This window comes from Equus asinus, chromosome 21 (genome assembly GCF_041296235.1).
Source record: "Equus asinus isolate D_3611 breed Donkey chromosome 21, EquAss-T2T_v2, whole genome shotgun sequence".
Taxonomy (NCBI): Eukaryota; Metazoa; Chordata; class Mammalia; order Perissodactyla; family Equidae; genus Equus; species Equus asinus.
The window spans coordinates 75,100,735-75,244,913 of NC_091810.1; the positions used below are offsets into that span (position 1 = coordinate 75,100,735).

General features: G+C 38.1%; 1 protein-coding gene, 1 long non-coding RNA gene and 2 other non-coding genes across 11 annotated transcripts; 1 reads left to right on the plus strand and 3 right to left on the minus strand.

Annotated features, from left to right (window-relative positions):
- The first annotated feature begins 4,519 nt into the window (after positions 1–4,519).
- Positions 4,520–101,916, plus strand: SATB1 (SATB homeobox 1). Of its 8 annotated transcripts, none has more exons than XM_044753895.2 (11): positions 4,520–4,784; positions 28,530–28,764; positions 32,507–32,683; positions 33,448–33,574; positions 34,321–34,444; positions 52,495–52,606; positions 54,914–55,368; positions 62,887–63,099; positions 71,011–71,166; positions 97,008–97,211; positions 99,570–101,304. In XM_044753895.2, exons 2-11 carry the CDS (start codon positions 28,554–28,556, stop codon positions 100,062–100,064), a joined length of 2,274 nt encoding a protein of 757 aa, XP_044609830.1. In that variant the 5' UTR covers positions 4,520–4,784; positions 28,530–28,553; the 3' UTR covers positions 100,065–101,304. The 8 variants fall into 8 exon arrangements, with proteins under 8 accessions (XP_044609830.1, XP_044609826.1, XP_044609828.1 ...); XM_044753891.2 differs by having other exon boundaries at positions 4,637–4,784; positions 99,567–101,916; XM_044753893.2 differs by lacking the exon at positions 4,520–4,784 and adding an exon at positions 10,660–10,837 and having other exon boundaries at positions 99,567–101,916.
- On the minus strand, positions 36,372–62,987 carry LOC139041401 (uncharacterized). Its single transcript, XR_011496477.1, has 3 exons — positions 62,864–62,987; positions 37,228–37,316; positions 36,372–36,507 (listed from the first exon to the last, which is right to left on the minus strand). It is a non-coding gene; the product is annotated as an uncharacterized lncRNA (long non-coding RNA).
- LOC123279745 (U6 spliceosomal RNA) lies at positions 63,710–63,814 on the minus strand. Its single transcript, XR_006518007.2, has one exon. It is a non-coding gene; the product is annotated as a U6 spliceosomal RNA (small nuclear RNA).
- Positions 101,917–134,154: 32,238 nt separating the features above from the next.
- Positions 134,155–134,279, minus strand: LOC123279752 (small nucleolar RNA SNORA33). The gene has a single exon (XR_006518014.1). It is a non-coding gene; the product is annotated as a small nucleolar RNA SNORA33 (small nucleolar RNA).
- Between the last annotated feature and the right edge of the window lie 9,900 nt (positions 134,280–144,179).

Here is a 144,179-nt window from a genome sequence, read left to right on the forward strand (position 1 = left end):
TCTATTAGCATTGCAATGACTTCTGTCTGCACCATCATAAAATGTGTTTCTTGAAGAGGAGAACTGTTAACCGTCTCCATATCCCCAGTCCTCAATAGAGTGCCTAGCATCGAGTAGGTACACAATGAATATTTATTGAATGAGCAAAAAGATGGATGAATGAATACTGCCAAGAGAATTTTTTATTTGTGTTACAGGATTTTGATGTTTAAAATAAGGGAAGGAACTACTCAAACCAAATTTCAAATTTTGATAATGATCATGACATCTTCAGAGATAACGCTTCTTAAAAGTTCCTGTTCATTGTACCCTGTCCAGGAAATCAAGTCTTGAGAAAATAAAATGTCTATAATAAAGAGTGACTTAAAATTGATAGGGTGCCACACTTTGCAAGGGAAGGGGGGGACTGTGGTGCTGCACTGAGAGAGAGAGAGTAGATGGTGAAAGAAGTCACAACGTATCTCCCTATAAGCCGGTGGCCTCTCCTGCAGTGTTTACCCTAAAGAATGGAATATTTGGGGCACAAAGTGGCAGGAAGAGATCATTTAGCTGGAGGCTATCATGTAGACAAGGGTCACTAGGAGCATGTAGCTCATAGAGTTATGCACCATAGCTCTCTACTTTTGGGCACAAGGTAGGCTGCACTCTCTGGCCTCATTGTGATGATTCCATGGAGCCAGGCAACTAATACTGGCCAATTATTTGTGAGCCCAAATGACGTGTATCACTTCTGCCCACAGCATTTAAATGCCAATATGAGATCCCCAGAGTGATCCTTATTTTTGCCATAGCAACACAAAACATTCAAGATGGTAACTATTCTGTCAGCCTGGGATCGTGAATGAGGAGACATGGGACAGACCAGCTGACCTACAATGCACTCATAGCATGACCGAGAAAACAACTTTTGCCATGATAGGTCACTAAAAATCAGAATTGTTTGGTACTCTGGCATAACACAGTCTATTCTGACTAATACAACAGATTTCTCCTGTTTTGCTGCAAATGGCAGAACTAGGAGTAGTGGTTGAAAGTTTCAGAAAGACCAATTCTGTGCAGTTTAAGAAAAAATGCAATAAAGCGTACAAAGATGGAATGAACTACTTAGGAGAGTACTCATTCACTCACACAATGTACACTGAACTCTACTCTGTGTAAGTATTTTGTAGGTAAAATCCCTGCCTTTAGGGAGGTAAGTGGTGAGTTCCTCTTCACCGAAGATGTTTGCGTTGATGGCCCCTAAAGGTTTGACTGGACAAATTATCTTAAACATACTCTTCCAACCTTCAGCTTCAGGATGTCTATTTCATCTGGTCTAAAAAAGAAAAAACAAATCTATTTCCTCAAGTATTCCTTTGACTCAAACCACTTACTGATCCATTGAGTTGTCTTTTCACATTTTGATGTCATTTTTCCAGAAAATAAATTCCTTGAAGGCCAATGCTGTTTAACCCCTCCTCTATATCTTTCTCATGCTATTAAGTAGGCAATATTTTATTGTCTATTCTCCTAGGAAAATAATCAGCTTTTAACGTTAGCTATTATTAGTGCCCATGTGATATGTTTCAGGTTTACTTGTCCTCCATTTAAGTTAGATTTGGACTTGTTAAAAAAATCTAGGAGCACAAACATATTACCCTAATAACTTTGCAGCAAAACGTCTTTTTCTTCTGAAAGAAACCTTAGCCCTGTACTATTGAATCTGTGGCCAATTACAATATTTCATTAACATCTTAATTCAGTAAGTATTTAATGTATTCCTACTATGTGCCAGGGGGCAAGGTTTACATAAGAGTTTATCAAGATATGTTACTTAATGTCCTGCACCCATCATTACATAATTCTGTATTATAATAGAGCCTATGAGTTCTCTGTACAAGATATTTGGGGGGAAGTAAAGCAAATTCAAAAGGTTGGGGTAAAAGGTTCCGTTGGTTTAATGCAAGGGAACACATCACACCTTAAATTCTGGGGGCTTAGTTGGTAACATGGGGGAGTGGCATGAGTAGGTAGCAGTGTGTAAGGGAGAAAAAAACCAATCCTTTTTCTGTATTTCAATTTTGTTAAGCTTCATTTCAGGCTTCCAGAATTGAGAATCAGTTGCCTGCTACAAGAAATTGCTAATAAGCAGTAGTAATTAAAGACTGAGAATTTATTCTTTCCTTTCCAAACCTGATGTCACTCCCAGATGGAGAGATGAGTACCGGTTAGGCAATTCAGCATTTTGGTAAATTAAGGCAGCAGGATTTGGTGTCTCCTCGATCGTGTGGAGGCAGAAAGTATTCTAGGAAGAAACACTTGTGTTTTATTTCGTGTGCCCATTGCAATCATTTACAAATTTTTGCTTTGCTTTACAAAACCAGGAGATGAGGTGGGCACTTGCATCTTAAAAATGAGGGCTGGGACTCTAAAGACACTAATTCATAAACTTTTCATATTGTTATGTCTTTGGGATTGTTGTCTCTACATAAATGACAAACAACTGAAAAAGACGGATAAATTCCAGCAAATTCAATACCCATTGATAGAAAAGAACTGGCATGTCAGAAAGCAGTGTGAATACACTGCGCTCCTCTCCTTTATTTAGAAAAACCACACAAAAATACAGCACTGTTGATGTGTTTGTTACCAGGAAAGTAGAATCAGCCACTGTGTAAAAGATAAAATAAGACTGCACGGATATCAGGATTTTCCCAGCGTGCTGTGCTTTATTCATAGACATCTGATAGAAGAGGACCTAACAGAGCTTTTAGGAAAAACTGAATTCTCAGCCCACAGTCACTTTCCAGGAACTTCACTGCAAACAGTGCTCTGTGCTGGCGGGATGGAGATCTTAGCAATCTCCCTCCTGCTTCTATAGTTTCCTTCTCTCTAAATACAATTCTTTATGGGGACTTAATGAGAGAGCAAGCCTTGTGTGAAAGGAACTCAAGAAAGTGAAGCTTCTAAAAATATACCCAGGCGGCTCTACGGTCCTTATTGTTGCAAACTGACGTTTTGCAGTTCATGCCATGAACCTAACAACTCTACACACACACACACACACGAAGAAAAAAAGTAAAGACTATGTTTTTTTCTTTCTGCAATCCCCTAAACTTCGAGTAAACAGTATTCATTTTCTGTTGTCATACTCAATGCAAATTTCCCAAAGAGGACACAATACCTAACAAAAGACCTGTTACCGTCCTTAGAGCTGGGGGAAGAATGGCAGGAGGACAGGGGCAAAGTTGATCTTGGTCCAGCTTCTCCTGAGCCTGGGGTGCTGAACCTCCAATCACTCTGATCTTGCAGAGGTTTTTTGAGTTTCAGTTCCCTTTCGGGAAGGTTCCCGGGCCCCTTCTCCTCTGCGAGTCCCTTATCATTAAATCCTCATCTCTCGCCCTCTGCTTCCAGCTTTTTGGAGAAATTGGACCTCAGCTTAGGCGTCTTTTTTCCAGTGGACTGAAAAAAGTACAGCTGCTGATGGGAAGATAAATATTAAACACATGGGCAGGGGGGCGACGTGAGGGTCTGCCAGAGGGCCCCGTCTTCCTCATTCCACTACGCTGGGAGGCAGCGCTCCCGGATGGGGTGCTGAGAGGGGTGAGGGTGGGGTGAAGGGAGACGGACAGAGCAGGCAGTAAGGGAAGAAGGCCCTCTAGGAAAGATCATCTCGACTGAACATGACAAGAGAAAAAAACTGGCCCACATGCCCCTAGTGGGGAGCGATGCACCCCACGCAGGCTGGGGGGGGGCTGCCTCGGGGCTTCTCACCTGACTTCCTCCTCCGCTGGCACATAGACTACAATCACCCCTTCACCGCCCCCCCCAAAAGAAAAGCTCAGCCAAACAACCAACAACAAGAGGAAGCCGCAGGCAGCAAGAGGAGGGGTGCGCGCGGTGGGGGCCCCGGCGAGGTGAGGGGGCAGGGTTGGCGAGCGGCGAGCACCGCGCCGCGCACCCCCGGGCGCACTCCCAGCGCCCACACTTACCCCTGGCAGAGGAGGGTCCGGTCTTCGGCGCCAGCCCCAGGGCGCGCCCCCCACCCGCCATCGCCCCTCGGCCCGCCGCCCCCCACACCCCGGCCGGCGCGCTGGGAGGGAGCCTGGGAGCGGCGCGCGGCGGCGGCGGCGGCTCGGGCTCGGCTCGGCTCGGGCTCCAGCGCGCCTGCTGGTGCCGGCGGCCGCCGAGGCTCCACCGCCAGGGGGAGAAGCCGGGGCGGGCGCTGGGGAGGCGGGTTGGGCCCTCGCCGCCCCGCCGGCCAGCCCGCGCCGCACAAGCTCCGAAGCGGCGGCGGCGCGGGGTCCGCCGAGCCCCCGGGCGCAGCGTGCCCGGCCGAGGAGCCGCGGCTGGATGCGCGCCCCGGTGGCTGCGGGCTCCCGCGAGGGGCGCCCCGGCCGCTCCGGTGCGCCTCCAGACTGCGGGCGCGGCGGCCGCCGAGCCGAGAGCAGCTCCCGCCGGCCCCTTCCCCCTCCCGCCCCCGCAGCCGCCCCCTCCCCCTCCCCCTCCCCCCGGTAACATCTCCTCCCTCCCCCCTTCTCTTCCTTCCCTCGGCCCCGCGCGCTCGCTCGCTCGCTCCTCGCCTCGCTCTCCCCTTTAAACGCCCACTTCGGATGGGGAAAGAAGACAACTTGAAGTCAAGTTGCAATTAACTTCCGCGGCAGCCGCAGCTCCGGCGGCGGCGGCGGCACAAGAGCAGAAGCCGCCGCCTCGGAAGTCCGACGCCGGCGCGCCCGCCCGGGGAGCCGTGCCTGGTCTCCGGCCCGCGCTCGACAGCCACTGCCGCCCCCAACGCCCATGCCTGAGTGAGTTCTGTTCTTTTGCCTCTCTTTTTTCCCCCCCGTTCTTGCTCTTTTATCTCTGTGTCTCTCTGTTTTTCGGAATTGATCCAAACTTCTCTGTAGCACCCACCCACGGCGCCCCTTGTTGGGGCGGCGCGGCTCCCCTCTTGTGGGCGCCCGGCGGCAGGGGTCTTCCGAGCCCCTTTCTCGCGCAGCCGGATCCCGGAGGGGCGGGCCGGGAAGAGTGAGGAAGAGCACCCGAGATGGGGGACTTGAAGATGCCATTCGTTCTCTCTCAGGGTGTGGACACACTAACACACCTGCCCGACAGATCCTGGCTGAACAAACTCCTTCAGGTCATCGGTGTGACTCCTTTTGGAAGAGAAAAGGGGAGTCGAAAAGGCCGAAGGATCAAATGGGGAAAGGGAGAGCCTCTCTATGCGCCCCGGAGCCGGGCTGGCAGAAAGGTGCCCGGCTGAGTAGGCTGGGGGAGTGGAAACGTTCCCCCGCCGGATCGCGAGTAAGCTCAGCATCCTTCCTCGGTCCACGTCCGCCTTCCTCCGCCCCCCGCTGGCGCGGCGGCTTGGGAGCGGCGGCGGAGAGGGGCCTGGGAAGTTTGCGGCAACTTCTCCATCCCGGGAGCCACTCGGGCGCCGGGGCGCTCAAGTTGGAGTCGGGAGTTTGAAAGCCGCGGCGCTCTGCGTTTCGAGCCCTCGCCGGCGGTAGTGAGGTCCAGAAGGGGCTCCTGGCGTGAATGTAGATTAGGAGTTTGGCTGGAGGCAGGAAGAGGTGCTGCCCTCTTTGCGGGGACCGAGACATCACAGGTGCGGCCTCGGGGTCCGCACCGTGTCTCCCTCCTGCGGTCCCGACCCGAGCGTGGCGGCCTTCTCCGAGCGCTCCACTGCCGAGGCTCCCGGGGCGGCAGAGCGTGGGTTTGGGCAACCACGAGGAGAGGGTCGAAGCAGGCAGGTCCGGGGAGTGACACGTGCGTTCCGGGGAAGTGCACTGAGCAGGACTCCTGGGATGACCCCAGGAGGCAGAGAGGGGCTTAGGGCTCTAGCTGGAGGTTTTGGCCCGGACCTCCACCAGGGCGTTGCAAATTTTATTTACGAGTGTCAACCACAGGATCCCCTCTCTAAGTCTCCTAGCTGGCAATTTTGACCCCTGCGCCCTTCCTCGGCGAACTTTCTCAGCGGCATTCCGGATTTCCAGGCAAATGTTGTAAGACTTGGACTCCACATGGTTGTAAAAGAGACAGGGAAAGCAGAAAGACGTCTTACTCTCAGGAGAGAACCTTTCTGCCTTGACTGGCTGGGGTTCCATGCTTGCATCTCTGGAGGCCAGGGGACCTGACTTTCCCAAGAGGACAAGGAGGGGTAAGAATGAGTAAAATGCGACCGCACAGTGTGAGGTTTGTCCTCAGTAGTCCCGAAAATCTACAGTGTTCGTGCTGCTGAAGTAACTCATCCCGTTGAAACTTTATTAATAGACATTTACACCTTACGTAAAGTGGATTTTTCTGAGATGTCAGGAATGTAAGATTTATTCTGTAGTCAAACGTAGCTGCGAAAACCCCCCTTACTTGAAGACGGGAGAAAGCCAAGGTTGAGGTGTTTGCTGTAAAAACCTTTAATCTGCTGTGTGGTACCAGTGCTGAGATGTAGCAGCGGTCCTTTATTTCTATGCATATTATTTTAGTAGAACAGTAGTACATTCATATACTGGCTGCTCCAGTCTGCTGGCAAACATTAGCATTCAAGCTTACATTTTTGACAAATGTGCAGACAGGAATAGCATGAATAGGCATCTTAAATATTAACAACCTAAGCATCTGTTGTGAAACAAATTTAATATATTTACTCTGTTTTTCTCACATTGTTAGAAAAGGTTATAATAAGTGCATAATTTCAACTTTAGTTAGCAGAAGTAACTGGCTGTATCTTTCACTACCTCTCCAAGTGTTTAACACGATCACCAGACATAAATACTTTAACTAACTTGGTTAGGCACATTATTAAACACACTTTAGACAACGTGCATCCTATGTAAAATGGAACAGTAGCAAAATATGTATCCTATTTGTGCACATTTTAAATGACTATGCATTTTATAAATATACCGAGCATGTTTATTCTTCATCTCCATTTGACACTTATAACTTCATATTTTTTCTAATGGAAACAATATTTTAAGTGTAGAGTTGTTCAGTCATATGTAATATGTAATATGTAAACAGTAGCTACAAAATACAAAGCATTGTTAAATTTGAGTATGGCTGCATGTAACAAGATTATACAAGAGAAATAAAAATCACTGCTCAATTTTGTATTCCTTTCTGAATAAAGAATACAAATGATGGATGACAAAAGAAGAAATAGGGATTTCCCTTCTACAGTACTAGTGCCTTAAAATGTGTGGGGGGTGGGAGTGGGGGGTCAAGGAGAAGGGGAAAAACAGAGATAGAGAAAGAAGACCTAAAGAACTTCCAAAGTCTGAATAGTTATTTCCAGAATCAATGCATTCCTCATTTTCCCACAAGCTGAAATATGTAATAAATAATAGTTCTTTGTATATAAAAGTATTCAAAAGGAATGCCTTTTGTTCAGTTGTTGTAATAAATTAATATATTCTTTGGTTGATGATCTACAAAAGTAGTTCTTTTGTCTCTCAGCATCTTAAGCAAGAATAACAACAAAATGAATATTGGCTTATTTCTGCAAAGAAGTCTGTTGCCAGCTATAGGAACCTGTGATTGAATAAGATAAGATGTGCTGAGTGATGGTTAAGAAAGATTACATTAAGTTAGCAAAGACTGAAATATCTGGAGGAGATTTTCAATTTTTTTCATGTGACAGGTTGTGGATTGTAAATTAGGCCTAAAAGGTCAGGTGACAGGCACCTGTTCCTCATTATTGTAAAAATCTTTTGGTTACAAACACTATTAAGCTAAACACAACATGGATATACAGCAGGGAGTCTATAAAGCACTCTAGTGGTTTTTCATCTGCTCTGTAAATTTCCAAAAGGGCCATACATAGATTTGCCCTTTACACAAACACATCATTTCTTCCAAGACGTGTCGTCTTGGATGACTCTTATGTTAGTACTTGGGATTGATGAAGTATATAAAATAAATGGATATGACTGAATCAGTCTTCAGACTGTGTCTAGACATGTTGTAGCCGAATGCAAAAATATTATTTTTTAAACTCTTCTCTTTCCTTTATAATCCAGTGATGACTTATCAGAATTTGTTCATATTTTAAATAGAGAACTCCCCAAATTACCTTTTATACTTTGTAGATAAGATGAGTTCCCATTTTAAATGATGCTATGAAATATTTTGCTTATTACTTGTGTGTAAGGAGAAAATTAGTTGCTCTATACTGTCATGGCTTCGTGGTATATAGAAAATGGGAAGAAAACCACATTTTACCTGAATGCTGTTAGGAAGCGTATCATCATTTGATCTTCAAACTTGCCACTTCTCTCAGGAGAGTCCAGTAATATTTCTATTAGAGTTAAGGAGTGTGATTTGATTTTTATGAATGGTTTACCTTTAGGTATTTCAGAGAGCAGAATGAGCATACATATTCAACAGACCTAAGTAGCACAAGGTTGCAAAATATTAAAGGTGCCAGTTGCTTTTAATTAGCAAAGGAGGAGAATTTTGAGTAAATTCACTAACTCAGATTATTAAATTCAATATTTAAATATGTTCTTTTTTTTGGTTTTGTAGAGTTTATGCTTATTATATTAAGTATTCATTTTTAGCATTTATGATCAGATTACAGAACAGTCATTACTCTTGCTTTTCAAATTGATTTGGTTTTGAAACTCCAAAACTCTGGGATGATTTTAACAAATTGGTTTACATTTTGACAGAACAGAGTTAAGTTAATTAATAGATCAGGCACGAAAAATCATCCACGGTAGGGTGTACTTTCTGGTAAAATGAAAGTTATGTTTCAGCATGATGAGCATCAGGCTTCAGTAATCTGTTCCTCGTGTGGAATGAACACTTCCTACTTCGAGCTAGCAGGCACCTACTGTTTATTTACGCTGCATTAAACTGACAGCTCAGCAATCAGAGGAAAAATATTACTTACCTTCCTGAAGTAAATACCAGTTTATAGGTTAGTGCACGTATTTATATTCCTGTCACCACTAAATAACGGCTCTGTCTCCATTTTAATATCTACCTGTACTATAATCCAGGGCTTCAGACTCTTCCTGGTTCGGGGTAGGGGTCGAGAGGAGTTTTTCTGATCATTTCCCAGTGGCAAAACTTTAAAGAAGAGTAATTTCATCTTCTCCTTTCTGTCATGTGAGAACCAGTTGAAAGAAATGTTAGGCACTTTGACTTTACATACCTCAACTATAACATCAAAACTCTAAAAGAATCCACATGCCACTTAAAATAGTCAGCTTAGAACAACCTCAGGACATATATGTTGAAACACATTCAAGTGTGTGTTTGCTAAATTAACTTTCGACAAAGTTCCAAATAGATTACTTAAACTATTTGATTACTTAGATAATAACTTTGATAAAGTGTCTTCCCTTCCAAGTCTTAGATGGAATGCTTCAGTTTTTAATGGAAATCTGCAAATATGAGTACAAAGTGGGGCTCTGTGAGTGGGTGAGCGAGCGAGCAAGTGAGTGATACTGTTAGCTTTCCTCTGAAAATATTCTTGCCTCTTTTATTTGTCTTCTTGTTAATCTGCCAACCTTAAGATAAGGGAGATTGCAACTTTCTTATAATACTAAATGCATTTTTTAAAATTATAAGCCCCTTCTCTTTTGAGACCCCTGGCCAAAATACTGTTAAAGTTGAATTCCAAAACTTATGATTAATTTGAGAAAATGCTTATTTTACTTACATTCCATAAATAGCTCTTGCACTCATCATCTACACACAGTTCTCAATGTCTAATCACATATTCCATTGACATCAGAGCAAAATGTGGTCTTAATACAGCATATAAATCAAATCTGTTACACAAGGTTCTTCTTCACTATACCAAAGAAAAAGTGTCTACTATGGTAATTTATATATCGTTCCTAAGTGCTATTCTCAATGGTAAGTCTAATTCAACTTGATGTCTTCATAGAGTGTGATCAACACATTAACACACATTATTTAGTACTTTTGAACTTATGCCAAAAGTACCTTTTGCTGTTTATTTTTTTAAAGTCTTTTTTAAGATCAGATATTTCATTTCAGAGTAAATAGATACAGATTGTGTGTATATATATTCAGGGTGAGATGTGGTAGTGTAGCATTTCTCCAGCATATTGGCCTATTTTTATTCTTTCAAGTTGTTCTGTATCACTTCCACAGTTGTTGCTGTGTGAAGGTTCGTAATAGAAATTCTAATCGCCTCTTTCAATGGACTTTCAAGGATGTAATTCAGTTTATGTGGTGATCTAGCTTAGTTGTGAGAGATGAAAATTAGTTAACTGGTACCCAGCATTTACGTCCCTAGATTCCGCTGAAATTTATTCAGTCCAGTTATTTGACATTTGGTAGTGAAGTGTCTTGTAATCAAAAATTAAGAGTTGATTCGGTTTCCAGTGGAGGAAAGATCTTGCTGGATAAAACATTTAACTGTGCAGTATTTTATTACGCTCATCACTCATTTTAGAGCCCGCTGATTGTTGCACGAATTTTTGAGTACCTCGGGGTACAGGTCCCCCGAATGAAGCTGAAATGCTTGCAGAAGAAGCAGATGTCAGGCTGCACCTGGTTGTGCCTTTACTAGAATGTCTGTGGACCTGCACTGGCCCCCCTCCTCTGTACCCCTTCCCCCCAGGTGTGCAGGAAGTGGAGGGCGTTACACCGGGTGAAGTGGGTGGACTCTACCCAGAGCTGTGACCTGATTTGTGACGCACCCTCAGAACTGCAGTAATGGTCCAGCTGCTTCACAGGCAACTGGTAACCAGCTCCTTTGGGGATGCTTCTGCCTTGCTAGCAGTGCCAGAGAGAACTTCGTCACTGTCACCTCATCAAAGACTACTCTTTGAGAGCTCTCCTGTAGGGCTAGCTTCAGAGAGCAGCCTCTGATATTTGGAGGGTAAGTGCCAGAAAAGTTCCTATCAGTTCCTTTTGGAGAATCAGAGCTGTAGCCACAGGGAGAGACAGGCATGGAGTGTCCGGAGGAGGTCTCTGGGTTGGGATGTTGCTTTTTCTCCGCTAGAGACGATTTGGGATCAGATACCAACAAAAATTCTTCAGTGGCCATTCTTCTTGGGGTGGTGAAATATGGTCAGAAGCTCCCAGGAGAAATTATTAAACCTTCTTTCCTTGAGGTGTTTAAAGAAAAGCTAGTCAGTAATCTGTGTGAGGGGCAATTCTTTAGATTCAGTTTTCCAGGAAGCCAGGCATATAGTAGAGTTGATTGCTCAATGGTTTCTGATATGCCGTTAAGAGCGTGTAAATGACAATTTGGCCTTTTACTGTTTATAATGTGAAGGACTTTAAGGTAAAAGAGGTTTTATGTTATAAATATTTTATTGTAATAATTATTATAAATAAAATAGAACCTAGTGTATGCAGATATCTTGAAATGGAGATAGTCTTGAATATAGCGTATCCATAATTAGCTGTTTGATGTTGAATGCAATTGAGTTTTCCTGTTCCAGTGAACCAGACAATGGAAATCATTGCGGATTCACAACAGGGCTATGTGATTCTTGACATAGCAAACCTTTCTTTCCCCTTTGACTGATTTTTATCAGTGAATGAAGTACTAAATTAAAATGCTTGCAGTTGTAAATTTTAAAAGAATATACAGAACTGATAAAACAATTCAAGTGTTCCCATTGTATTTTCACCAACTGAAATGATACCTAGATGTCCTGTTTCATGTTAGATAGATCTCTCCAGACTGTGGGAGGAAAACAATATTTTAATAACTACGCTTTTCTAAAGAAAAATTTCTTAGAGGTGGGCTGTCTTTTGGGTGGTTTAAGAGGACTCAAAAACAATTTAGAACATCATCTTAAAAGTTAAAAAATGACAGCCTTACTTTGTATGGAGTCATTGTATTTTAATAATACTGTACGCCTATTAGTGTTATTAGAGCAGTAGACAGTTAATTACAGCCTTTTCTGAGACATGTTAACTGTATATTAACAGTCATGTTAAAAAAGAATGATGTATACTCTTACATACAAGCTGCTGCTTGCTAGACTCTTTTAACAATATTCTTTTAGAATGTATGGAGTCAGATTTTTGGTCTGGAATCATCACAATGTTTTCTACTAAAACAACTTAATTTTAAAACTTTTCACTGGGAAATAAAATTATCTCCCTGTTCTTTTTTTCCCCCTTTCTTTGTGATTAGTATCGGCTTGATAGCTTTTATCAGTGGCATTAGAAATGATGGCCCCTCAGCAGTTTCAGCTTTTCCCACGTTGTATTTTGAGACACCCACAGTTTTCTGATGACCTTGGCCAACATAAGCCATTAAGAGCTTATTGAGTTGATTTAGCACCTCTTTTTGTGGAATCATTTTAGGTTAGCCAAGTTGTGTTTTCTTACAATTCTCCATAACCTTATATTTAAGATACATTTGAGCAGTTGATCATAATGGTAGTTCTGAGACTGCTTCCTTTTCCGAATCTCACATCTGGGTCTTTGCTTTGGCTCCTGGCATGGCGGAACAATGGGGGACAGAAACCAGAGGAGTATAAAGCTGGACTTAGCCTTATTACACAATTCCATCAAATTGGTTAACCATTTGAATTCCCTTGGTTAATTTGGATATGTAGACTTTGTAAACTGGTAAGATAGCACTTTAAAATGCGCTACTATTCCCACTTCATGAATTTTTAGGTGCTGCTGTTATTTATTTCTACAAAGTATTAAACCACAAAAAAGAAATTTGGTGCAAGGTACATGTCTATGACTATATAAAATACGAGAAACTTCACAGTTAGTATTCGGTGGCTCGCGTAGTGAGCATTCATTAAAGATTTGCTAAATTAAAAATAACAGTGAATTTAGCTTGTGCTGATAATGACTTAATGGAAAAAGAGACTTTTCTTTCTGATTTTCTGTTTTTACTGGGGTTATCTGAACACTTAGTCTACATGCGCCCCAGTTTTCTGGATAATTGAATGTTTTTCTTCTTTAACTGTGTGCTCTGTCATTTTTTGACAGTGGCACCAGGGTCTGTTTTATCCTCATTGTCTGACCTCCAGGATTAGGTGAGATATCCCTGTTGAGGTTCATGGTCCCTTGGTGTTTGGTTGTGGTAACTAAGTGTACTGGGGGCCTCAGGGGAGGTCCGTGCAGTCAGGCCACCATGTGACAGTCCTTCTGAGATTTTGGGACCAAAATACAATGGACTGGTGGCCTAAAGCTGGTTGACCTCTACCTGTTCTTTCCTACAATAGTGAGTTCTTTTCAAGATCCCATTGAATAAACGTTAGCCATGATTATTGCATAAAAAGATATTTTTCATTGTAGCTATATACATTGTTTAAAAATGTTTTAAGATGTAGGGTATTTATATTAATGAAGATTTCACTCCATTCCTTAAAATTAACGCTAGATTTGCAATAGGGTTGTGTTAGCTGTATCCAAAACATTCTGAAAATTTCTGGGCATTCTATGAAAGTTATCTCAAAAAGCCACTTCCTTTTTAAATTTATTTTCTTTTAAAAATGTGTATGGGGCTATTTGCAAGGCAGTCCTATTTAGTTACACAAAGGAAAGTATTCTTAAGCAGTACACTGCTGTGTGACCTATTACATTGTCATGCATATTCTGTCTCTTTAAAAACAGTCTCCTCTATTTGCCCTATTAATTGTTGATATGTTGCCATCCACGAGACAAAAATTAGAGCTGTAATTAAATAATCATGTGATGCTCCTTAGTGCCAGTGAGAGCAAACTCATTTTTCCAGGCCCTGATGGTCACTGATTATTGTATTACTACTGGCTTGCTTTATTTTTTTTAATGATTCTCTATCTGTAGATTACCTAACTACTGTCCTTCTTTTCAAAATTAAAAAAAGTAGAGAACGTTCGGCCAGTTAATTGGCTAGAGGTCCTCAGGGATGTAAGGGAGACATACCTTTTTTTGCGTTTGGTCACCTGGTAGATCCTTTGGGGAGGCTACAACAGTGGTGTGGTTGCCTGCCATTTAATTTACACTGGTGTTTTGGCTGGGATGGAGGCATATGGGGAATGCCAGGAGAATTACAAAAGGAGCTGGGTATTAAAATTCAGAAATGATTAAAATTGAAATAAAAGGATGCTGCTGCTTTGCCAGTACTCTGGCAGTCATAATGACACATAGAGATTAGTTTCCACCTTCATCTTTTCCTTCTTTCTCATTTCCTCTTGTTTATTGTTGACACATTTTCCTTATGTCTGTCTCCCATCTCTGTATCTTTTTGCACCATTATGCATTCCTACTTCTCCCTCTTTCCTTAAGCATGGATGAAGCCTACTTAACCTTATTATAACAATAACAGAATAGGTTATTAATATTTAATATGCACATGATTAAAATTTCTCTCCCTTAAACATAGGTCAGCTGTATTATTATTAACCGGCATGTAATTTTTCATTTAAAATATTCTTATTCTGCCCTTGCTGTTTCTGAAATGTAGTCTACTTTAGTAGTGATTTAATACATAATGTTTAGAAAACTGTGGTCGGCTAGTGAGAAAAGAACTTACCAGTCATGGATAATCAATTATGCATGAATTCAAATGTAACAGATGGAATCTGGTGAGTTAAAGTTTCTTTTTGCCTCAGTGGTTTTTTTTTTTATTTGTTTGTTTGACACCTGTCTCTTATATATGGATAAACATCTAATGTAGTGTGTGAGAAATTTCCTTATATCTTTACATTCTCTTTAAAGTGAACTTGATTTTTTAAATTAAACTTAAGGGCAGAGAATTTTTTATGTGATCTTAAAGATGATCACATTCTTTTCCATCGCTTTATAGATACAGAACCTCATCCTACTTATCTTAGGAAGCGTCACTCAGCTAGCTGGGAGAGGAAGAAGCAAGTCTCAAGTCTCAAACCCCAGGTTCTCTACTTTTTCTCCTGTATTTTTCTCACTTTGTCATTTTATCCTCTTTTGTGACAGTTGCTTAATAATATAGGTGTTATGGTAACTCGGGGTTTTAAAGAATTTCTGAAGAAAACTGTGGTACAGTAGTTTTCAATTGTGTCATAGTCTCTTATATGACATGCACATAGTATCTATGAACATATCCTGTTATGCTATATGTATGTTACATAAACGTTTATTCATACTTGGATATTGGCCAAACAATTGGATTTTCTAAATCTATTAAGAATGCCCCAAGATTTGGTTGAGATCCTGAACTGCGGCATATGCCAGCCCCGAAGATGCCTTTACAATAGCTTGCAGTGTTGTAAATGGTAGTGATAAAATCCCTTGGTGCAAAGTGAGCTAAAAAGTTATTTTTGAGAGCCTTGTTACCTCCACGGAGAGATGTTTAATTTTCATTAAATATAATGTGAATCTGTTGTGTTTGTTCAGCTGGAGAAGTAATAGCACAGTGGATATTGTCCATCTTTAAAGCAGTACAGTTTCAAAACAGTTCCAAGCTGGTCCCCATCAAAATTTTTCATAAATATGCTGTTTGTTTCTCTCCCAAGTGTATTTATATATATATATATATATATATAAATACAAATGAAAATACTCTTTACAGAATAAATGAAAATAAATGATTAAAAAATAGCCTCAAGGCTCACTAGTTCTGTTTTTAAAGTTAAACTGAAGCATTATTTATCAACTTTTTGCTTCGTATCAGCTGGAAATTTGCATGTATATTTATAGTCCATGTTAGTTATCTAATGAATTAAATTCCACAATAAACACACTGATGACAAAAAAGGCACCTGAAAAATAGGTAACTGGATATGCTGTAGTTACAGCTACACTATGAAACTATTTTTTAGTATTTTATTTATGATTTTATACATGGTAAATATGTAATTTTAATTTAGCTTCACTATGTATTCATATTCCTTAGTCATGCATCAGAAAAATACATATATGAAGGTATGAACTTTAATAAGATATAATTTATACATGAATTTCTAATACATTAAAAATGCCATCATTAATATAAAAGTCTTTAATAATAAAATCAGTAAAAATAGATGATAGGAAACAGAATATAGGACAATATATTATAGAAAAAGATATGACAAATTATTGCATGCAGAAGTAAATACTTTAATCCTAATTACTATCACTGAAAAGTGACTGATACAATTAAATTTGAAAGCCTTCTGGGCTTTTTATGACAAAAAAATATATATCCTTTTATTAAAAAATAGAAACTAAAGTTTTTATACAAAGAGAATTTATAAATTCCCACAGTGACAACATTCATACAGTTGTTACACATTGTGGCTGTACCGCATGTAAATGTTCGACATTCTAAGTACCGTTTAATTGGAAGGGTCTACTATTTCATGAGTATAGTTAATTTTTACTCACTTGAAAAACATCCAAAAAGAATTTTTGGACTGAAGGTACTCTTATTTGTCTATGCTTCTTTCTCTTCTTTTTCTAAGCTACAATAGTATAGAATAAAATCTGAAAAGAGAACCATTTTCTTGTATCAGAGGACAATCAGATTATCTATGTTGGGTGGGATGTTGGTCTCTAATTACCAATTCATGTTAATTATCCTTAGGTCAGGTATTCATCATATGAATTAATTATCTTGCATAGACTGGATTGTGGCTGTTGGTGGGTAAGGACAGAGCAGTGGAAGATTGGTGGTGAGGATGGGTTGTTCAGGGTGTTGTAGCTCATTGTTTTTCTAGTTGGCATGATATTTTTATGATGATATATATATATCTGCCAGTCTTAGGAGTAGATGAAAGGTTGTTTTTTACTTTAGTTTTTTTGTTTAAGAATTTTTTTTATTGGGATAAAAGATATATAACATAAAATATGCCATTTCGACCATTGTTACATGTACAATTCAGTGGTATTAATTATATTCACACTGTTCTGCGACCATCACCACAATCCACTTCCAAATCTTTTCCATCATTCCAAATAGAAGGTGCTTTAGCTTTGAATTAAACTTCTCCTTTGCTTCAAAAAACAGCAACCATGACAGTGGTATTTAATCATTGTCCGGGTGTGATGCAGTTGCTTCTGCTGGTGGCTTTCCTTCCTGAAGCACGACCCCTGTCCAGTGCCTTGTGGTGATGGGCATGGCAGTACAACATCAGATATTACTTTGGCTGATACACCCCCCAAAACAACCTGGACTAGGATTTTGGGCCAGTGTAACCTCAAACTGTTTCTCCCTCCAGGTAAGCCAGCAAAGATTAGCAATAACATTCACATCACTAAGAAGACTTGGTTGATAGGTCTTGGCTAAAGGTTGACTGGGAGCGGCTGCTGTTTGACTTCATTGGAATTAAACCTCCCTGAGCTCCCTGAGAGTATTGCACAGCCGCTCGGGCTGTGATGCCCTGCCACTGCCTCCTTGGCATGGACAACACGTATTCAGCTCTGCTTAAGTGCAGTGACTTAGTCTGGAACTAACTTAAGCAGTTTTCACCTGTTGAAGAAGTCCACTCACAGGTGAAGTTTTCTGGGAGAAAAATCATGCTCAACTATGTTGAAAAAAGAATGAGAGGAAACCTGGATGGTTCTGGCTCCAGTAAATAATAGACTGGTTTTAGAACTTTACTTCCATGTGTAATTTTGTGGTTAGTCGCTTATGTCTGTGATGATAAATCATATACCTGGACAGGATTTCTGGCTCCCCAGTAAATCTCAAGCAAGTGCCCAAATGCTAATTTATCGTGATTCCTCAAACAGCATACCTTTATTTGCCAGATCAATGATCTAATAGCTGGCCCCCCACCCCCCTTCTTTTGTTTGGAAGAAGTGGCTTGCCCACACATAAATTCCTTAAATTTTGGGTGAGTGCTGGTTCCTAGAACAGCCTTAACTTTTCCAGGTGACCCCAGGATTGGGTTAAAAACTTCACTTGAGGATGTCCTAGCAGGTATATTTGATTTCCTATCTCCAAACCATTACCTATTCCGTTGAATGGCAAACCTGGCTGTACACTTGGAATCACCTCTAAACAACCAAATGCCTGGCTCTCACCCTAGGCAATTCTGATTTAATTCATTGGGGTGCAGCCTGGACATCTGGATTGTTGAAGGAGCTCCTCAGGTGATGTTAACGTGCAGCAAATTTGGAGAGCCACTGAGCTAACTACTGATCCCGGCACCTAGCTTTACTAAGATTGCGAGAATCTTCCTAAGATTCTTACAGGCACTCACTCATAAAAACAGTTCTTGGATTCTTTTCCCTGTGATGGCAGGCACTGTGAGAGACTCCAGGAATACAGACATAAATACACCCTCAAGATACTTAGAGACTTGCAGTTGAGAGGGGCAGATACGCAAATATAGAATGCCACACTGAAGGACAGGTTAGTGTGATGGAGCATGGAGAAGGAAATAACAGCTGGAGAAGGCTTTGGACGGAAGAGGTGCAATCATGCTGCATATTAAAGGATATGGTAGGAGGGAGGTCCCCAGGTGAGAAGGGGGAGGAAGGGTACTCCGGAAGCAATGGCCAAAAAAATGAGGCAGCCTGAAACGGTAAGTACTTTGGTGGTGATATCTACACTGGAGGACTCAGCAGCAATCACGGAATCCTCCTCCTTACCCCCTACTCAATTTTGGATCTAGGTTTAGATAGAGATACCAATTTTGATGGAATTTTACCATTGTGCGTTGTCAAAGTTATGATCCATACTGACATCTATGGAAGAAAAAGTAGCTTTAAAAGTTTTTTGCCCAATAAATTCTTGCTAGAAAAATGGGTAATATTTCTGGGTAAAAGGCCCAGATTGCCTGTCATGTTCTAGAAGCCAACTACCATGGCTGTTCGTTTCCTTTATTCTGCTTTCCCAAAACTAGCTTAAACATTGGCCTTTCTTTGCTCAGCTTTAATGATGACCTTTTCTATTAAAACCATATCACAAATTACCAGTAGGTATTTACATCCATCCCAAAGTAATGAGGAAACAACTTTTGATCATTATCAGTCTGACTATAACTGAAACCCCACTTATTAGGGGAAAAACAAAAACAAAACCCCTTAAGCCCCATATTTAGAGATCATTATCGTTTCTCCTTTTTCTCCCGTGAAACGTATTCAAGCCTTTTGCTGTTATTTTCTGGAGTACACCATTATTTGTTTGGTATCTGGATGCCCTCCCAGTTTGAGCAGGTATCTACATTAAAGCTTCCTAAAGAGCCATTTCTAATGGCAACTACGCTTATTTCATGTGGGAGTGGGAGTGAGGGTGGGGAATGACTCTGGTTTCTAACTTCATCTATGAGCTATTTAAATGTTCATGGAAAGCAGCATTTGGGGTAAATGTATATGATTCCAAATGTATTACAGGACCTTTCAAATACAGACATGTCTCAAAAGTTGTCTTAAATTTGTGTTCGGTGGCACACAAGTCTCATTCCATGCAACTTAACCGATCTATGGGCTAATTCTAAAATGGAAAGTGATTTCAGTATGGACATCACTAGAATGTCTGAAAACCATTCCTCACCTCGAAGACTCCTGGCTAGGAACTGGATTTACTTAGTCGTCTTTTATAGAAGTTCTCTAGATAAATGCTGTCCAGTAGAACTTTCTGCAGTGGTGGAAGTGTTCTGTAATCTACACTGTCCAGTAGGATAACCACTAGCTACATGGGGCTATTGCAGACTTGAAAGGTAACTGAGGAACTAAATTGTAAAGTTTATTTAATTTCAATTAATTCAAATTTAAATGATATAACCGCCTTCCCCACTGTTACCTTCTCTCACTTGTGCAGTCTCTCAAAGGAATTGGCATTGCATTTAGCAGTGGAAGTTGGTTGCAAGTGACACTGTGGGCTTTTTGCTGTCATTTCCTTATTAATAATGTAAATATTGCAAGGATGCTGTATGAATGCCTGATAATATGGCAGTGAGAAAGACACAGTCTCTGCTCTCATAGGGCTTACAGTCTGGTATGGGAGACATTTATTAAGTTGATAATTATCCATATCGTTAATGGATTAAGACTGTGATGATTGTTGCAAAGGAGAAACGCAAGAGGCTAGGAGAGTATAAAATGGGGGCCATATCTTCTTGTGAGATTGGTCAGAAACTTTAATCAGAGTTCTGTTTATTCACTAAACAAGAAAAGCTTGAGGCGACTTCCCTTCCCCAAGTTCAAGGCTGGGTCAGGCTGGCTGCAGGATCCAGGGCTCTCAGTGTAGGGCAGCTAACCTCTGCCATGTCATGACCTCCGAAGATGTGGGGTCTGTCTCATTAAGCTGCATGCAGATACATACTGCAAACTTCTGAACTTGATCAAGTCGCTTCTCTCCTAAACTATGCAGTTGTGATGATGTCAGTCACAGATAAGATGTGAGAAGAAGGGTGCAAATGTTTACAGGATATTGCATTTCCTCTCCAATATATGTTTTGACAAAGTTGTTTGGGCTCCAGCCCCAGCTTTTTCCTCTCTGCTCTTACAAATTTGTATTTGGTCCATTCAAGAAACGATGTGGAAATCAGTCCTGACATCCGAGACAGACAAAATGAGACACATGACAGCAAAGCATATGGCTCAAATAGACATCCTTATATGGCCAACGCAGACGATATTCCCAGAAATTCATATCTAGATAACACCACCTGCAGCTAAAGCCAAAAAACAAAGAGTTAACACGACAAAAAGAGCAATATGCTACATAAATTGTGCTGCTTTAAGAGTGTAGAGAGATAGCCAACTGTATTTGAATTTAAAAAGACGGGAAAAAAAAAATCCCACCCATGTCCTTAGAAAGTGCTCTGGTGGTAAGCATTGCTTTGCTAACACAGTCACTGGCGGCGTTGCCGTATCTTAAAAGCGTTCAAATTCTAAATGCTTTCTCTGTTTATTACAAATGTATGTGCTATTGAGAACTCTGAATGTGTTTTAATGCTCTCGGATATCTGCCTGCATATTTATCTTACTATGATGCCATCTGAAACATGCAGTAGTCCTTTCATTATTAAGTTTTTAAAAAAATCTTGTATATCTGTTACAATATTTTGTCTTCGCTACCTTTATGTAGCCAGTCTGAATGCCGCCTTGTATGATAAAAAATTGATATACTCTGTTTTAACTTTACATCCATGTTAAATAGCTCATGTATTTGACTTGCAATATTTCATGGTCCTGAGGTTTTCTATTTTGATAGCTAGATTTATAAAGTTTATTTTGTGTGAACTTTTTTCAATACTTCCTTGCATCTTTTGCCAAATATTAGATGCCTGTGCAGAATAAATTGATGTTTTTCTCCCTCCACCATGATAGTTTATCTTCACGTATGCCTAGGAAGGTGGTATTTTCCTAATTATTTTTCTTTTCTTCTTTATTTTAAGCTGGGCTTACACTGGCCAATGCTCAGTGGCCATATTAAGTATTCTAAAGGGTAGATAATATATAATAATTAAGTTCGTCAGTGGACACATGACTTGAAGGGCATAAATGTCTGTGTGCCATTTTACTTACATCATTTCATATAACCATATAGTTCTGAAATAAAGAATGTGCTTAAGGGAAAATTATATATATGTGTGATTAATAGACTCATAATAGTAGTATATTGTTATTCTTTATAATAAAGTCATTATTAGATGTCTTTGTCTTCATTTATTCTATCATTTTCCAAAGCCATGTCTATCCTTATTATACACTTTTATCTTTTATGTTTGAGAATTAGTTTGTAATTCCTGTATAAAAGGTGCTCTTCATATTTAAAGATTACTACTTTAATCCCCATGTTACGTTAGCAGTGACCAGGTCATTAGGGGGCTCAGGTAATCAGGAAGCTTTTTGTCTCATTTATTTGTGTAAATGATGGGATAAACATATTTACAATATTTTATTACAGTGTGTTTTAATATTGATATTTTCAATAACCCTTTTTTAGTACTTTTCTCTTTGCTCAAATTTTGTTTTACCCAACAACTTACTTTCTTTTTTTGAAAACATTCAACTTTAAGTGAAGTTGCATGGATAAATGTTTTTCTTTTTTTTTTCCGCAGTCCACTATCATTGTTCTTTATTTTTTTTTCTTTTGCTATTGTTTGTAAATTTGTACAGCATGTTACTAGAATGCACTGTCCATTCAGAAAACCAGGCAGGTTTCAGGGAAGCATGTCAGGCGTCACCAGTTTGGAGCAACTACTAAAATATCCGTCTTGGAAATTCCCAGTTTAACCTGTCGTATTGCAAAAATCATTGTCAGTATGGAGATAATTGATATCTGTGTTTTTCTTTTAAATGTCAAATACCTTTTTTAAATAAGTGTTAAGTACTTCCATCCACAATACCAACTCTGACACTAGTGCTACATTTTGCCATGTTTGTGTATTTCCTTATTGAGTAGATTTCTTATACTTTAATTAAAATATCTTCCTCCAGATTTCCCCACATTTCAACTTTTAAAAATGTGCTATCATGGGCTTTTTAGGAAAAATTGCCTTATATTTCTTTTCTTGTTTTTGATGCTGTGTTGTTGTGTTTTATTATCCCATGTTCTTTCTTCTGCTCAAGGCTTGGATTTATATGTGCCAGGATTCACGGTTGCCTTCCTCGATTTTGACTAACCTTTCCGGTTTGTGGGTGAAACTTGGGGGCCATTAGAGTGATATATTTTCATCGTGTTTCTCCTAAACTTGTCCTCCCCAGGAGGCCATTATTTCCTATACTTTATCTTCTGCTTTACCTTCTGCTTTTCTTAGATTTCTAATGTAAACTGTGTCTCTAAGAGTGTATTGGTAGCTTTAAAGAGCTTAATTTGCATATTTCCCTCTTATCTCAGTACTTGTGCTAACTTGTTGCTTTTTTATGTGTAACAAAATGTTTATCTGACTGGTTTTTCTCTTTACTAGTGTATTCTGAAAAATAATTCTTATAACATTTTTGGTTTTGTTTAATGATTAACTGCCTTCAGGGTATTAAGATGTTAGTACTAACACCTAAGCGATAAACACTGCATTTCTATTTTGGGCAAGATTGTAATGTTCTTCATTTTTATAGGAACTATATTTAATAGATTATCTAAATAAGGGGATCAAGATTATGTATGACCATTTATCTAACTGGGTAACTTACCCTAGATTTCAGCAGAAGTATTTACTGCTACCACAGATGTTTTTGCCCATCTAAACTTTCCTATCTTTCACCCGGTGTAAATTAATTCAAGAATGGTGGCATCTTCTCCTTTGTAATAAGTCAGGTCTCTTTCAAGTGACCCAAATTTTAAGTCGGTCACTATGAGTCGCGTATTCTTCCTCCAGCGTGTTGTGTGGCTCAGAAGTGAGGGAGTTTTGAACCAACCTCTGACCACTACAGAAAACTCTTACTCAGGTCTTTTTCAACATTGGCTCTTAATAGTTCCGGATTCACTCTCCTTTGAGGATAGATATTTGCGAGAGCGTTTCAAGGATTCTGGCCTTTATTCCTCTGCAGATGTTTCTGCACCCTCTGTGCTCCTCCGGAGAGATCTACCTCCCGATTGTCCCCTTCAGCCACTTCCTGAAGTCCCCCTACTTCAGCACTCAGCGCCTGTCACCTGCGTGTCCCGGCCCCTCTCCGGCGGGGCCGGTGCGCCCTCCCTGCCTCGCCTGTCCCTTGGGTGCCCGCCTGCGACGCTCCCGACGTATTCCTTTTTGTGGCTTTTGTGGCGTGTGGGTGGGTGGTTAGTTTTTTCCCCTGGCCCTCGCCCCCTCCTCCCCATCACTTTCATCCCCCGACCCCCCCCCCCCGCCAGTCCTGCCCCTCCTCCGCCCCGCTCACTCTCGCACACCTGCCCCTGCCGCCCGCGCGCCGCGCGCTCCCCTCCCCGCCGCGGCGGCCGCTGCCAGGGAAGCCCCCCTTCTCCTCCCCCTGCGCCCTCCCCGCGCGCCTGGCGGCGGCCGGCGCTGGCCCTCGCGCGGCGCCCTGTTATTCTGGGTATTGTGTGTAATAAATGTCGGGCCGCCTCACTCTAATCAAGCTCATTACAAATTCTTGCGCGCCCGGGGCCGGAAATCGTGCGCTCCCCCCACCCCTTCCCTCACTCATTCACTAGTTACTTGTCTTTCTGCTTTTTAACTCGCCGCCCCCGCCCCCTCCCCCAATCCCGGCCCTCCAGCCCGGGTTTTAATCCCCATCCCTTTTCCGCCTTCTCCTTGCACCCTGCCCCCCCCCCCCCCGCCGCCTTCCTCCTCCGCTCCGCACCCCCTTCCTCCTCCTCTCCCTCCCCCCTCCGCCGCCGCCGCCACTTTCTCGTTCGCTCCCGCTCCCCGGACGCGGCGGCTGAGCCGGCCCCGCTGGGGAAGGGCTCGGGGCGGCGGCGGGCGGCCGGGAGGAGGCTGCGTGCTCGGGGCTGGGGCTGCGAGCGGGGTGATTTTGTATTAAAATGAGGAGGAGGAAGAAGAGGCAGCCACAGCGGCGGCGGCGGCGGCAGCGGCAGCAGCAGCGGCAGGAGCAGCGGCGTGGAGGGCTGCAGCCCGGGCGGACGCGCGGAGCCGAGCGGGGCACGGCGGCGGCGGCGACAGCGGCCGGGATGAGTCAACTAATAATTTAATGGGGGCAGAGACGGCAGCGAGGGGGAGAGCGAGAGAGAGCGAGCGAGGGAGAGAGAGAGAGAGAGCAGCAGCCCCGTCCGGGGACTCGCGCTCACACGCACGCACACACACACACACAAACACACACACCTCTCCCTGTGCCACCCAGCAACAACCGGCCTCGTCACAACAACAACAGCCACAGCCGCCCTCTAGCCTGCCCGGGGACTGAGCATAAAGCCGGGGCGACTCCAGAGGACGCTTCCCACCCCCCTCCTTCATCTCGGGAAACTCCTCATCAGTTTTGTTGGGGTTTCTGGGTTTCTTTTTCCTCCCAAGTGCTAGTGCCATTGTGGGGGCTCCTTGTTTACCTCGGACTCCGGCGGAGTGAGAGCTTGGCGACTTTTTCGGGGGAGGGGGCGGGGAGTTTGTCCCCGCCGAGTCGGTGGAGGTGGCTGGGGGTGCCTCCGGATTCTCTCCCCCTCCCCCCAAACCCTCTTTCTCTCGCCCTCACTCACTCGGCTCCCCAGGCGCTCACCGCCCCGCGTCAATGGGCAGGGAGGGGGTCCTCGGGGCTGTCGTCAGCGAGGGCCGAATCAAAAGTGGCATTTTAGTGCCTTTCCGGGGCTTTTTTCGCGACCTTCTGCCCCCCACCCTCGCTGTCCCCCGGTAGATGCCCTCGTTGGGGGTGCGAGGCTGTGGGAAGAAAGTTTAAGGTTTGTTAATATTAGTCGCAATTGTTGGGGAGGGGGGTGGGGGCGATTGGAAGGGAGGCGAGGTGGCCGTCCCCTCTCTGCGTTCTCTGGGGTTATTGGAGAATAATATCGCAAGTGACAGCCAGAAGTAGACTTTCTGTCCTTACACCGAAGAATCCGAGAGAGCAGGAGGGAGGGAGGGAAGCGAGGGGACCTTTTTTCCTTTCTGGAGACCTTGTCCGCAGTGGGTTTTTTTTTTTTTTTTAAAGAGAATCCTCAGTCACCACCTCGCCTCCCCAGCACCACCACAGTGTACAGCTCATAACGGGTTTTGCTTTGTTTTTACGATTTTCCCCCTAACGAATCACTTGTCAGATCAATTTTATCTTCTCCCTTCTCCCTCCTCCCTACTTCCCACTCTCCTCTCCTCCCCCATCGAAAACCCCGTTCTCTGAGGTTAGACATTTTACAAACCATATATGTTGTTTTTCGAATTGTGATTTTTTTTTTTAACCCCCCTCTCCCATGGCTGCTCTTCTAGACGTTTATTTCTGCCCTTCCCCCGCTTAGGGGGGCGGGGTAGGGGAAGAGAAAATAATACAATTTCAGGGGAAGTCGCCTTCAGGTCTGCTGCTTTTTTTTTTTTAATTAAAAAAAAAAGGACATAGAAAACATCAGTCTTGAACTTCTCTTCAAGAACCCGGGCTGCAAAGGAAATCTCCTTTGTTTTTATTATTTATATGCTGTCAAGTTTTGAAGTGGTGAGTTTCAGGTCGGTTTTGCTAATTTCACTCAGTAAAACTGCAGTGTTTCTGTTTCTAGATAGTACTTTGCTTCTTTGTCTCTTTAAAAGGTCACAGTGAAAGCTTGGCCTGGATCGTGCCGGCCATATGGAATGGATAAGGGCACACTCTCTTAAAATGTGATTATGGGGTTCTGTGGGGGCGAGGGAGGCGATCCAGCAAGGAACTCCTTGAAAAGGATCCCACACTACAAAAAAGAGGTTCCTGGAACTGGAATTTCGTGCTTTTCTCTTTCTTTTTAGAGGAAATAATTGTTGTGTCTGAGTTCACTGTTTTATTCAGTAATTATCATATACGGACTTAGTTTATGGGCAGGGAAATGGGATTTTGAGAAAGTAGCCTGCTTTCTGTGTGCCAACCAGACGTTACACTAAAATGGGTAATAAAATGTGTAACTCAAAAGAAACTCTTGAGCCTGGCATCTGTTGAGACCACTCTTAGTTCCTGGGCTGTCAGTCCTGCAGGCCTGGTGGAGGCTGCTGTTTGCAATTCCAAACTGAGGTTTAGTGAACTTCAGCCTTGGGCATGGAGTTTAAATGAGTAAATTGGGTGTTTTATGTGCACGTAATTTTGCTTTATAACGTAAAGCTTTTTACAAGATGACTGGAGTGTTTAATAGACACTTATAGGTGGGTATTCGAAGGACAATTTTACATGACCTATATGATGTTTTGATTGTCAATACATTAACTAAATTATAATCTATCACTTTCATTTGCTGTAGCTTATAATGCTGTTAAGCCTCACGACTACTTAATATATTTTGTAGCAGTAACTTTGATGCTGTTGTCTGCTTTCTCTTTTTTTCCCCTCTTACATTGCCCCACGGGTTATGTATTTTCTTTTCAAATCATATGTTTTAAAATTCAGCTTCTGCTCTAGGGTAAGGCAACCAATTTCAGAAAAAGCTCTGTATTATAATCCAGACGCAACATTATAAAGAGTGTTTTGAATAAGTTAATAATCATCACTCTCTAATTTTGGCTTTAGACTGCAGTTTAATATAATGGAAAAGAGTAATCTTGATAAAAAGTGGTTAAAAGAGGCACGTTTATTGTTAATGAACCTCATAACCAAAAACAGATGGGACTGCGATCACGGTAAACCTTTAGTTCTCAGCATGCCACGCTACAGTACAAGGATAAATAGCCATTATTTCTCAAACTTTATAATTCTTCAGTTGGCATTCTTAAGGTTGCTTTTAAACCTGCAGGTTACCATTGCTCCCCCCTCTCCATTCACCTCTTTTCTTGATTATAATGGACAAAGTAATCTATGGTTAAACAGAGGACAGAAATGCTTATAGAAAGGCCATCCTAATAAAAGCTGGCTTTCAGCAAATCTGGATCTAAATAGTTTCTTCAGTATAATTTTTTTTTCAATTACAAGATATGTCCAATTACCAGATAGCTGGAAGAACATGCTAACTATCCTGTTCACTCTGGTTTTCCTAAATATGATCCCCTCCCCCTTAGTACTGCTAAGCTCAATTCTTCAAGTGTCATGAAAGTTCATAAAATAATTCTAATCACCTGTTCTTATCAGTTCTACTTCACACTGTATTTTAGAAGTGACTATACTACTGTGCTAATAGCTTTGTTATAAATAGTATGAAAATTGATGTCCAATGTATAATATAACTGAAAATAATTATCTGTTCATTTTTTTCTGAAGTGAGCTAAGATGTTGACTTCATTATGTACTGAGATTATTTTTGAACACTGGCAATTGTGTTTTACCAAAATCACCAGGATTTTTTTAGAAAGCAAGTTTGGCACTTCAATCTAATGTACATATCACAAAGTATTTTCAAGTTTTTTGCTAATTAAACTGTTAACAGCATTCTGTTACTAATGAACACCTGAATATTAAGTCTAAAACATGTGAGTTGTAATGCTTCAGTATGTGGAATATTTGAAGAAATCCTCTACTTCTACCCATTTGCTTAGGGGTGAAATGATCCAATCAGGTGTTTGAGCCAAAACTTGCCTAGATCTTTAACAGGTCACATAACTCTTGAAACTTTGATGGTAGAAAACTTTTTCTATGAATTAACCTATGAACCCAATACGGAACTTAAAAAGCAAATGTTTGCTACCTTCTTTTGAGATGGTATATATGTCTATTTTTTTCCTTATGAAAATTAAACTATGTAAAAGTGTAAAGATAGACATCAAATTTAACTGGTATTTTGGACTGTGACAATCTTTCCATCCTTGATTAAACTGTTGCTGTTCTGTAATAAGTTTTATAATTTTTAAAAATTAGGACTACATAAAATACAGTTTATTTTGTTTTTAGCTATACTTGTGGTAATTCTTATTCTAAAAGTAAATGCATTTTCCCCTCCTAGTTTTGTTTGTAGGTGACAAGTTGCCTTTTTATTCATGTATGTTAGTACAGTTTCCACAAATTATTCTATTACCTTGAATAGAAGAGTAATGCTGTTATCTAGAAATATAGTAGCATCTGCATTGTATTATATATGTAGTTAAGCAATCTTACAAATATATTTGTGGGGAGAGCTATCTAGAGGTAAAACATTTACATGGCATGTATAGAGAGAGAGAGAAAGAGAGAGAAACCCCCACCCAATTATAACATGTCTTCTTTTTAAATTCTGGCAGGTGATCTTTAGAGGGTAACTGAGTATGGATCATTTGAACGAGGCAACTCAGGGGAAAGAGCATTCAGAAATGTCTAACAATGTGAGCGATCCGAAGGGTCCACCAGCCAAGATTGCCCGCCTGGAGCAGAACGGGAGCCCGCTGGGAAGAGGAAGGCTCGGGAGTACAGGTGCAAAGATGCAGGGAGTGCCTTTAAAACACTCGGGCCATCTGATGAAAACCAACCTTAGGAAAGGTAAATACTTTTGAGCCAAATCCTGGAAAGCTGCGAGCCCTTGCGTCTACCCAAGGTTGCTTTGTGAGGGGGTGGAGGGCAGAACATGTGTTTCTATGTGCTTTTCCTTGATTCTCTATCTGATGTGAAATTAGTTACATTCCTGGCTGCAGTGTCAGTCATATTTTGAAAGTGTAGGCTGTGTGCGTGAGTGGAGCATCTTACTCTACTACAGACTGGCATCACTGGACAGATTGGATGATAAGGACTGAATTAAATATAATGGTCTTAGTTACACAAGGCTTCCATTGATAAGGTGTTATTGTAGTAGAGGATATTTAGGTGGCTACTTCTTAAACTAACCTTGATTAAACTAATCCTGATTAAGAATAAGACACTTAGGTTGAGTACCTCCCTAGCTTTTTCTCACAGGATTGCTAGTTGTAAGGCAGTTTCAAAGACAATGGAAATTTTATGTGATATCATGTAGAAGCTTTCTAATGTCATTTTTTGTGGCTTGTTTTCTTAAGAACAAATTTATTATTTAGCAGTGAAAAACCTAATGATTCTAGTTTTTGACTTTTCTATAATTGGGTATGTTTGATAAAGGAAGGGCAGATTTAGGCAAGTTCGTAAAGGGAGGATGTGTAACTGTGTGAGTCCTTTCTAGCAATTTTATATTAAACTGATGAAGTTTAACAACTTTCTTTTCAACACTGTCATTTGTGTAAAGCTGTGCCTATACTGGGTATAACATGTGTGCCTCAGAGTGGTCTTTATTTTGTCTCTGAATAACTGCGTATAGGATTCAGCTTTCCCTTACATTTGCTAAGCAAGGGATGAAAATGTCATCTTTTAGCAACCAAGAATATTAAGTAGATAAAGTTAGAAGGCAGAGGAATTTCATTGTGTTTGATGCATAACATTTATCATACAATCATTTATTTTTTCCTTGGTTTGGTGAAAACAAAGAATATATTGATCTTGAAATGAACAGACACAGCAGTCCGTATTGTTAGATCTTTATCTATTAAAAATGGAAAAACAGCACTTCAGCAAATTCTTTGGCCTCTACTCATGATTACCCTATTTATTGATTGTTTGCCAAGAATGTATGCATCTTAAGAAAGCCAGGGTAAGAGCATTAAAAATATAATTTATTACGGCTTTTCAAACAGAGTGCATTAATATTGTACTGTGAAGCACTGGGGCTCTATAAAAAAGACTTTCTGACGCCTGCAAACATATAAGTTCCATAAATTCCTAAATAGGAGATTTCAGCTGTCTCTGGTATTATGTGATATTTGCACAGCAAACTTTAATGCCAGGACAGTTTTAGACAAGGATTCTACAGACTTCACTGCTCCTTATGGCAGACGTGCTGTTTACACAGGCTCATAAACCTTCAGCAAAAGCTTCTAAGACTGCCTCCAGGTTTAAATCATGTGGTATTTTTAGCATTCAGCAGTGACCAGTGCACTCCCCTTTTAATGCTGGAAGGTTATGAAGTTGCTGTAGTTGGAAGTCTCGCCAAACACTAGCACAAATAATCAGACAGTTCAGGGAAGGCTCCTGTTCAGCATTACTCCCAGTTATCAGGAGGGCAACCGTGACAGTTTGCTAGAAGATTTAGCAGCTAGACTTGGAACTAAATGATACTATTGTCACTTTATCAATAGCCACCTTTATTATCTACAGGATACCTCTAAACTTGATCAAGAAAGTCCAAAATAAATCCAATATATTTCAACGGTTTGAAAAACCTACAGTTATTTCATGGGTTTAAGGAGCCGCATAAAGTAGAACTCGTCTGTATTATCCTGTAAGAGGAAAAATCAATGCGTATGTTTTTGTTGTGCTAACCTAACTCTTTGAAGACATCAGGACAGAGGGAGGAGAAACCAAAGTACAGTAATTTCACTTCCTGCTCGAATGCTTTTTTTTTTTTAAGCGTTGCATTCATAGTGACTTATTTGAAAAATGCAGTTTAATTGTAGAAGGTTGTCTGCTTCCTTCACACAACAAAATTACTAAAGCCTTTTGGTGGTGGTGGTGTGTTGTTTTTTTCTTTTTCATCTTATTTTTCATGTGCATGGTTTCTGTTTGACAGGTGCTAGATAAAAATTGTGGCTGGGATGAGAGAGACTACTTTAGAAAAAGGGGTTGGATGTTTTTGTTTATTTGTTTAGGAGATTCTGCCAAAGTACCTTCAAGCCAAGGAAGAAATCACCAGTTTGCATATTGCTGTGTTTGCTGTGGTCTCCCCAAGTCTTCTTCTGAGCCCTGATGGGTTCTCTGTCTGTTATAAAACAGCTGAATGAATGACAAGAATATTGGCAAGCTCTGCGGCTTGTTTTTCATGCCTAGCCTGTTGGGTACCTCTGATTGAGTTTGTGAGCTTCCCTAAGTAAACCTAGAGGGGTTTATTTGTCAGAGCTGGGATCTCTTGTGAACAGTTCACTAAAGATTTGGTGAAGATGCCCATGTAGAAAAATGTAGCGGTTTTATTGCCGGCTTTTGTTCAGCGGAAACAAGCAAATAGAGCATTTTTAAAGGGCATCTCCGGTGTCAGTAGGAAATGCTGAATTTGAGCTCTGGTTGGCATGCACCAGACATCTTCAGAAGTTGGTATGATTCTGCGAGTCCAGAGGGCAGAGCTTATAGAGGCGTTAATGTTACAGGACTAATTGGGGATCCTGGGTGCCCTGTTAAAGTAACCCTTGTCATCATTTATGCTAAAGATGATACCCTCCTGGCAGTTTGCCACAGTACAGTTCAGATGCATCTGCTTTTAACCCTTTTCCGTTTATCACTGGAAGTCTGACAGTGCGCTGCATAAACACCTTGAGGACTACAGCACTCCGTGATTTCAGTTTCTAGAAACCTCTTTTCTAACGGTGTGGCCTGGGCTTATCAATCATCTGGCTACTGAGTTATTGCGTTGGATTAAAAGTAAATAAAGAGAGAACACGTGAAATCTATGCAGATTCCTTTATCCTAGTATGTCCTGATGAGACCAGTTTCCTTTTGTTTCTCTCATTTTTATCCCATTTGCTACAGCAAAGGTTGTTCATTTTAAAGACGTGTGATTACGGTGATATCTTTTTAGTCAGGTAGATCAAATGAGTAGCCATAACAATAAATCTTATTTATCTACATTATGCACCTATTGAAATCATATATTATGAGCATCAGTTTGGTTAAGTTTTGTGTTTCTCTTATGGAACCGTTCAAGTAAATATCTTTAAAAAAGAAGAAAATGCTAATGATTTTGTGGCCAAAGATAATTTGTTTGGACACAAACAGGGGAAGTTTAATATTACCAAAAGCATGTGGGGAGCACACAGGTGGGTTCTTCTGAAGACGATGATAGTGAGTTACGTTTGCACATTGCGTATCACTCACAGCAAATCAGACCAGACACTTGGTTCTCTCTCGTCACCATTATTATTTGTTCAAAAAGGTAATTCTGCGTTCATTGATTTTGGAAAATGCACTGTTAAAATTAAAGCAGGGCCCGAGTTACCTTAGGACCAAGTTCACATTCTATTTAAATATTTCTCCTACAACTTTAAAAAAATAAAAGAATGTATATGTTTGTGTGTGGGTGCCTGTATTTCTGTGCCCTGTCTGCCTTGGAAACGCAGTCTCCCCTTCTCTCACTGTTGTGAGGATTTATTTTCATGGCTTAGTTTTTCCTCCCCCCAGACTGTATTTCTGAAGATTGTTGCTTTGCGTCTCTTTTTCTCTGTCTCTTTGATAGGAACCATGCTTCCAGTTTTCTGCGTGGTGGAACATTATGAAAACGCCATTGAATATGATTGCAAGGAGGAGCATGCGGAATTTGTGTTGGTGAGAAAAGATATGCTTTTCAACCAGCTGATAGAAATGGCTTTGCTGTCTCTGGGTTATTCGCATAGCTCTGCTGCCCAGGCCAAAGGTAAATACTGCATACGTGGGCTTGGAAACATTGCTTGGCATCCTTTGTTTACCTTGCAGAGAAAGCACTGAATATTTTTATTCAAAGGACTGTAGCCTGTGTATTACATTGGTTCCTTATAGACTGGGGCTTTAAAAAATTGGCTTAATTCAGTTTGGTTTAGTTAACACACATTTTGCTCATGTGGAATGTCGAGGTAGATTTTTTTTTTAAATTACTTCAGCTGAATCATTAGTATGCTTATTGACCTTAATAATCTGCTCCACTGAGGACCCACAAGGAAGTGAGGAGCGTATTTGAGCAGATGGACTGTTGAGAGTCAATTTGCATTTATGACTGAATATCTAGTTCTGTTTCTTTTATTCTGTTTCTGATGGTTTTATGGGCTGTAAAGTATTTTTCAATGCTGATTCCCATTGCAATAGAGAATCTTATCTAAATCGTAAAGCCATTTAGAACTGGTTCAGCTATGTCTTATTAGAACTTCCTGTTAGGTTAGGAAAATGTGGCCTATACATAGATTTTATTGATGGGGTTTTATTTCCAAAATAATAAACAACCCTACAGTCATTTACATAATTTCACAATTTGGAAAGCTTAGCTGTGAATATTTTCATTGACCTGCCTTTTAGAGGGAAGGGAATCATTCAAACAGAAATAACAATATTGCTTGTGGTGGGGGCAATGAAAAAAAACCACCTTCTACTAGATAGGTTGTCTGAGGGGTAAAATATTTAGTGACATATTCTCTTTATCCGGAATAGGGCTAATCCAGGTTGGAAAGTGGAATCCAGTTCCACTGTCTTATGTGACAGATGCCCCTGATGCCACGGTAGCAGATATGCTTCAAGACGTGTATCATGTGGTCACACTGAAAATTCAGTTACACAGGTGAGTCAGGACAGCAATTCTAGGGCAAGACATCCTTCTTACCTGATCTTTGAAATAAAGCTTCTCTGGTCAACCTTCAGTTTTTATTTACTCTGTGTTTCAGAAAGGTTAATCAAATTGGTTTTGTTACCTTCTGCTTTATTTTCCTAACTTCAATGTATAATTTAAAAGCAACTTTTCCCCCCAAATTTATAGGTTTGTGCAGGTTATCGAAAGATAAGACTTTATATTTAGTCAATTAAATGATGCATTACAAGAAGGCATTTTACATAAAGTTTACTTAAGAGAAAAATATTTTTGCATATCATGAACACTGCCATCTGTGTACATTTTGTGAAAGAATGCCTTCTTCACTATTGCTGCGATCTTATTTATTTATATATTTTTTACCATTTTAATTCGTAAGAACAGAGTCATGAAAGGAAAACGGTTAATACGTTAATGCTTTTCACGGTGGCTCGTGAGAAAGCAGTACACCTTAAATTGTCTTCCCAAGCGCATCAGAGCAGGAAGGTAGAAGTAACATGAAAAAATAGCCACCACAGGCAGCTGATGTATAATTCATGCATCGATACAGCAGATGTGTTGTATAAAGTAATTAACTAATCGGAACAATCAGGAGACCGAGAGCAATCTCCAGATGCATCTGTTTGATGCGCAAAATGAAATCTGTCTGTCTTAAAGGAATGTTCTGCAGCGGGATGCAATCTTGTAATAATCCCCTTTCTAATCTATGTCTCAAATAGTTGCCCCAAACTAGAAGACTTGCCTCCCGAACAATGGTCGCACACCACAGTAAGGAATGCTCTGAAGGACTTACTGAAAGATATGAATCAGAGTTCGTTGGCCAAGGAGTGCCCCCTTTCACAGGTACTTAGCATAGCATGTAATAAATAATAAGACAACATGGGCAGCCCTGATTTGAGGTTTGATGGGGCTCCATAGTTTACAGCAACTGGTATCTGAAGCAAGAACCTGCCAAAAATGCAAAGTGACTTGACCACTGGTGACTTTTAAAAATATGCCTCATTCATTCTGAACAGAGCCCTTACACTTTTTCTCCCTTGGGGAAAAGAGCAAAGGAAAAACAGCTCAGCAGAAGAAGACTACACCAGCTTTTTTTTAGATTTCTCTTCCAAGTGCTCTGAGCATGGAAGCTCTGTTCTCATTACTGCCCTTATTTAAGAAGGTGTTCAAGGTGGTAAGACTTCCCAGAACCTTCGGTCATGTGAATGGCAGTGTAAGCGTTAACATGCAAAACTTCACCATGCTACCTGAAGAAAATAAGAGGACAGTTTTTGGATACTTTGTTCATTACCAAAAAAAAGAAGAGAAAGCATTTAGTAAAAATAATTATAAAAATAAGGAGTCTCTTCCTGGTAATTAAAAGTTGAATAGTTATTGTTTGTCAGCAGTTTCGTGGCATTTGTTTACCGTTTTGTTTTGTTTTGTTTTTTAGTGGAATCTTAATTTTTCCTCCTAGATGCCTGTCATACTATTAGGGGTTTTTGAAATGAGGCAAAGATTTATTATTATTGTACTTGATTTTTTAGAATGAATTTTGGTGGAGGGTAACTAAAACTAGATAGAGACTGCTTCTGCTTTTACATTTAAAACCAAATGTCATTGTTGATAATGCTCAGCTGATTTCACATAAAAAAGAAAGGGTGCTGGGAACCTGGGCCTGCTTGTGTGGTCACTGCATAAAGGTGTTATGTTGCCATCCCTCAGTGCCCAAACCCAGTGTACAGTCATTCCATCATCTAGGATAATTGAAGCGCTGGTCTACCTTGATTTTTACTAAATTTTCTGTTTTTCTTTTAATTCAAGTTTAAAATGTAATCATGAATGTTAGTCTGTCAGTCATTTGAACTTGAACCGTATTAACTCTGCTGTGAACATTTGTACAACTGAGGTATTCTCAAAATGTATTTCTAATATGATGCTCGTGAAGATACTGGGTACCTTTGGAAGGAAGCTCATGGTCTTTGTGCTACTGTTTCGTGGGAACTTCGTGCGTTTCAGGTTTGCTGCATTTCAACCCATCAGCTTTGCTTTGATATTTGTTAGCAATTATAGGAATGAAGCATAAAGTTGATAATTAATGATGGCTTTCTGTATTCATTTAAGGTAAGCTATAGCTGCAAGTACAATATTCTCTGTATTGTTGAGTGTCCATTTCTTGAAATTCAGAGCAGACTTTTTATTTTAGCTTATCTTCTTCTATCCTCCCTCTTTCACTTTTGGAGTAAGGAGAATGTGAATTTATAACCATTGAATACAAGTAATTTAAATTAATTAAACACAGTTAAATCAATAGGATGATATAATGAAGCAGGTGACTCTTACCTCTGGGACTTTGGGTTTTGCACACAACTCCAGATAATATGTCAGTTGGTTACTAGCATTTGAAAATTTGAAATGTCCTAGAAAAAAAATATATACATATTTCTTTTTATTTTACTCAGAATTAAAATATTTATAAACATACAGTATAGGAATCTCATGCATCTTCATGTTACTAAATGCCTCATTGATTTTGGAAGTAAATTCAGGCAAAGATTTAAGGCATCTACTGTGAGCTGGAGAAGAGGATGCTTGTACAAGTATTTATTGATACAGGCAGTGAGAAATAATTGTTAAATGACATCAACATTCAGCCAACAACCTCCACCTCACTGTAGCTTATAAATATAATTGTGAATTTACTTAATGTTATCATGGGAAATGAATTGAATACAGACAATTATAACGTTAAACAGAATGACAAAATGAAATTCGGGACGTGGTTTTGGAGTCATACGTTGGTGAATTTCTGTAGAGAGGCCTTCAGAAGAACACGTGGCCGTAGGTAGCTGGAGACAGCGCTGTAATCATTAAGTGGTGAAACTAGGCTGTAACTGCACCATCGGTTGTAATCGGAATCTTCCTTTCTTTAAAAAAATTTTTTGAAAAAATTATGCATAGTTTAGCTGTGGCAGCAAATATTTGAAATTAATTTAATATTTAATATTATGAAAAAAATGCAACCTGTTCTTTAAATGGAGTTATTTTATATTCTGCTGCGTCATCTTCTCTTTCCTTCTCTAGAATGAATCCATGAATCTGATACTCAATTCAGAATGTTTTAATTATGAACTATTTTTCCTTTGCTTCTTTCTTAAAAGAAATGCAGGCACTCTAAGGCCTAAGCCCAAAATACATGCTGAGCTTAGTAAAACTACTCTTTCTTTCCTCTTTGGTGAGAATTGGTGACGAAGATGCTATGGTGAAAAATGCCTAGCAAATAAATACTGCCTCAATCTTGTACAAAATGGGACCTAACACCAAGACAAGCTAAGTGTTAAGATTTTGTTTCCCTTCTGCAGAGTTTTGATTCATTCCCTTGAGAACTCTTAACATACAATTCAGCATACCCATTTTGCTGTACATTAAGACGTGGTTTTGTTTAATATGATAAAATACCCCAGTAGTGAGTATGGCTATAGGATCCCTTGATAATATGCTTAGCCGAATATTCACCCTGTAGGCAAGTAGACTCCCTTTATAGAGTAGAGACCGGGGGACCAGGAGCAGGAAGTCACCAGGAATTTGCCTGGGGTGTCTGACAAGTGTCACCTCCAACGCTTTTAGGAGGATTGTCCCACACTTACCAAGCCAGATGTCCAGTTTGGACTTGGAATCTTAGAACTAGATGATGTTATCCTTCCCACACTTTGGACAGGTGAAGGAGCCAGTGTCCCTAGAGGTTAAAGTCGAAATGCTGATTAGTGATGGACCCAAAAGTCCTTTCTCAATGATAAATTTTAAAGTAAGTATAGATTTAAAAATGAATACTTATATTTTGGTACAATAATGTTTTCTTTGATAATATTTGCGAGGTTTTCTCTAGCTGCAGAAATTCTGTAAGTGTGCATGTGGTTTGATTTATAACTCATGCTTTTATTTCTGCTAATGCTTTCCTATCATAAATCTGCCCAAATAGATTGACATCCGTTTATTAAACTTTTTATACCATGTGTTTGTTTATTTTTTGAAACGGTCTAAGACATAAGAAACAGTTAGCTTATTTTAGATCTGAAGTTGGGCATTTTGTTGTTACTCTTGCTTTTTTCAGTGGATGTGGTTAGATAAGTTGGGTGTGGTATTCTGACCTGCAGGTAAGGAGGAAACAATAAGTCTGATTTGGGGACAAGAAAGCCTGTGGTCATGAGAACTTTGAAAGTATGGATTTGGGAGGTAAATTGAGATTTTTAAAAAAGTAAACATTTTGATTTACAATAAGACGTTTCATTTTGATTTTCATTTTCCCTAAAGTTTTAGAAATTAAACTTAAACACTGGATAAATATATATACATTTGATACAAGGATAGATTGATTTTGTTAAAGGTACCGTAAGTAAAGGGTCAGTTCTTACTTCTATCAGCTTAACATCTTCCTTCTAAAAATGTTTAGGTCAGATATTCCTGAGAGATTTTAATCTGACATGTGCGTTTTTACCAGTCCTTCCCACCACATGCATGCACACATGTGCACACACAGTCACACATCACAACTTTCACATTTTTAAGGTACTGGATCATTTTCTGTTGTATTTCTTACCTGGGGAAAAGTAGCTTCAAGCCCAAATCCTACATAAAGTGAGAATTGTCATTTTTATTTTCAAATAGCAAAAGATATGTAGAATTAATTTAAATTTGAACATTCCGTTTAGAAGTAATATTGAGAAAAATGATTTTTTTTTTCCTGACAGCATGTAAGGATCTAATATATGTCAGACTGTTTTGTTAGGTACTGGCAAAACAGATAAACAAAGAAATTGCTCTGCCCTCTTGAAGCTTAGCATTTAACCACGCTGATTCTCTAAAACTTGACAGGCATTTCCAGAGACATTTAATAAACCTCTGTGTTCAGTTGATTTTCAGTCTGTCTTATACATAGCGCTGGAGCAACAGTGTAAAAATCCCTATCAGTTATGCTATATGTATATTTTTTTAACTGTGCTTTGTGTTATTTTTTCATAATTTTTAGACTGAAATGACCTTTCTGAAGTTTTTAATAGACATTAATAATGACATTCTCTCAAGAGACTATCCAGCATCGGTGTTCATATATTTCGTGTGAGACTCTAACCTATGAAATTTATTCACATGTTCACATACTGATTCATCCAAAAATATGTATTGACAGTCTGCTGTGTGCCAGGACCCTATTTCCTGTGTAATAATAAGGGTGACACATCTTAATAGTTGAAATAATAATAGTTAACTTTCATTTAGTGCTTTTGATGTATCAAGAGCACATCTGTCACGCGAAGGGGGATGGTTTTATATTCCCATCTTCAGTTGAGGAACCTGAGGCATGGAATGTTGAAATGAGCGGCCCTGGTTCCATAGCTGGTAAAAGTAGGGGGCAGGAATTCATCATACCCATAGCTTGTGAGCTTCACCAGGTATCCTTCGTGGTCACGTATATAGATAAAGGACTGTTTTTTTTTTAATGCCTTTGTCAAATTAATTTGATGTGTTTTATGAAATACTTAGAGTTCTCTGAAGTACTGATAACTACTTACAGTTTTCCAATTCTCACTACTGAAATTTTTCTTTAACATATCTGTTTTGTTTTTGTATCTTTGATTTAGTGTTTGGTACATTGACTTGCTCTCAAAGTACCATTGTTTCAGGCCCCTAATTATGAGAAGGCGATTTAGACCACAGGGCCTGACTTCTGGGATCATCTGGTTTGGGGGAGGTTCCAAAAGATTTGAATGTAACAGCTCTGTGGCAGTCACTTCTCTCCCCACTCCTCTCACATCCCTCAGGATCAGTAGGTATAATTGAGCTAATAGCCCTTTGTTTTGAACCCCAAGACAACGTTAGGCATTTGCATTAGAAACAGTGGGCGGTTGAATCTCTCAGTCTATTTGAAAGTGCAGACCTTAGTCATCCACTGGCCTGATATGATGGACGAGGCTATAACTGGAAGTTCCATTTAAAAATAGAAAGTTTCCTGTTTGAGATGTACTTGTAGGGTTTTGTACTGGCCCCTTCCTATGATAATATTATAAATCTTGTTGTTAAATATCATGTGTTTTGGGGAAAAGCTCCATGTAGGCTTTTCTTTCCTTTTTTAAATTACGAAACTTTTCCCATTCCTTACCCTCCTGACTGTGGAAATCTGAGGTTATGAATATCTGCTTTGCCAGGCACTGAAGTGCTTGATACTAATTGGATTTTATTACCACTTTCACAATTGTATTAATGGCAAGATCCATAAAGGAAATGGTCAACCGATCTTATATGAGTAGTTGTGTGAATTGCTAAACTTACATCAAATAATTTTTTCTGCCTCGTGTTTTGAACCAGTTATTACTTTATTCTAGTTCCTCTTTCAACTTAGACAGTGGTATATCTGCTCTGTGTTAAATTATAGTATATGGAATCTACCATAAAAGTATCCTCCAAATTGCAAGTTTTCCTTTTTTAATCTCATATGTCAGGCTCATTTGTAGCCGGTTTAGATACATAAGGATTTCACTGTAGCTTGATGTTAGTTCTCTGTAACCTTTCAGATATATTAATCAAAAAAGCCAAACTTAATAAAGCATCTAGCTTAAAATGGGTTCATCTGAAATATTGTACAGCCACTGTCTTTTCACAATAGTAAAACATAAAAGAGTTTAAGCCGTGCCAATTTAGCGTGCTTAACACTGTGTAAGTACTTCATTTTCACTTAATAGATTTTTACCTATGCTTTGTTTTAGCTCTGAACAGGTTTCCTTTGACCTCAGAATCACTAATGCAAGGAAAATTACCATATCGTGAGATCATTTCCCCTATTTTTTCTGATTTGCAGAATAATAAATCCTGCCAAGGCTTAGGGGGGCACACACGGCCTGAGGGAAAGCCTATTCACTGCTATTTTCTAATTGTCTTTTTAAAAAGTTAACCAAATCATGCTAATTAATCTGATTTCCTTGCTAAAACAGAGCTAGTTTTAGAGTGCTTTTTGAGTGTCTTTTTTCACAATTACTACTTAAATTTCAAGTTGGGCTCTATCTGGATTTGCCTTTTAAATCTGCTTTATTTCATGTCAGATTTGGGCCCCAAACAAACTCATAAACGAACAAATAAAAACCCCTAAATTCAGAATCAGAATCATCAAAACAAAACAGATACAAGCACCCAATTTTTCCCTCTTTCATTGGAAACTGCTTGATCATAACGTGCTCTGAGTATAAAAAACATAAGAGAGCCTTTAACATAACAGGAGAGAGCAGCGTCAGCCCGGCTCTGCAGCTCGTTGCCAATTGAAGTAAGGCACGCTCTGGCTGTTGGGACTTTGAAATCTAGACTTAAAAGTTATTTGTTCTGTTTAGCATTTTTAAAATGATTCTATTAGGAATTGTTTGTGCTTCAGTTTTAATTTTAACTCATAATGATTGTAAAGCACCCTGGGATGCTTGCATGAAGGGTGCTACAGAAATGTAGAATTGTATTGTGTTTTAATATGCAGTGTTATTATGGGGTGCTCGTTTCCTCATGGACAATTCATAGGTTGCAGAATTCCTCATTGTAGTGAAGGTGGCTGACTTTCATTGTCTTTTTTTCTTTCTCTCATTCTTACTCTAAAACTTTATCCTCCTTAGTCATCATCTTTTTCTTTACTTTCCTCTTTTTAAAGAAGTTTATCTTGTATTGCAGTATTTTCCCATAAAAATGCTAATCTACTTTACTCTGAGGGGTTAAAGATGCAAACCAGGCGATATGTTGAAAGTTGAGAAAGATTAAAGCTTTAATTTCTAGGACTATTTGAGATCACATTCTTATCTAGACAAGACAGGGTACTCATCATTGGGTACCACCCACTGTCCTCGGCTTGTCCCGTTTTGCTGTCAATCCAGCATTTGTTCCCAAGCAGTTCAGAAATGTGGAGCTAACCGAAACAAGTATTAACTTTATGCAGCATCACAAAAGTATTTCCCAGAATGTATTGAAACTCCTGGTTTATGTTAACATAGGACAGAGCTTGATCTCGTTTTCTTTTTATTTCTTAATGGAATTATTTCTTGTAATATATTTCTTCACCAACTTGGTTCTGTCACTTTTTATGTGAGTCTTTGGTGTCATCGCTCTTTGCTATCACTTTAATAAGTAAGCTAGTGGCTTTCCTTACATAGGCATCAAGAACGGAGCCCTGTGAGTTTGGGTGAGTCTCCATGCCTCAATTTCCTCATCTGTAAAGTAGGAAGGGAAGAGTGTCAATTTTCAGGATTGTTAGGACATTTAGAACAGTCCTCAGTTCTAAAGTATGTGATAACTTTAGTTTTTCTAAAAAGTGGGATTGAGAGATGAAATCACACTTGGTGGGTGCTGTGTGGTCTAAGAGACTTTGCTGCTACATGGAAGATTTTGATTTGGATGCAAGCTTCACTTACGGAAACAACCAAGAGCTTTTCCTTTGTGAAACAGTTAAAGGAATGGGTTATAACTCATTCTCACCTTTAAGGGACACTTTTAGCACCATTCTTAGAGTCATTGTAAAGTTCCGATGTATTCTAAAATGGAAGTGGTGGAGACCCAAATGTGTTTAAGTAAGCACATTTGCAAGTTAAGCAATATGATACTTTAGACTGGACAGTGTGAAAGAAGATAAAGATGCCTCATGGGACTGTTGTCTGGATGTGAGTTTTTCCCAGTATCCTTTCCTTTTACACTCCTCACCCCGACTCCCCACACTCAAGGCTCTGTCCAACCTTTATGCACCCATTGTAGCACTTTCCACATTGTTCTGAAGTTATCTGTGGACTAACTAGGCTCTCAGTGTACGCTAATTGACTGCCACAAAGGGTCTAAATTTTATTCATCATCACAATCCTAGATCCTGGCACACAGTAGGATCTCAGGAATATTTGTTAAACTGAAACAGCCTTATACGATTTTCACCATGTTAATTTCATGAACCAATAAACTGTCAGTAATTTTATTAGTAGTAATTTATAGATACTTGTATCTGTGGTATCCTACCTTACAAAATATTTTTCCTATTAGATTTAATTCTGAATTTTTAATTTACCTAACCAAAAGCAAATTACTTCTGAAGTTTTGTCTGAGAAAACTTACTGATATTTGAAGGCGTCCCATATTTTTACTTATATTGTCATATTCTTGAATATATGTTTGTAAGCAGAACAATAGTCTTGGGGAGTATATGGGACCCAGAGATCTGAAAAAATGCTATAAAAGACCTAATTAAATGTCACTATTAAGCACAATCTTTAACACCATATTTCTAGGCACATTTAAAATTTTTCTTCTGTAATAGAACATATATTTCTGTGTGGCTAATACTTTTTATTTTGTCTCAGTTGTGTTATATTTGAGAGCCACACTTTTTTACTATTAGTTCCATTTGTCCATTTCTCATATTTAAAAATAAAGAGGGAAAATTTCAATAACAGAGTCAAATGATTTATACACGTATATGCTGATGCCAAACATGGACATGTTAACAGTCAGCACCACCCCTTGTTAGCTCACAAGCTCCATCCCTCAGTAGATGTTCTAAAGACCACATTTGGCGTTGGAGACTCTGTTTAGAACTATAAACACAATGTGTAAAAATCAGCTGTATAAAGGTCCAGAATCACCTGAATTTAGAGAGAGCTGCAAGTGTAGATAAGTGTTCAGCCATTCCAGAGTGGGCCTCAGGGACTTGGTTTGTCCACCCTTCTGCATGAGCACCAGCTCAACCTGGAGCACACACCTCCACTGATGGACGGGGCTCATTATTTCATGAAGTACAACCCGTCCAGCACATTTCTACCATTTCACCATAACTCCTAAAGAGGTGATTACCGGTATGTGGCATTTTTCTGAACTATGAAGCATTTTCGTAATGTTGATAGAGATGAGCCAGATTAATTTGATTTTTCTCTATGACGTAATCCAGAGGCAACATTGGTTTATATTTATCTAGTAGACATGGGAAGTCTTGTCTAACAGCTGACAATATCTAATAAAACACATAAATCAAGGACGTGATTTAGCCCTTAGTCTCCTGTGAAATCTTGGATCAGATCTGAGTGAGGTCCACAGACCTGGCAGTGGGCTTCCAAGGCTTTGTGCAGACCCTGAAGTTATGTCACTTTTGGGAGTATCTGTGGGGAGAGCTTTCATAGGTTTCATGAGATTCCCAAAGAGAGTTCTGTACTCCATAAAAAGCTAAAGGCCAGACTGTCTTTTCTCCCTAATTTTTAGGCATTTTGGCTTAAAATCTAATAGTGTTCATGTCAAAAGAGGATATAAAATCTGTGAAGAGTTACAGAGCCTAGTTCTAGTATTTACTTTTGGAAAAATGGATTGTTCAAACTACTTTAGTTCTTTTTTTCACTCTGTGGCTGAAAGTTTTTTACTATGCTCTATTTAGGACCTCTGGAACTTAACACAAATTTGCTATCTTTTTTCTGCTATTTCTAAGCACATATGCTAGAAATTTTAATCTCCATAGAGGATGGGAGATTTCACGACACAGTGCCATCAGAGAAAGTAAGCAAACATTCCCCAAATATGCAAGTTTGTACAGAGTGCTTAAGATTTAGAATCTTAGGACACGATTTTTGCTATAAAACCAAACTCATTGAATTTAGATTTATCTAATGGAAAACTTGTGAAAATTCTATTTGGAGAAGCACAATGTTTAACTTAATAACGATGAGTATATTTTTAATAATCATATTATAAGCAAGATACCAAGGGGCTTTAACCCTCCTAAAATTATTTTTAAAACTGTAGACGGGGATGTTTGCACAGTGAGTGCCTGCGAATGGATGGTGTGTGTGATAACTGAATTTTCTGTAGTCACTGACAGAGACCCTGTAAGACCTCTGTTTGAGAAGACAGAGGGATTTCATCGAATCTTAAAGCTGTTAGGAGGGACCTTGGAGATTGTCTAGTTCAATTCCCTTCATATTTCAGATGAACAAATGTAAGCCTCTATGTGCAGTTAATTTGAAATATTACATACCCTTAGTAATAATACACCTTTTAACAAATGTTTTCCAGTTTAAACTCTTTACTGACATATTCAGTTGGTTGGAGTAAGGTTTCAGTGTGTAGTGAGAAAGAGCTAGATAGGTACTTATACAAAAGGACAGAACAGAGAATCTGGTTAAAAGATATTATGTGGACCTTACATAAAATTACTTATGTGGCAAAGCCATATGAACTGTGAACCCACATTTTCTGTAAAAATTATGAATTGGATATTTAAGTAATTAATTAAAATTTCTGTGATTTGAAATGATCACATTTTCCTCTTTAGGAAATGTAATAAGAAAATTCGAATTGGATGTGTTCTCTTGGTGCTTCCTTTTGTATTCCTTTGGAGCTCTGTTCTGAGTTTCCACTTTTAGCGCGGTACAAGGGTTACTTTGTGTGAAAATGTCGTTTTCAGGCACTGGGATCGATCAAGATGGCAAGAGCCATAACTATGACAACTGGAGTTTAAGTAAAATTTAGGAGTGACTAGTCTCTTCTCAACAAATTGAGATTCCGAATATGCCCCAGTTGTATCTCCCAAGAGGATAGCTTAGAAAGCAATAGAGGATCCAGAGGGAAAGATTTGGGAAACATAAGCTAACATGCACAAACAGAATATTACACTTAGAAATCCTGCCATTTGCTTCTCAGAAATTGAAGCCCATTTCCCTTCCTTCCCACCCCCAAATACCAGATGGGGACTACCTGTTAATTTTCAACAAATTCGTTCCATGTCACCATCTCATATGATGCCTTTTAGAGCTTGTTTGTAGTATTTGATATCCTTTGGGACTAAAAGAAAACCCCATTTCCTGAGAATCCCTATTAAAATTGTATTTGAATGTGGAGTTGATTCATTTGATCTGAAATTAAACTTTGACCTTTGAATTTTCCACACACATATAAGACTGCTGTAAAAATTCAGGCCATAGGCAGACAGGACATGAAAAAAGGAGGGAGACATCAGAATGTATGAAGCTGCACTCCTCAAAAAATAAAAATGTAGAAGAATAGAGAGCCAGCAGTTTGACAGATTGTTCAGTAAATGCTCATTTTATTGAAAATTATAAAAAGGTGCTTAATGCCTCTGTGCCATTAATACAATACATAAAAAGGTTGCTGTCAAGATTAGTGTTGCAGTCTTGAAAATTAACTGTAGGCCTCTATGCATCACTCTGCATTGACTGAGAAGTTAAAGGTTTCTGTATATACATTTTGCGTGTGCAGACATTTATTTCAGAAAATAATTATTTTAGACTTTATGCCAAAGACATTAGCAGTGATGTGCTTTCATTTAAAACATGGACATAACAGATATATATTACAGACAAGGTAGGCCATGAAAATCGCCTTATAGAATTAAACCTGTGCAAGATTATTTCCATTACTGTCTCTCTAGAGTATTCCAATTCAAAACATACATTTCTTCCTACAGAAAAAGATATTCAGATTCCTTAGTTGAAATTAATTAGCATTCAGAAACCAGATAGCATGTTTTTGGGTATTCATGAGATCTCTGTTTGAAAAAAATGTTTTTAACTTGTAGAAATGTGTTGCAACACACAGATGGGAAGAAAAAGAAAAAAAAAATCTCTTTAGCAAGCACTGTGTGTAAAAGGAATATTACATTTTGCACGCTCCTGATTGCTCTGTGTAAACAGTTTTTGACATCTGTCTTTATAGTTTTCGAGGAGAGGAAGACTTTGTTAAAAGAATCATTTTTATACAGCAGTCACCATTTTAGTCTTGCTTTACCTGTATTATGAAAGCAGATGGTCTGCATGTCTTTTGAATATTTATAACTATCAAAAACAATCTCTTGCTATTCACCCTTAGGCTTATGAGATGTCAGGACTGTTCTGGTTGAAAAAAATCATCTTGGGTGTTTACAGAAAGAGGATTACATTAAGCTGAAATGACTATACATTTTCCAGTTTAATATTTGTCCATCAGCTGTTTAATCGTATTTAGATAATTGTGTAAATAAGATGGGTAGCCTTTGCCCTCTCTGTTGATGGAGCCTGAAAGCTTTAAACATGGGTGAACCACCATTTTGGAGATGCTCTTGCTACCTCCTCCCACCTAAGTTAAACCATCCACAAGTCTTTAGTAAGTTTGGATCATGATATCACAGTCCTGTTAAAAAAAAAAAAAAAAAATTGTGCACGGAAAGCCAGAATGGAGATCACATGAAATGCTAGGGAGCTGCTGGCTTCCGGGACAGGCTGTTTAGTTTATTAGAGTATATTGTAATATGCAAATATGGTACAGTACTCAATTACCCTTTAAAGATGGCATGGCTTTCTCTTTATTCTCCATGAGAATGAAGAGCTGGGAGGGTATTTTGGAAAACTTTTGGTATAGTGGGGGTTAACTGTTTTTTGACTGGAAGCTGAGCAATCAGAGATAACAGATTTTGCTGTGGTTGGTTGATTTGGCAGAAAAGCATGAACAGTTTTGGTTTAAATGATTGAATAACCTGATTAGCATTGTTTTGGGGTGGGTTTTTTTGTTGTTGTTAAAGGCACAACAAAGCAATTTTAAGGGTAATCAGATCCCTGGCTCTCCCCAGTTGACGAACCTTTTCCCAGAAGGCCTCACCTCTCCCGAATCCTCTTCCTTGGCTACTGAGATGACCAAGGAGAAAAATAAAACTGTCTGCCTTCAGTGTCTAAGTGTGTTATAAATACATACCTCAGTGTGTGTCATATTCTAGCAGAGGTTTGAAAGAATATAATATTTTGAAAAATTGTGTAACCTCAACCAATTCCTTGTGGGTTTTTTGCTGTTTTTTTGATTTTCAAATTTGGAGACCTGCTGTATCTTAGAGCAAAGGTTCAGAATGTTCTAACTGTGTCTAAGTCAGGCTTTAGAAAAATTCCACCCTTACCTTTTCACAATTAGAAAGGTTATAAATAATGTATTTGGCTGAAAAGGAAGCTCAGCCTGTGGCAGATGGTATCATTCTAGAGTACTGGGGTTTCTGTGAAGATGGCATTCTTTCAGATCGGAACTTCAGCAGACTCTCAGAAAGAACCGAGGCTCCTCATAGCGAGTAGACATGTGCTTTATGGATCTTAGAAAAGCTTACAACTTGGCTCCTAGGATGAGAATATTGTGTCACACTGGGGTTATGAGACCCACAGCCAATTTCTGCCGACTTTCAAATTGTATTTCCCGACGCTGAAAGCTGTGGCCTATTCATTGGTCGGTGTCCTGTGTAGCGTTTGAACTTGGCATTTAAACCGACCGAGTTTTGTCAGCCTGATTGTTTTATTCTCTGAACATTGATGTTTTACACAGACCGGCCACTGAATAGGAAAACTTGCAATACGAGTTGTGCCTTTTTCAGAGTGCTTTGGGGAGCTCATATAAATAGACACCGAGAGAAAACTGGAATAACATAACCACCGAGCATTGCGACTTCCGAGACATCTGTGAAAAACCTGGGAAGGGATCTCTTGCAAATTAATGAACGAAGGTTCTTCAAACTATGAGTTCTATCATGACAGCTAAAAGTAATAGATTTAAAAGATTCATGTGACAGTTAAGCTGCCATTACCTTTGACCTTTAAGAACAAAAAAGAGAGGAGGATTTTCTGGTAGCCTACAGTAATGGCTTATTTCAGTGATCTTTTATTGATCACCTGACATGTGCACAGCCCTGTGATGAGTCCAGGCTGCATGGAGATAAGACTCAAGGCTCAGAGCCTAGTAGAAAATAAAGAGCATGACCAGTGCTATAGTGGTGCTCTGTGTGGGATGTCTGGGAAGTCAGGAAAGGCCTCCCAGAAGCGGAGATACCCCTGAAATACATCCTGAGATGAACAGCTGTTACCTAGAGGTGGGAGGGGGCATGGTTCAAACATCTAAATCACGGAAGTGCTATGTGTCTTCCTGATGTTAGCTACCAGGTGCAGGCCGGCTTCAGAAGATACCACCACATTGGAATATTGCAAGTGGAAATATATTTTTTCCTTGGTGTTTTCCCTTCTTATCACTTGACTCGACTGGTAACTTAATAATTTAATTAGTATATTCTTCGTTCTTTGCAAGAAAATTTGACTTAAAATATATCATTTAAAAATTTTATCTGATATGTTTCTGTTAATTAAAAGCATAGTCTTTCGACTGATCTGAAATGTGATCGTATAATAAAAGCCCAATGAGGAAGAGGAGGCAGAGAGTTGTCATAGTAAAATTAATATCTCTTAAGTCCATCCTTCGTTTGCCCAGCCTCTGTGCTAATTGCATCATATTCATTATTTTATTTATTGTCTGTCGAAGGGTAGATAGCATGTCTCTTCAGGTCATTATTTTTCTAGTGACCTGCCCAGTGCTTGGCACACAGTAGGAGTTCAGTAAATATACACTGAATGAATGAAAGAAAATGCCTTAACATAAGAACGGATTCTCAAAACAGCCCCCTGAGGTGAGTGCTGCTCTCGTTCCCATTTAGCATGGGGAACTGCGATAGAGTAGTCAATTAATTTGATTAAGGTCACACTACCAGTGTGTGACACATCTTGGACTTGAATGCAGATTTAGGTGATTCTGTTTCATCAAATGAACATTTAGTGTATATTTAATAAATGCCAGGCATTTGGACTGGAAAATAATATGGAGCCCCAGACCTGGAGGAACTCACAGCTTTGTGTAATCTTTTTAAACCAATATCTCCTTTTGATTGACATAAGAATCCCAAGCCTCTCTCCTTAAAAACATGGGTCTTGGTCTTCCCCCTATATATCCCCACCACCTAGGAAAATATTACCAATTTTGACCCTCAGTTATTTGTATTATCAAAACAATAGGTGTTTCTTTATGATTTTCCAAATTTAGGGTTATAGTAGTGAATCTGATCCTTCAAAAGCTATGTGTGCCACGAGATTCTGAAATCTCACCTGCCCTTGAAACTCACTAGTCTAGTCAGATGCTCTACCTAAGCCTTCAATCGGGATTTTACTACAAGAAAAAAAGAAAACAGAAACCTCTTTCAGTGGCTGCATGAGCAATTTAATTGTAGAGATTACTGTGTGTTGTTCCAATAAAAATAGAGGTGACCCCAAGTTACCTGAGTTATGGAATATTCCCCAGCCCCCTAAAAGCACAGGAAGAGAGAGAATCTAAAAAGTTGCTTTGGTATGTGTCATAACCTGTGGATTAGGCTTTCGATTGGTGTCTTGCTTAGGCTAATATTTACGTTAATCAGAGTTCCCTGAGCACGTACCTCTTGACAGAGTAGAAGGCGCCCAGAAAGTCACTTAAGGACAGAGCCTACCAATGTAGGGTTAAACATGGGCAGAGGGAAGCTTCAATGATCCTGCACATATGGATATTATTTTCCACATATGGATAATATCTGCATAGCACTATTACATATGGGCTCTAGTTTTATAAAAATATTGCAGACTTTTTTTTCAGAAAGTATGTATTCTTCTTCCTTTTTTCCCCCCATATATTTTTTTCATTGTTGTCATACTGAATCACAGTGAATCAAAATGATCTGTTTATGTATCTGTCTTCCTAATAGCTGGTAAACTTCTTGTAGGCAGAGGCTGTGTCGTATCCATCTTTGTGTCCCTAGTATTAGGCACATAGTAGGTATGCAGCAAAGAGCAAATTTCATATATAGAACTATTAGCAACTAAAGTAAACTGGATGTTTGTCAAAAACCTCAGCAAAATATAGATATTCCATATATTTCTGAAAATTAAGACATAAACTGCATCTAAGACTTATATGCACTATTATATTAACATTTAAGCAACTGCCAGAATGTCTAAGTATAAGAGTAATAATTTTTTAAAAATTAACCAAAGTGGAAGAACATCAACTGTCATCCATCTGCAGAATTACCATTATCCATCAGCAATCTCAGTAGTTTTATTAGTGTCTGTCTGTATTGATCCATTATTAGAATAGAGTAAGTGTGATTGAAGCTGACGGATTGTTAACCGGATCAGGTAATCTTAGGGCTCTGGTTTTGGCAACCTTACTAAGTATCTTTTTGTGCTCTGGACCGAGGGAGGCTCTTAGTAAAATTGCAAGCTACTGGATTAATGGCAGAGCATCATGAGCGCATTAAGAGTATCTTTTTAGAGAAAATGTGAAAAGGACTATAAAGTAGAAAGTGTCAAAAAATATCACAGTGCCTCTTAAGAAAGATAGCTACGTTTTACATCAATAATGCAACTCTAGCTTATCCTTCACCAGAAGTTCTTCAAAGATCCCCAAGACTTGGGGCCGGCCCGGTGGCGCAGCGGTTAAGTTCGCACGTTCCGCTTCTCGGTGGCCCGGGGTTCGCTGGTTCGGATCCCGGGTGCGGACATGGCACTGCTTGGCAGCCATGCTGTGGTAGGTGTCCCACGTATAAACTAGAGGAAGATGGGCACTGATGTTAGCTCAGAGCCAGGCTTCCTCAGCAAAAAGAGGAGGACTGGCAGTAGTTAGCTGAGGGCTAATCTTCCTCCAAAAAAAAAAAAAAAAAAAAAAGATCCCCAAGACTTACATATTACAGGAATGTGTGCATGTCACAAACTTAACACTGATAATGGATGTCAGGAGAATCCATAATAACCAAAAGAGGTTTAAATTAAAAGTAGCTTAAAGAAGATAATGATATAAAAATACTTTTGTCCCCAAACTGGCTTTTCTGGTTGTTCACTCCCTCCCAAACACTGCTGCCTTCAGTGAACTATTTCACCACTGACCAGCTGAAGTCTGAGATGTAAGTTCTCATGTTTCCACACCTAGGAGTAGGGGATGGGTTGGGCTGCAAAGTCTAATTATTCCTAAGACTCAGTTGGAAGTTAATTTAGCTGCTACTAGAGAATATGGGTGTTACGGTTAAAAATAACCATGAATTAAGTCACTGAAGTTGCCATAACCAAAATTTGCTGGGAAGAAAACACTTTTCTTTGTTGAAAATGAGTTAAAAAAAATAACTTTAGTAATACATCAAAATCATTGTCTTTCTTCATTTTTATATGTTAAACTGTCAACTCTCTGTTTCTCAGGCTTTTATTAAAAAGCAGGATGAAGACAAATGACAAAATAGGTGATTTCTTTTCTTGGTATCCTTGAGAAATTAGTAAGCATGAAAGGCATAGATTTAAAAATTTTTATGGTTAGTTTGAAATTCAGAACTCAAACTTTACTACAGATGAAGCTAGCAATCGCATTGCAGAATATTTTTTTTTCTTCTGATAGAGGATCTCTGTGAATAGTCCATTTTGTCCTTAAATGTGGTCCGTCAACCTTTGAACAGTGTTAATACACCTCCAGTTGAAACCCAAATAATAGGAGTGGAAGGTGTAAGTGGTGTTTCCCAAACGTTAACGTGCACACAGATCCCCTGAGATCTTGGTAAAATGCAGGTGCTGACTGACTAGGTCTGGGGTAGGGCCCAAGATTCTGCATTTCTAATAAGCTTCCAGGTGATGCCAGTATTGCTGGTCCCTGGGCCATACTTTGAGTAACAAAGATGTGGAGTATAGTCACTAAACCTCGAAGTTGCATTTATTTATGAATTGCAGTCCTAAAGTCTTCTTCACATATTTGGATTTGGTGGGATTGGTGAAAGTTTGTCAGCCCAGGAATAGATGACATTGATGGAGGTTCCATAAATACTAGAGCCAAGTCTGTGGATTTGATAGCTTTGTACTGGTCTCAGTGGGCTGTTGCTTTCTACTTAAATAAGCATTTGATGATCTACTTAATGAATTTTCAGAAGTCGAGGCTTTAGGCTAAAGTATGAAACAAAAATGTGTCGGTACTCAGTTGATTTTAAAAAAATACAGTTTCCACAATTGAAATCATTGCTGTGTTCCATCTTGTGCCGCTATGTATTACAAATGTTTCCCCCCCTTTTCACGCAGAGTATGATTTCTTCCATTGTGAACAGCACTTACTATGCAAATGTCTCAGCAGCAAAATGTCAAGAATTTGGAAGGTGGTACAAACATTTCAAGAAGACAAAAGATATGATGGGTAAGCAAAAAACCTTTGCAGCGGTGGCTACATACCATTACGTGTCATTTGGGGGTTTATCAAAGTCACATCTAAAGCCAGGTCTTTTGATTGCCCAATTAGAGATCAATTTAGAATGTTTCCTTGAGGGTGGGGAGTGGGTATGAGTATAATGAGATAATTAAATTCAATAAATGTTTGTGTTTAAATCAGCCAAACTGACTTGGTTGTCAGACGTGCAGGAAATCGAGGCGTGAGGAGGGGAGCTGTCATTTTTTAACATCTCAGTGAAGCCCTAACCAGGCCTTGAATAACTAATATTAGCTGCGATTTCTCTCAGAGATAAATCATGCTTTTATGTTTTTTGTTTTTGTTTGAGAGAGAGAGAAATTGCCTGTTTTTGCACACAATTTTTCAGGAAATTAAATTGTATTTATAGTTTCCACAATTGAGATCAAGTGATTTTTATAGCTCTAATCGTCAGCCCCCTTAGATATGCACTTTGGTGAGCGTAGTCCTTTACCATCCATACCAGAAAAATCATTTCATCATTTCTAAACTTTTAATTCCAATATAGCATCCTATCTTAACACGTTGGTAACTTTAGGTCAATATTTGTTACACAGGAAATACATTAAAATTATCTGCAGTGTACAATGACAGATAAAAGTTGTGTGTTGTACCTAAGCATTTAGATTATGACTTTTTCTCCCTACTGAGTTTGTTAGTGTTCACAAAAGCAAACAGTGTGATTAAGGTTAATGTTTTAATTTCTATTAATGTTTTCTTTCACATACTTATACCTTCCAAATATATTTTAAAATAATATAGGAATGGGGGGTTTAATATGCATAGAATTATGCCCTGTTTTAATTCTATTTCTGTTTACTTCTGTTACCTTCATTTAATAACAACAATAATAACTTTTCCTAAAGATTTTAAGAGACAAGAGAACGTGAATTTTGAGCATGTTTTAGCTTTTAATATTTGAAGAAAAACCATCCATCTACCAAAACAGATTCGTTGCCTTTTATAGCTTAGAGCTGTAATGAAGACAATGCATCATTTTTGGAATAATTGCTTGAATTACTATTCCCTGTGAATGGCCCACTTGGGCTGATTTCACTAGTAGAAATGAAAGGTTTCCTCCCCAATTCTTAGTTATATTTTGCATATATCAGTGATTATAGCAATATGATAAGTTCCTCTAAATATAAAACCTGAATATCTAACGAAAAGATAAATGATGATTAAAATCAAGCCGGAGTCTATACTGTGGTGTGCTATTTCGAAGGACTCACCTATTTACATACAGTGCCATGCTCAGCCCTCCAGTCAAGAGCATCAAACCAGTCTCCTTGAGACAGCAAAGCATTTGACACACTTAGAGCTGACTCTCAGCCAGTCCACATGAGGGATCTAGCCAAGGGAGAAGCATTCATCTTGGGTAGGCAGTAATAAATTGCAAAATCGTCACAGTATCACCATTGTGCCAGAACAACACCCTGCCCCTTCCTTGAAAGACTGTCTTTAGCATCTGGTGATAGTCATAGCTTCTTCAAGAAACATTTCGGTCTTAGCAACATTGGGTATACTGGCTTGCAATACAATAAATTATCTGCTTCATTCTAAAAAATATTTGCAGATACACCTGCCACCCATGAAGGTTAAAATTAAATGAAACAAGCCATATAAGATATTCAGCACAGTGTTCAATAGGCAGTTATTATTACTTCTCATTATGACCACTTTCATTATTTATTATATTGGTTACTTCTTTATATTCATGGCTAGGTAAAAATTGAATGTAGATAACATTTATGTCATCTTTTTTGTTTCAAACCTTTTGCCTAGAGTAATAACAGTTAATATATATCATGAGAAAATGCTTGTGTATTTCTTTTTCCTTTAGTTGCATATGAGATCTTTCCTTAGCTCAGCTCATCTTTCTAGTTGTCGTTAAGCAAATGATGTTTTTCTAGAAGCTCTAGTTCTCCTAAACATTGCTTATAAGCCTTCTAGAGGTAATAAGTGAGAGTGAATAATAGTTTGATCCCAAAACTAGCTGCAGAGAATTTGAAAATAATTGATTTTATGCCTTAAACCTAAAGTACATTATAAAATTAGATCAGAAGTAGTGTCCCACTCTCAAAGTTTGTGGAATTGTGCGTAAGAGGAAAATGAAGAGTTCCATCTTGAAAGTTTTTTGGTTTAATTGGATCTTTGATGTGCCCTGTGCCTACTGTCTCTATTTAGAAAATGATCAGAAATCTTTATCAATACCCATCATTGTTGGCTTAACATGATTTTACTTTTTGTCTACTTTAGTCGAAATGGATAGTCTTTCTGAACTATCCCAGCAAGGTGCCAACCATGTCAACTTTGGCCAGCAGCCGGTCCCAGGGAACACAGCCGAGCAGCCTCCGTCCCCCGCACAGCTCTCCCATGGCAGCCAGCCCTCTGTCCGGACCCCTCTTCCGAACCTGCACCCTGGGCTTGTGTCAACGCCCATCAGTCCTCAATTGGTCAACCAGCAGCTGGTGATGGCTCAGCTGCTGAACCAGCAGTATGCAGTGAATAGACTTTTAGCCCAGCAGTCCTTAAACCAACAATACTTGAACCACCCTCCCCCTGTCAGTAGATCTATGAATAAGCCTTTGGAGCAACAGGTTTCAACTAACACAGAGGTGTCTTCCGAAATCTACCAGTGGGTACGTGATGAACTGAAACGAGCAGGAATCTCCCAGGCAGTATTTGCACGTGTGGCTTTTAACAGAACTCAGGTCAGTTTTGTTCTATTTAGATGTGGTTCTTGTATCTCTCTTTCTCTCTCCTTTTTTAGTCCCATCTGTACTAATCTTGATTCTTTTACTCTGTACTAACATTTTATCCTTCTCTTCCTGTGATCACGTTGTCTGTTCTTGTGGTGCCTACATTTTATCACTCCTTTCCCTATTATCCATCTCCTCGACCAAGAAAAAGCTGTGTACAGATTGATCCTGATTCAGGGGCCTTGAAAGAATAAATTAAATATCAAAATATTTCAAACTGGCGTTACCTATGCTTTCACGTAATGGAATCATAGGCTCTTAGTAGAAGATGGAGAAAAGTTTGACGACTTGGTCAAGGCGGGATTTCAGGCTTCTTGCCTAACATTTTTTCCACGTTACTACCCATGTCAAACATGAGTATATAAATATGCCCTATTGAAGGTCCTCTCCAACTTTTAAAAAACAACATCTTGGGACTCAAGAGTAATTTCTGCCATTTAATTCTGAACAGCCATTTAGAAAAAAAAATATGGCTTATTAACATAAAATGTTTCTTAGCTTTGTCTTCTCCCCTCCTCACATTATTGTTAATGTTCTCCCAAACCTCATTCTCTAGACCAGAGATCAGCAAACCTTTTCTGCAATAGGCCAGATAGTAAATATTTTACGCTTTGAGGGCCATAGGATCTCTGTCATATTGTAGAGGGCTAAGCAACCATAGACAATAAATGAATGGATGTGGTGTGGTGGTGTTTCAATAAAACTCTTTACAAAACAGGCCCTAGGCTAGATTTGGCCTGTGGGCCTTAGTGTCCAGAGATCTGCATATACCCCTGGTGCTCACACCTTTGTCCTCCTGGGAAAATTCCAGGGAAGATAGTATCAGCATGGAAGAAGTTTACAGGGACTTGGAGAAAGGGTAATATATAATAGAGAACGCTTAAGACAAAGGTATTTGAAAAGTTCTAAACAAATTGATTCCATTAAACTGTGAATGAGAGGATTTTTTTTTTTTCATTTCTTTTTTTGGAAACTAGTATGATATATATGGTGTTTATTCTTGGCCCAGGCACACTGAAAAAAAAAAAAGAAAAACCCAAAGAACATGTAACTTTGATTAGAATGAGGACATTATGTCCTTTCGACTTTCTTGTTTTACCACTGTTCTTTCTTTTGTCAAAAATTTTTTTTTGGCCTGACTCATACTTTCCTTTCATATTTAAGTTGTTTTGTTTATTACATGATTATAAGAATAAAATTCTGGTACAAAAATAATCTAGCATTAATTCCTTGTTGGCAGAGTTTCCATACCTAGGAGAATCCCCGCTGTGTCTTATTTTTGGCTTGCCTTAACTGGATTGAGAGTGAGGAGGCCTGACAAAGCCCTTAACGCAGTGTTTGTTTTCAGTTTCTTTTCGTTTTTCATACATCATTTATCTATTTTTAAAAGGGCGGTTGCTGAAGGTTATGTCTCAGGTTAAAATCTTATGGTTTTAGCTGGTTCTATGTTTTTACAACTTAAGAAATGTGTTCATTATTAGCTGGTAAATTTAACATGGCACCTATATTCAGTTGGGAGGTAATTATTAAAAAAAAATAAGATGAATGCATGAATGAATCAAAAATCAACCTTCTAGATACTCGAGTCTATTTCTGGCAGCATTTTTTATTTTTGTAAATAGCGGTAACTGCCAGTAGTTCTCAGTACAGCCAAAGAATAGACAGGTCTCTACATAAAAGTTCACTAAAATGCTTGTTGAATTGAATTAAAGGCCCACAGACAAAGACACCCTTGACATAGACACAAGTGACATACAGGTTTACTGAGAAGCATTTTAAAAATTGAGCAAATTGTTGTTTCTTAAGGCGCTAAGGAAAGTGTGTTTTATCTGGAGGAAGAATGACAAGAGAGTCCAGCTGAGGGACATAAGGGTGAGGTCAACACCCGTTGGTACAGTTTTCCTTCTCTTGGGTGATGATGTCACAGGCATTACTCTGAAGAGTTGACCGTTCGTTCTGCCTTTGGTTCTCACATTGACAAATTCCGTGAATATCTATAAGATGTGTTACTGGAAAAAAGGCAGAATTCTCTCTTTATATACCATATTAATCTCTTTGAAAAGATAGTCATCTCTATGGTTAACATTAAAAACAATGACTATTTTTCTGAAGATGAGAGGAGAATGAAAGTACAGCTTGATACTGATCTCTCTTTATTAATAATAGCCAATTTAGAAAATCATTACCAAAAAATTATTAGGAGCCCTGGGTGATAGAGGGGTTTTATTTTAAGCCTTTATATTGGTAATTGCTACTCCTCAGTCGCAGTGGATATTGGGCCATATTCGAAGCTGTTTGATTTAAATGAGTAATTTTCTATGTATATTTAAGTGTTCACATTTTGGGAACTAGCTTTTGAACACACAAGCATGCATGTATTTTCGGTGGTCATACTTAAAAAGCACACATGCTCGCACGCGCACACACAGCTGCATTTATTTTAATGATTATACATTCATATGAATGCATGTAGTGTGTTTATTTCAAAGTGTATGCATTTCAATAAAAGCAGGTGCAGAGAGAGAGTGTATGGTGTGAGTGTGGAGTACGAAAATACACATGCTAATGCATATGTATAGACAAGGAGCTCTGCAGAGTTAAATCGCACATCACACATTTGTGTACACTTATTACAATGTGCAGTTCCAACTCTGAGTTTAAAAATTAATGTAAAATGTGTACATACAATTGCAAAATTGTATAATATCCGATAAAGACATTGATGCCCTATAAACAGTATGTTAAAATATTAGTATAATAGATAATGTGTTATGAGTTGAGATATTTTAGTTATTGACAGCTATATATAACTTTAAAATCCTGTATTTCATGTTTTAACTCTTAATTAGGGAATTTTCCCATCATCTTAATTGGGTCTCCTAAATTAAAACATACCCCCCTCTTAAGACTTTCACACATGACTATTAAAAAAAATAATAGTCTTCCTTTTCTGAAAATTTATGGTGAAATTCATATAATTACTTGTTTTAAAGACTTTTTCCCCTCCTGAATTGATGGGCATATGTTCTTTAATTGCTACTGAAGATATCAGCTTTTAGCATATGTCATTCATTCAGTTATGCCTACTTGATGTCTTTTTAATGGAAACCTGTGGCTAAAAATAATTGCTGAGGCTTCTAGATTTATACTTTTCAGTTCACTTCTCTGTATTATTGCTGTTTAAAGGTTTTGATAGATGAAAATATAGTCTTTAGTGCCTTTTTTTTTTTTTTAAATAAAACCCAGAGTTTAACTCTGATCCCATTCTATGGCTTTTTTCCTTTTGTCTCCCCCCTCCTCTTGTCTTTGGCACACTTTATTTTCCAGTAAAATAAAGAATGAAGATGGATTATTCAAAACTGATAACAGTAATGGACCATCATGTAATGTTTTATTGAATTTGAGTTCTGTAAATTATGTGGTGGAGAGAAATTTGCCTGCTTAAGTATAACAGAAATTGCTGCTGTGTTCCTATAATTCTTCACAGTGTAATTTAAGAAAAGTCCACTATCCATATCACTATTGAATAAAAGGTAAAAAGGTGCTATTACCCCACCATGACAGCTCTTGTGTAGCCTCCCAAACGGCAGAGAAATGCGTCTGCTTATAACTTACTTGGCCTGAGTCCAAGGTAGAAGGTGGAGTTTGAATTTGAAAATAGGCTTTCACCTGGACCTGTGATTAAAAATTCACCAAACAACAGAGGCAGGTAGCCTTGAAGAATATTCTGTGTATTTTCTTTTTAGGAGGGAGGTTTCAGCAAATCATATTTTCCTTCTGAGGGCTTTGAAGTTCCATGAAGCTGATAAAATCTATTTGAATCAGTGATTATGTTCAAAAAGGAGACAAACGGCAGGCCAGACAGGCTTTTTGTTCAGATTGGCAGTCTCTTTCGCTTATCTGCTGTTTTAAAGAATTCAGAATTAGCTTTTGGAAGTACTGATAATATTTATTGAAGGTTTTTGCTTTCTTTTACTATTACTAATGAATTTTACTTGTAATAACTTGTAAACTCTTTTTGGAATGTAAAAAAGGTTTAGGAATTCATCAGTACGTTCGCTCTTTAATTGAAAAAGTCAGAATTATCACTTAACCACTATGTAATGACAATGCAGAATAATTTTGTGTTTTCATATATAGGGCACATATCAAATTATTTGAAGATACAGAGTCCCAATGAAAAGCAGCTTCTCATTTTCAATAAAATTAATATTCATAAGGTGCTGGTAACAGTACATAACATACGATTCTCAAGTTCTTATCAGAAACAAGAATGACTAATGGTTTTGTTTAATTTGTTCAAGTTTATCGAGCACGTATGGTATACAATACTGATAAATGTTTTGGTCTTGGTGTTTTAACGTATTCTCTTGAGGTAGCAAGTAAGGTACGTGATGCCCTTGACATATTATTTTTTAGCACGAAGAAGAATTTTTGGTAAGAGATCCCTCTTCCTATCCACTTGAGGGATTATTACAAATGACCTTGACCTAACTTGACAAATCTGAACTGTATTTTTGACTATGGGGAAATGGGAAATAGGGGCCACGTACATCTTGAATCCATAATTGCAGCTACTCAGGTAACAACAACCTGAATGGGACCAAAACATGCATTCCCATATCCAGATTCTAATGGTATTAGAATAATTTTGCATCCAGAATTATTCTCAAGTGACATGATTTTTTTTTTTGTGGTAATTAACACATTCTAATCAAAACATTTTCTAACAATATTTTCAAGCATTTCCACCAGGGGGCACTCCCCTCTTTGAAAGCCTGGGCCAAAAAAAAAAAAAAAACCCCGAAGGTTTCTAAAACACCTGAGACTGTCTACACTGGCGGCTTTAGAGCTCTTTGAGTGTTCCAGGGTTTGAAATATTGCATTAAACCTTCAACATATTCCAGGTAGAAAAGCTGCACTTGCTCCAATAGAATAATTTAGTGGAAATAAAACACTTTTCCATTAAAATACTTCATATACTCAAATGGGAAGTAATGCCAACATCAAAATATGGGTAGTAAAATTTCTAAATTCTCACTCACATGACCTGCTGTCTTCTACTTTAAGCCATACGGGAAATGACTTCCTTTCATGTTAGCAAGAATTGATAGAAAACATTATTATGTATTTTTTCATATGTTTAATTTTCTCACTATAGTTCTCTACTGTCTCAGGAAACATACATAATAAAAAGATGATATATTATTTTGTAATTGGAGATTTATAAATGTCTAATTTCAAATTTCTCAAGTAGAATAACATCCTAAATATTCATGGGATCTCATTTTACCTAATCTATTTTTTTTTATTACTGAACAATTAGTGTAGATAAGCATCTTATAAAGTGTCACATAACTTTTCATTGAAGGCTCACCTTGGATAAACTAATAATTACCATTAGAATTTACCCATAGGTAGCATACCTTGTTCTTATGTTTCTATCATAACCCATTTGCAATTTTTTCCTTTTGTGATCTGAATACACATAATTAATCCATTTAGTACATATTTATCAAACACTTATGTGGTAGACATTGTGCTGGGATGGCAAAAATGAATATTAGATTATTATACTCAAGGAATTTATAACATTGTGTTTATGTATACTGTATGTTTCTGTCTGCTTCTGTCTAGTTAATATATATTGCTTTGCCAAGCACATCTTTTAATACATAATATTTCATGGCGAAGAGTGTGAAGTGAGGACTATTTTTTACACCTATTTTCATTTTTTTGAGACCAGTATTTTTTGGTTTCAGTGTGACACATCAAAAACACAGTGAATCTAATTAGTTGGCCTTGTGCAAATTAAATAGCTGGATGATTGACTGCCTGTTTGACTGAATTTTAGTTAAATTGACTGGATGTTCTGCTCTTGTATAAACACAATTGCAACATTACTTGTCACTATTATGAATGGAAGGACCTGTACCCTTCATTCTTCAGTCACATTTCTTATGGTGAAACTAAAAGTTTGGGTCCAACTCCAAGCTTTGGTTGTGTAGACCAAATAAGAAACTAAAATGTAAGTCCCCTGAACCCATCAGAGAATATTTTTTAATAGTAACCTGTGTCATTTTAAAGTGGACAGTACTTTTATACTGTCTGCACTCAAAGATTATATTTGGGCAATATGGTGCATCAGCCCTGAGGAATTGGGGACAAAGCTAGGACAAAACATGCACTTTTTGAAAACCCTGAAAAAACCCAAATGTTGTAATCTTGGGGCTCAATTGTTTTGACATGACATTTACCTCCCCTTCCCCAAGTGTACCCTTTCACCATTCTGCAGAGTTATTGGGAAATGAAATTTGCAAATTAGATTTCGGCCTTGACAATCTTTTCTTCTGAGCTATGTTGTGATAAACTGATATTCTGGCTAAATGTAGACAGCAAATGTGCCTTGGTATTCCAGGCATTATTTCATGTATGAGATTGGAGGGATAAAGGCTTCTCAGCCTCTATCAAATGGACGGAAAATTTTTCTAATCCTTCTATTTTATATAATGCCTTAAACAAAATTGGGGAAATCCACCCATGTTTGAAAGTGTTCTTTCAAAAATTTTTTCAAGAAAAGTAGTTGACAATTAATGCTCTATTATTTGGGCAGAAGGACATCTTAAAAGAATTTACTAATGGTTTGTAAATTTCTCCCATCACTAATAAGGATTTCTATTCCTTAAGAAATTTGATAATTACAGAATTTGGTAATATCCTTTTCATTGGCACATTATGATGGATTTTTGCAATGTGGAAAGGGGGTTATGTATTTCAAATTTAATCTGTGGTTTCTGAAGTTCAAAATTTCAACCTGTTACCCAGAATTGTAATATAGCAAGATAGAGTTTAGAATCATTTAAGGTAGTCAGTATGGTTCCCTTAAATGATAAATAGAAGAATCACTTCTCATTTCAATAATTTGAAAATTAAGGAATAACCTACAGTATTGCCTGTGAAAACAGCATAAATCTTAGATGATGCTTTAGTAATATTTTTTCTTGTAATATATTACAATTCATTTTCTGGTATTTTGTTTGAAAGTTCTGTTTCTCTAGAAATGGCTTTGTTTCTTTACATGTTGGGCTGTTGGCATTCCACTGCCTTTGTCTAGGCAGCTTGAGAACTATACTGTTCAGTGCTGTTGTATTATGAGCATTTCCTTTATTCTTAACTTCCCTCCATCGTCCCTCTGTGAAAGATTTCATGCCAAGTTAAGCTACTCAAAGGAAGGAGACCAATTAGGCAGTTTCAGTTTATGTTATATGTAAAGCAGATGCTTAATAAAATTAAGAATACAATTGAGGCTCTCTTCTCTACCACCTCAGTTGTAACTAAGATATTCCTATGTAGATTTAATGCTTCTGGCTGCATTTCCTAAGCCGAGTGGCTAAGCAAAGGGAAGGCTCACCGCTGGCCAGCAGAGCACGGGAGCAAGCTCACTCACCCTGTGCCTTTCCTTCCCGGCAGGGCTTGCTTTCAGAAATCCTCCGAAAGGAAGAGGACCCCAAGACTGCATCCCAGTCTTTGCTGGTAAACCTTCGGGCTATGCAGAATTTCTTGCAGTTACCAGAAGCTGAAAGAGATCGAATTTACCAGGATGAAAGGGAAAGGAGCTTGAATGCTGCCTCTGCCATGGGTCCTGCCCCCCTGATAAGCACACCGCCCAGCCGCCCTCCCCAGGTGAAGTCTCTTTCCGCCATGCCCTTCTAATTGCTGTGTGTGTGTGTTCTTTTTAATGTTTGAGGAACAATCTCAACAAGAAGTTGAAAGATAGATGGATAGATACACAGTTTTTTAAAAGTAATAATTCATAGAGTTGCTTGAGGAGAATTTGCTTCCAAATCACTAATTCTCATATAAAAACAATAAGCTACTAATTAGAAGAAAGACAGTTGCTTTGTGTTGCTTCATTTTGGGGGTTCTTTGGGGCTTAAAAGTAGTCTTTAAATGGGATATTTGTCTCTACTACTACTAAGAAGTATTTTAAACTCAATAGGAAAAAAAAGTAATAAAGTCAATTTTATCCCTATGAGTTTTAGAACCACCATTTGAATAGTAAATAAATAAAAATAAATAAATAATTCCATTTGTATTTATGCTTTCCAATACGAACTGCAGCTGGTACCAATTACACATCATCTCGTTTGTAATCTTTCATAATTAAGTTTAATACAATCCTTGAAGGCAGCTTTAAATGGGGCTGATAAGGAATTCCATCCATATTCCCAGAAATGGGCACATTTTCTATTTGCCAAATGTTTGCACTTTTTAGGAAGGACAAAAGTCACCTTCCAGGTAACTTTATCTCTGTGCATCTACGTGTCCTTGCGCAGAGGCCATGCTAGTCTTCTCTGCATCACCCCACTTTTAGTATATGTGCTACCGATGCAAGCGCTGTATCTGTACATCTGTATCTTTTAATCAAGTTTGAAAGTTAGCTTTATAACTATTATGACAATTCAAGAAGTTAATTTTCAGTACAAATTATTAGATAAAAGTTTGATGGTAGATTAGATGCAAAATCCACAAGCAAATATATCTTCTCACACATTTAATTTGTACCATGCACAACTCTTAAAAATAAAGTTAGCTGAAACTGGATAAAAAGTGAATGTGGGATACAAATTTAAAGTATTCATGTAACGGCGTCATAATGAAGTTATATTTGGTGTTAATTTCTTTTCATCAATAATAAAACACAATCATATATTTCTAAATGTAGAAATACAAGCTCGTTCAACACTAAAAATGAAACTGCTACAGATACTCCATAAATAAGGAATAGACATAATATGCAGCCACTTCTTTGAGGGTATGGTACTGGGTATTGTAATGTTCTGAAACGATTATTTTTTAGAAACACCACAAAAGTCCATTTTCTCCATTTTATTTAATGAAAATCAATTTGGTCCTGATGTTTAAATGAGCAGACTGTAAGGAAGTCGCTGCTATAAGTATGAATAAGAACGTCATGTTTCTGTAGCTGAAAAGAATGGCATCTTATACATACACACAGTTGTTGAAGCTGATCTGTAAAGCTTTCTATACAATATTTCTTAAGAAAAAAAATGAGGAACTCGTTCTTTATAAAATATGTACATGACTTTTGTAAGAGTTGTTAAAAAATACTGTGCTTTGGACTTGGTTTAGCACTTAGTGTAAAGTGGTTAGAGTTAATACACACACCATCTTAGGTTAACTCTGCTCCTATAGTCATCACCGAGAGGCCTCTGGGCACGGTTATTTTACTTATCACTTAATCTGAAATGCTAACAAAAGAATGGCTTACTTCAGACCAGCAGGAACTTCAGCTTTGAGCTGCTGCTTTTTTAAAAAAAATCTATCCAAATATTTGACTTAATGGTTCCTTAATGCAAGTTTTGTTTTCTAATTTTTCTAGGATTTTAATGCTTTTATTTATGTGATTCTGCTGTCCTTATTCACCAAATTTTTTCTTCAAGTTACATTAATTCTTAAGAGATATTTCTTTTCATACAGTAGTAAGATTCTCTTGGGTAGCTTTCCTATATGTATGTCTAAAGACGATATATGCTGATAATTTGGGATAGAAAGTTTCATTTGTTTTGGCCTGAATTATTGATTTACTGGTTGAGCCATCTTTAGCTGTATTTATTTGTTCTCAAGAGGAGTTGAGACCAAGCCCTTGGCCAACAATGGACATATGAAGTGTGTAGATACTGTAGATTCTTAGTGCAACTCTTTCAAAGAAAAAAATTATTTCTATTAATGCAGTTTTATTGGCCATCTAACCACATTCTGAATTGATTATCTGATATATGTGTATAATTTTATTTCACTGCTGTAATATAAATCTTTAAGGCATCTTATTTGCCTCACTGAGAATCCCCTTGCATTACTTGATATTGTTATAATAGAGTTCACAACCAGTCAGTTCACCTTTTACCCTTGAACTTGATTCAATGAATTAAATTTTAAGAACTCCTCAATGTCTTAAAAGTATTATCAATGTAAAATGAGTACTTTAGATTTGGAAAACTGTGTTACTGAGCGGTTGAATTAGCACTGTACTGTTTTGTAGCCATTGAAGATGAATGCTTAAACTGGAGCCAGTACAACACATATAAGGTTTTAACACCATGCTTATTACAAGTGACTAAAATGGCTGAGAAAGGAAGGATGAAACTACAGATACAGAAGCAGACTGCAAAATCTTGTCTTTTTTAATTTTATATTTTGCCAGAGAGGAGTCTATGTGAAATCACTATGCATTTCATTTCCTCCAAAATGGAGACGTTCAAAACCTATTTTGAGACAACTCTGGCTTGGGTTGGACCCAAACCTTGATTTCTTTCTAAAGAACTGCTTGTTAAAGGCAGAGGTCCCTTATGGCTCACAGACCCAGGCCACCTTAGGCCTGAGAGACTGAATTCTCTTTCAGCTCCTTCCCTGTAGTTTTTAGGTCATATGGAAGATGATTGGGATGTCCCTGAGTCACACAAGACAGAGGACCTAAGCTGTTGAGAGACTCAGATTCTAAATCATCTTCCAGAAGGGGCTCCCCTGGTTTTGGTCAAGCCAAGGTTTTATTCTTAGGAATGCCTCCCCTGGCAAAGCCTAGACCAGCCTCGGGAATCACCAGAGCTCTTGGCTGGCCCTGCCCAGGTAAGACACCTCCTGTGCAGACCTGTCCCTTGTGCTTTAGTAGGGGCAGCCATGCCATGAGCTTTGACTTCTGGCTGGGGCAGTAGGCTCTGGGCTTGACCTGTTTGCTGAAAGCATGTTTTCACAACTTACATGCTCTAATTCAAGAAGTAAGAATACCTTGCACTTGATAATGTTGTTCGTAATTTTCTAAGCACCTTCATATATGTTAATTCATAGAACCCTTATACCAGCCTTTTGGTTGGAGAAAAATGAGAAAACCAGGTCTAAGGTATAGCAAAGTTTTCAAATCCCCTGATAAGTGTGTTGCTCTTTCCTCTATCTCAAGCGCCCTCCTCAAAACACAGACATTTTAGAAAGGGGAAAATAAAACTTGGGGCCTTTTTCTGTTTCTCATAGAGGATGGGAAGTTTTCTTGTTAGATTAGAAAGAGGAACACCTACAAGGGCATTATCCTCGTAGAACACATTAAATGTTTGACAGATGATTCACTTTGAAAGACTTTGGACAGTTGGCGTTTCTGAGATTGTGGAAAAAATAGCCCCTTCCAAACCTTGGTCGTATGAAAATATCTGGGAGAACCAAATTCCTCCAAAGCTCCCTGGTCTTAAAAGTTTTTTTTCTGACTATGCTTAGCAAATTTTCCAAGTGAGTTCATAAGAGAAATTTTATTAATAATAATTAATGATTATTTTCTGAGAATTGTCTGTTTCACAGAACAGATCGCTTTTAAGTTGATAATTTCTATTTAGGTGTGTGCTTTTTCTGGTTTTATTTGTGTATTTTAATATGTGTGACTTTTGGAGTTAAATTAGTGATTTCTGTTTTCATAAGGACTGTTTGAAAGCCTATAATTAACAAGTTGCAACTTACTTGAATTATATATTCTTTTTTCCTTTATTTGTTTTTACATCTCTTTACGTAATTCTTTAGTTTCTTCTAAAGTAAGATGTGATATTTTATAGCCATGGTTTAAAAAATGTACAAAGTTCCTGTAAGCAATATATAATGGATTTAATCTGGTAGGTGCACCCTTCTGTCTCTTTACAACAGACTCTTCCATAACGTAATGAAATGTAGGTTCAGTTACGGGCAGGAACTTAACACTTGATCAAAGTTTTATTTGTTATGAATCCCTTGACCAACATTATTTTAAGATCTTACGTGCTTGTAAAATGCTTCCCATTATTAGTCATCTTTTAAAAGTCCAGATTTAAAAAATAATTAACATTGTTCCTACAAAAGGAAGAAAAGTGCGAAAAGATAGAACCATGATTTCAAGACAGTGTTAATGTGTAAAAATTGGAGATTGAGGACTATTTTCCATCACCAATAAGAATGCCTCAAAATAGCACATTTCTTATGTAACATTACTAAGAAAACATTTATAATCTGCATACATATCTTGAAAAATAAATTCAGGTTTGATTTGTAAAATTAATAATAAAGCCATTTACTACTAAAAATTAGACCTTAATGAGCTAGAGTCAGCAAAGGGCCACCAAAAAGCACATCTAGCATGTCTTAAAAAATAAGAATTTTTGTTCAAATAAAGTCCTGTATAACATCATGACTTCAGTATGGTGCAGTGGCTTCTAAGATAAGCATTAACCTTAGACAGACTTAAGTTCAGATCTCAGCCTTGCCCCATGGACAAATTACTTACCCTCTTTGTCTTAAGACAGTTTTCTCAATTTTAAAATGTGGCGATAATAGTACCTACTCAGGGCCATCGTGTAGGTTATTATGTGCCCAGCACATAATAAACAACTAATAAATGTCAGCCTTTATCATTGTCATTGTTATTAAAACTACATCAAACTTTAATCGTGTGTGTGCATGCCGTGTGCTTGCAGGCAGCTCCTCCTGCATCCAGAACTAGCACATCCACAGTCAGAACCACAGTAGAGTTCCTTGTGCGTAGTGTGTATGTAGTGTGTAGAGTTCATTTTGCAGTACAGTTTGATGCATTCAGCAATCCATGAAGAGGCAAAATAGAATTTTCATGGAAAACTCTGTGTTCTGCACATTTTTAGTGAAATAAAAAGCCGCCCCTAGTGCTGCACCCTACCTATCCCCAGGTGGGAGGGTAAATAGAAGCTCCAGCTCTTAACGACTTCCCGGCGCCCGCCGCCGTAATGATGGCGTAGTCCACCCTACCTTGATAAAAGCTATTCGAAAAGCAACCGCATTTATTTTACCTCCTGTGCTATTTGCGGAGAAGAGCTGAAGAGTAGTTTGTTTTGCCTGGAATGAACTACTTTATGAATTTTAATGTGTGATATAATATTAAAAGCTAAACCAGGATTAAAGAAGATTTTTTTTGTGCTAAGCTAAAATAGTACTTAGTAGAGTGAGGTATAAAAGATTTTTGTTTCCATTTTTACCTGGGGAAAAATTCAGCTTTCATATTTTTGAAAAGCTGTCCAAGTCAGTTCCCCTTAAGCAATAGCTTATGTTTAGGAAAAAATGTGATTCCAGAATTCTAATAGCTTATCTATGATAAGATGCATATCTGAGCCAACAAGATGATAAAGAAGAGCTTTTCTAAATATTTTTTAAATGAGTAATACTGACAGATTCTTACTTTATATTTCTAAAAGTTGTTGCTCTCGCTTTTTTTTTTTTTTGATGTTTTGTGTACACTTCTTTTCCACTTTTGATTGTGTTGGCTACTAGGAAACAGTTATTTGATTTTTTTTGATGGTTTAAAATTCTTGCTTTTTGGTTCAAGTTGTAATTGCTTTATTAAAAAAATTAAACCAAAGAAATCTTTAGAGACAAAAATCACAGGGTTGAAAAAATGATTATAGCCCACCTCAGAGATAAATTCTTAAACATAATTTTTACAAAAGAATGAAAATTATTTTTAAAGCGTATGAAACCCCAAGTTGCCGAAGCCCGCTTTCATAACTATTGCTAAGCAGTTGGCTACCAAGGAACTGGTTCTTCCACAGCACTGGACTTCGTGCCCCCATTTCCATAACATTCAATTTTCAAAGCGATTGAAATGGCTTTTCTTCTCTCTTTCATTTAAGCAGTGAGAAAAATAGGTATTAAAAGGCACCCCATGGGGTGATCAAATCTATCCTTCTGCCTCAAAGCAAGACCACCCCAGAGCAAAGTTGCGAATCTCACCAAAGCAACTTTGTAGGCAATTTATGGTAATGCGTTAACTCTTCTGGCTCCTAAAGTGGTGTTTAGCAGATTATTGCTTCAAAGCCCTGTGTACTTCTTAGTGGCCTCCAGTCGTTAATATACCTCTGTGAGTGCCCTTGCTTACCAGAGTGGCAGAGCTGGAAGAGGCACTCTGGAAATCTAGCCTACACTCTTGCCATTGCTGTCTCCAGTTTGTAGTTTAGGAGAAGCAAATGAGGCCCAGCCAGTTGGTCACTTCTCCTGCCTCACCTTCTGTGTCCTCACTTCGAGCCTGTGGTCCAACCCTTTCACAGCGTTATCTTTTCAGTGTCTAGAAGGGTAGTGTCGAGGTGGAAGAAATCTAGCTGCCTCCTCAAGATAAGCGAGAGGTGAGTTATCTGGCTAACTGGCTAGATGTTAGAAGGATTCAGAAGGCACGTTTTAAAGAAGACTTTATCAACTCTCTAAGTCCAGAGATTCAATTCTCTGCTTTTAGGATAACCTTTGCTCTTCTTGATACCAGATATTTTGGGGGAGAGTGAAATAAACCTGGAAAACTTGCAGTTGCACTAGGAGGGTATGTCGCTTAGTGACCAAAAAAATCATTCGTTTATCCTAAACCGCACTTCATTTTCTGTTGTTTGTAGTATATGTGAGAAATTGTCCAAGATGGTAAGTTTCTAGAGAACAAAAAAACTGGGTTCGGTAAAGGACCATAAGAAATGCGGTTGTGAATCATCTTGCTGGGAGAAACATGGTCCTGCGTCTGTGGCAGCTTCATTTACACTTTTGTCAATTTCCCAGTAAAAAAGCAACTACATAGTTCATATGTAAATTTTTCATACTGGTTCATATAACTGCATAATAAAAATTAAATTTGGAATTTTAAAAATTAATAATAGTACCAATAAATTTTGAGATTGAGATGATTTTCTCCCTAAAATTTTGTGGCATTTTCCTACCAATACCTGCTTATCATTGTTACCAAAGGCGTTGATACTAATTTTTCACTCAAGATTATTTGTTTTGAATATATTTGTGAAGTCACTGATTATATATTTTGTGTAACTTGCAGTAACGTTCTCTAATATTGTGCGACATTTTCTTATTGTCTGGTTCCACAAGTCAAAAAGAAATAGTTATATACAGGGGTGCCAGGAAAAGATGAAATAATTATACAGAACAGCTTGGACATGCACGTGTAAAATGCAACCAGCCTTTATGATAATTAAGCAAGGCACTCTACCTGTTTCATGGATGGATAGAAGATTTAAATATGCAGCTCTGCAAATGGCTTTGTTATGGAAGATTTTTTAAATGAAACATAAGAGGAAAAGGCATTAAAAAAAGAGTCTACAATTAAAAAGGCCGGAGTATGTAATAGCTATTAGTGATACAATTGTCTATTACGCACTGGACACCCAGTGAAGATACAGCACTGTGCATTATGATTTTAATTGTGGATTTCCTTTGTTAGAATTGCAATGGAAGGTAATTGGGAAACAATTAGTTTAGGGTTTTCAAGTCTTTGTAACTATTCCGTTTTCCAGAAAACTTACTTTATGGCGTTATAATTCCTGGCTGTCAGCTGGCAGTTGCTGTCATATTACAGATGCAATCACCTGTGACAATGTGACTTCCTTAACTTAAGCAATCTGATCTCGGGTAATAACTAATGTTGAATGACTGCACTGTTGATCACCTTGATCATAAAAGGAGCAACAATGTCCAGTTTGGATGCTGAGCCTGAGAAGCATCAAAACAATTTGGCCAATGAAAAATGACAGCCATGTTCAAAATGTTTTGTAGGTGAAAACAGCTACTATTGCCACTGAGAGAAATGGGAAACCAGAGAACAATACCATGAACATTAATGCTTCCATTTATGATGAGATTCAGCAGGAAATGAAGCGCGCTAAAGTGTCCCAAGCACTGTTTGCAAAGGTTGCGGCAACCAAAAGCCAGGTAAGAACCTCTGTTAGGCGTTGAGAATGTTTATCTGTGACGCCTGTGAAAATTTCATCCAAAGGGGTGTCTATCTGTGATCTGAACTTGCATCATGGATCGGTCACAGTCTCCAGGATTGTTTACAGAGCTCTGTGATGAAACAAAATGTTCAGATTCAGGTAGTAGAAACTTGGTGGTGTTTCTTCCAACAGCCACTCTCCAGACCAAGGATTTCTCAGTAAATCTCTGAATCAGTTAATAGTTGTTTTCAGAAGAAGAATATTGTAATGTATAGGAAGTGTCTCAATCTGGTCTGTTGTAATGGAACGAATAACTTGAATTACTATTTCGTTATTACTTATATGAACTTGATTTCAGCTACAAACAGTATAGTTTCTTCTGTTCCAAATCAGGCATCTACAACTATTAGGTGCACTTATTAAAACAAACTGATACAGACACATATCTTTGCATATTAATGATTTTAGTTTTTCTATAAATATATATCTATAAGACACACATATTGAATTACAATTAGACAAATTGTCCAAATCCGATGAATTATAAAGGAATAGAGTTGAATTGGGAAAGTTTGCAACTTCCTACAAAACAAGATAAAAACATAACAAAGGATAGATAATGAAGTCCTTTATCAGTATAATTTTTATATATTGATAATTTATGTTCATCCAAAGCAGGATCATCTGTATGAACAAACTCACAGTTGTCTATAAACTATGAACAAGTTCAAAGCCAAGAATCCTTTTTAAAGGGCCAGGAGAATGCTAAACTGTCTTTACCTTTAAACAAAGATTTGATAACACCATCAAGGTGAGAATTTAGGGGCAGTCAAGGGCTCAGGTGAGATTTTAACAACTTGAAATTTTAAACAAATATATTTTCATTATCGTTAATGGACCCTCCTTTATAAAACAGCCTGTCTGCTGTCAACTTCTGATGAAAACAGACAGTCCTGACAGTATTTACAATATGATGTATTTACAATACAATGCTTTCTTTTAGCTTTTCCTAAAATTTTACTCCTTCAACATTAATAGTTGTACTTGATAGAAGTTTCGCCATAGAAAAGGTTGTTCTTGTTTAAGTTATAGGCTGGATGAAATACTTAAGGGATATCTTGAAAATGTTATATAAAAATGATTAAACTCAAGCTGTGGACTGTAAAAATTATAGCTTTATAGGCCACATGCCTGCCTACCCTTCAATCACTGTCAAAGTGATAATTTCTACAATAATATGTTTCTTTTATTGTGAGATTCTAAACATCAAGTGCTGTTTAAACATTAAACTGAATTGTTTATGTTAGTGCTGTACTCAGCGTGTCATACATCAGGCCACCGTAATCTCTCATGGAATGTAAAATTCTGTCATGAATCATGGCTTGTATATCGGAAATTACTGTAATTTTGATTGGAAATTACAGGGCTCTTGAAATGTTTCTAATTATGATAGAATGTTAGAGCCGCTTCAAACCTGTGTGCTTCTTCAGATGTCTTCATTTACATGCCAAGACTATGCATTAAGGAGAAATGTCCTTTCTCACTTTACCCCTCTCCCACCCACCCTGCACATTCTTGTTTGGGCTATTTAGTCTAATTATGATGAGGATCTCATATTTAAACATATATTATCTTGCCTTTCTTTCTGATCCGACATCTTTTCTGACCTGTCCAATTAAATTATCAAGAATAACAGACTATGTTCCTACAAGGCTACTTTCCCCAAATCTCCAAAATAGATATACAGAGAGACTAGACATGTATTATTGTAATGAGGGTCAGCCTTAACACAGACAAACAAAAATAAATATTAAAACCTTTTTGATAACTGTCATTTAGTTGCTTGTCATTTAATTCAATCTAGCACATCCCTCCCCCCATTTCCTTTCTGACTATAGCATAGCTCCCTAAGGTTAGAGCCCCTCCACTACCTTCATTCTTTCTTCCTTTTAAATGATATCCCAAATTCTTCCCACCTGGGTGGAGTTACTGATTTTGGAACTATTCAAACAGTGGCAGCAACTGATTGTTAATATCGTGAGTGATGTTCTGGGGGGTTTTAAACGTCCTTGTTCTTTGTACCCCTGTCGTGCAAAACTCTGTGAGTCTCTTTCAACAACGTTGATTGGCAGCCTCTATGTGTCCACCATGATGGTGGGTTTCCCAGAACCCCCAAAGCTCTTAGCTAATCTCCTCATTACTGGTTGAGAGAGAATCCAGGGGGCCAGTTTTAGGCTATGGGGTCAGGCAAACTGTTAACTTTCGTTCTCTCGGGTAGTTATTCCTGACTAGCAATTTACGATAACTTCCTCGCAGAGCATTTTTGTAGTTTTCTCCTAGCTCTTCAGTTTAGATATTAGCACTACCCTCTTTATGAAAGTATGCAAAAAGATTGATGATTACCTAAAAATAAGGCAGTCCAAAAACTGTGTATTCCTAAGAAAGGAAATCTGACTTAACAAGGGAAGGTAGTCATTTACTTCAGTTCTGTTCTCCTGCCATGATTTTTATGAAGGAAATGGAAAAACTGGCAAACAAACCAAAAAAAAAAAATCTTCCAATCAGAATGATTTTTTTCGTGGTCAAAATACTTCTAAAGAATTATTTATACCTTAGACACATGTGCCAGGGTTTGGCAGAAGGAGGCAGAGGTCCCCAAATAAAGCATGTGTGAAGAGGGAAGAACTGGAGTCACTTTTGTCTCGGCTCCATCTGCTTGTGTCTCGCCCTTGTTCTCTGGGTTAGCTTAACCTTCATCACTTTTTTTTTTGCTAGATTGCATCGTGCGTTATACATTATCTACAATGAGTTCTCAGAGTAACTGTGTGAGCCAGCATTGTTTTCCTCATTTTACACACTGGGGCATTCAACTAATAAACAGAAGAGCCAATCCCAAATTCTCTGCCTCTGTCCTCCCATGTTAGTATCTCCTCAGAGTTCCAGGCACCTCAGTCCTGAAGTTACACCCTGCTCCAGGAAAGAGGAATTAGGGATATTGGGCTAATTGGTAGTGGAAAGGTGGGGGCTTGCCCTTCTTCATGCACATATTCATAGCATACGGGTTCTTACCAACATAGGGCCCTTGGAATCCAGATACATAGTGGAGGTCTCACAGGAGGCTTTGGTCCAGGCTGTTTCATTGGTGCTGCAATATTGGGAAGTTATTTAACCTTTTTGAGCCCAAGATTCTCTTAACATGGGAGGAGGTTACATGCTATAATACATGTAGAAGAGCTTTTAAATTATACCTCACTATACACAGATGGGCAACATGTTGTAATGTGCTAAGTAAGAGGCTCAGACCTCCATGCAGTGACTTATTTATTATCTATTTATGTTTTTCAGATACCTTTCACTTTTAAAGATAAAGCTTTAGGTAGATATCCTGAATGACAAGCAGCATAATAGTTTTAAAGTTACTACAGTCCCAGAATGTTATGGAACCAGAAGCATCGTAGTTGTGCTATGCAATGACTAATGCACAAAGTATTTTCAGTAGAGGAAACCAACTCCGTAGATTCCACAATTTCACGTGTATTATATTATCTCTTCTCTTCGATGAGTAATAGAAATGAGATTGTTTTTAAATCTAATAGAAATGTCTGAATAAAATATGCAAGTAAAAACTGAAGGTAGGCTACTTTTTGTGCTTGGGTAGGAAAGCAAGCTAATGCAAACTTTAAAAGATGATATGCTTTAAACATAATGTGAATAGCTACAAATGAATACCCTTTATATTCTGGGTATTCAAATAAGCAGCAGTTTTTCCAAGTGAATCATATTGGAATTTTATCAAACATTTAGTCTGATAACATTCAAATAATTATGAGAGCAGAATTCGCTAATTTTACTGTTTAAAAAAAATAGTTGATTTGGGTAATAACCATTACGGTATCAAGGTTCAGTTACTGTTCATTGGTTATAGTGTTTTCATATGGGAGATGGAAATGGAATTTTTTCCTTAATGGTGGCAGATGTTGGAATCTAATTTTATTCCACAGCAAACCCCCTGAGAGCTCTGAGACTTAAGGTGTATGTCCAGCAAGGGGACATTAGCAGCACCGTAGGCCTTTCCTTGTACATTGAATTGTTACATTGATTTTCGTGTTTGCAGAGGTGCGGGAAGAGTGAAGGGCTTTTACAGAGACGCGCTGCATCACCGCTGGTGTTTAGAAGATGATTTTTCTCTAGTGCTTTATTGAACAGAGTATTTCTTTTAGGTAAGGCAACTAGATGATGAAAATTCTATTTGACTGAACATGCTTGCACTATAATCTTTTGCAGTCTCTCCCCACCAGTCCTGGGGAGTTAGAGAACTCTTTCGGCACCTATAACTTCAGCTAGTTGATAGGTATAGTTTAAACACTAAAAAAAGGATTTCTGTGAAGATAGCCTGACCACCAGAAGAGACCAAAAAAATTGAAAGCCTTTTGCCTTCTTCTGTCTACTTTTCAGACACCTTTGTCACTGACATTCAAAACCTGTAGGATAAAAGAGAGAACGGAGGGCAGAAGAAAGGAAGAAGGAAGCGTTAGTACTCCTTGGGTTTGTAGGTGGGAAAAAAATTATCTTTTCAATTTTGGGTTTGGAAATTCTTGGATGGTGATTGGAAAGTCTTAAATACAAGTAAGATATGATATGTCACAAATCAGTGGGGCTAGAAATGTAATTTTCATTGCTGGGAAATAGAACGTTTAGAGACAAAATCCAGGAGAAAAATCCTGGAACCGTGGTTGCAGTCTGTCTTCTAGCAGGTTAGTGAAGGCATCTTTTATTTTGTTAGAATTAACTTGCACTTGCGGAAACTACACTTTGAAGCTCTCTGCTGATTCATTCTGTTGGAATGTTCATGTAACAGACTTTGCTGCAACACGATTTCACCTGTGTAGCCTCCTATTTAAGACACACAGGAGGCCCCTGCAGATTGGCGAGTCACGGTTTCTGTTATTTCTGGTGCCACATTCTTTTCTAGCAGTCTGTGGGAAGATCTTCACATGGTGTCCTCATAGCCCTTCCCTTGGGCAGGTAGTTTCTTCAGCCAGGGTCTGAGGAGAGAGCTGCCTCTTAACACACTCTCCATCTAGCGCTTGATTTTGTTGTATTTTATTTCTTTCAATGGGTAGGGAAGACGCTGGGGAGATGCAGCTTAGGTCTCCCTCGGTCACCTTCCCTGGAGGAGGAAGGGGCAAAAGGAGTACTCGAGGAGAGAAGTAGGACAACCCAGAGGGGAGCCACCTGGGCAACCTGCCCATGTTCAGTCTAACACACATTTGTGGAGGCTGCTGTGCTGCATTCTTGAGTAAGAAGGATGTGGAGTGCCGTCAGTTTCCTGTTTAGGGTGTTCTGGGCTGGTAGCCATCTCTAGAAATCGCTTCTGTCTAAATTTTAGGACTCTATATTGGATTTAGTTTTCTAGAATGTAGACCTGTCTTTGTATTTCTAGCTGCTTGCTAAACAGGACTGTTGAAATTAATGGCTTTAAATACATAAATATTAACATACTCTAACAGTTTCAAGGTATATGATTCTATGTTATACAATGTTTTGAGAGCTAGTTAGATTTGTGGCTCTGAATATGATCCCTTTTCATATTTCTGCATCATAAAAACAAGCATATGTTTTAGTAAATCTAGGGTTTCATTGAGGAGATCCAGAATTATTAAATAGAACCCTTCCTGATTATATTTTTGGCTAAAAATTATGCAAAGGGGTGTTTTTCCCCTAGATGCTTATGTTATCTATTTCAATAAGTCAAACAGAAGATTTTTAGTTATCTTATTGCCACTTTCAAATTATTTAAAATTTTCACTTTTCTCCTAAATTTGAAATTAATTAACTAAAGTCATGTAAACGCATTTTCCCACATTGGCCCAAACTAATGAGTTAACTGTTAAAAAATATAGTCTTAACTCATTAAGCCCAGTTTCTTCATTTCAGAAAGTGTCATAAGAAAGTTTTAGACAAGATTTGAAAAGAATCATTCTGTGAGTATTGGGCCAGCTCTTTAAAGAGGAGCATCACATGAGGAAGTCCAAGGAAGGTCTCCACAGGAGTGGTCCACGTTAAAGCAGGCAGCGCATTACATGCTGAAGCTTGGGTATACCAATTATGTATTTGTAGAATCTGCTTTAATCTGACTCTACCTTTTATCCTAAAATTCTAAGTCTAAGTTGAAAAGTGTGGACTAAGAATATCCTATGAAAGTTCCTCTTTTTGGAAGCTCTGCTGTAATCAGCTTTGACAGTTCAAGAGAGTTCTTCAGGACAGTTTCAGGTGTCAGCAAAATGGATGTGGAGAAGAGACCAAACCAATGAGGTTTAATTCCTAATAGGAATAAATCTTAAAACCAAATGCCATTCAGTTAAACTTAGTGCATAACTATAACACTGATATAATCCTTTAACAAACCACCAAGTTAAAGGCAGCGTGTTTTCTAGAAGTCTCAACATTTGTCTTTTATGTTTTTGATAGTAAAGGTAGGTTTTATTTTAGCTTTATCTTCTTTTTTCCTCATATGAGAAATGAAAATAAAGGCCCTGTGAAATGAATGAGCTATGAAAATGCATTTATGCAAAATGACAATAGAAAAATAGCTCTGGAAGAAACTGCACTGTTAAAATCTCACATCAGTGCAAGGTGCTGAGAGAGGGGTGGAAGGATGTGTGTTGGTAATATGAATCGAATGTTGATTTTTTCTCTCTTGCCAAAAGAGTATCTTCAGTATCTTAAAAAGTAACCTTCGAGATTATTCATTTTTATAAGTATAGATGGTATGCTTTTACATATGTGGTTCTTTTGCGTGACAGAGTGACAGAACTAAATCATAGACCACCCATTTAAAAAATATATGTATAGATTTTAGAAGTGAGTAGAAATATAGCCATTCTATAATTTATCGGTAAATACCTTGTAAAAATATAAGCTCCAAACCGCTTGTGGAGTTGCCATACGATTGTTAAATTGATGAAGCTGTCTTTTTTCTAAGTCTTCATCTACTTCTGTTGTATGTTAATAGAGAATCAATATATTCTCCTTTGATTTCTTGATTCAACAATTCCATTTGCTTTTGTGTATTTTTTTTAACAATTCCCTTTTCAACTAGTATGCTTCAGGAATTGGGTTTAAACACACTGTTTCATAAACTGCCAGCCTCCTCGGCCGCCTCAGTGCCTCTGATTCTGTAAATCAGATCATAGGCAGCATGCTGTCATATAATAAGGTGTCTGATCCTTATTACCAGTTTGTTGATGCACAGACTCCTTCAAATTGACCATTGCAACACATGGTTTCCCCTGAAACTAGCTGTGATAATTAGCGTGGTTCTAATGAGACAGAATGTCACTGATCTTGTGCTGAACTGTCGAGTATCGACGCTACGGATGGGAACTGTCAGAGCCTGCCATCTGTGACAGCGCTTGGCATATTCCAGTGGCAAGGTAGAGCATGCTCAATAGAGTATTTTCAAACAAATGGCCCCTTTTCTTGACGAGGGCTCTGTGTCTGTTCAAGTGGAAGCATGTTTGCCCCAACTTCAGCCCATGCTCAACCCATTTTGAGATCCAAATGCAAATAAATATTTAAACCTCTGTGATGTGTTACATAAGAGAGGAATCTTTTGTTTAGCAGGTGAATTCTAAGTGGCTTTCCTTCCCCTGTTTTTTGCCTCTCCCGATTGCCCCATATTGTCAGTTAACAGGAAAGCAGTCATTTAAGATACTTTTCCCCCAATTTTAAAATTGCCTTGTTTAAAAGAGATTTGTTGGGGAGTTGGGATGGCTCCTAGTGATAAAGCAGTCTGATTTAACAGAGAAAAAGGGGAAACGAAAGAAATAGTTGCAAATGTGTGTAGGAATATGCAAGTTGAATAGAAGAATTAAAATGGACAGGACAGTTATATCGGTAGGCTCCAGAGAGAAGTAGAGATTTTTTTGCTGGAGTAAAAGTCCAGCGCTGCTTATCATTCCAAAATATGCTTTGTTGCTTTTTATTTCCTCCTCTCTGGCAGACCACACAGGGCTTGTTCTGAAGAACATTTTCACTAATCTGATCAGGCAGCCAAATACGCCGGGAAAACTGCTTTAATGATCCCACTAATTACCTCAAGTCAATATGAACTGTATTATTAGACTGAGGGAAAATATTCCATTAGGTCTCCCCCTTGGGAGTTTCTCCGCTTTGTGATGTCACTGAAGCCTTCACCCTCTCGCTTGTAATTAATTTTATTTACACACGCAGGCACGCACAAGGTCACACCTGCACAACCGGCGCTGGCCAGGGAGCTTGTGGCACTCCGGCTTAATCAGATCTGTCATAATTACCATTCTGCATGTTTCTGACACACGCTGTGAAATATTTCAATTTAACTGCCGCTACCAGCACAACCAGATGTAGTGCGAGTGTGGCTGCATTGGAAATATTATTCCTCAGGATAAACTCTCTCCTCCTCCTTTTTCCTCCCACCCCCCCCCCCTTTTACAGCTAATGTGGCACAGAAGCTGATGTATCCTGTAAATCTTGAATGCAGTGCTAGATTGATAACAGGCGATTAGACAGTTTAACCACAAACAGCTTGTTCATTTTTCACAAATGAAAACCACATGTGGTGTAACTAAAATTTCAGGCCCCTTTTTTTTTTTAAGGGTTGGGGTATGTGTGTGTGTGTGTTGAAGATGTGCTTAAATAAAAATAAAATTCAGTGAAAAGAAGTGTCTAGAAAAATAGAGAAGTTGCCTAGTGTTTTCCCAGGTTATTTTATCAAAACCTTCATCAAATTCCATTTTTCTACTTTCTCCAAAACTCAAATGGGTAAAAGATTGTATTCTCCATTGGGCTTTCTGTTTATTTCTGTAAGTTTTTTTTTTTTTTTTTTTGATGGGAGCCATAATATCCCTTTGGTCCGTGCCTTTTTATTTTTTCAGTGTTAAACCTTTTATTTGAACATAAATTCTGAAAGAATTTCTATAGTTGGGTGGATGTAATTTTTTGAAGGACAGTTTCCCTTATTTTTTTTAATGAAAAGTTGTTAGTTTAGACTTTACAGTCACTTCCCAGACAATCCAAAACCAAAAATGCATCCAATCAGAAAATTTATTTCATAGAGATGTTTGTTAATTTGCAGAATCATCTTGAAAGATAGAATTGAAAGCCAGTGAATTCTGTTTCTATAGAAATATTGGAGAAAAGCTGGCAGAAAGTGCAGGCACAGTAGGTAACCATATAAGACCCAAGTTATCACCAGTCTCAGAAGAATCCAGCCATAAAAAAATTAAAGTGGTGGAGCCATAAGAAGGCAAATAAGCTGGTGGAGAACTAAAATTAAGAGAGGAGGAAGAAATGGGATCAGTGGTGATTTAGAATCGTACCTCCAGAGAAGTTCACAACAATCCACTTTAGAGAACATTTAAAGCGTAGATATAGCCTAGTTAAATGTCTTTTAATGCCAAATAAAATACACTCTTTTTCTTTTTATCTTTATTTTTGTTTTACTACTTCAGTTATGAACCTCACTTTTTGCTTCCTAGGATTCTATGGTGACTCCTATTACCTAACTGATAAGAGAGAACAGAATTTCCCATAGAATAGTGGATTTTTTCCTTTTGTTCCCTTCCTTTATCCATTTTCCCTCTTCCTTTGTTATTTTCTCACATTTAAAAAAAAATCTTTACTTCCCAATTTGTCAGTGGAACTGTCTTCTCTCTTCCCGCGGCTATTTTCTGTTTTGTGTTTGCGCCATAACATCTTACAACTTTGAAGTCTAACATTTTTCTGCCTATTCGTATTTTCTTCTGGCCTGAATATCACTCTAGAGGGGAAAAAGAGGATCTGCCTTTTCTTAGAGCCCTCCTTCCATCTCAGCTGCTAAGCAGTTCACATGGCTAGTATCAAATCATTGTCAGTTTCTTCACAGAGTCAAAATCTATCTTTATATTCATTTTACAAGAAGCAGTCATTTTGGAGGATTTGATTCAGTCTTCACATCACCAATTTGTCACAACACTATTTCCTATTGAGTACAGATAGCACCTCAGAATCCTTCTTAACTTAACACGGGGCCGAAGGCACCCGTTGCTAATCAGTGAGATCAACCCACCACTGCTATAGTCACTTATATTTTAGGATTCCCAGGAAGAGGTTTAATATACATAGCATAGTTATTTGGGGATGAGTCCAAGAAATAAGATAAGTGGAGGTAAGAGAAATTATAGCTTATAACTTCATTGCTACTGCCCTTGCTTTAATAACCAGGAAGTTTTTGCACAGCTCCTTCAAGATATGCTAGAAATAAGCCAGCATGCAAATTGAATCACATTTTGCAATCACTGGTAGAGCTCACCACTTAAAGGAAGCTTGTTCCTTTGCAAGTGGGAGATTTCATTTACAACCGGAGAGATCATCCCTAGTTTTCCATGTTTGCAAACTTCAGTTGTTGTGTATTAGGATTTCTTTGTGCCTAGCATATCCATCGATGCAAAAGGGAACAGGAAAGAGAGCAAAAAGAGTGGCTGTTGAGGGATGCTGTAGTATGTATGGAGTTTGAGAATATTCGATATTTTGAATGCAAGGGAAGAGCATGTCTTTCCATTAAATTTAATTAGACTACAAGAAGCCCATTGTTCAAAAAAAAAAATCATAATTCTTTTTATGGACCCTGCTAGGTCCCTGTCTTATAAAAGGACAGTTTTCATGTCTCTGTTAGCAGGTCACAGTTGAGGATTCAGTAGAAATGTAGTTTACAAACTTTATCTTGCCCCAGCTCAGCCCACCTTCCTCAGCCACTCTGCAATTGCTCTTCTCCGTTGCTTTCAGATCCTCGTGAAAATGTACAAGAAGGAAAATTGGTTCCTTTTAATTCTGTTTGCTCTTTTCTCTAGGACCCGCTGTCTGCATTTTTCATCGTCTTTGTTGAAGTCATCAATATCATTTATAGTGTAGCTCTTGTTTTTATTCCAAGCTGAAAGGAATGAGAGGGCATGAGTCCTGATGGTCTGCGTTGGATAGAAATAGGGCTTATTTGCTAACTCACACATGGTTTGTATTACAGCTTGCCCATAGACTTCATCTTTTGGAGAAAGCATTGAGGATTGCAAAGAGTGGTGGTCCCAGTTCCCCTGCTACCATGTTGTGTAGCCCCAGACAAGTTGCTTAACCTCACAGGCTTTGAACTTCCCCTTCAGGAAGATGAAATAGGTTGGGTCAGATTATGTCTACCGTCCCTTGAAGTTCCAGGTTCTGTGAGTTTCTTGCTGAAACAGGTGCACAGGTGTGAAAGAGAATGCTATTTTGTGGAAGGTACTGCGACAGGTGTGTTAGTCTGGGAACAAGTCACAGAGGGTGTAAGGTTTTGAATAATGGACAGGCTTAGCTTGAGGGAACAAAGTGCCATTTTGAGGTCTGTAGCCAAAAAGCATTAATTATGAGTGGTTGTGTAGTGAGGAGAATTGATGGTTTGGAATCCAGTGTATGAACTCCATGTTACCTAGTGTGAGATGAGCTCACGATTGATATCAGCTCATCTGAGACCTGTTAGGAGGAAACCGGAAGATCTCCCTCTCATTGTCAGGGACCCGGCAGAGTCAGTACAGTAGAGAAGGAGATGAGCTCAGTTCGGTTGGGAAATGGGCTTGACTTACGAGGTGGTGGGGTAGTGGTTGCCACCCTGAGGTGACTTGAAGGTTACTAAAGAGTTTCTTCCTTAAACATGTCTTTTCGATTTTTTGACTGATGCCTGAAAGTCTACCTTTAACTTGTCTCTCTCTCTTTTTTTTTTTTTTTCGCATTGGTATAAGTTCTGGGAAGGGTAGCGTATTAAGGAGGAAAAAATATACTCGATCCATGAGAAATTGCAGGTCTGAAAGAGGTTAGTGAAACAAGGAGTAAACAAGGAAGAGGAGGCAGGGAATGCCAGCTGGTTTGAGGGACTAGCTCGAAGCCCATATCTGCAAATTTGTAAACTGGAATAATAGCTGCTGAGGAGTGCCCGTCCCCAGATGTCTCCTTTGAATGTTTACCCATTTTACTTATGGTCCCAACACGAATGCTACTTATCATGGGTGCTACTTGGCTGGTTCATTGATGGAGTATTTGGTGGTTTAAATGAAATGCAGATTAGGTAAAAATAAATTACTTTCAATAAGGTCAAGGAAGTGAAGGCTGTAAATAAAACATACATTCACAAACAGACAAATGTTATTAGGAAACCCAGCTCAGTCCATGCCAAGCTGTTACTGTCTAAATTGCCTTCTTTCTTCCTGGCTTGCAATTAATTTTTGCTTGTGTGTTTGGAGATTGGGGGAAGGGTAATAGCCTAATGGATAATGATTTTATTTTAGTATTTTGATTAAAGAGACTCAATAACTTGGACCCTGGATAACCATAAGGACTAAAGCCTTATCCATCAAGCTTAATTTCCAGACAGAAAGTTGTGTTTATATTTCTGGATAAATTTAGCTTTGAGCTACCTATGATATAAAATGATGAGATGGTTGTGTGCTCATTTTCCACCTATCCCCCCGCTTCCCTTTACCGTCTTTCCTACTCACTTTCTTCAATCCTCTATTTGACTAGCTTCCTTCTGCCCTGTCCTCAAGTCTTACAGAAAATACTTTATTAACATCTGCTCTTTGAAAAATGGCGGTGAGAGCAAGGACCATTATTTGATTACTGCTGGTTTCCTGGTATTTGCATGGCTCTCCCCACCCCCACCCACCCACCCACACATACGTAGCACGCCGGTTCCACTGTTCCCTTCCTCTCCCTGCTTCCATCCTGTATCTGCCTTGTTACCTTAGCTCCTTGTATTTGGGAAACCCAGGTGTCTTTGGAAAAACTTATTAGTGTGCCTCTCCTGGCAATTAGATATTTCTCAGAGGATACTCTGCTAATCGTGTTTAGCTTACTTGGATGGTATGAAGTTAACTAAAGTAGAATATGGATGCTTTATTCAGAGGTTGTAAACCCATTTTCTGAGTTTGTAACAGGACCAGGGAAAAAGTGTACTAATGCAATTGTCAATCAAAAAATTTTAAGCTGTAAAACTATTGTTTTATGAATGAAATCTCATCCAGAACTGAAATACATAAATCAGATAAAAGTCTTCCCCCAATGGCTTGAGTCTCCCTCAGTGACTTGAGGATTGGGTGGGGATGGGGCCTTCTCATCAACACCCAACCCTACACACACACAAGGAGGGCGCTGCTGAAAGGCCCCGATGGAAACCTGGACTCCTCAGGACATGGTCTTGGAACCAGTGTACTATGATGAACTGTTTTCTTCCATCCCATCTCTAAGAGACATGGCCCTTTAGTGGCAAAAATAACATAAGGAAATCTGTTTCATGAATCCATAAACAGTCAAATTTTCTGATCTACTCTCTTATATAAGATAGTTCTGGAAAAATATTTGAAATAAACATATACATTTTGTGTACATATCTGTGTATACACACACATACATGTGGGGAGACACTCTATTTAGGAGTTCTTAACCTCTGGCCCACCTTCCCCCAAGGGGTCCATGAACTTAGATAGAAAAAAAAAATCTTTATTTTCACTACCATGTTACTGAAATTTGACGTTTTATTCAATTATCAATTTAGGCAACAAATCACAGTAGTATTAGCAATACCTATGAATTTGTCACCAATAAAAATCACAGGTATTTTCATATCACATTAAGTTATTGTGGATATCTCAAAATATTTGCTCATCACTATAGAATTACAGTAGTTATTAGATCTGTTGCTAGATCTTATTTAGTGTGTTAATAAAGCACATATATTACTATATCATAAATTTTTGATAACTGTATTTCAGTATAATTGATTTTTTTCATAATCTTATGTATTTTATTTTAGGCACATAAAAACATTGTTCTGAAAAAGCATCAACCATGGGCTTCACCAGAGGGATCCATGGTCCAAAAGAGATGAGATCAATGATTAGACAAATTGTATGTAGGGAAAGAATATTTTATATATATATATATTTTTTTTTAAAGATTTAATTTTTTCCTTTTTCTCCCCAAAGCCCCCCAGTACATAGTTGTATATTCTTTGTTGTGGGTATTATATATTTTTTTACACATTAGCTGAAGAACTCTTGAATTTACCTAGGAAACATTTGTTTGTTATTTGTTTATTACCTTTTTTTTAATGCTTATTTTCAAGTACCCTTCACTTCCAGAGCATGTAAGCAGGGATTAAAACAACCACCACCACCACCACCCACTTCGGGCAGCCTTTTCTCCAGCATTCTGATGCCTACATAACAGTGCAGGACTTTGCGAGAATGCCTTTGCCCTTAGACTGGAATTTTTTTGCCAGTTAAACTATATCTTTAACATCAACTTAACTTGAAGTTTAAGCTGTTCTTAGCTCACTGGACAGTAAGTGCTGGGAGAAATGGTTCCCCATTGTGTATCTGCCCCCACATCTCCTCTTAGCCTGCACAGTAGGTGGCATGTAGATGGCGCTTAGAAATTATTTGTGGAAGGATGGAATGATTCAGAGGCAGATTTCACGTGCTCACTATTTTGCTCCTCATAAAAGCCAGTGTATCCCTAAGGGTGTCCCAGCGGGAGGAATGGGGACTCTGCTCAGAAAGACAGAGCGGGATCAGCCTCCACTCCTGTCCTTGTCCCCATGGGTGTCTCTGAGCTTGTCTTCCCCAGGGATAAAACGGGATCGGTGCTTGTGAGGAATAACCCAGATGGCCTGTGCAGAGAGCCGCAACTTCCCTTGTCTCCTTTTACTGGTAAAATTATAACCCGGCCATTGTCACTGGGAGCCACATGATGCTTCTAGAAATATTTATGCTTTTTTTTTTTAATGCCTACTTGTGAATCACAAGATTTGAGTCCCTCAATTCAGCCAATTTCTGATTAGTAAGTTTGCATAATGGATAAAATGATGTGGTTTTTGGCCACAAAGTGGGTGTTACTTTATCAGCAAAATCATAAGCAACTCGGGAGCTCGTAATGACCCTGCCTGCTTGATTGCTCCTCTTTGGATATGAGTGCCATAACTTTTACAATCCCGAATTGCCTTCCCTTGGTTTTAAAAATTCTTTGTTATCTCTCCTAGAATATCATAGAAGGAAGATTTAAATTTTTAATTCCCAGCTCCTAAATATGCATAATGGGGAGTATAGCTCATTTTAGGCGATATCTGCAGCATTGAAAAGTTTTATATAAATCAATTAAAAATGCAAGGGCAGAAATATTTATTTAAAATAACCTGGTAGTAAATTATTTTCATAAGCAAACAAACCACTGTGTTAGATAAATCATCACCTAAGAATTACTCATGTTGTAAGTTCAAATTTTACAGGTTTTTTTTGTACATGGCATATACGGATATTCAGCAACATTTTTTCTTAGTGATCATAATTTTGAATAGGAAAATATTGTAAAATTTTAAGAGTGACTTTTTAGGACAAACCATGATAAATTTTTTTTCATAGCATTACCATATAAGAGCACATATTTGGGTTGAGGGGTTTGGAAAAAGTGAAGTTTCCCCTTAAGCTGCTTCTTTCAACAATCAAATATATTTGCTGTTGACAGATGCCTTTAATAGTGCTTCCCGCCTCCTTAAACCTAGTGAGCTGAGCTCAGTTTGAATTGTATTTCTTTGAAGAGCAGCAACGTCATTATGCATATCAGTCGTTGGACTTTGCTACAATACAGGATGTCCTCAGGAATGGCGCAAGTGTACCATTTTTATGTCTTTCTCTGTCCCCCCAACTCACTGGCACCTCAGTGTGTTGCGGGAGCTCTTTGGCTGCTTTTTACACCCGTTCATTGAAGCGTGAGCCTCAGGGCGGCTCCAGGCCCCTAGAGTGAAGCGCAGTTGAGTGTGTGCCATTCAGAGGGCTATTTGTGCTGACATTTGTTTATGATAAGTGTAACTCAGATAGCAGAGATGAGGGTGGTCTGGAATAAAGAAACCCGTCAGCATTTGTTCATGAAAGAAATGCTGAGGGCCTGAACCAGAGGAGTAGGAACGGAGAAGAAGAAACAAATTCAAGGGACATCCTACAGGAGTTCCTCACTGTTCACATCGGGAGGAAACAGACAAAAAAGTCAGATATTTAATTGAAGCTGTTTGCTATATTTTTTTAATTAAAAAAAAGTACATAGCCACCATATAAAAATAAAAAAATGCAAGAATAAGGAAGAACATGAAAAATACCCATAATCCCAATTAACTAGAGATAGCCTGACTTATGTTCTTTATATACACACAAGCCTATATATGTATATGTATGTATACATATATATGTGTGTATATGAATATGTATGTCGTACATTCATTTGTATGCTACATGTACTTTTTAATTCCCTACTGAGGTATATTTAAGTTGTAGTCAACTGTTGATATCACAAATAATGCTAATGTTAACATTATTATAGTTAAATATTTACATACATCTTTAATTATCATTTCCTTAGGATAAATTCTCAGAAGTAGAATTATTGGATCAAAAAAGGCATTTGTGTTCTATAGGCGATTGCTAGACATTTCTATATTCAACATTTCCACGTTGCCCTTCAGAAAAATTGTACCAATTTATACTTCAAATAACAGCCTTTCAGCCCAGGTGACTGGGTGGGTGGTGATGCTGTTAATTGAGTTCAACCACATAGGAGGAGAACCTAGTTTGTCAGAGGAAGATACTGGGTTCAGGTTGGGATATAGTAACTGAATTATTTTCATTACCTCCTAGATATTCAAATTAGTTTGGATTATCTTTGTGATAATTACAACAATAATAAAAACAATAGCAGCTACTATTCTTCATACTGGTACTGTGTGTCAAGCCCCTTTCATGAATTATCTTACGTAATTCTCAGAACTCTGTGAGTAGTGGTAAAATTACCTCCATTTTATAGGGGAGAGAATTGAGGTCTAGAGAACTTGAGTAACTTGACCAGGAGTACAGCGCTAGTAAGTCGTAGAATAGGAATTCAAATTAAAACCTAGGTTATCTTAACAAGTAGGTCTTAGAAGAACGGTGTATATAGAGGAGATGAGGTCACAGTAATTAAGTCATATTCTCAAGAAAGTATGGTAAAGAGCTATCGTGAAAGAAGCTATATTCAATTTGAAAGCAATTAGTCTACCTCTTTTTCCTAGCATATTGCTAATTCATCTCACTATTTTTCATTATTCTCCCCACTTTAAATATTGCCCATTCTCCAAAGCCAAGCCATATCATTCTCCATCAGTAAAGACTTCCTTGACCACCCCAACCCATCTCTTCTTCCCCTCCAATTGGATCCTACTTGATGTCTGCCCATCATTGACTTTTATCACATACTGCCATGCACAAATAGTTATTTTTGAATGCCAGGTCTTCCCAGATAAACTGTGAGCCATTTAAGGCAAGTGCTTTCAGTTAAATTCATCAGACCCTTTTGTAGTTATCATGGAACAGGCACTGGGCTGAATGTATTCTATTTCATTTGTACCAGCCACAGTCCTGTGAGATTAATACCATTATTATCTGCACTTTGTAGAAGAGGATCTGAGGCCCAGAAAGGTAATTTGCTCAAGTTCACATACATAAATGTCTATATAGGATATCGCCCTTTACTGGTATACTGAGGTGCTTGAGCATGACTTGAAAAAGAGTTAGTATTTGGATGGGTAGAAAAAAATGGGAAAAAGCATTCCTGTTGGAGAGAACAATCTGAGGAATGGAGAATAGAATGTGGGGAAGTGTTGGGCAACAGCTAATAAATGGCCAGTGAATGAGGACACGAGAGCGCTTGGGAGGAACCTTCAGGGCAGCTCTAGGGAGTGTGAACTTTTTCTCTACATTAGGAAGGCTTGAAGGTCATTTTGAGCAGGAGGATAACTGGACAGTTTGAAAGAGGAAGACCAGAGCAGTGATTTTCATCCTAGCCTCCCTTTTCCAACAGCATCTCGAAGATGGCTAAGGGGATTCAAGAAAGCTTAATAAAACCTGTATGTTTACCTATCAGGAAGTTCCATAGGCTAAATTAGACATCATATTTATTTGCTTTTTTCAGGAATCGCAACTGTGCATGATAACACTTGTTCTTTCATTCTTCATCAAAGCTCATGTCATCATTGGTGTACTTTTTCCCCTAGGAAAGGAAGAGGAATGATTACTTAAAAGCTTTTTTGTTCAGAAATCAGAATAATTGTCCTTTGGAGGCAATTAAAAAGAATGTTGGTGCCTAAGAGCATAATTCAAGGAAGAGGTGCCCTAGTGCTGACAATTCAGTGGTGGGCAGAATGGAAAGGAGCAGAAGATTCTTTATGGTAGAAGCAGAAGCTAAAGTGGATGAAAATATTAGAGCATGAACCTGGGGAGTATTGAGTTTTCTGTTTTTTAGTGATGCTAGCTGTGAAGAATGAAGAGAGAGTAAAAACTTAAGTGAGACTTTAAAGCAGAGTGTATAAATGTTAAACAGGAGCCAGATCGTGTCACTGAAATTTATGTATTGTCAAAAATACCTCCTAGATTGCGGGAAAAAACTGTAAGAAATTCTTTCTCAGAGACCAAATTCAAGTATCAGACATCTAAGCCAGATTTTTATTGTTTCATTTGAGCTTTGAAGAAACTATCCTGAAAGCAGGTTTGAAGTATATGAAAAAATTAAACTTTAATTAAATATCTTCCAAATCTAATGTTTTAAAAATAAAATTAAGGCTGTCTTTGGAAATTCTCTATTTCAGTCATATCAGGAGATTAAATTCTTGCTAGCTAGTTTAATCCGTTGTCTAGAATTGCATAGTTTTATCTTCATTCCTCCTTTTTTGCCCTTCTTAGATTCTGCCCCCTGAAAATATTCTGTAAAACTTACCTGACAACCTTTTAAGTGAGAACCCTTTTTATCTACTCTGGCCAGATTGTTATCTGATAATCTTATTATGGACCAAACAGTCTGTAGCAAAAGAAAAAAACACCATATTTCTGTGTTCCCTAAGGTCAGTGGCTTTGAGAAGGTGGAAAAGAAGCAAACATAAAAACCATAGAAAGCAAATTATTTTCATTTTTTTGCTTGATTAAATTTTAAGCAAAATTGAAAAATAAAGATTATTTACTAATGAATCTGAATATTCCTCCAAAATTCACTCAATTTTAATGGGAGCTTTCCTCCAGATTGTATAAACATTTCTTTTTGCTAATAACAAACCTCCAGAAACTCTGCTAGATGTGTTTAACTTCTTAAAGTGACAAAAATTTACCCAAGTGAAAAATTTATGGATGGCCATGTTATGTCCTATTATTACCACAATATGGAAACCCACAGATTTTTGGCTAAGCTATTGAGTCCCTGAAATAAATTGTAGAGTTTGGAAAAAGTTTAAAACAGTAACAGTTTAGAAGTTTAAAAATAGTAGTAATTTAAAAGAATATCATGATTTTTTTTTCTTTCCAGCAAATACAAATATCAGAAACCACACCTTGAAAATAAATATATTTGGAGATACACATACATATATTCCATTTAAATATGTTTCTTTTTATAACTTATCTTTGAATAAAGTGGATATAATCTACTTTTAGAATGGAAAATGCATTTACTGGTGTGTCTCTGTTCAAATTTATTTCTCATGTTTTCTTTAATAAGACCACTGTTAACTTAGCAGGAGAAGTTACTCACAGAGCCTGTTGAGGTTCTCTTCCCTATACACAGTATAGATGTTATTAAACTGAGGAGAAACATTAGTGAATTTCCTACTAATTCTATAGAGGAGAATACGTATCTTTATTAATGTTAATGGTGGGTGCCTCTCATTATGTTATAGAATAATCTGCTTTAGCAAAGGTTTTTCTTCTAAAGAACTTCATAACATTTAAAGGTTAATATGTTAGGTAAAGAACAATATCTTAAGTGTTTTTATTACAGGACATGATGAGATGGTTTTTATTAAATTATATGATGATTTGAATGGGGAAGAAGAAAAAGTGCATCACTTCTTGCCCTCAACTTTAATGCCTTTAATCAAATAATGACCTTCTGGAAAATAGTTAATTTTAAGCATTTGGAAAGATCAATACCACTTTGCCACCAAAAAATGGCCTAGATGATGAAATTTGATGTATTTAAAGTATCATTTCACCCTTTTAACCTAGTAAATAATTTAAAATGCTTTCAGTATTGCTTTACCACTGTTTTGTTTCTCACTGTTCGAAGTGTTATGATTGTTCTCGAAAAACGGTTAGAAGTTGGCACGTGAAGCATCCAAGCGTCGCACCTCGAAGTGGGGTTGTACCTCCATCAGGCCTTGTGTGTCTCTGCATTAGGGCCCCTAGAGAAGTATATGTTTTAATACTGCTATATTTGAGGCAGGGTGTGTATAAAGCATAAAAAGTGTGAAACTGGAACCCTCTTGGAATGTTAAAGGGTGGTTTAAAACATCATTAGTCACTTTGCATCTTTTGTGAGATCTTTAAACCTTTATGCTAAAGGTGAGAGATCCCGGTGCTCTGACAATTAGAACCCATTCCCCCGGCACCCCCCCCCCCCCAGCTTATAGAACATTGGTATGAAATTACCCTGAGTGCCGACAGCTTTGTAAATAAAAAAAAAATTGCCCTCTATTAGCATGTTTGTGGGCAGATTAAAAACTGTCTTCATTAGCATAAGTAACACTTACAGATTCTTTTAAAAGTAGAAAATTATTTGCTGAATGATAAATTGCTAGCTTTATAGTTCGTTGTTGTTGAAAATGTACTCATTCAAAATGCCTGGTGTAGTTTAGTCTACAATACTGAATTTTTTGTGTTAGAAGTACTATTTAATGGATTATGTACTTAATCCTTGTTCCTACTACTTGCTAAAATGTAATTCATGCTTTCCACTAAAATGTTTGTATCAAATACCTCCCTATTTAGATTGATTTCTTTTAATATCATATATTATTATACTATATGCCCCAGAGATTGGAACGAAATACTCCCGCAAATAACACATAAAAGATGAGGGTGAGGGGACTAAATACAGACTATAAAATGTTTTGCTTTTTAGAACTCAAATTACCATTCTATTTTTTAAAATGTATTTTTCCTTCTTAGTTGCAGCAAGAATTGTCATTTTCTTTCTCTTTTTTGAACTCTTGGGTTTAAAATGTATATGTACAGATGATAAAATATACGTATCTCTACATTAAGTGACTTATTTTCACAGAGAATACTGAAATCTGTTTTTCCTTGGAAAACTGGTTGTGTTGCATGCTTCCACCTTTGTCACCGACCAGGTCCTGTAAGAGTTGTCTTTGTACGTGTCTGAGACTGCGGAGGTACAATAAGTTCATTCGTGAAATGAGGCTACTTTCTTGACTGAATTAAAATCGTTGCGCACCCCTTATCCGTTAAAATGAATGAAGTGAATTGACTTGAATTAACTGTTCTAAAAAGAGTGGAGTGGAAATCAGAGATTGAATTTGGTTGGAAATTAGCAGCTGAGAGATGAAGGTGCCAGGATTTTTATTTAAATGTGGTACAACAGGATTCTGTCAGTAAAGACATCATTAGAATATTGAGTTTAGAACTGCTAATTTTTCCTTTAAAATGAGCATACAGTTGTGTGTTTCATGGACCATAATAAATTGCCATTGTATTGTCATTGAGTTTGTTTTGCTTTTTTTCAGGACAGGTTTGGCAGTCATTCTGCACTTTCCCTCTTCCTTTTTTTCCCCAGTCTTACGTGTCTTTAGTAGATACCTAACCAAAACCAGTCAAAAGAATGTTATTTATTTCATGTGGTCTTAGGTTCAGCATCTTTTGCACTGTTTTCTTGCTTACGGTAGCAAGACATTTGCAGATGGTTCTTGGTTACTATAAAGTACATAACAGTATTTCCTTTGTGGCAGATGGATTTAAGACTTTTAGTTCTCAATAAATGTAGGTTTACAATACATAACTTTACAGGATTTGTGTTGTATATAACAGGTTTGAACATATTATCTCAGAATTCATCTGCATGGCATTTTCAGCTTATTCAGGGTCCATGCCAGTTTTTTTAAGTAATGGGGGGAGTGCAGTGATTGATAGCAACAGCTCAAGGCGTGATTTTGAATAGAAACAAAGGGTTTAGAACAGAAGGTGTCAAATTAAACTTTGTCAGTTTGAAAAGTAGTAACATCCTGAAAGTTTTACTAATTTATTTACATGTGGCTACTGTTTATATTTTGCAGTGTAATGTTGCTTGGCAAATTTACTACATTTAAAGGTTAGGTTGCTCCTTGTACCATTTTAGTTTTCTGAGAATGGATTGGTCTCGATATTTTAAGGCTGTTAAGTCTCCTGTCTTTTTCTACTGTTCAGAGCACTTGTCACCTAATTTAATTTTGAGTGGCGCCCTACTCCCACCTATGGTCTGACAATATTTCAAGTCCCAGAGACCTTTCTTAATAAAGTAATTACGTTCACATTTTGTGACAAAGTACTGCATTTCATTCCGCGTTTGTCCTCTACCAGGGAAATCTTACATTTATCATTTAAAAACCAATACAGTACTTAGGGGAATCCCTGTTTTTCTCTGTCAGATATTACAAACATTCTCACATGTTCATTGTCTTCCAAGTTCATTTGCTCTAACAATATCACTTATGGAAAAGTGACCTAGAAAAAGGTATTGGGGAATTAGAAAGCATTTGGCTTTTTTAGTCACTTTCTGCAAAACAGATCAGATTACTGTCATCATTCACAGAGTCTCAATTGATAGAATTTGAGGTAGTCAGAATATTCCATGGTATTTAAATAGCATTATAATAAATTAATCTTATTTTTGCCAGTGTAAATTGGGAATGAGCCAATATATTTCTCTGCTGACAAAGAACTAGCGTGTCAAAATATCTGTTTTCTGTTGTTTTTTAAGAAACATGCACATCAAGAAAAGTACTCCCCTCCTTTTTGTTTTTTTGGAATACCCTTGGAGAACTAACAGTTCCCAGCTGTACCGTTAAATATTTTTCTAAGAAGCATCTGATTTCAGTCTCTTAAAATCGTCGTGTCTCTTGAAAGGCTAGCAGAGACATGCTCCAAACTTATAATTCATCAAATTATTTTTAGATAAGGAATTAGAAGTATTATTTAAGGGCAGAGGTTAATAGCAAACTACTGGAAATGTTATGTTAGTCATGGGCAATTAATAAAAATAAGGATCCGTCTCGTAAGTACAGAGACACAGAAGTGACAATATGAGCAAAATATTTGTTGAATGAGTCAGGGCTCTTTTTCTGAAATATTTGTTAAACCAGCATGAGTGTGATTGTTTAGGAATTAGCTATCATTATTAGCCATTTTCAAAGAACTAATGATTTTCTTTTCCAAAGAACATCTGTGATCCACATGTTTTCTCACATATATCCGAGTACTCACTGATCTCTGCGTTACTTTAAAAAGTTTCTAAAGGATTTGAAAAATTATTGGAGTTTTTCAGCTCTCTCCAAGAAGCCTTTCTTACATGAATTGTTTTTAATTTAACTTTTCAGCAGTTTTTAGTTACAAGCATATATTTCTAAAAAAAAAAACAACTTAGATGTTCAATGTCTAGCACCTATTGCACTAGTATAACACTAGTTAAGTTAAAAAAAAAAACTTCTCTGTTGTTTATGAACCTTCTAACATATCTTGAAAGGTAAATAAAACTTTAGTGATTTGCTGTGTTTAAGCATGGGGGCCTGTCGATTGCTATAGCTGAAGACAAGGGGGAGGAAGAAAGTAATCTTAGACATAGTTAATATTCAAGCCTACGGGAAGATATATATCTAAAACCTGCACAGCATCCAAACTTAGAGGTAAAATGTAAAGAAATAGCTTAGATGTAGGAAAATAGAAAATATTTTCATGGCTTAATCCAGATAGCAAATATTTGCCAGTAAGAGCTAAACAAACATCTCCAGGGCACCATATGCGAGTGGGTCTCAAATATTTCAAAGGCTCAAATACAGTTTTGTAGTTAATGTTATACTCATATAAATAGAGCTGAAATATGACATATCATCATATTATCCTGGAAATAAACATAGAATTGCCATAGTTAGAAGAGAAGTGTGTTCAGTGACACTGTAAGCACAATTATTATTTTTTATTTGGCTAATATTCTTTTAGATAAATTTTTAGTTCACTGCCTGCTCTCTTAACTTCGTATTATACATTGAGTGCCGTCAAATGAGTGCATAATTGCATGACCTGTCGAGTGCAGAATCAAAACTCTCTTAGGAAAATTAGTTGATCTCGAGGTTTAGCTGCAGGCACCCTTGGCTGGTTAGTAGGTGGGCCTTGGGCAGCTAATGTATCAGTTCTCCATCTTTTTTTATAAAATCTGTCAAAAAGGCCATTTTGGGGAGAATGGGCCTTGCTTTTTCCCACAGTATAGTGCAGTTGGAAGGAGAATTTTCTCTCCAGTTTGAGAAGAAGGGAAGGAAAGTCATACCATTCTCTGGTCTCACCCCAAAGGTAACAGTACTCTTTCCATTACCATCCAACTGATTGACTTGGAATTTCCAAGAAACCCCTTTGTCTTAGATCTCGTTCCCTAAAGCAGAGCTTAAGATGGGGAATCAGCTGCTCGTGAGTTGGTGAGGGGCCTGGAAGGAGTGAGGGAGGACAGGGAAGAGGAAGGGGTCCAGCTGAAGTCTGTACTGATGGGCAGAGGGACCAGGAAGAACGGGGAGGGCCATCTCCAGAGAGTAAATTGAAGAGTAGAGTGAGTTGTCACTTTGGGGCAAGTGGACAGAGATTTTTGTACCAATGGACCAGCCAGTCCCTGGCCACCCCAGAGTGAGGGGGTCAGTGAGGAATTAGAGTGACTGTCCTGGCATCTCCAGGTGTGATGGCCCCAAGGCATTTCTCGAGAGAAGAATGTGACTGAAAGCTGTTAGCAGGCAGCACAGCCGCTGGGGGTGGTTGCCTTGGCTGGTGAAGGGGGGAGTCTGGGTGCGTCGCCCCCCCTTTTCCTTTCCAGTCCATTGCTTAGTGTCCATCATGGCAGCCAAGATGGAGTAAGTCTGAGATGGTGATTAGAAAATGTTAGACGATGTACTCTGTTGGCCCACTGAGTTCTTGATAGACAATCCGAGGATAAAACCTGGGCCTTGGAAGCCCTCAGAGAAGTTCAGCTTTGGTATTCATTGGGCACTTCCTTCTCTCTTAACTCAGGAAATCTATTAAAATTCTTGTCTGACAAATCATATTGTGTACACTGCAGCAGGCAGAAAAACAGGACTCCAAGTATCCTTTTGGAAAGTTCTTTTCTGAAGAATTCTTCTAATGCCCATTCTAATCATTATGCCTTACATTGGACAGCTTTCTTGCACACACAATTGCACATGTCCTTTCTCTGTCATACACACACTCACACACATACACACACACAAATAGTCACACACAGTGTCCTTTCTAATACAAAAATTATAAACTTAGGGAACCCTTTTAGAAAAAAAAATGTACTCTAAAAATTTGTTCTCTCCCTTCTTAAATACCTTCAGGACCTCAGATGGCCACTCATCAGACAAGAAAGTTGGGCAAGACTGGAAGCACACTCCACTCTGTTCTCCTCCTGTTTCACATATTGCAAAGCCCGTGGCAGATCTATCTGCCTTGCCGTTGGAGTCTGCAAAATATGACTCTCCTTTAAGATGGAAATCTGAACATTTATTAGAAACAGAGCCTGCCTCTTCAACAGCCACAGCTATTTTCTTTTAACAGGTTTTTAAAACTTTTTTTTTAAGCAGATTGGAGTGTTTTGAGCTTATGAAAAAAGTTAACTTCACAAAGTCTTTCCTTTTTAAGCTCCTAATGGAAATTTTCAGCCCCCTAGAGGCATGAACTGACCTCTCATTCTCTTGTCTCTAAGGGGTGGTTGTGTGAGCTGTTACGCTGGAAAGAAGATCCTTCTCCAGAAAACAGGACCCTGTGGGAGAACCTCTCCATGATCCGAAGGTTCCTCAGTCTTCCTCAGCCAGAACGTGATGCCATTTATGAGCAGGAGAGCAATGCGGTACATCACCATGGCGACAGGCCGCCCCACATCATCCATGTTCCAGCAGAGCAGATTCAGGTTCGTTTACCTTGGCCAATTCAATATAGCACTAAGTAAATAGAGCTTTAAACTTAGCAGGGAAATTAGCGTTTCTCTTCTTCCCGCCAGTCTAAACACAGGCTTCTTAGCAAGAGAGAACAATACACTGCCTTCTTGCTCAAGGGGATAAAAGGAAAATTAGCATACTTTTTCCAACATGTGTATTGTGTTCCTCTTCCCCCCCTTCACACCCCCAAAGTGGCAGGAACCCCCTTTTACACTTCTTGTTTGGCAAGTGTGTCTTTGTTAGAATTGGGTTGTTTTGCGTGCGAGAGCTTAAACTTTTTTGGTTTTTAAAAATCAGAATTTAAAAACCTATTTTTTAAATTAATACCAATAGTGCCCCTGAGGAAAGGAATTACTGCTGTTTCTGAAGAGGAAGGTTGTCAAATTATAATTTTGCACCTTGGATTGTGTCCAGGAAGAGGAGGGGAGGGAAAGCTAATTGGACTCTGGCTTCAGACTCCTGGGCCTCCTCACCTTGCCGCTATCTCCCTACACCCTCACAGAACACAGGTTAGGGGTGAGTCACGTCTGTTTGTCTTTCCTTTAGAGCCCCTCTCCCACCACCCTTGGGAAAGGAGAGTCTAGAGGCGTTTTCTTACCAGGCCTGCTGACCCCTGCACCATGGCTCGGTGCTGCTCGTCAGGTGAGCAGGCACAAGTGACGTATGCCAGCCAGAGAGGGAGACGGGGTGGCGTAAAAACCTGCTCCCTCGGTCAGGATTTTCACACTTTCAAAGGACGTACTAACCATGGTGCTGCCCAAAGACCGCTGGGCCAGCAGATTCAGCCATGTGCCTGGCTTGTCGTGTCGTGGGACTTGTCTCCATTCATCCACCGAGGGAACTCCCCTAAGCATCTAGAAGCAAAGCTCTGGGTTCAGGTAGTTTTTTGGTGCTCTCATGGCCTCAATTGCTTAGGAAGTGTGTTGAGACTGGATTTGAGCTGTATAACTTATTTCTGGTAAATCTAAGGGGCTGTTTTTAGCTTTCCCCTTTTAGGAAAAATGGTGTTGCCTTCCAGAGTCCTAAAATTCTACTATCTTTGTTGAATCACCTACATTCTTGGTATCACCAAGATAGATATTTCTTGGTGAAAAAGTATATACCTGTGTAGCTAAAAACAATAATAGGGTTATCCATGCACTAGGAAAAAAAAAAATCCTTGAGTATGAATTAAAGATAAATTGAAAAAAGAGAACCCCTTAGGATATCAAGCACTAAAATAATTGTGAAAGCCTGGAAAACATACTGTTTAGCAAAAACAAAAAAGAGAAAGATATATGTTAAGTAATAAAAAAGTACTTGTTTGAAAATGTAAATTGTTTTTAATAAAATTGCTTCTTAGGGGGATAAAAGGAAATGCTTAGGCACAGTATAAACATTCTAATATTTTGCTGCTTACTCAGGTTGATTTGCTTTGCTGATAAGAATTATGGATAGAGAGTATACAGTATGTGCATGTGTCAAACATTTATGTATAATTGTGTATGGAAATTACTGCACATATACAGACACTAATTATGAAGAAGTGTCTGTATACACTAAATTTAAATCCTAATCACATCTCAGTTTACTATAGACAAAACAATTCACTAGCCCTTTGGGTAGTGGATTGAACCTTTATTTTTCAGTAAGAAAAAAACTTGCAGTGTCAGCCTGGCGCAATTTGGTAAGAAATTGTGTGTATTAAATTAGAACTGTCTGGTAGGAAATTCACAAACGTGAGAATCTCAGAAACCCTTTGGACTCATGAGGGAGAATGCTGAAGAAGAGCAGACACGTACCCATTTTCTTTGGAGTTTAAATCAGACTGTCTTCTTGCTGCGTCTTAGCCATCCCATGAAATGGGGCAAAGCGCACATGTCTTTCCCCACGGCTCTGCAGCTCACCTTTCTAAAATGCCTTTGAAATCCTTATTTCTCAATTTTCATTTTAAATCTTTGTTAATTATTTACATCATAATTTGCTTTGCTGTCTTTGCCTTTGATGCGGATCTTTCTGGCAAAGTTTATGGCTCACGTTTTCAGAGCTCTGAGTTTTCACTTCCGTGTGCCAGACCGCACATCAAGGGTAGGGAGGCTCCACTGACCTCTGATAAGGAAGCCCAGTAGCCCCCGCAAAGCCCTATTCATCCCTCCCTTCCTAGTTCTTATCATTTTGATTGTTTTCCTAATGCTGTGGGCCTGTTAGCTGGCTGCCTTTTCGTCCTCAGTCTCTGTCCTCGTCAAAGCAGCTCCGTGTGGGATCCATGACCGCACGTTTGCTGACTTAGCCGGCGCTGTGCGGCGCCTGGAGAACCGAGCCCTGACTGTCTGCCTGTTCCCTTCCAGCAGCCGCCGCCGCAGCCCCAGCAGCCGCCGCCGCCCCCGCCGCAGCCGCAGGCGCAGCAGCCCTCCGGGCCCCGGCTGCCCCCTCGGCAGCCCACCGTGGCCTCGCCCGCCGAGGCGGAGGACGAGAACCGGCAGAAGACCCGGCCGCGAACGAAGATTTCCGTGGAGGCCCTGGGCATCCTGCAGAGTTTCATCCAAGACGTGGGCCTGTACCCGGACGAAGAGGCCATCCAGACTCTGTCGGCGCAGCTTGACCTGCCCAAGTACACCATCATAAAGTTCTTTCAGAACCAGCGGTATTATCTCAAGCACCACGGCAAGCTGAAGGACAACTCCGGGTTGGAGGTGGATGTGGCCGAATACAAAGAAGAGGAGTTGCTTAAGGATTTGGAAGAGAGTGTGCAAGACAAGAATGCTAACACCCTTTTCTCGGTGAAGCTAGAAGAAGAGCTCTCAGTGGAAGGAAACACAGACATTAACGCCGACTTGAAAGACTGAGATCAAAGTATTATTTTCATTCAACAGTGCCACTGGTATTTACTAACAAAATGAGAAGTCCACCTTGTATTCTCTCAGAAACCCTTTGTTGTTTGTTGTTTGGCCAATGAATCTTCAGACACTTGCACAAACAGGAAAGTTGAGAAAGCATAATGCAGACTGCACTAAATGTTTTACTCTTTTACAGACTGCTGGGCAGCCCCGGGTGAAGCATCGAGGATTGTTTGGTATTAAAAGTTAAAATTTGTGTTCACGGGACACACCAAGGTGTGTACCCCGTAAGCATGATACCAGTGATTTCTTTTTTTTTTTTTTAATTATTATTATTCTGGAGCCTCCAACAAGCATTATAACTTCTGTGATTATCATTTCCTTCCTTTAGTTATTTCTGTAACACTCCACACTGATCTTTGGAAGCTCGTCCCCTATTTTAAAAAAAGGAAAAAAAAAGAGTTTGTTACTCTATTGTATGTTACAAAAGAACTATAGACTGTGGAATGCAGTTTAAAGATGACATATGCCAACAAATGCCTTGTATTATATGGCACTGCCGTAATTCAAATTTGTTTTTATTTTGGAAATAAAAGTTCACTGTAATTTTTTTTCATTCTCATTGTTACATGATTTTTTAAAAAATGAAAAGAAAATGTGAAACACAATTTAGTCCTCATTATTTATTTGTAGATCCTGCAGCATCATGTTGTAATTAATTTTTTAGAAGTTTCCGTTAAATGTAATATTGCTTCTCCTGTTACCATACTGATTCTTTTCTATTTATAAATGTATTTTGATGGGCAGTAAAACAAAGTGTCTTAAAAGTTTTAAATAGAGAAAATGTGCTTTACACAGTTGCCTATAAAAAGTGCTCTATGTTATCCAAGCAATTCATACTATAAGCTTCACTCTTATTGTTGTATGCAATTTTTACTATCATGCAAATAAGCTTAGGTAAATAAAACTAATAGATCACCTTAGAAAATTATGCAATTAATGTGAAAATAATTGATGTTTGCAATGTGTCTTCCTTTGGTTTACAATCAATTTTAAAGCTACATCTGTATAAAATTTCTGTATAAAGGTGTATTTCTTTTTTATGAGTTTATGGCTATGAAAACACCAGCTATTTTGTTACAGCTGGCTGTTTTTATAAGTGTATCACAGTTTTCTTTATGCAGAAACGTTCTGATTAGGAGTGGATATTGACTGTAACTACACAATTAAAATTGTTTGTATGGTATGACATGGTAGGGTTCGTCTGCTTATGTGAAGTAACTTCAAAGAGTCAAAGATGGCCGTCAGTTAGGTGCACGTGAATACTTTCTTGATATTTTACTGATTTTTAAGAAGAACGGTTGAAAAGTCACTTGAAACACTGTAAATTTAAGTCACAGACACATGCTCATTTTTTAAGTTAAACAATGAAGATGATGAGCTGTGTTTGGTTAACATTTTGCTTAATAAACAGAGATAGCAGGATGGTCAGAAGACTCGCCAACAAAAACATAAATCCAGTCTCTAGCAGTTTTGTGCTTAGAATAGATTCATCTGCATTTATTTCACAATTCTTCAATTATGGCAACACCTTTTTTAAGCTAATATATAAATATTTTTAAAGGCCATTGATAGTAACATAAAATAGGGGAACATGGACCTTCTGTACAAAAACTCCTTAGTTAGCAATGTATTTTTTTAAGCTATGAATGGAATATAAGTTAATAACTCTGAGCTCATTTGGTTGTGTATGTTGTAACTATAAGAACTACATGAAGAAAATAGGAACACACCTGAAATTTAAACACAAGCTTCAAAATTCTTGTATCATGAGACTCAATAAACTCCAAGATACAAAATGAGGTGTGCTAAATAATAGTCATAGAAAGGACTGAGTCCAGTGTTGCAGTTTTTGATTCTTATTTTCTTTGTATTCATTGATCTTTTGCTTCCTCTTTTTGAGGTTTCCTAGATGTTCGTGGGAGTATCTGGGTCCCTTGATACTTGGCTTTGAAATCGCCCCTTGTCTTCCTGCCCGTCATTTCCCCAGGCCCTGATAAGCTCATCAGTAGGCACCGGGGCTGCTTTAGTGTTGAACTTTTACCCAAGAAACTGAAAGGGGATCACTGAAAACTCCCGATTCAGCTTTAAAAGTACCATTCACTTTGGAAGCACAGCTGGATCACTCTGAAGGCAGCTGCTTTGCTGCAAACTTAAAATTGTTTTGAAAAAGTTTTCAATTCTGTTAATTAAATTGGAAAATAACTTTTGAAACATTCTTGCTCACGAGTTCAGAAAATCATTTGAGCAAAAGGAATTTGAATTAATAAAATAGAAATTGGTTTTCATGTATTAATAGACACTAGTACGCCATAAAGTTTTTTAGAAAAATCCTATCTTCGTCTTTCTTTTCTCTGAGTTTAAGGGGAAAAGCTAGAGCAGAGAGTAGAGGGTTTTTTGTTTTTTGTTTTTTTCAACCAGACCAGCACTTAACATAAGGTGTCAGGCAGGTGTGAAACTTACTAATCTTTTTGGAAGGAGAAATTGGGTTGCAAATAAGATTTTCCCATTCCCAGTAACCTCCTAACTTTTGAAATAACATTCTCAATGAAACAATGAGTGTGTGTAGGAAATCAGTATAACAAATACTGACGAAATTCTCACTTAGACCCTTTAACGTAAGGAGCATAATTTTCTTAATATGTTTCAAACCAAACAACAACAACAAAAAAAGCACACGTCAATAAACAATGACAGTCATCATGGAGAGAGCAAAATTGTTTTCAGAGAAGATGGCACATTTTGGAAAAGATTTGTCTGGGTGATCTTCCACAATGTCATTTATCGCTCATACCAGCCTTCTTGTTGCGGGCGGCTCTGGTGAAATTCCTTGAACAACCTTCATTGTGTCCAAGTGTTTGAGAGACTTTTAAAAGTTGGGCATGACATCGCACTTCGTGCTCTTAAGACCTTCGCAGAGTCAGGTAGTTTACGGGTAATATCAACCTTGTGCATCTGAATCTGTCATGGATTCCTTCCCTCAGCACTTTGCCACTAATTTGTATTACACTCTGTGGCCATATAATACTTGCACATTATGCAAAAAATAACGATAGTATCTCCTTGGCACATAAGATGCAGAGTTGACACATAACCTTTGAAAACCGAGGTAACTAATATGTGTGCCCTAGTTGTGTGGCACTTTGGTTACAAAGTCTGTACATATGTATAAAAATTGTATCCATTAACATTTAGTCCTAAGGAATTCTGATCTTAAAAGAAGTGGGATTTTTTTCCAAGTAGTGATATCTATATCTAACTGTGCTTATCTAAAATATATAGATTGAGTAGAAAACATTTTCAAATGGTTCGAGATTGAGTAAAAATGACAATCCCATATGTTGCATTATTAAATTCTGCCCTATTCCCTGTTGTTATCATCGGCTGATATTAAGGTCCTTGATTATCACGATATTATCAATAAATGAGGTATTCTGAATTTTCTGGTGATATTTTCAAGAAAAGCAATTAAAATATATATGCCCTATTGTGTAGCCGATAAAAACAGGACTACTGTGTTAAAGCAAGCCAGAAACTTGCATGATAGTGTGAAAACCAATGGAGGTCCAAAAGTATAAATCATATCTAAAATACCAGAAGATATCTATGCTATAGTCTACCTTACAAATAAATATTTTTGACTTTTTAAGGGGGCATATTATGGATTCAGTGTTTCTTCCCAGCAATCCTTTTAATGTAAATACTAAATACTTGCATGTCTTTTGACAAAGGCTAAACTACAATCTATTAACATACACATTTTTGATAAAATATGAAGTACCCTTACTAAAGAAATGTGACGGAAGGCGTATGTCCAGAATACTATACCTGTTTAACAATACCAAATGTTAAATAAAAATAGTTTGGAATTAATGTTTAAAAGATGAGCAACATTCTTATGTTATCCTACTTATGCAGATCATATGTATTTTATTTCCAAATTTAATTTTATCAAAATAATTCTACACCAATTCCATTATGGATTCTTGCCTTATACCAAGGTTGTGTATGAAGTCAGTTTCTTCCATCAGCTATTTTCAGCTTCTAATATCTCTACTGTCATCAAAAGCACACGACTGTGGCCCTGTTCTCTATGATAATGGTTGATGAGGTGGTTGCTGAGGAAATACAGTAGAACAGTACGTTAGAGTTGTTGCCTTGCAAAGTAAACACGCACAAAGAAACTCTAAATTGGCATACTTTGCACTGTTAAATGTTGAACGTTATTTCTTTACTGTTAGTTGAATTTTTTTTACTGTTAGTGAATATTTGCTTTTTATGGTATTCAAATAAGTTTTTGTTACAGTGACAGTCTCTAATTCGTGCCCTTACACCCCAAAGATAAATGATGTCCCATGTGCCACTCTGATTTTCCACCCACAAAAGGGTGGGTGGAACAGAGCAGTACCTGTTCAATGAGCGTGTTGAGAAGTTTCAAATATTTACCGGTATCCATTAATTCGTTAAGTCTGTGGCAATGTGATGCAAAATGAGCATTTGTCCAGAGCACAGACCTGTGCAACAGCATCTTAATGTGGGGACAAGTTTCACCTACTCCACTTTTGTTTCGAATTTTTGTTTTCAAATATTTGTTTTACCAGAGAGGCCTCCTTCCTAACTTGGCCCTCAAATATACTTAAAACGATAACAGCAACCTTTGTAGAATGCTTCCTTTTACAAGGCAGTGCCACCAGCGAATCTCCATTCCGCTCTGTGGTTCCTAAGGCAGATCCTGAAATTCCCACTTCAAAGACGAGAGAGGGAAGCTCCAGGTAACTGATTTCTTCAGCTGTTAAATGGCCACATCGATCTCAAACCCAAGTTTCCTAGCCACAAGTTTCAATCTCTATTTTCTCCTTAAAAGCTTTTTCAAATGTAGAAGAAAAAATTAATTGCAATTCAAAATTTTCAGAAAGATAATGTAACGTGTTTTGCTAATATAAAAAGTCCATCAATAGGTAATTGAAATCAAGTGTATGAAATGTTTCATCATGAAATATTAACTTCAAAACTCTGCATCCTGGTGGAAGATCCGTATATACCACATTGTGTTTTTTAAATGAACACTTTATTATAGGAATGTTCACATACACACAAAGAAGGAGAGAACAGTATAATGAACCCCCGAAGATTCACCACCCAGTTCAACAATTGTAACATTTTTCCATTAATAAATACTCTGTGAAACTCATTAAAATTAAGATGAAATTTCTATGAAAATATCCCAACTGTTCAATGGCTTTTGCCCATAATGATATGACATCGTCTTACTTTTTTGCAAAGTAGTGAATTTTCTGATTTCTGGACAAAAGTATTAAAACTTGAACTTTTTCTCAGAGCCCTCTGAGAATTCTCAAAAAGCCAATTTTAGAAGGAGAACCTGTGAGAATTCCTCAAATATTTGTAACATAAAAAAATAGAGGCAAGCCAGCCTCTCTTTATTTATAAACAATACGTGCTTTCATATCATTGTTGAAACTAAAGTACATAATTTTCAGTTATGCATAATAAAATATGTAATTAAGCAGCATTCCATGGTGGATTAAAGAATTAAAAGCTTCAGGTGCAGAAAAGAATTTGTTGGCATTTTCTTTTTCAAGGTGGTATTTGGAGGTGTTACTTTTCATTTTCCTTTGACATCTTATACACAAATAAATAGACAGAAACAGGTGAGAAGCAGAGAAATGAAGAATTGGCATTACTACAATAGATCTGAAAAACCCAGCCAGGGAGAATATTTGCAACATGCCCACCAAGGCTAAATTAAAAAGGACAGAAATCTTCTTAGCCTGGGGAGAAAAACAATTCTCTGAACAGGAGCGTGTGCTTCAAGAAATTGAAATAACAGAGTAAAAAGGTAACTGAATTCAGTAATTCCTATATTTCAAACTACATTGAATTAATTCACACTCCAATTGCTCCAGTCCAGGAAACGTATTTTTCAAATGAAGAACTACATTTAATTAATAATCCCGGGCCATAAACACTGAAGTTCATAGAGGCATTTGGCATTTATCCTATTTTTTAAAAAAAGTAATGTATCAAATACAATCAAACCACTCAAATGTCAGAATGTGTCAGGATGATTCTGATGATGCTCTTCTCCTGAACATCTAAGAAAATAAAATTACGTTACAGAGATGAAGCTCTGCGTCTACCATCAGTAAAACTTTCTCTCTAGTACCTAGAGTTTTTAATGTAATGCTCAAACTAAGGTTATAATCAACCATGTAAGATCAAGTAAAGTCAAATATCATATACTTCGATTACTCACATCCTGCCACAGAAAAATATGCTTGATAAATGAAGGGATGAATGAATGAGATCAGACAATTCAGAAGAAATGTTGGATATGTAGTATGGACGCATAACCCTTGGACAGTCCTCTTAGTTGCCATGTGTAAAGAGGTTTCAGTTAGCCTTTAATATCTCCTGGTTCTGCTGAAATATGACATTGTTGTATTTGTGTGCAATTTTGTTAGTTTGGGTTTTGTGTGTGTGTGTGTGTGCGTGCATGTGTTTGTGAGGAGGATTGGCCCTGAGCTAACATCTGTTGCCAATCTTCCTCTTTTTGCTTGAGGAAGATTGTCACTGAGCTAACATCTGTGCCAATCTTCCTTTATTTTATGTGGGATGCTGCCACAGCATGGCTTCACAAGTGGTGCTAGGTCCGTGCCTGGGATCTGAACCTGGGAACCTCAGGCTGCACAAGTGGAATGCGTGAACTTAACTGCTATGCTACGGGGCCAGCCCCATTGTGTGCATTTTTATACCCCATCTTATTACCAAAGAAATTTGCCAAGACTTTCATATACAGTACAATAACACAGAATAAGAAAGAAAAAATTAAATTCATATAGAAAATAACAGAAAATGAAAAAAATATGTTTGATGCACAGAAATGCATGTCATGAGATCCTATACAATTTATTAGACTGGGCTACCAAAATTTTTAACAGTTTTATTGTGGTATTGTTGACATACAATAAACTGTATGTAAATAAAGTGTGTAATTTGATAAGTTTTGACGTATATGTCAAATGCAAATATTACATACACACACACAAAACTGGGAAGGTAATGAACATATCCATCCTCCCAGTAGTTTCCTTGTGTCCTTTTGTAATATCCTGCCCTCCCACCTTTCCCATCCTCATCTGTCACCATCCCCAGGAAACCACTGATCTCTCACTATAGATTAGTTTGCATATTCTGGAATTTTATGTAAATAGAATAACTCAGTATGTACTCCCTTTCGTCTGACTTCTTTCACTAAGCATAATTGTTTTAAGAATCATTCATGTTCATTCCATTTATTTTTTAGAAATATTACCTTTTGTGGATATAGCGTAATTTGTTTATCCATTAAGCAGTTGATGGATATTTGCATTATTCCCAGTTTTTGGCTGTTACAAATAAAGATACTATGAGCAATTACATGCATGCTTTTGTATGGACATATTTCATTTCTCTTGGGTACATTCCTAGGAGTAAAATAATTTTTCATATCATAGGTATTAGTTTAACTTTTTAAGAAACTGACAAACTGTTTTCCAAAGTGGGTGTAGTGTTTACATTTCCACCAGCAGTGTATGAGTTCCTGTTGCTTCATATGCTTGCCAACACTTGATATGGTCAGTCTGTCTAATTGTAAACAGTCTAATGAGTGTTTAGTGATATCTCATGATGATTTTAATTGGCATTTCTGTAATGCATTGGATTTCCCTAATCGAATATCTTTTCATATGATTTGCTATCCATATATCTTCTTTCATAAAGTATCTGTTCTTCTGCCTAATTTTATTGGGTTGTTTGTTTTCTTATTAAGTTTTGAGAGCCTTTTATATATTGTGGTTATGAGTCTTTTGTCAGATTTGTGATTTGCAAGTATTTTCTGTCAGTCTATGGTTTGTATTTTCACTGTTAACAGTGTCCTTTAGAGAACAGAAAGAAGTTCTTGATTTTGGTGAAGTCCAATTTAACAATTTTTTTTTCTTCTAAAGATCTTGTTTTTAGTGTTGTATATAAGTAACATTTAGCTAATCCAAGGTCACAAAAATTTTCTCCTATCTTTTCTTTTGGAAGTTTCATAGTTTTAGAATTTACATTTATATCCATGATCCATTTTGAGTTAATTTTTTAATATGGTACAAGGTATCAAGGTGATCAAAATGTTTTCTTTTTTCTTTTCTGCATATATGTTTCCAATTGTTCCAGCACCATTTGTTTAAAAGACTGGTCATTCTCCATTGAATTGCCTTTGTGCCTTTGTCAAAAATCAATTGACCATATATGTGTGTGTCACTTCTGGACTTTCTATTTTGTTTTGTTGCTCTGTCAACATTTCCACCAAGGAAAGGTTGTTTACTATGGCTTTGTAATAAGTCTACAGGTAATCTACGTCTTCAAACTTTATTCTTCAAAATCATTTTGGTGATTCTGAGTTTTCTCAACCTATGAATTTTATATTCAGCTCATCAATTTCTACAAAAAAAATCTTCTGGGTTTTTATTGGGATTGCTTTAACTCCAGAGATCATTTTGGGAAGAATTGGCATTTTAATGACATTGAGTCTTTGGGTCCAGGATCACGATATATCTCTTCATTTATGTGGGTCTTCTTTCATTTTTCTCAGCAGTGTTTTATAGTTTTCAGTATATAGTTCTAGCACATTTTGTCAGATTTATCCCTAAATTATTTCGTATTTTTTATTCCATTGCATATGATGTTTAAAAATTTTTTTATTTCTAGTATATAGAAACAGTTGATATTTTGTATATCAATCTTTTATACTGCAACTTGGCCTAAACTCACTTAATAGTTCTAGTAGCTTTTTTGTAGATTCTATCAGATTTTCTGCATAGACAGTCATGTCATCTACAAATAAAGACAGTTTTGTTTCTTCTTTCCAATCTAAATGCCTTCTTTCTTTCCTTTATTTTATTTTCTAGAACATTCAGTACAATGTTGAATAGGAATAGTGAGAGCAGACATCACTGCCTTGTTCCTGAACTTATGTGCCAGCACCGTTCTAAACCCTTTATAATACAAATTCACTTAATCTATATAATGACCATATAAGGTAGATACATTATTATCATTATATTATTGATAATTAAACTGAGCCACAGTTTATGAAACTGGCCCCAGTGGATATATTTCTCAACCACTCTTTCACCTCTGAAAGTGCTATAGCTATAGTTTTTGCCTCGGCATTTGTTACTCTATCCTTACATACCACAAGGGTCATAACTTTAACACTCAACTCTTGATTAGGTTCTCTGGCTATGCCACAAAGTCCTATTCAACTAAAATGAAGTGGAAATATGGGAGGGAGAAGAGGGAGCATTATACAAAGAATAAAACCAAGAGAAGAGAGCTAGGAGAAGGAAGAAAGACACAAGAAGAGAAAGATGAAGATGTTGGGGAGGAAACAGAAAAACTTTGCTTGGCAAGTGAGATTACTCAAAGGGGAAGCATACCTCCTGCATATTTCCATATTATGAGTGAAAGAGAAATTCTGGGAACAACATGGCAAACTGACTTCTTTTAATGATTCTAGAAACACTGCCTGTTTTTAAGTTTGGTGGTTCCAATAAATGTCCTAATTTTGGAAAAATAAAATATTTCTATGTATAATATTGGAAAGGATCAAAGAACAATTGTCAATGCCCTAGATAAGAGATTGGCAATCTATGGTCCATGAGCCAAATCTGGCCTGCCACTTGTTTTATAAATAAAGTTTTATTGGAACACAGCCATGCCCATTTATTTGCGTATTTTCTATGGCTGCCTTTGTGCTACAACAACAGAATTAGAATGATTGTGAAAGAGACTTTATGGCCATCAAGGCTATAATATTTACTCTCTGGCATTTTATAGAAAATATTTGTCAACCTCTGCCCTAGATCATTAAGCTGTGCCAAGGTTTACAAAGGTAAAGAATTAAAGCAACTTTCTGGATTACTTGTGTCAAAATAATCATTTCAGTATTTTTCAGAAAGGTTGGAGCATATATTAATTGGAAAACTCTTTTGTTCTCAATTCCATGCCTCACTTGATGTTTATGAAGAATCTAACTTTTTCGTTTCTACTAAATACCTCATTGGCCTATGCAAGAGTACAAGATCAGAGATCCTATACCCTGGTGCTCAGCAGTAACTATTCTATAAATTTAGAAAATTATTGACTAGAAACTTCACCCCTTCTTGATAAACTCAAGAAGTGTTAATATTCTTGGCAAAATTGTTTTTGCACTAATTGCTGTACCCATCTGCTCTGTGAGATTGATTAGACTGTAAGAGTATTTGCTCTCTCCAGCAATCATTGCTTCCTGGCCCAGCAGAAAGCTAGATCTGTCTTATTTCCATCCTGAGAAGGACACGCCACTGACAACTGTAGGCTTTTCCTTTGAGGATTTAAGATTAAATTGGCACTTGGCTTGATGGCCCTTCAGGAAATGATTTAGTCTAGAGAGAGTTCTGTTGAAGTAAACCAGGACCACAGGGATTTAAATTATCCCTTCTTACATAGAGAACCTCCACTATTTCAGAAAGGCTATTTCTCTAGACGCAGTGGTTGGGTACCATGTCCTGGAGAAATGTTCTACTGACCACTGGAGAACCCATGAGGAGCAAAGGGCCCTGCCCTCCTTCCTGTAACACTTGGGCTCATGAAACCTGCAGAGACTGAGTAATGCTGTCAGCGCATCTAGGGGAAGCAGCTGCAGAGCCTAATTCTGTCTGGATTGGACCCAACATTTAATTTATTTATTTAGTGCTAAAAATACACCTATTACAACAGTCTCTGGGTAAAAAAAATAGGCAAAAACATAAGAAAGAAAAACTTATAGCAAACGTTTATGCAAAAACAGCAACAGGCTTCTGCCATGACAACTTTCTTCATGGACCTTATTGCAACACCATATAGGACAATTATTCCAGAGCCTGGGTATATGTAGACAACGTCCTACATGAAACAAGAGACTTGACTTTACAGATCAAGAGTGAAAAGATCCCTTTCTCTGCAAATCTACAAAAGGAATCTCAAGAGAATTTCATTTGACAACATTTTATACTCTCCTTACAAGGGGCCAGGTAGTGTGAGTTTAAAATCGCCCCTGCCTGAGAGGGAAACTAGAGCAGGAGTTCCCACATACTTGTCTCTCCATAGATACTTATGTAAAGCTGAGTTTCCACTGGACCAAAGGGAGATGAGAAAAATTAAAAAGAAAGATGAAGTAAAAGTTTTTGTAATGCTCTATTTGTCCATTTTAAAGGACGCCAATTTCTGAGAGTTTTGGGTTCTTACTTTTTGGTGGTAAAACATCTCTTTTGTGAAAAGATGGTGATAAATTATGAGAGGATCATTTGTTTTTTACTAACCTTGAGTGGTGCAATGAATAGAAAGCAACCTTATTGAGACCACCACTAAAAATCTTTGGTTTTATTTTGTTTTATGTATATATGAAATCTAAAACCTAAGAATCTTTGAATTTAATCAGCAGTTCTCAAACTTTTTGGTCTCAGAATTTCTTTTTACTTATAAAAATTATTGAGACTTCCACGTCTAGGAAAATGGAGTAGACATACTTCTCCTTATTCCTCCTGCTAAGTACAACTAAAACTCCTGGACATTATATATAAAACAAGCACTAAAAGACCCCAAAAGTAGCAAGAAGGTAAACTGGCTAGGGACCTCAGGATCCAAGGAACAACATAGTGATAAGGTCTCTGGGTTTCCTTTTTGCCTCATATATCCCAGACTTGGAGCTGAAAAAGCCAGAAACCCAGAAATGCCAGTGGGCACAAAGAAAAGAAGCCCCTTCAAAGCCTGCTATCTCTAGCCAAAGGAAAAGAAAGGGGCTGCCTGGGGGCTGGCCTGGTGGCATAGTGGTCAAGTTCAGTATGCTCCACTTTGATGGCCTGGGGTTTGTAGGTTCGAATCTCAGACACAGACCTATACCACTCATCAAGCCATGAGGTGGAGGCATCCCGCATACAAAATAGAGGAAGATTGGCACAGATATTAGCTCAGGGCCAATCTTCCCTGAGCAAAAAGAGGAGGATTGGCAATAGGTGTTAGCTCAGGACCAATCTTCCTCGCTAAAAAAAAAAAAAAAAAAAAAAAAAAAAACCATTTGTGAAAGAAAAGGGGCTGCCTAGCAAGAAAGAAAACTTTTAAACATTTAGCTGCGCTACTCCAGCCATACACCATGGAAAACACTGTGTTCTACCCCCCACCCAGTCAAGCAAAGCTAAGTGAAGAGCCCAGATTTCCACTCTCAAGAGACCATAACAAGGTGCCCTGGCCTCCCCAGTGGGGTGGTGTCAGAGGAGGACTAGTGGACAGTCAAGATTTTTGTCATTCCCCAAGGGTAACAAGACAATCCCACACCCCCAAAATGGTGTCATGGAGGCCACATGAAGAGCAGTAACAAGGTACTCTTACTTCTCTCAGCCACGGTGATATCACTGAAGTCCTTGTGGAGAGCTGGAACTCCCACTCCTCACTCAGCAATAACAAGGAGAAGCCCTCCAGAAGTCAATGAAAGCCAAGTGGGGAAGCTGCACTTCCATCTCCACCTGGAGGTCATAAGGGGGTATCCCCACCTCTCTTGCCAGAGCAGTGTCAAAAAAAGTCAACTAAAACAGAGGATTTAATTAACATTCAGAGTCGCATAACCTAATACCCAAAATACCCAAGTTTCAGTAAAAAAAAATTAATCATACCAAAGCCCCAGAAAATCTCAAACTGGATATAAAAAAGACAATCAATAGATGAAACACTGAGATTACAGAGACATTAGAATTATCTAACAAAGATTTTAAACCAGTCATAACAATGCTTCAATGAGCAAATACAAATATGTTTGAAACAAATGAGGAAATAGAAAATTTCAGCAAAGGCATGGAAGATATAAACAAGAGCCAAATGGAAATTTTAGAACTGGAAAGTTCAATAACTGAAATCAACTGAATGGAGGAGAAACAAGGCAAAGCTGAAAAAGCAGTTGAAATAATAGCTGAAAACTTCCCAAATGCAGTAAAAGACATAAACGGATAGACTCAATAAACTGAGCAAACCCTAAATATAATAAACCTCCAAGAAATCCATACCAAGACATATTATAATCAAACTTTGGAAAACTAAAGACAAAGGAATTATTTTGAACCTAACAAGAAAGAAACCACACTTGACATATAGGGAGAAAACATTTTGAAAAAGCAGATTTCTCATCGGAAACCGTGAGACCGGAAGGAAGTGGCACAACATTTTTCAAGTACAGAAAGAATGGTCAATGCAGAGGTTAAGGAGGGCATGGCATGGTAGTGGGTATGACTCTAAAAGGGCACCATGAGGGCTCCCTGTGGTGATGGAAATGTTCTGTTCCTTGATTGTATCAATGGCAATGTCCTCTTTGTGATATCGTGCTATGCTTTTCAAGATGCTACCATTGCAGAAAACTGGGTAAAGTGTACATAGTTCTCTCTGGACTAGTTCTTATAATTGCATATGAATCTAAAATTTTCTCAAAATGAGAAGCTTAGTTAACAATAAATTATTGAATTAAAAACAGAATTACCATATGATCTAGCAATTCCACTTCTGGTTATTAATCCAAAAAAAATTGAAAGCACGGTCTTGAGATATTTGCAGAACTATGTTCACAGCAAGCAGCACTATTCACAATAGCCAAGAGGTTGAAGCAACACAAATGTCCACTGATGGATGAATAGATAAACAAAATGTGGTATATACAGTCAGGCACTGCATAATGAAGTTTAGTCAACAATGGACCACATATGACAGTGGTCCCATAAGATTATAACAGAACTGAAAAATTCCTATTGCCTACTGACATCATAGCCAGCTTCATCTCATAGCACAATGCCTTACTCACATGTTTGTGGTGATGCTGGTATAAACAAACATACTGCACTGCCAGTCACATAAAAGTATAGCACAGTACATAATATTTGATAATAAATGACTGTTACTGGTTTATATATTTACTGTACTATACTTTTTATCATTATTTTACAGTGTACTCTTTCTACTTATAAAAAAAGTTTACTGTAAAACAGTATGCCATGTTACATCAACAGCAGCCTCATACATCTCATGTTTCCCGTGTCTCTTGATTGCATCATTTTCTCTTGCGCTTGACTTGATCTCATGTTGTTTTGTTCATCATGGCCCCTAAGTGTACAAAATTCACTGCTAATGTTGCCAGTAAGAAGCCATGTCAAGTAATTGTCCTGGAAACAAAGGTAAAAGTGATTAAGGACAACAAAGGTGGAAAATCAGCGATGATTATTGCTCATCAGTCAGGCATGCCCCATTCTGCCATAGCTATGATCTTGAAGAACAAGAACAAAGTGATGGGAGCTTTCAAAGGATCTGCTTTGTTGAAGGCAATGAGACTAACAAAAACTGAAGAATAGCCTCTGTCAGACATGGAGAAACTTCTAATGACCTGGATTAAAGACTAGACACAGAAGTGCCTCCCTCTCAGCACCACGATGCTCACGGCCAAAGCAAAAAGGTTGCTTGCAATGTTGAAAGAAAAAGCTGGACCTGACTACAATGTTGAATTTACTTCCAGCTCTGGGTGTTTTAAACAATTCAAGAATCATTATTCATTACATGATGTAAAAGTGAGTGGTGAGTCTGTGAGTGCTGGTATGAAGGCTGCTGAAGAATTTTTGGGTACTCTAGATAAGCTGATTGTGAAGAAAAATTACTTGTCATAGCAAATATTCCATATGGATGAAACCTCCCTATTCTGGAAATGGATGCCTGAAAGGACTTTCATCCATAAGGAGGCCAAGTCAATGCCAGGTTTCAAGGCTTTTAAGCACAGGATAACAGTCTTGCTTGGGGGCAGTGTTTCAGGCTACTAACTGAAACCCTTTGTGATCTGGCACAGTGAGAACCCCAGGGCCTTCAAGCATGTCAGTAAGCACACATCATCACTGTACTACAGGAGCAGTAAGAAGTCATGGATGACCCAGCTCCTCTCCCAAGTTGCCTTCCTGAATTGCTATGCCAGCAAAATGTCAAAGTACTATTTGGAGAATACCATACCTTTCAAGATTTTGCTTCGTGTTGATAATACTCCTGGACATCCTCTTTTTATTGGTGATCTTCATCCAATGTCAAAGCAGTGTTTCTCCCTCCAAACACCACCTCTTTGATCCAACCAATGGATCAAGGAGTTATGGCAGCTTCTAAGGCCTACTACCTGAGGGGACCTTTGCCTAGGCTATTGCTGCAATTGAGGAAACACTGAGAAGACACTGATGCAATTCTGGAAGGATTATAACATCTATGACTGCATCAAGAACCTTGTTTGTGCTGGGGGTGATGTCTCCAAGGAGTGTACGAATAGCATCTGGAAGAAGACACTCAAGAGGTTCGTCCATGACTTCACAGATTTGCCGAGAATGAGGAGGTTGCAAAAATCGACAAGGCAGTGGTTGAGAAAGCAAACAACTTTACCCTGGGTGTGGGTGAGGATGACATTGAGGTGCTCCTGGAGGTGGCTCCTGAGGAATTGACCAATGAGGAGTTGTTGAAACAGGAATAGGAACACATAGCTGAAAAAGAAGCAAGAGAAAAGGAAACAGCAGAAGAAAAAGAGTCCCCAAGAAAGTTCACAATGAAGGGTTTGGCAGAAGCTTTTTCAGACCTCAACAAACTTCTCTCTTTTTTTTATTTTTGGAAGGAAGATTCACTCTGAGCTAACATCTGTTGCCAATCTTCCACTTTTTTTTTTTTTCTGCTTGAGGAAGATTAGCCCTGAGCTAACATCTGTGCCAATCTTCCTCTACTTTGTATGTAGGATGCCTCCACAGCATGGCTGATGAGTGGAGCAGGTCCACACCCAGGATCCAAACCCACAAACCCAGGCCACTAAAGCAGAGCATGTGGAACTTTAACCACTTGGCCACGGGGCTGGCCCCATTGAGCTTCTTAAAAAGTTTGAAAACATGGACCCCCAACACTGAAAGGTTTTCATTAATAGAGAGGAACATTCATAGTGCATTATCTGCTTACAGGCAAATCTATGACAACAAAAGAATCAAACCAAGCAAACCACCATGGACATATTTCCGTAAAGAGTGAAACCTCCTCAAGAAGAGGCTCAGGCAGGTTCTTCAGGAGGTATTTCAGAAGAAGGCGTTGTTATCATAGGAGATGACAACTATATGCACATTATTGTCCCTGAAGACCTTCCAGTGGGACAAGATGTGAAGGTGGAAGACAGTGATATTGCTGATCCTAACACTGTGTAGGCCTAAGCTAATGTACGTGGTTGTGTCTCAATTCTTAAAAAAAAAGTTTAAAAAGTAAAAAAAAAAAATAAGTAGGTGGGATGGAACAGGAATTCTATTCACAAAACAAAGTACGTCATCCACATGACCCCCCCAACAATAGGCTTCCAATATTTAAAAAATTTCTTTCAGATTTTTCAATTGAAGATAGTATATAAAACAAGTTCACTTTCATTACAAACATATGCTGGAAAAGCATCTTTATCATTGGCACTTAGGCATTATATCAACTTGATTTTAATCTATTTGAGTATACATTTCCACGTTTAGAACATTTGTTTCACTGGAATAGAAATTTCTGTTCAGATGATGTCAAAAATTAAGGAGGGCTAAATGTGAGAGAGTCGAAATTATACAAAGTATATCTTCAGACATAACGGAATTAAACTAGAAACTGGTAGCAGAAGATCACTGGAAAATCTCCAAACACTTAAAATTAGATGGCACATTCCTAAATAATCCATTGGTCAATGTGGAATTCTCAAAGGACATTAGGGAATATTTTGAAATTAACAAAAGTTAAAATACCACAGGTAAAAATTTGTGGGAGCAGCTAAAGCAATATGTAGAAGGAAATGTATAGCATTAAATGCTTACATTAGAAAAGAAAGAAGCTTTCAAAGAACTGGCTTAAGTTACCACCTTTAGAAACTAGAAAAAGGAGAGCAAAATACACCCAATTGAGCAGAAGGAAGGAAATAACAAGGAACAGAAATCAAAAAATGAAAACAGAAAAACAGCAGAGAAAGTAAATAACACCAAAAGCTAATTCTTGGAAAACAATAATAAAATTTTTAAAAATCTGGCAAGAATGACAAAGAAAGAAAAGACACAAATTATCATATCAGGAATAAAAGAGATGATATCACTAGAGACACAGCAGATGGCAAAAGAATCCTAAGGGAACACTATGAACCACTCTGTGCACGTACATTTTACAACCAAGATGAAATAGACCAATTCCTCAAAATCCACAAACTGCCAAAACTCACCCAGGATGAAAAGGATAACCTAAGTAGCCCTTTAATTATTTTAAAAAACTGAATTCAGAGTAAAAAAAAATGTTTTAAAAAGAACTCTCCAGGCCCAGGTGATTTCACTGATTAATTCTACCTAACATTTAAAGAAGAAATAATACCAAATGTACACAATCACTTCCACAAAATAGAAGAGGAGGAGGAGATACTTCTCAACGCAATTTATGAGGCTGGAATATCCTCATACAAAACCAAACACATTAAAACTAAAGACCAATATCTCACAAGAACATAGACACAAAAATCTTCAAAAAAAATAGCAAATTGAATCCAGAATACATAAAAAGAATAATATATCATGAACAAGTGGAGATCCAGAGATTGCAACACTGCTTCAATATTTGGGAATCAATCAATACAGTCCGCCACATTAACAATTAAAGAGGAAAACCACATGATCATATCAATGCAGAGAAATATTTGAAAAAATCCTACTCTCGGCAAACAAGAAACGAAGGTCACTTCCTCAACCTGATAAAAGACACCTACAAAAAAATCTACAGCTATCATCATACTTAATGTTGAAAGGCTGAATGCTTTCCACCTACTATCAGGAAAAGGCGAGGATGTCCACTCTTATCACCCCTCTTCTTTGCAATAGAGCAAGAAAAAGAAATAGAAGGTATAGAATTTGGAAGGAAAGAGATTAAACTATCTATACTTGCAGATCATATGTTTTGTTTTGTTTTGTTTTTTTATATAGAAAATTCTAAGGAATCTACAAAAAAACTTCTAGAAAAATAAGTGAGTTTAGCAAGGTCATAGGAATCAAGGTGAACAAATAAAAATCAGTCAGACGCCTATAAATAAGCAATGTAAAATTGGAAACTGAAATTTTTTAAAAAGACCATTTACGATAGTGTTGTGTAAATGGAATGTTCCGGGGCTTTCTCTTGGCCAGTCCTGTCAGGCACAATCTGAGCAGAAGACATTGATAGGATAAACTTCTGCTTTGCTTCCATTCTCCTTTCTTCAGATGGTTATATTCATGTTCTTCGAAGGTAGATGCCTTTCGAGGGAGTTGAGAAAGCTCATTGGATAATGTAAAATGGAAGAAACGACGGCTTACAGAGCATTCACTGGGCCTTTAAAAGCCAGTACCAAATGACCCAGACATCTCACTCCTAGATATTCACCCAAGAGAAATGAAAGCCTATGTCCACATGAAGACATGTACACAAATATTCATAGCAGCTTTATTCATTGTAGCCTTAAGCTTTAAAAAACAACCTAAATGGCCATTAGCTGGTGAATGGGTTGACAAATTGCGGCACATTCATACTATGGAATACTATGGAATACTACTCAGCAATAAAAAGGAATGAAGTACTAATATATACTACAGTGTGAGTGAATTGCAAAAGCATTATACTGAATGAGAGAAGGCAGACACAAAAGAGTATATACTGTATGGTTCCATTTATACGTTATTCTATAACAGGCAAAATCAACCTACAGTGACAGAAAGCAGATTAGTGGTTACCTGAGGCAGCAGTTTGGGGGGAATTGAGTATAATGGGGTGTGAGAAATTCTTTTGGGGTGATGGAAGAGTATTATCAATTGTGGTGGTAGATACACTGATAAATTTCTCAGCACTGATTGGAATTTTTCCATTTAAAATAGGTGCATTTTAATTTACGTAAATTACATCTCATTATTGTTGATTAAAATAAAAAGACAACCACTATGCTACCTTCTACCAACCACCTGGCTTAGAATTGTCTTTCTTTCTCTTTCTTTCCTTTTTCATTTCTTTTTTTTTCCAACTCAAATGCCCCTCAGGCGGCAGGTGGTTCCGCTAATCTTGGGATAATAAGGAAATCAGTATCCTCTGGTCAACATCCTGGAATATGAAAAAGGGTCTGACAGCATGCTCGAACTATTTGGAGCCAGGTGTGATGAAAACATATGCAGTCAACTGGTTGAAGGCATAAATCAGATCTGTGCATGTATTTCTGAAACAAGTTCAAGCTTAGGGTAAAAAATGGCAGACAGAATGCCTGCACTGGCACTGCTGGCAGAAGGCAAGGCTCTGGATGTCCAAAGACTGCAGGGAAGGAGGAATGTTTTGGAGGCAAAGGTATTTATTGCCAATGGCAACTATGCTGTTTGAACCACCCTAGTAGAAAAGACAAAAGAGAGATGGCACTTCCTCTTAATATCAGATTTGGACTCACAACCAGAATGAAAGGAAATGAGAGGGGGTATTTCTCTTCTGGGATGCTATGGCCACAAGTATGACTTTTTAGCTCTTGCTTTATATGGTTCTAATGCTTGAAATCTAATTTCTATCTTAACATGGGTTTAATTTGGATTAGTGAAGAATTCTTCCCTCTGCTTGGTTCACTGGGACAATAGTCTTCCTTTATTTTCTTTAACCATAGAGATTAGCACTCTTCCAAAGGACAACCCACTAAACAGTTAAAACTTCAATTAAAGAGATTTCTTGACATCATTAAAAACAGAAATCAAACTAATGTAAACTTTTAAAATTTTCAACAAATTATATTTGAAGGCATAATCCAGAACCCATCTCTCAGTTTAAAGTTCACTAAGCAGAGAGGAACCAGCAAGATTTTATCAGTACATCCACGTGGATGCACAAATCAATTTGGCCATGGCAGACTGGACAAATTATGAATATGGGTCATGACAATATGATCAGTAGTGTTTTTTTTAGTTCAGTGGAAAAAGCCACATAGTGGTTGAATGGTTTGGCCAAATATCCCGAGGAAGTTGGTACAAGTGCAAAGGATACAAACAACTGTGTGTGTGCAATGGTTTCCTGCTCCCTCAGGCTAATGGCTACATCTTGAAACAATCATCACTGAAAGTTTGAAATGTCCATTTGCTTATGTTAGCTACACCCCACTAAAGAATAGCCAAAAGTTTATAGTCAAAGAATGACCTAAAAATGAGCCGAATGGCATTATTTGCTGGAATTACATTATTTGCTAGACACAGAGAGAAAAGTTTTATTTCTGTGAAAAAATTATTTTTTAATTGTAAAAACAATATAGTGACAAAATATTTATTTTGAAAGATAAAAGCCTAATGTCATCACCCTAATAGGACTATTTTCATTTTGTGTATTGCCTTATTATTTGTCTATAAGAATAAAGATTTATTTACTTTATTGAAGTCTTACCTGACTTATGATTTTGTTTTATGATTTTATCATTTATCAATAATTTTCATAAGACCTAAAACTATTATTTCTAAAGGATTTTCTTAGCTGAAAACAGACATATGGATCATTTAATCCAGCCTTTCTTAAAGTGTATTATCTGGATTTTAATAGATAATTTAATAATTATCTGAAAAAAAGGATTCCATGATTAAATAAGTTGGTTGATTTGTGATAATGATCACATAGACTCAAGGAATGGGCATTGATATGACATATTTTCCAAACTTGTTTGATTGCAGGCCCCTTTTGAAAAGGAGCATCTCATAAGATTTGTGTTTCACACAATTTGTTCTTTCCAAAACGTTGTTTAGATAAATTTCTATATCAGGAAACTGAGGCCCAGAGACATTAAGACTCAACATCACACAATCAATTTGTGATGGAATCCAGACCAGAATTTATAAACAAGTTTCTAGAAATAGAACTTCTACCAAAATCGCCTTTACTATTTCGGCTGAATATTTTCACACTGCCACCAAAGATTCGGAGTTATTGACAATTCCATGAATATATTCTGTATCATAATATCCTTCTATTGAGTCAATGGTACAAATGGAAGCTCTCCCTTTCACCTTGAGAGAAGAACGAGGAGCAGAAGACTGAGTGACAGTCCTTGGGATATGTACTGAATGAGTGATGCCTGGAGACTTAGAGCCCTGGTGAAGATGTTGACAAAATCAACGCCTAAATGAATGTAGACACATGCAGATTGTCAATAAGTTCTGTACACTGGGAGCACAAAAGAATGCTATTGAGAAACTACACCACGAGGACTTTGAAGAAAAGTTCCCTTTTCTGCTGTTATTTCTAAATGTCCTAAAATAAAACTATTAAAAATTTCTACAATTGACCATAACTCACAAGGAAAAGAATTGTTCTAGTGGAAGAATGCGGTTTTCTTAGTTCTACAGTGCTTTAATTTTGATTCTGAAATTTTACAAAATGCCTGGTCTGCTTGCCAGGATTGGTCGATGAAATCCCATTATATTATATTATAATACCTTACACTATATTGTAATATAAGTCCCATTATATTAGATTATAATACATATATTATGTATTCTTGGCATCACATATAGTTCTTTATTAAACATCCTACCAGCTCACATACTAAAGTTATGTAAAGGCTACTCCATTAGTAATGTCTTAGTTTAATACACTACTCCCTAAATGATATGGGTCAAGGGTTATTGCTACTACTTGTTGAAAAAAAAAAAAAAGGGGGGGCATCCTTTACCTCGTTCCCAGGATGAGAGCTGGTTACTTCCAAGTAAATGTGTATTTCTTTCCACTTGAGACTTGATCCCTAGGAATTGCTAACACAACCAAGACCTCATTGTTTTGTATATGCAAATGAATTTTGAAGAACCCAAAGTTTTTGTTCTTGCTCCCATCTTCCCAGACTGGAACCCTCTTCTACTTTCAAAATCTCCTCTAAATATTTCTTGGAATGCCCAAAGGGCTGATCTTCAGCTGGCAATTACTGGCACACCAGTTATTTACAGCTGGCTTCTGGTCTAATTGGCTGCTGTCAAGTTGTTAAATATTTTGCACTGATACCCGTATATGTGCTGACAAACTAGACTACATGCTATGGGCAACTACTGGCCCCTGTTTCTTTTCCGACCTGCTTTGCACAGGGAGCTGTGTGTTTTCAAAAATTCATTTTCAAATTTCACTTCTGTCATGGTCAATGGAGCTCACTGTGAAAAAGTCTGCCTTTTATGCTCCCAAAGCTACCAGTCTTCCATGTATTACGGCAGACTGTGCAAAGAAAGGGAGAATGACTCTTGCCCTGACTCCATGCCACACTTTGTCACTAGAACCTGAAGCAGACTTGCTTCTTGCCCAGAGTTTCACTAAGTCCCTCATGAAGGTATTTCTATCTGATTGTAGCGCTCAGACACTTCACCAGACAGACCCAGTCCCGGCTCCAAGAACTGGCTAAGTCTTAGATGCTTCATCACCTCTTTCACAGTGCTCATCTCCTCTCCGCATTTTCTGGACACTGCTCTCAACCAAATTCTTCCCTTCTCAACTAGCCACAAAATGAAAGTCCCCAGGAATATCAGTGAATGCCACCTGATACTGGTGGTGGCTTGGGAGTGAGTGAGTGTTGTTCTTACTGCTTGCCACCTGGTCCCAAGTCAAGCCAGAAAAATACCCCTTTACACTTATAAAAAAGTATCAGCCATTAGGAGGATAAATATGCACATTAGTATATATAAAAAGACTTGTATAAGTAACAAAGGAGAGTGCAGAGAGGTGGGAAGGCTGGGATGAAGCCATCGGGAGTATTTATATTGAAATAGCTGTTTCTTAGACATTTATTGAAAGTATTACCTGTTGACAGCATAGACTCTTCTATCTCTACTGAGAAATGACTTCCTTCTTAATTCCGTGCAGAAGAAAATGCATCGATATCTTTTAATTTTGTTTTAAATGACAGGAATTTAAGTTATAAACCTACACCTTCAGATTTAGAACTGTAATAAAAATCTGACCTTTGATGTTTTCAGTTTTAAGACATGGATTCTATAAAAGAATGGAAACACTGATGGTTGCGCAGCCATGGTCAGTTGACAATTTTGATGACGTTTGTCAAATTCTATTCCAAAAAGTTCCTTTAAACAATCAGATATGATGCAGGCTTTCATATAAGTTATGAAGTCCCAATCATTGGAGCTGGAATATTTCCAAGATTACAAAATGGTGATATTTTCAAAGCTGATTTCACATGTTAAATCAATGTATCAACATAACTGTGGCATCCAGTGTGGCTTTTGCTCTGGTTTTTTAAGTTACCACGCCAAAAGAAGTACACAAAAAGTTAAAACATGATCATGTAATATAATAAATAATTTTACTTTTCATTGGGAATTTTCTTCAATATAAACTTATGCTGAGATTGCAGCTCCCAAATGTATGATTTGATAAGCAGCGATAATGGTCAGTTTCTCAGATTTGATTTAGACACTAACTCCAGTAGCCTTTATAAAGAAGACCAGGGCTTTGCCAGTGTGTATGAAGAGCAAGTGAGGGAGCAGGAAGTATTTCAGAGGCACAGTCCACGAGACAAAGTGATTGGATGGGTGTGGATAATGATGAGGAGAGGCAAATTTAAGATAATTTCTGTTTTGTGTATTTGCTTGGTTTGTTTTTGCCTTGGAGGCAAGGTGGATTGTAATGCTGTTTACCAGGTACACCACCAAAAAAGAGGAGTGTAATGTAGCAGAGAGCTGAAGAACGTGGTTCAGGACATCATAAATTTAAGGTGTTGTAGATCTAGAAGGCAGTTATATACATGCATCTGGACTGCAAGAGAAGTAAGACAGGTGATGGAGATTTGGGACCATCAGCAGAACCAGGAATTGAAATATTGAGCAACGTCATGGGAGAGTATTGATAAAGAAAAGACAAGGCCTAAAAGAAGAGCCTTGGAGAACTCAGAGATTTCAGAATCAGGGAGAGAAAGCGAAGCCTGAGAGAACAAAGAATGTAATAGAAAGAGGAGAAAAGCTAGGAGAGAGTCAGCTCTGATGGCTTAGAGTTTAAGCTCGGTGCACTCCCCTTTGGTGGTCTGAGTTCAGTTCCCAGGCACAGAACCATACCACTCATCTGTCAGTAGCCATGCTGTGACAGCAGCTCACATAGAAGAATTAGAAGGACCTACAACCAGAATATACAACTATGTACTGGGGCTTTGGTGGAGGAGGAAGATTGGCACAGATATTAGTGTAGGGTGAATCTTCCCCTGAAAAAAGAAAGAAAGAAAAGATAGGAGAAAGTGATGTGATGGAAGCTGACAGAGAAGAGAATTTCGAGACGAGAGAAAAAGTGGATATTGTTGTTTTGACTGTCAGGCATTCGATTATCATTCTGCCTTTCCTTCATTGTGAGTAGCGTTGGTGAGCAGTATCAGCTATTTTCTATGATGAAATTAAAGGGGCCAGGCCCATCCTCTTCCTGCCCTGGGCTGACACAGATCTAGGCTGGCTAATGGGGATACTCTTCTATGGCTTACAGTTTTAATGTAAACAGCAAGAAGGCACAGGACAGTCAGAGTTAACTCATCGCAATGGTAGGGTGGACAGGACTGGACCTGATGTGTGAACATAGCAGTAGTTCTTTTTCCAGTTCACTTGTCCCTCTGGTCTCCCGGTTTCCTATTCATTTTTCCAATAAATTCACTTTTACTTAAAATAAATAGCTAACATAGAGTTAAATGAGTTATACCTAAAATGGTATTCTGTAATGGTTTCACTGTATAGATAGATGAGCAGACTCAGGTTCAGTAAAATTAAAATCACCCAAGGCCACAAAATTAATTATGGCATAGATGGGACTAGAACTCATGTCTCTTAACTTCTAGGCTAAGACACTGTTTGGTGGTTGTTTTTTATTGTGGTAAAATACACATAACATAAAATTTACCATCTGAAGCATTTTTAAGTGTACATGTACAGTTCACTCATGTTAAGTACATCTATGCTATGCAACCAATCTCCAGAACGCTTATCATTTTAGGCTAAGGCACTTTTCGCTGTACGACTGTGGTCGACGCTTCTATATATCTCCCCAATATTCATTCTCCCCTTCTCCTTCATGGTAAAGGACTCCCTCATCCCCTGCACTTTTCAGCTGGACACACACCACACACAATAAACCCATCTTCCTAGTCTTCCTTGCAGCTAGCTCTGCCCAATGGGATGTGAGAAGACGTGACTTGTGCAGCCTCCAGGTTGTAGCCTTGAGAGGAAAGAATGCATCTTTTTTCCTCTTTCCCACTGAAATAAATGTGGACCATGGGCCATGCTGATGAAGGCAATCCCTCTGGATGAAGGCAGAACAAAGTTGAAGAACACCACTGACCAATTCACGAAACAGAGCTGCTATGATATCTTCAACTATTTTACATTAAAAAAATAAATTTCTATACCATTTAAGCCACTGTTATTTGGGGTGTTTCTTTTACAGAAGCTGAACCAATTGCACCTGATACAACCATACTGACTCTTATTTCCCTTCCTCTTCTCCAGCACCGCAAGAAAAATGCAAAGGATTTACATTCTTTCATTCTGAAGTGTTGGATAGGCTGAAACTCACATTTAATATCCTTGGACTCAAAACCCAAGAAGAATGACAGTTAGTTTATCCTGTTCTCAAGGTCAAGTTGCTGGAGACACACATGCATACAGTGCTACAGTTTAGTAGATAGGGGAGCTGGAAGGAAATCTATTTTGGGCAATGTGTTGAAGTGAGACCTTTGTACTAACACAGCTTACCAGATAAGTAAAATGAAAAAATAGCCGTCTTTTTTATTCAGATTTATTTCTGGAAGATTAGTGTGTGCAGGTGGGGCGGGGGATGAGTAAGAAGAATACTGCACAAACATTTTAACGTATTCTTCCACGTGTGAAAACTAGGAATGTTCACTCAGGAGCTGGTGTTCCCACCAGGTGGTAAAATGCTGGGTAAAGAAATCAGGAAAGAATGTTTAAATTTTGTATTTAGCAAACGATGGAGAGCACTGTAAGCGTTATTCATTTTAATCCACGAAAGTCTATAATTCTTATGAAATACTCACTTTATATGAAGATGAGTTATAATGCTGTACATTTTCTTCTAGAGGCTTCTTGGATAGATAAATCAATCATGTACTACTTCAAATAATGGCAACAAAGCCACTTAATTTTTTTCCTGGTAAGGTCACTCAGTGTTTTCAATATAAATGCTCAATGCCTTAAAATAATTTTTCTAAGAATCAGACAGACTTAGGTGCAAATTCTGATTCAGCCACTTGACGGTGTATGATTTGAAGAAAGTTACCCAACTTTTCTGAACCTCAGTTTCCTCATCTGAAACTGGAGATAATCATATTTGCAGTAGGGTTGCTATGATGATTAGAGAACATAATTACGGAAAGTGCTTAGTGTGTTAAGTGCTCAGTAAATTTCACATGCTGCCATTGTTTCTTGTTATTATTATTGCTGTTTCTAAATGATAATTTCACTAAATAAAGTTGATAGTTACTAGTCCCCTCTCCCATGTTTCTTTTTCTTGGATTTTCTTGACCCTGGTGATTTCATATAAGTTTTGAATGTGAATATTGAATTTTAAATTAGAGAAATTTTAATTTAAAAAATGTAGAGGGAAATTCTACATGAATTAGAATCAGGATGAATATTTTCTTAAAAGAGGAGAGGATGAGAGATAGAGAGAGAAAAGAAAATCCAGCTCATATAGAAAAAAGGAAGAAAACAAAGGAATAAAAATAAATCGTAAATGATAGAAAAAACTAAGATGCCTAGCATCTTATCAGCGCTCAATAAATATTAGGTATCACTAATGTGAAGTATTATTATTGACAAACATTGCATTAACATGCATAGAGCAAAACCACTTGAAATACAAGGAACCATATACAAACCACTATTTTACCAAGTTACTGAACCCACTCAGTTTTAAATAGATAGTACAGGTAAAAAGTAGATAATGAAATATGGGATCTAAATAATATAATTTCTATAATTGAATAAAGTTAATGTTATAGATACATTAATCTTTAGACCTTTCAGGAAATACATCTCTTTTAGGAAACTATAGGACATGTAAAAAATTTGCGTCAAAAAGAATCTTCATTATTTCTAAAGAGCTAAATTTATACAGGCTCTGAATTTCAATGCAGAGAAAACAGAAATTAGTACTTCAAGTTAAAATTTAAAGATCCAACTACTCAAAAATTTAAAAATTCATTTTTGTGCCAACTGGGAAATAAAAAGCACAATTACAAAAATATTTAGGAAATTGTGATGACAACACTACATATCTGTAACTGTGCATTGTGATCAAAGGTAGACTCAGAGGAAAATTCATATACTTTCATTTTTAAATACGAAAGTGTTTGAAAAGACAAAGCAGATGTTTAACCCAGGGGAGAGAGGGATTTGCTGAGACCCTGAAAAGTTTTAATCATGTAATATTCTCTTTAATCAGGTAATGTAGATCCTGTATCATTCATCTTAGGTTAAGATATGTTGAGGTAACAAATGACTCAAGAATCCTATTGGTTCACAATGATAAAGCTTTATTTGGAAATTACTTTATATGCTCATCATGAGTTGGCTGCAGATCTGTGCTCTCACTTCCGTCTCCAGGATGTTGGAGCAGACCTTGGGGAGATGGCTCACGGCATGGGGGAAAGAAAGAATGGCAAAACCATGCAATGGTTTTTATAAGTTCTGCTCAGTAGGGGCTCACATATCATGACAGAGACTGATTTCAATGGAGTATGAATGTGTAATTCAACAGGGAAGGAGAGCAAATGCTTTGAACAATAATACAGTCTTATCACAGTCTTCCATCTTGGTCATAAATATTTTCTTCCTTTCCTTCTGCATTCAAAACACACTCTATTCCTCCTTAAAGGGGACAATACAAAAGTCTCCTCCAATCATAGTATCAGGCTCAAAGAACCAGAATTCTTGTGATAGTCTCTATAGCAGATTTACATGTGGCTCTTTTTGATCTGGAGATGTATGAACTGAAAAGGAGATAACCACAATAAACACAGCATTTTGGAAAGGGAATGACTAGGGATGTCCATAGCAGCCACTGATCCACAACAATGCTGAAAGCCTACTAGGGGTATGTAGCCAGGACCATGAACCATAGCACTGGAAAATATTTCTTTGCAGGTCCTGGCTCTGCCCCTGCAGTAGCTGCCCAGTCCATTATTTTCCATGCCTCTGGATTCTACCTCTGGGAGACTCTTTCTTTTCCATCTTCCCCCTTTACCACATATAAATACCTTGGGGAACATGTCCTCTTTGGGAGCTGAGCAGCTCTCTTGACCTGCTTCTTGGCCACAGAAACATGAGGGTCTGAGTGTAATTTTCCTGAGGTGGGGGCGAACAGAGCAGAACATACTTTGTACAATAATGCAATGTACCACACCTACTTTATACAATAATACAATGTAGCACACAGGCTTTCCATCTGTTGAAACCTTCCACGGAAAACCGGTTCCATTGGCTTGGGGCCATTTTGGATTCCCTTTAGAACGGGTTTCAGGTTCTAGGTTTTTGGCTTTTTAATGAGCTCACAACTTATTTTAGAAAGAAACTCTTCAGGTTAATCAGCTTATTCTCTGGGATGCCTGCATAATTATGTTGCTATGGGGCTGTTCGATCTCAGCTGGGTCTGTAGCTCCTAGGAGTTTATTCCCCTTTTCCGCACCTGTCCATCAAGTCAGAGGAAAATGAAATTTATCAAGATACTTTGGCTCTTCTTGCCTTGCTGCAATGGCCCTGGAATAGTCTACCTGCAGTGAAAAATGGTCTCCCATTGAGGCACTGCAGTCTTTTCCTTAAATTACTCTCAGTCCTAACTCCTGTCCCTCAGAATTAGGAAATATGAGTGATGGTTTTACAATTTTAAAAAAATATTTCCGTCATGTTATAGTTTTTCTTGAAAGTCATTGTGAGTTGCCTCATGGATTCGTGTTTCAGTTTACTTCAAAATTTACATTTTGTGGGGTCCGGCCGTGTGGCGCAGCGGTTAAGTGCGCACATTCAGCTTCGGTGGCCTGGGGTTCACCAGTTCGGATCCCGGGTGCGGACATGGCACCACTTGGCAAGCCATGCTGTGGTAGGCATCCCACATATAAAGGAGAGGAAGATGGGCATGGATGTTAGCTCAGCGCCAGTCTTCCTCAGCAAAAAGAGGAAGATTGGCAGCAGTTAGCTCAGGGCTAATCTTCCTCAAAAAAAAAAAAACAAAAAAAGAAAATTTACATTTTGTTTTCAAAATAGAAGTATATTTATTATCTTTTCTGGTTATAAAAGTAATACATGCTTATTGTAAAAAAAAGGAAAAATTTAAACCATATGGAAATGACAAACCCTGACCTGGTCACCTCACCTGCTGGGAAGTAGGAATTTCCATTTGGACACCTCACATATGACGCAGAGCCGGCTGGATGCCACAGTCCAAAGGTGGGCCTTCATGTGTGTAGCAGACCGTGTCCAGCCAGCCCATGCTTATTTAACCAACACCTCCAGTTCATCACCAGCTAACCAACAACACTCAGAGACTTTGCTGCTTAATATGCAACGCAGGTATATGCAACGTTTTGCTTTAAAAGCCCACCCCCATTTTCTTTACCACGGACCTATTCCCCAGAGCCTACACTCTATAATTGGATTTCATATTAGGCAGTAAAATTTCTCCACTCAATACTCAATCTTTGAACTCTTAGTCTTTTATTTTCTGTAAAAAATACGTTTTGAGAAGCCAGCCCTGATGGCCTAGTGGTGAAATTCTGGTGCTGTCACTGCTTTGGTGGCCTGGGTTTGTTTCCCTTTCGTGGAACCACACCACCTGTCTGGCAGTTGCCATGCTGTGGTGGCAGCTCACGTAGAAGAACTAGAAGGACTTGCCATTAGGATACACAGTCAGGCACTGTGGCCTTGGGGAGGAAAAAAAAATGAGGAAGGTTGGCAACAGATATCAGCTCTGGGTGAATCCTCCTCTGCAAAAAAAAAAAAAATTTATGAGCTTCCTCTTAATTCTGATGTTTGCCTCTTGTCATTACCAATAGACAATTTTTCCTATTTTTCTGTTTTCATGATTTTATATGTTCTTTTAAAAATTTTAATTCATAGGAGCATTATCCTTTGTCAAACATGTTTCAAGCTTTTTTCCAAAGTTGTTAATTTGTTTATTTTTCATACAAAAATCTAACTTTTTAAAAAATAATCAAAGCTGCTAATTCTTTCTTTTATGATTTCGACATCCCAAATTATACATGTTCCCTTAATTTTCAAGAACTCTTTATAAAATAAAACTCTGTATAAAATCACTGTCAGAATATTTTCTCAAAATTCAGTAGATATTCCTTTACTGATATCTGCCAGTTAGCGTTGTAGAAGAGAAATCTAAGGTTATCTTTATTTTTGTTCTCTTAAGTAGTTATTATTTATTTTATTTTATTTATTTATTTTTTTTGAGGAAGATTAGCCCTGAGATAACTACTGCCAGTCCTCCTCTTTTTGCTGAGGAAGCCTGGCCCTGAGCTAACATCCGTGCCCGTCTTCCTCCACTTTATACGTGGGATGCCTACCACAGCATGACTTTTGCCAAGCAGTGCCATGTCCTCACCTGGGATCTGAACCAGCAAACACCGGGCCGCTGAGACGGGGAACGTGCGAACTTAACCGCTGTACCACTGGGCTGACCCCTTAAGTAATTTTTAGGTAGAGTGCCTGTTAATGATCACCACATAACTATTTTTATATATTTTATATATAATAATTTTTACATTAACATAGTAAATTTGTAATTCAAACATGTTGCCAAGATGTTAGTTATCTATTGTATTGCTGTATAAAAACTTACCCCAAAATTTAGTAGCTTGAAATAACAAACATTTGCTATTATTTCTGTGGGTCAAAATCCACTAGAGGCATAGCTGGGTAATTTTGTTTTTAAAGATTGGCACCTGGGCTAACATCTGTTTTTTCCTTCTTCTTGTCCCCAAAGCCCCCCAGTACATAGCTGTATATTCTAGTTGTGAGCGCCTCTGGTTGTGCTATGTGGGACACTGCCTCAGCATGGCTTGATGAGCGGTGCCATGACCACCCCCAAGATCCGAACTAGCGAAACCCAGCACCACCAAAGCCGAGCGTGAACTTAACCACTTGGCCACAGGGCCAGTCCCCATAGTTGGGTAATTTTGACATAGGGTCTCTGATGATGCTATAGTCCTCATCTCCTTTCTGATTGTCATCAGGCTACCTCAGTTCCTTAGGATGTGAACCTCTCCACAGGACTGCTCGGCATGGCAGCTGACTTCCCCCAAAGCAAATGATGAGAGAAAGAGGGAGGGAGAGAGAGACAGAGAACAGGAAGCTGTGGTACCTTTTATGTTCTAGTCTCTAAGTCACACTGTCATTTCCACATTATTCGATTTTTTGGAAGCAAGTCACTAAATCTAGTCCACACTGAAGGAAAGGAGAATCAAGATCCATTTCTTGAAGGGAGGATTATAAGAGAATTGAGGGCGTTTTCTTAAAAAACCACCACACAGAAAACTCCAGTTGTGGGTGTGATTTCACTGAATTTTCCCCTACAAATTATTAGCCTATGTAATCTGATCTTTATTTAGTTTGTAAAATTTTTTTTCCATAATATCTTTGGTATTTTTCTTCTGTTGTATTTTCTTTAGCTTTTCTTCATGAATTCTAATTATCCTACAGTATTTATTTCAGCTTTCTATTCTGTACAATTATATCTCTTTTGTAACTTTCATATCTGTGTGTTTTCCTCTGTAATCTGATAAAGGATCACATGTTTGTGCTCTATATCAATTCTGCTCATTTTGACCTCCGAGAGCTTTTTAAATTCTGCTATTGTATTTTATTTTATCTGCTATCCTTCCACATGTCATCCGTATCTATTTTTATCTCTTACTTTTGCCTTTTCAGGACAACTTGTTGGCTTTCTTTCTGGGTTTTTCTTACCATACACATTTCAGCCTCTCTTCATTGAAGTAATTTTTTCTTGTATCAATTGAAAATGCCAAAGAGTTTCATGAAATTTTTTTTTCTGAACTAGCAGTTGATAATTCTCATAGTTACACTCCTCATCTGAACCTTCCATATTGGCATTATTTTCTCATAGGCTTATTGGTGCTTTCTTTCACTTCCATTATAACCTTGGCATACGTCAACAAACAGGATGTGTGGTTTCCCTTGGTGTCGTCCATTTGTATGATGGTAAAATTTCTTACTTATCATGACAACTAGAGGACAAGTTGATGAGTTCATTCCAAGTTCAATACCTACCTTCTAAAGGGCATTCACCCATTGCAGCTCTGCTTTATTGAGGTGGCATCTTCTATTGCTGCTGTCTGGCTTTATAATGCTGTGAACAGGTGGAATACTTGGAACACAACAATCTTGGATACACATTTCCCAGCATTCTGCTTATCTCTGTCTTCCCGACTTACAGAGTTTGTTTATGGGGCTACATCTCCTAGGATGGGAGGCATTACCACCAGCATCCTGTTTGTTTTATCAGTTTCATTCTGGGTAAAGCTCTTTCTGTAGCGATGGAGAATAATGGAGTATTGAAAGGATAGAGTGGCATCCTTAAGAAGCAACAGCTGTAGTGGAAAGAACAGCTTCTAATTTTCAGTTAGGTGACGATCTTGGATTCGGAGTAGGGGACAGACAGTGGGAGAACATATGGTATCTTTTATTTTTTTCCCCCAGATGGTTTTGGTTTCACAGAGGTGAAGCTTAGGCATTTCATGAGATGAAACTTAAATAGGTTTGTTCTTCGTTCATTTTGTTATAGGTAGAAATTAGTCCTTCCAGATTAAAGAATTAAATTGTTCATAAATAGAAGTTTTTCGAGTTGCTGTGAGTTTTCATTGTTTTCTGGTCTTTAAAGTTATTTTCATTGAAAATTAGATGAAGTTTTATTATGGCGACCTGCCACGATGGCATTTTAACCTGGAAGTTTCTCTTGGCATTATTTATATCAGCAAACAAGGAAATACTTTAAAAGCCTGGCAATAGGGGAAAAACAAAATAAATTATGGCGTATCTTTGTGAAAGAACACTTTGTAGTCATTAGAAATCGTATTGTTGAAGCATATTTAACAACATAAGGAAATGCCCATAATTTATCATTTGGTAAAAAAATTACAAAACTGTATGTACAATGTGGTTCTATTTTCATGAAACAGCAAAAATGAGAAAGCAAAAAAGACCAGAAAGATATGTAATATAACATTCACAGAGGTTCTCTCGGCAGTGGAATTAGGTTTAACTTCTATGCTCTATTCTGAAAATTTTTTTTATTTTTAAATTTGCTCTTAAAATATTAAATATTGAAATATTTCTATTAAAATGTGTTACTTATTAAAATAAGGAAAACCAAATTTCAATTAGCAATTTATAACTACAAGTTAATTTATTTGCGAAGATACTATCTAAGTATTAATACTATATCCATAGCCGTTGAGGGGTGGGAAGGGAAAGATTCTCAGCTATAGAAAGAAATTTCTTTGTCTCACTAAGAGTAAAGATATGTGAAAACCACAGTGTTCTATATTTAATGTAACACTAGCTAGGTATGTATTTATTGTCCCTCAAAGTAATTGATATATAAATATTGTAACATCTTTGCTTGTACACACATACATGCGTGTGTCTTCTGAAATTGATTTGATGCTATCTAATGGCCGCTTTAAAAGGATACGGGTATCTTACATCCATGAGAGGACCACGTCCGGCCACAATAAGGAAGATTAATCTATAGCCCAGTGGTTCTCAAAGTGTAGTCCCTGGACCAGCAGCAGTATCACTTGGGCTCATATTGCAAATGCAAATCCTCAAGCTTCACCCCAGACCCAGACCTGCTGAATCCCCGAATCAACCTGTGCTGTTGTTTTCTTTTATTTTCTTATAGCCATTTTCAGCAACCTTAATCACTTCAATGTCTTTAAGGCTTGTAACATGCCTTTACTGTTGCCAGCTTTTTCGAAATTTCTGCGGAAACACACTTCAGGTAAGCAGATTCATTATAATCCATGTTTTAATAAGTCCTCCAGGTGATTTTGATACATACAAATTTTGAAAGTCACAGCTATGGACATTAATTAATGTCCATTAAAGTGGGCATTGTCAAAAGAACAGATGCCTTTTGTAAGTATGGTCATGAAGAAGCAAAATCACCCTGAGAGGCAGGAGTATCTCTGATACTCAGCTGGATAACTGTTCAGAAGATGAGATCTATCTCGGGCATCTGACTGAACAACAGGAGAGTGAGAACATGATCTTATTTCATCTGTGGTTCTGGTATTCCACATATATTTATGCTGGAAAAATAAAAAGTAAAAAATATCTTGTGTACTATATACGTCTTGTAAACCCATCAGTTTAACTAGCATACCATCGTTATGTAAGTATTAGCCGAGGCCCAGAAACATGCTACCCTGTGCTTAGGTGAAAATAAATGATTTGCCATCACTGCCCCCTGTGGAAGAGGGTGCTGATGTTGATGAGCCATGTCGAAGGTCATTTGTTGGACCACTGCTTTTGGTGGTAGAGATTTGAGGGTAAAGATCAAAGGCCCTGGAACTCAGAGACCCTGAAGCAGACCGGCCCCTCCTAGTCTTCCTTTCTTCTTATACACAGTCGACACGATGGAGGGGCATGGGCCACCTCCCATTTTGGAGGAGGCATATTCCTGGTGAAGCCTGGACTTAGAGGATTCCACACATCTGCTGTGAACTTTAGGGAGGAATTCTCTTTCCTCCACTTCCGTAGTTGCGGTGTCTTTTGCTGGCAGGTGGGCAGTAATGGTGGATGCGACTGGATGCAGGTGTGCGTCCAGGTGAAAGGCAGCAAGCAGGGCACGCACTGGGAGTCCTTTCCTTCCGAGCAGGGTTGCCAGATTTAGCAAAAACCAAACCAAACCAAACAAACACAAAACCTCAATGACCAGTTAAATTTGAATTTCAGATAAACAGCAAATAATTTTTTAGTATAACTAGGTCCTATGCAATATTTGGAATTGCTATATAAGCATATTGTTTACATTATTTCAATATAAAATTTTTAATATATATAATACTTAGTATATTTTACCATAATTAATATTTTATTATATGTTTATATGTCTTATCTCGCTAGATTGGATTTTTTGGGGGCATGGATTACACTCTACATCCCTAACATGCATTTAGAACTTACTTATACTAAAAGATTATATGTTTATCAAAAATTTAAATTTAACCAGGTGCCCTATATTTTCTCTGGAAGCCCTAGAAGGTAAACTTCACTAGCTAAGAGACTCCATTCGAATTTGGGATAAAAGCCTTATGAGGAAAAGAAAGATTTGCCTGGATGTTCATCCTCCTTCAGGAACTTGGCCTGGTAACACAAGACTGGCTATGAACTGGGGTGTTCAGCGTCCCTGTTCCCCATCCATCCTGACACTATCTCAATATGACTCACAAAGAGCAGCTATACCCCAGACCAGCTATCTATTTAAGTCATTTTTTTCTTGAATAATTTCCAAATTTTTCAAAGATGTTAGAGAGGGGTTGGGGGGAGTGCTTGGCTCTTTTGCATGACCCATGGCTAATTTCTTTTGAGAAGTATATTTTTCTGGTTCACTCACTGCAGAAAACACTATCATGTTTCTTCTGCGTTGAATTTCCCAACAAAAGTAGCAGCAATCCTGATACATGGGTCCATCTCTAGGACTAGTAGGCAAATTCAGCCAAGAGCTCAGAAAAGCAGTTGTAATTTATTCTCGGTTTTCACCTTTCTGCCTCAATGGCAGTTTAGGGGACCAAAAAAATTCTTTTTTCAGTAAGAGGAAAGGCCATTTTATAAAAAAATAAAAATCAAGTCTGAAGCTCATCAAAGAAGGTTAAAGGAATTTATTTCACGTTCTCCAGCTTGGCCTATTTGTCAGTCCGGGAGCACGTTCTATGCACAGGCTTTGTGTGCTGCTGGTTTTCAGCTGGGGAAGTTGTGTATGAGCTATTGCTCCTCTCCCAGGTGAGAACAGGTGTACACCACTTTAAATTTCCCGTGGATCTGATTGCATCATTTGTTATATTATCCAACATAATGACATGAAATACGTAAATAATAAAATGCCAGTTGCCTGCTGAAAATTTAAAGTGGCAGATCCTCTTTCTCCCGTTGGAGAGGCTGCTATCTGTTGATGGAGCTTTCACCGCTGAAAAATGACGGCCAAGCTGACGGGAGCCACAGGGGAAAAGTTATTCCTCTGGCTGATAAAGTGAATACAGAAAAGGAACAGCAGGACATCACCCCGTCTCCACTCTACACAGTTGCCGTATCTTCCTGCAGTTATCACACGCTTGACAAAACAGGTTAACTTTAAAGTATGCATTCAAATCATAAAACTATGAAGGGAGCGTGTGCCAAGGTCAAATGCTCTGCTCTAGAGGATAAAAGGGGTTGCAGGATTTTCCACTTTTTATATATATATATATATATATATATATATATGTATATATATATACAGTCACTTCTTCTTGTCTTTTTGTCCAAGTATCAACTTGATAGGTAAGTGTTTGTGTTGGGTAGGATCCATAGCACTGGGCAGAGATGCCAAACAGAACAGGTTGGTTAAAGGCCTTCCCACGGTAGTGGAAACTCAAGGCAAAACCCTTCCACCCATTCCACAGACAGTTTGTCTTGCTACCTATGTTCTTTAAAATCCAAGGGTTTCCCCCTAAACTTGGGTAACGTTATCAGCAGATTTCCATGTGGAGCATAAGCAAAATGAACCCTAATTTTTTCTTCAGTTGGATTCAAAACAAATGCACTGAGAACCCATTCTGGAAGCTTCGTGTGAGGTGCAAGGAATAAAGACAGTTGCTGCCCCCAAGGGCCTTATGGTCTTCAGATCATTTTAATATGAATTTAGAGTTTCAAATCTATAATGTCATTTGCAATCGAAAGATGAAACATAAAGAAGCCTTCATGAAATTACAATTCTTTACCTCTAAATTCCTTTCTAAAAAGAACAAAGGTGTAATTTTCACCTAAGTGTTCTCTGCACCATTGGTGCCGAAGTGAAGACCAACTCACCAATGTCTGTAGGTGGGAATACGAGGGTGAGAGTTGTAAAGAATAAATAAGCATATGGGATATGAGAAGAAATAGCCCATTAACAAACTAACATTTGTCCTAACCAATATTGTTGGGCTTCTGGTTCTGAACCGACAAAGATGAGATACACAAAATATATTCTGGAGGCCCTACAGGGGACATAAACAGTGTGGTGAGGGACTTAAGAGGGGATTTGGCTATGGAGCAGTTGCTGGTGTGCTGGGTAAGGAATGGATGCCAGCACTGTACGCAGCTACGAGACTTGCCAGCTCAAAGTATTATCTGCTTATGAATTAAGAATGCATTTTGATGGAGCTCTACTAATTTGCCTAAAGGAACAAGAGTAAGAGCTATAGGAATAGAAAAATCTCCCAGGCTGGTGAGACACTAATGACCTCAACTTCACGTAAGCTGTAGTTATGTATGTATGTGGGAGGAGGAAACAATATGTATTTATACTATATCGTTACTGTTTTGGGCAATGTTCTGATGGTGCACCATCTGAGTATAACTATTCTGACTTAAAACTTGTCATTTGCAATGAAAGTGAAAATGAGTTTTTGAGATATTATTCAGAACTATCATGGTGTCTTATGTCTGTTTTTTCTTCATATACTTTAGCATCCCTTCTATGCTTCGTCTGTACCCTTCCCTTCCCTCCACTTTCAACTTGCTTCCTCTTAGGCATGAGAGTGGAAATGTATTGCAAACTGGTGATAGCTTAAAAGTGTGAATCTGAATTAATGAAATGTAAATGGTATTTCCCCTAAAATTGAATAGTTACATAAAGGTTTATTATTAGTTACACGTGTACGTGTCTTAGCTCACTTATGTATGTTTCTGAGGGCATGGGTTTTATCTTATACGTCTACGAACCTTGAACACAATGGATGCTCCCTAAGCATTAATTGGGTAAATGAAGAAATGAATAATTCCAGAAAAATGGGAGAGAATTATTCACAGACGTGTTGCAAAATGATGCATAAAACCATGTGTCTTCTATGAATTGGAGATAGAAAAGCTGCAGAACAGAAGTATCAAAATTTGTGTGCCCATGACAAATAGTGTTTTCTAATTCCAAACCTGCCCAATTAATCACTGTTTTATTGTAATAGATCTCAATCTTGCCACCAACATGGTACGACATCAACTCAAGTTTGTAGAATGAGCAGATCTTTTTCCTAAAGTCCTAGCTTCCCTTGATCTTTGTCTTTCCATTCAAAGAGTTCATATTCCACAGTCTAAGTAAAGATCTGTAAAACTAGTTCTGATACGCTTGACTGGCAGAGGTCAGATAGCTAGGCCATGGTGTCCGCGATCAAGTGTTCCTAGGTTTGAATCTCAGCTCTACTATTGCTGGAAACTTGAGCTTGGTTCTCATTTCCCTTCTTAATAAATGAGGGAAAATAGTTGTGAGAATTAAGTCAGATCAATTCATATAAAGTATATGGCACATAGTGAGACCTTGTGTATGATAAAGTCATAGAATGTGGGGAAGATGAGATCGTTTTTCCTGATTAAAGTTGGAAGTAAATTTTGAGTTAGGCCTTAAAAGATGAACAGAGGTTTGTTTTATTTTGTTTTGCTTTAGGCACAGAAAGAAGGCAATGAGACTCCAGGCAGAGGAAACACACAAAGGCACTGAATACGTGATATGTTTGGGGACCAGAAGACCATCCATCTACAGTCCATTGGGGGCCCCTAGAGCACAGTAAACAGTCCATGGGGGATGGACAGGAGGACATTCACAGCTACCAACTTGTTCATCACACAGGTGATGTTAGAACCTGTCTCTTGTCTCCCAGTGAATAAATTCTTTAATAAATACCAATCTTCATGAAATGAGAATTTAAATTTCTAGCAGTTTTCAGTATTTCCAAGGAAGTTTAAATGCAGTCTACACAGATTGCTGGGTAGAGGATCTTTATTCAAGCCCCTGAAAGCCGAGAGCCTACCTGTTCTGGGTGAATATTGAAGCCTTCTCAGCATGTGTCGACAATGAGGGCAGATGTTGCTGCCAATATTTTTAGATGGAATTCAGAGACCTGCTAAGAATTCTGAGCAGCTGAGCATTTCACTCTGTGGATAGGCTATTAGTCATCCCACAGACATATCTTTAAATGCCCTAGTATGAAGTGTGCTCATCTAGATCATGCAATTCGAAATCAGCTGTTTGTGGATGGTTCTTAGTAATTGTGATTTAAAGAAGAGCAGAGGGGTCCATTTAGAGTGGACCAACGTATTTATAGACAGGAAGCCCAGAATTACTGTCATGCTTTGGGAAAATTATGGTTCTACTTATAATGACTTCTTACTTTCCATTACATTCAGCTAAGGGGAAATAACAACTGTACTTTTGTAACTTGGTTTTTGATTCACTGTGTAGGAGGGTGACGGTCAGCATAAAATGTTCAACAACATTTGGGGGTTAGCATATAGTCAGTGTTCAATGGCATGTGATAGGCATCTTCTCAATAAATATTTGTTGAAACAATGAAATCAGCTGAACAATACTTTTAAATTGTGTTTCAGAATGTGTGGAGCATTGGTTAAAGCTGACACGTATGATCGTTATTATTATATGCACAAAAGAAGCAAGATATTTTCTAGAAAGATCCATGGGCAGGTGTCAGTTTACTGACTTGGCGTTAGTAATTTAACCTCTCTTATTTCCTCTTTAGAAAAATGAAGAGTTTGAACTCAGTGATAACTAAAGTCCCTGCCAGCTCCAAAACTCTATCATCCAAACTCTGCTTTGCTAATACGAGAAGACATCAAAGGGTCCCTTGTAACATTTGCTCAAAGTTGAACTATTTTGTTTGACATTTGAAGCATTGCAATTTGTCTTAAATCTCTTTACGAAAATCACATCTTCTGTAATGGTTTGCTGCCTTATTTGAATGTTTTTCTTTCACACAACAATTGCACTTTGTACGTGCCTTTCTTGGCCTGAGTCATTTTTGATTCTGGTCTCTCCCTCTCTACCTGGGCATCCTTAGAGGCAGGAACTGTGCCTTATTCATCTTTGTTAGGTCCTTTAAACACTGAACACCATGCCATGCATAACAGAATCCCCTCTTTACAATCCCAGCGTTGTTTGTTTAACAGTGATCCTGGAATAATGGTTCCACCCTAATTTGTGGGTTTAATAAAATGCAGCTGCTGCAGCAGCCAACTCATTTCATCTCTCCCTCCCTCCCTGTGTTCTAGCCACGCGGCCGCCTTTTGATTCCTCAAAAATGCCCAGTTTGTTGTGGCTTCTGGGACTATGTCCATCCGGAATGCTTTTTCTTGAAGTTCTTCATTTGGTACCCAAGGCACCATCTCAGAGAGGAATTTCCTCGCCACTCCCTCCACGTTACCCACTCAGCAAATATCGCCTCCTCCTTATACCGCTACCTGAAATGATCAGAGACTTGAACTAGTTTTGTTTTTCTTTCCCACTAGAATATAAGATCTGCAGAAGCAAAGAGTTTGTCTGTCTTGCTTTCCCCTCTATTTCCAGCTGGGACAGTCTCAGGTAGGTACTTGTTAAGTATTTGTGGAATAGCTTCAGTGCCCTCTCCCTCCGTCCCCACTGCCGCCTCCCGATCATCTGCTGCCCCTTCCACCACTCTCTTCCCCTTTGTCCATGGCATCTTGGTCACTGTCTGTCACTCAGCACTTTCATGAAATTTCCTTTACCACACTTTCTTTTTGCTCCCTTCAGCATTTTCAACCAGAAAATCCCTTATATCTGCCCCATTTTGTGACTAAAAATAGGAATGGCAATCTGTAACCAAGGAAAGATTTTATTTTGTCAGGGAACAGAGAAAAATTCTTTGAAATTTTAATGTGATGTTACTGCTAGACGTTACATGATTATAATAATGGGAATGCAGTTGAAGGCGTACCGGAAACTTGCCAGTTTGTGGAATAAGAGCGTGCTAATAATAATTGTTATTATAAGACTTCATTAGCACTGATACTATCTTGAGTTCTATATATAGAAGAAAGAAAAATAAATAGCTCATCATAAGGCAAGGCAAATAAACTAATATTTAAAAAATAACTATAATCTGATGACATAAGAGAATGTTTTGTGTGTATTATCAGAACAGCCTTTCGTTCAAGGAGAACCCTCACACAACACTCGCCTACGGAAAGGCCCATTAAATAACTTGCAGGCAGAAGAATAAGGGGAAGCAGCCAGCTTCAGACAGAATCCTGCTCTAGTCTCATCCCCTTTTCCTTGGGTTGCTGGGTTATCATCAGCCTGCATTCCAATTGACTTCCCACCCTTCCCCTACCCTGCTATGTGTCACAAAGGACTGAAACGTATGTTTCCCAGGTTCCCTTGCCAACTGGCTTTAGTCAGATTCCATTAATAGGAAGTCCTGGCAGGAAACTGGACGTGGAAGGAGGGGAAAACCCAGTGGATTTCTCCTCCTCTCCCTGCTTTGGGCTGTGCCTCCAGCAGGGGCTGCATGTCCTCTCTGGTCCAGCTCTTTGGAGGGAAGCCCTGGCACCTGGCTCTGATTATCCTACCTCTTCCATTTGTCCTTCTAGCCCTACAGATAAGAGCAGCTTTCTGCTGTTGTTAATATCTGGGCTGCCTTACCATCTCCTCTTTTCCCTTTTGTTCTTACAATATCTTTCTAATTATTTCCTAACATAAACTTCCCTCTATTGAAAGATGTGGAGTGAGTTCTCTTGTCCTGAGTAGATCCGGATTGTTGCGATAGCCTAGTAGTCATCATTTTGGGAATATTTTCTTTAAGTTTCCGAACACGTGGTCTTTAAAGAGGGCTTAAGAAAGAGAAAACTCATCCCCATCAACTTGGACCATATTCTTTTCAGGCAGTTTATGCTTAGTCTCTATTGAAAAAGAGTAATTGAAGTTTAAGAATGCTGGATAATTCGCACATAATAATAATAAAAGCATGATTTAAATATAATAATGGGAACTTTAGTTTTTGAAAGACCCATTTAAGGATCCAATTAATAAAGGAACAAGGAAGGGCCATAGAAGGGTCTCAACACAAAGCGATTCACCCAAAGCACAAACAAAATTAGCTTCCTTAGAAACCAAGAATTTTTGCCTATTCACAGGACATGGACATCTCAAAACTCATTTTGCTGATCTTTGAGAACAAGCTAAATTCAAAGTCGAATGGCATTGAACAAAACATTTTTAGAGAGTTATATAACCCCAAACAATCTGTGGGGAAGATAAGAAACAAGGAATTCCAAATGTTTCGCTAATGACACAAGCTGGAAGAGTCCTTCATGATACCAAAAATAGGGCTGTGTGTTCACTAGTGGATACGAGCTTCAATGGGGGGAGTGGGGGAGGGGGACAATATCATTGAAAACTTGGAAACAAATTAGACAACACATAATTTGAATAGTTTAATTTATTTGAATTGAATACCATAAGACATAAACCTGCATCCCTCTCATGAAGATACAGTAGCCTGAAGAGTTTTGCTGTCACCTACTATGGTATTCTCTGATTTTCAGACTATGCTTTACAAAAGACATGACCAGAATGAATATGCCTTAAATGGAAGTTTCCATGAAAAAGAGTTTAACCTGTGAAACTTCACTTTGCAGATTTATTCTCCTTCTAGTCCTCCCCAGACAATGAACTCACTTTTTTTGTGACTTCTTTTCTTCCCTCATGTCCTATCATGTTCCTATGGTCTAAAAACTTGTCATTAAAAATGAACAGACACAAACATGTTCTGAGGAATATGTGATTGTTAACCACTCAAAATGCTGCCTATTATGAAAGTAGAAGTTAAAAACATGAAGTATTAAAAAGCCATTGATTTCAATTCTAGTTCCAACATTTATTTACTCTTTGAATGTGGTATTAGACAAATTACTTAACTACCATGCACCTCAATTGATTTCATGCTTAAAAGAAGGATAATACTAACAGCGGTGTATTCTCAGGTTTCTTAGTTGCATATAACAGAATCTACTTTGCCTATTTTAAGGTGAAATTGAATTTTTTAAGGATATTAAGCAGCTCATAGGAGCAATGAAGTAACAGGCTCATTTCTAAAGTTTCAGCAAAAATAAACAATGGCCTAAATCATGAGGAAAAATGGAGTGAATGAGGAAGCTACGCCTACAGCTGCCTCCTGAGCCCCAGTTGACAGAAACTCTTCTGAATTCACCACTGCCACTCATTTCCGATTCTACCACGCCAGAAAAACGAAGGCCCTTCCTCACTCATGCAGAGCCTCTTGCCTCAGGTCACTCAGTTCTGAATGAAGTTTTGCAAGGGTGGATCAGTTAGGTTGAATTTATGACACATAACCACCCTAGCTGCAAAGGAGCCTGGGGAGGTGAACGTTTGTGTACACCTTGGGAGAGTGGGACTCATGCAGGGTGTTATCAAAACAACAGATGTCCACTGCCAGTGTTATCAGACATAACTGGAGTAGGGAACTCTTGAGGTGATGCACAGAAAATGTTTACTAGGTTTTCAGCCCATAATACCCCTTTAAAAAAGGATGGACTTTATTAATAGTTGTTATATGAAGCTGGGTATGACCTGGATACACAAACTAAGCCCCAATTAATGGTTTGTCAGGAAAAATTAGCTCAACCACTAAGACTCTCATAGCACTAACCCAAATTTACTTTAAAAAGATCAAGAGCAAGGCCTTAACCAGTGAGTATAGAGACCACAAGCCTAGATATGGGGTGAAGGACTTGGAAAGGAGGTGCAAGTCTTCTATCGATTCATGTGAATAGACACAAGGGGCTCCTGGGAAGCAGAAATTTGATTGAACAGACATGAGAGAAATCGGGAGAGATTTGATTGTAAATAAAA

Coding starts and splice junctions, on each gene's coding strand:
- SATB1 (XM_044753897.2), top strand. CDS start 28,554: ATGGATCATTTGAACGAGGCAACTCAGGGGAAAGAGCATTCAGAAATG. Junction 28,765..32,506: donor GAAAACCAACCTTAGGAAAG/GTAAATACTTTT, acceptor TCTCTTTGATAG/GAACCATGCTTCCAGTTTTC. Junction 97,212..97,785: donor TTCCAGCAGAGCAGATTCAG/GTTCGTTTACCT, acceptor TCTTTCCTTTAG/AGCCCCTCTCCCACCACCCT.